The sequence below is a fragment of the Lissotriton helveticus genome, chromosome 1_2 (assembly GCF_964261635.1).
Source record: "Lissotriton helveticus chromosome 1_2, aLisHel1.1, whole genome shotgun sequence".
In the NCBI taxonomy this organism is placed as follows: domain Eukaryota; kingdom Metazoa; phylum Chordata; class Amphibia; order Caudata; family Salamandridae; genus Lissotriton; species Lissotriton helveticus.
Window position 1 is genome coordinate 433005285 of NC_136058.1, and position 144179 is coordinate 433149463.

The window sequence follows — 144179 nt, forward strand, 5'->3', positions numbered from 1 at the left end:
TTGGCTTCTGGGGATCCATTGGAGTGGGTGGCTCCCACACCGCGACAGGTACTTCAATGTTGCTGAGGTATAGGGGGGGTGCTTGGGGAGTTGAGTTGGGGTCTGGTTCGGGGTTGGGTGTTGGGGGGACGCATGAGTTCCGGGAACTTAAGGGTAGCTCTTTACTACACGATGGTCCAACTGGTTCGATTGATGAAGTATAGGCAACTGCACTCATACGCGCCCAGGCGATTGCACATTTACCCAATCGATGGCGGCTAGAGGTTCTACTCCGGAGCTCCCCAGGGCGGCGCTACGAATAGTGAGCTGGAATGTATGGGGCATGCTTGAAAAATTTAAGAGGGGTGCTGTACTGCGACAGGGGAAAAGAGAGAAGGCAGATGTTTTATTATTTCAAGAAAACCATCTCCTAGGTACAAAGGCCCTTAGCCTGCAACGCTATGGGTACCAACAGGTGTTCCACGCTGGTTTTGCTAGGGGGTCCCGGGGAGTGGCGGTAATGATTCATCAGAGGGTCTCCTATACTCACACTACACAGTGGATTGATGCCCAGGGTAGGTATGTGTTTGTCAGGGGTACGATAGGCAGTAAGCCGGTAGTCTTTGGCAGCGTATATGCTCCCCCCCGCTGCAGTGGTCTCTTGTAGAGAAATTGTTTGCTGTCTGGACTGAGATCCCGGATGCGCTGGCTGTGATTGGGGGTGACTGGAATGATGTCATGGATGGCGCTATGGATCGCTATAGGCCGGGTGGTGGGCAGCAGATAGCTACCCCTACGAAGTTGCATGACATGGTGAGGAGCTTGGGTTGGACGGATGCATGGCGCTATCAGCATACCCATGATCGGGAATACACTTATGTTTCGGCAGTCCATAACTCCTTCTCATGGTTAGATTACCTGTTTGTTCCCTGCACCAAGATAGGGAGGGTGGAATCGACAACTATATTGCCGCGTGGACTCTCTGACCATTCCCCCATTGCGATTGACATCCTCCTAGATAGGCGACGGCAGCCGTTTCGATGGCGCCTCTCCACCTGGCATCTCCAGCAGGATGATTATCAGTCTCATATGTGAGAGGCCATAGCCCACTACTGGACGGAATATGAGGGGTCAGGGGTGGATGATGTGACTCTCTGGGAAGCATTGAAGCCCACACTCCGAGGAGTGGATATGGCTTGGTGCGCGAGGGCCCGTAGGTCGCGTGGAGAGTAGCTGGAGAAGGCAGCGGACCATGTCCGCACCCTCGAGAGCAAATGTACGGAGACGGGAGTGGAGGAAGATATTAGACGACTGCTACAGGTGCAGCGAGACGCTGCATCCCTACAACTTGAGGAGTCACGCCAGGTGTGGCTCGCGACGCAGAGTAGAATCTATCAGTGGGGGGATAAGTCTGGCATGATGTTATACAGACTCTGCCAGGGCACGTTCCAGGCGCCGACACTGCCGGCGTTACGGGATGAGGCCGGAAGTTCTCTGTCGGATCCAAGGGTAATTGCAGACAGCTTCGCGCGCTATTATGCGGCGCAGTACTCCCATAGGGAATCCCTCCCAGCAGAAGCGGTCGATAAGTTTCTGGCGGATCTCCCACTGCGGGGGATATCTGACGATGAGCGCGATATGCTTGAGCTCCCTCTATCCGCTGAAGAGCTGGGGAAGGCCCTTGGAGAACTGAACGCTGGGAAGGCCCCAGGGCCTAACGGATTTCCCTGCGAGTTTTTCCGAAAATGCCACCTCCAGATAGGGACCCCTTACGTGAAGGCTTTGGATGCTGCGATAGAATCCGGCCACCTGCCGAGAGACTGGAGGCACGCTGAGATAGTGGTATTTTGCAAACCAGGGAGGCCCCCAGTTCGCCATGAATCCTATTGCCCTTTCTCGCTTCTGAATATCGAGGCGAAGATTCTGGCCAAGGCCCTCGCGAACCGCCTGCTCCCACTAATTACCACTCTGGTCCACCCGCACCAGGCCGGCTTTATGCCACACAGAGCTACCAGGCATAATATTAGGCGGGCCCAGGTGGCTTTGGAAATGATGCGAGCTGTCGGAACTCCAGCGGTGCTTTTGTTGGCTGATATAGATAGAGCCTTTGACTCGCTGAGCTGGGTTTACCTACACGCGCTTCTGCCTCGTTTGAACCTTGGACCCCATTTTCTTTCGTATGTACGGCTGCTATATACTGACTTGACGGCATCGGTGCGGGTAGCGGGCGCGACCTCGGACACCTTTCATATTGGACGGGGCACCCGCCAGGGGTGCCATCTCTCACCATATCTGTTCGCCCTCGCCATGGAACCTCTTGCGGCGTGGGTACGCATGGACGCGCAGATGACGGGGTTTGAATGGGAATCTGGGCCGTCCGATAGGATTGCTCTCTATGCAGACGACGTACTGTTCTTTCTCACGGACCTCAATAGTTCGGGCCCGAGAGTCCTTGAAATCATGAGGGTGTTTGGAGAGGTCTCGGGACTTCACCTTAATGTGAGGAAGTCTACTCTAGGGACCCTGGGAGGTGGTGTGGCACTGGGTGACTGGGCATCGACTCTACAGGAAGCGGTGGGGGGCTTTAAATACCTCGGAGTATTCTTAACAGATATACCGGGAGTCTCGTGGGAAGGCAACATCGTCCCGGTATGGGACAGGGTTCGGTCCAATATGAAGACTTGGTCCCGCATGCCCCTGAATTTGTATGGCCGCTCGGCCATTTTTAAGATGGTGGCCCTCCCTCGTTTACTCTATCAGCTACAGAACCACCCCTGCCCCGTCTCGCCGCAGTGGTTTCGCCAGGTCAATTCGGCACTGGGTCGCTTCCTTTGGGCTGGAGGTGCTGTCCGTGTGGCGCTTCGCACCTGCTTCCTTTCCACGTATTGTGGTGGCCTGGCGTCGTCGGATATCTTATCTTACTACCAAGCTTCCCACTTGTTGGTGCTAAACGAGTGGTGGTACGGGGATCGCAGTGATCCGGCCTATGCCCTTGAGAGGTATTTGATGGAACCCGATACTTTACGTACACTGCTATACTCGGCGGGACAGAGGAGAAGACTCCCGGTGGTTACACAGGTGGTATTCCACATAAGGCACCGAGCGCTTGGCCGTATGGGATGGTGGAATAAGCTGAAGGAAGAGACCCCGCTGTGGCACAACGGCCGCTTACCGGCTCTCGCGGCCTTGCAGGGGTTTCGCGGCTGGGACGCGATAGGGATCTCGGCACTGGGTCATGTCATGAAGGGGACGACCCTTAAATCATTTCAGGACCTGAGGGACGAATATGATATGCCTAACACTCAATTCTTTAAATATTTGCAATTTTGACACGCTATCTCCCTAGCCCTGAAGGGACTGGACTCCCTGCCGGAGTTCAGCCCGTTGGAGGCTAAGCTGTTTATGGGGGAACTAGTAGAAAAGAAAATATCCTGCATCTATCAGTCGCTAGTTATTCACTGCTCCCCCTCTCTGGATACCTTACGGTCTACCTGGGAGAGAGATGTAGGAGAATTAGACGAGGAGGGCTGGAGGGAGGCTCTCGCGGCCCGAGGGAGGCGGCCATTGCAGTACGACTGCATTTTATCCAATTTAAATACCTGCACAGGGCTTATTACACGAGGGAGAGACTGTGTAGGGCTGGTTTGATTGCCTCCCCTGACTGCCTGAGATGTGGGCACGTTTTTACACATGGTATGATCCTGCGGGGCATTGGAAAGATACTGGAAGCATGTATGGGATTGTTTGGATGAGGTGTTGGGCTGGACGCTTCCCCGTACACCGCAGCTAGGCCTGTTGCATGTCTTGGAGCAGGTGGGTGGCAACATCTACAAGCGACACTTACTACTCCTGGGCCTAGTGGTGGCCAAGAGGGATATAGCCCGGGCCTGGAAGAATCCTAGAGCTCCCCCGCTGGAGGCCTGGAAACAGGGGTTGGACTACTATATGGGTCTGGAACGTCCAGTGTTTGAGGCCCGGGGCTGGCCCAGAAAGCACTACAAAATTTGGAAGAGGTGGGCGGACTACAGGGGGCTGTGGCTAGAGCCGCAAATGCGACAGGATGTAATTGATGAACAACTGCTTTGAGAACCACGGCATGGGTGGGAGTGTATTGCCTTTTTCACACAGACTAATCTACCTGATATGGATGGACATCCTGAACGGGGCTAGGGGGGGACCCGGGTGGGGGGTAGTTCTTAATGGGGTGGGGGGAATAAGGATTGTTCAATAATTATGATTGATATTGCTCTCTATATAGATTGCTCTTATCTGTATTTGTTCGGAGTACTGCAATCATACCTAACCCTACAATAAAATTTGTTCTGAAAAAAAAAAGCATTAGAGGAATTTTGAGTATGCTTAACTGCCTCAAATCTAGTACGATTATCCATACCTCCCCTATTTCCTAAGGTCCCTGGACGGCTTCTCATATATCCTCTACCACGCTGATACTGCTGTAATTGCGAAAGGGACCACTCAAAACGCCAATGTCCAATCTCCTTACAATAAGCACACTAATCGGAAGACAAAGTTGCTCGAGGGAAAGAGGGTGCACCAGGACGATACATCGCATGTCCGCCTCTACCACCACCTCTATAAGATGAACTATAAACCTGAGCTAACATAACTTTCGTCTTTAAATCTTTAGCCTTTTTATCCTCTTTGCCTTTCGCTTCCAATTCCTGAGTTTCATAATACTGAGTCATAGGCAAAAGAGAGGCTGGGGAAGACTTAGTCCATGAACTCTCGCTGGCCTTTAGGCGACTAGCTATTTCTGGCAACATGTTTGCGACAAATTTGACAACGAACAAATGCTTGCCCATGTCATCCGTCAATGACTTCCCACTAAAGTCATGGAATATCTCCTCAAAACATGTAAAGAAATCAGAAACTGATTCGCCCACTTTCTGCTTACAAGACGCTAACATAGTCCAATCTATCTTTTTAGGAGGCATAAGAATTTTTAACTTAGTTATTATAACCTTTGGAAGGTCTAATGTCTCTTGTTTAGGTTTCTGTGCAGGTTCTCTGGCTGCATCTTTTCTCCCTATTTCCACCCAAGTATCTCCAAAAACTTTATGATCGTCTACTTTTCAAATTATTCTCCATATATCAGGGGGAAAATAAGTCCAAAAACATGTCAATATCAGGCAAAGTCATAGTGCAAGTACTAATAGCTCCTCCAACTTCTTCGTAAAAAGCGGCCAGATTTTTCCGCCGGTCAGACAAAGCAGCTTTAAGAGCCATGACATCCGCTCTACTCCAAAGAGTATAAACCTAATTATAAACAAAATAGCCCTTCACATCAGTTGAATCTTTATTATCATTGGTTCCCGCACGCCTAGGAGGAACATATAAAGGCGCAGCTTCACGCATTGGTTTCCCACGAACCACAGATTTACTGTCATCCTTATCTGTCCCTGGATCTGCAGCACGTGGCACGGGGGTCTGATCCGTTTGTTCAGCTGGAAGTGCACCAGCTGCCTTTTTCTCCTCTCGCAAACGGAATGCATCAGTTCGTAGTTTAACCACTCGTCTAATTAAATCGTCCTCCTGGGAAGGGAGAAAAAGTCCCTCATTCGATTGTTTATGATCAGATTTTATATCAGCAGGCTCTAGATTATCGGAATGTTTCCTAAAACTATGTATTACTTCCCCAGTAAATGATTCCGCAATATATAACTCCTCTGATGCTGGCCAGTGCTGAACCATTGCTATAAGCTCTGGAGCAAAAGTGGTACAGCGAGTCTGCTGTTTACCTTCTGCATCTGCCCCATTCTGATCTAAGAGAGATGCATCGACATCTAATTCGGGTGCAGAGGGAAAAGTATATGGAGGCGGAGATCGATCTAACAAAATGTAATCATCCTGAGGTTTATTAAGTGCAGGATAATGTTGGCACCGCACAGGGTATTGGCCAATTACCTCTAGACGACGTTCCCTATCCTCTCTCTCTTTTAATTCCTTCATCTCTTTATTCTTTATTTTCAGTGCTTTCATATAAATATTCTTGAGCTGTTCTTTATCTGCTATAGCTTGCTCTTTTCTCACTCTCTCATGCGCGTCTTTCTCCCACATTCGTGCACAACCAAACATATCTTGTCTTCTTTTATGCTTGAACGCACATTGTTTCACATATTGAATCTTCCTAAGGTCAAATGACCCATTTATTGGCCATCGTAAATTATGATCTTTTTTGTGTATTTATTCCACAGTGCACTGTACATTATAGAAGAAATACAGTTTTTAATGTACATGTATCTATTCAGTGTCCCCTCAGGGGGAGCCGGCTGACTGCGTTCTAAATCCATTTTGGTACCTCCAAAAAAGCAACACATCCGACAAAGCGTGCTAGAAACAGGCATGTCGCAAATATTATAGTAAATATAATATTATAACAATAGTACTTATCACAAATACAGTACCGTTCATAAATTAAAACGTAAGAGAAAAATCTCCTCATTGCCTGCCTATGTATGTTGCAACACACATATTACCTAAACCAAACCAGAATCTTGGCAAAGCAAATCCAAATTCAAGAGTGCCTCTCTAGCGACCTTACCGAGCAAAAATCTCCAGCTTCCAACTGCCAAGCTCTGAATCGACCTAATGGTCACTGTTAGACGAACGCCAAAGGGATCTCAGTCGGGACCGGTCGCCACCTGGAGGGTCAAATCAGGAAAATTGGAAAAGCACTTCGGTCTGCAAAGACAAGGGTCTCCTCGTGCAGCGTACGTCTTCAGCGAGATTAAAAACCTCTGTCAAGACCACTGCATTGGGCAGCCGTGTCTCCGATGAGCCCCACGTGATGGGCGCCAATTTGTGGAAGCGAGCCTTTTCAGAGGCCTACCGGGACAGGGGTTCTCCCTTCTTTGTCCTCAGGTCCTTGGACTAACAAAATAGAGATTGGCACGAAAGCTGTAATATCAAACAAATATTGTATTAACACTCATGAGTGGGACTACATCGATACAGAACCCTCAGGCAATGTATGAGGCAGTACATGGAATACAGACAGCAAGGTGCTTATATACACCTTTTATTGCAGAGTAAGCATGGAGACTCTAAAAGAGGCGGTACAAGTATACACAAGAATAGCTATTCACAAATATGGAAAAGTAGAAAATACTTAGTCAACAGAGGGGGAGGGGTAACAAAACTGATGACATCAGTTGAAATAGTCTGACAGTTACACTTAAGACAGGTGCATTCTAACAGCTACAAGCCTTTCTGAGCATGCGCAATGCTCTGGCTCAGTACTGAAGGAGTTAACTATAGTTGATGACTCAGGCAGAATAGTAAAGCAGGCGACAGTGAAGACGATCCTCCGGGAAGGCCCATAGTATCGGCCCGTGGTTCTATGTTAGAACCCTTGGCAAAATATATAGACTTTTTTCCATTTCCCATTGGTCAAAGAAACCCAATCATATATAGAGGACACTATGGACTTTATAACAAAAATAGAGGACCGGCCTTTTAACTGTGACAACCAACTATTAGTATCATTCGATATCGAATCATTGTATACTAATATCCCCCAAGATGAGGCTATTGCAGTAATGAGATGCATATTAGAATAGAGGGAACGTCCACACCAAGTACCTACAGATTTTCTTGTGTCACTGGCTACTATTTGCTTAAAAAACAGTTGTTTCAACTTCAAAGGCCAGTTATATTTACAAATCTCAGGTGTGGCCATGGGATGTAGTTTTTCTCCGGAAATCGCCAATTTGGTGATGGCGGAATTTGAGAAAAAGTGGTTGTATAGCGACACCAATCCTTTAGAGAACGAGGTACATTTTTGGTGTCGCTATATTGATGATATTTTTATGGTGTGGAATGGTAACGACACACTATTGCAAGAATTTCACAACTGTTTGAATTCAAGAACTCTAGAACTGCATTTTACAATATCCAGTAACCAAACAAAACTGAATTTTCTGGATGTTAACATCCAAGATGATAAAGGCCACCTAGAAGTAAGTTTGTATACTAAAAGTACTGATCGTAATACTCTGCTACATTTTACGAGCTGTCACCCTCATACCCTTAAGGAGAATTTGCCGTATGGGCAATTTCTCCGTGTAAGGAGAAATTGCAGTAAAAAAGAGGAATATTTCAAGAATGCAGAGATTCTGAAGGACAAACTAGTAGCCAGAGGTTACCCTAAACAGCGAGTTAAGATCGCCTTGAAAAGGGCTTGGTTTACCCCAAGAGAGGTTCTTTTGGTGCCAAAAATTAAAGAAAAAGATACTCCTCTTACATGCGTACTGACGTACGATCCTAAAGCTAATAAAGTAAAAAAAGTCATTCAGGCAAAAACATAAGACAATCCCTAGTAAGAGCAACAAGAAAAGTAGACTCTCCACCTCAAGATTTATGAGGACTCCTGAATCTACCATCCATAATTGAACATTATAGGTGTCAAAAATGTGTGGCATGTAACCTAACTACTGATACAAAAGAGTTTGAAATTAATGGATATAAACATCACCAAAAGAGTTTCTCGAACTGTAACACAACAAATACGATATACTGTATTAAGTGTCCATGTAATAAATTTTATATCGGACAGACCACCCAAGCTGTGAAGAAACGTATTCTCCAGCATAAATCCAGGGTTAAATGTAAGGTACAAGGAGCCCCCCTAGCGTATCATTATGAAACCCATCAACATACAGAAATTTATATGACTTGGACAGTCCTATATGTACTAGGAAAAATGAAACAGGAGGAAATTAAAATCAAGTTGGACAGGTTGGAGGCTAGACTAATAGAAAAATATAAGACGGCGACTATTGGTCTAAATGGTCTAAATGATAGAGATGAAATTTGGGCGTTGATTTGAGTGTACTAGCTTTCATAAACCAGATGTATTTACCGTTCTGTATTTGATATTATGTCCTGAGTGTTAACATTGAATTGAGCTGATTGAGTGTATTTCCCTCTATTTTAAACAAATTGTATAGACCAAGTGCTGGCATATAATGTAATTATTAGATTGTTAGGAGTGGCAGATTGGGGTTCTTACTTTCTACTCTTTCACTTGTTTTCCTAAGAAAATGTAGCATGTTTCAAGCATTTTTTGTTTTTTTAATTATCATTTACTATGTGGTAGTTTTATTCATTCTATTTTTATTCAGCCACAATTAAAACATAATTGGAGAGTGGGCGCGTAGTATAGAGTTATACTTTGAGTCCCCTTTTAATTCTACACAGCCTCTTTTTTCTATATCTATCATGAAAACAGGCTACAGAGTCCTTTTTTAGGGTCGAGTAGGGAAGAGTTTGTTTCGTGTCACGTGATCGGCAGTAGGAACCGGCTCACGTTTGAGTGAAGGTGTGCAAACTATGAATTGCTCCGAAAAAAATAAAGTAAGTGGCATTGGCTGTTGGGCCCAGTAACAGAAAGTGGTTTTAAATGCGATAGCGTGACAAGAACTAATCACGCTTCCCTTGTACTATTAGGGTCCGTAGAGAGGAAGAGCCTGGATACGATTTAAATGCAGGATGAGCAAGCTCACTCTTGTATGGCAGTGTGCACATTAAGTAGCTGGATTTCTCCGGATGATATTAAGTAAGTGGCATTTCCTAGCTGCGGGCTCTATATAAGAAAAACATTTTTGTACGCCACGGCATGTCAGTTATTTCTCCCGCTCTTCCATGTTTTACTAGTATACTTCGAGAACAAGAGCTTGGAATTTGTTGAAAGGGTACCATATTGCAAGGGGGCCCATACGCGAAAATTAGGAGAATCAGCTACGGAGTAATGTCCAGTGACTCCCACGGACACAATAGGTGAGCCGTATTTAAGAGCTGTGGCCAATGTGGTATTAAAAATGACACAAGCAGTATCTAAAAGGTGTCTGTTGCTGTTTTTTCTAGTTCTCCATGATGGAATAAAAGCGTTTCCTTGAAAGTCCATTTTAAGAGGACACATACATTATTGAAGGCAAATACAACGGTAAATAGGTTTTTGCACGGACGACTATAGGTGCATGAAGGTGGCTTGTTACTTGTTGGCTTTATTATTGAAACACGACACAGGGTGGTTTATTCATTCACTGCAACACTATACTTGGAAGGTCTGTTGCAAGTTGAAATGCACGGGGTGCACACACGTTTTAGAGTAAAGGCACTAAGGGTGTGATTCCTTATCTAGTCTGACCACTTCGAGGCTACTTTGGTATACGAATATGTATATATGTAAATATTGAATATAAAACCCTGATCTCTTAACATACTTACTATAGAATGTTGTGGGGGAGTGGGCGTAGCGGGCCGGAAAATCAGGCTAGGAGGCCGTAGGTAGTGGGCAATACTGGAAGTTTATTATCGTGTAACAACAAGGAATGTCACAAGCGAGGGGATGGGAGGCTCCAGGCGATGTACACTGGTCCGGCTCTTCTCTTCAGCTCGAGGTCTTTAGGTGCTCCAGGGAGGGCTCCGATGCCGGGGAGGATCCACGGAGGGCAGTAAGAGAGGAAACAAAAGTACAAGGGACCGTTAGTCCTATCCAGAACTCTACGCAGTGGATACCGCTCACCGTCACCCGGATAGTGCGAGGGGGGGGCGGAAACAGGCTGTGAGGAAAGGAGGGTACCGGGAAAGGGAATACAGGGTAGGAAATAGAGAGGGTGCCAAGGCGGGACGTGAGAGGGATGGGGGGGGGCTGCTGTGAGGTGCTATACAGTTTTTATACAGTGCAGGGAAGGTGAGACTATGGAGAAGGGGTTATTTACAGGGACAACGCAGGGACTCCTAATGAGTAGGGAAGAGGAAGGTAAAAGGCACTCACGCGGTCCGCCGTAACTCTCCGGTGAGTTACGGCCGCTCTCCAGCCACCTCCGTTGGATTTCACCACTCCTCAGTCCACACGTCTTCTTCGCACGTTTGCTCTCCTTCTCCGTCTCCAGCCAGAGGGTCCTGCCACGAAACTCCTACGATGGGTTCTCCTCGTTCCTCGTTTTTATCTTGTGCTGGCGCTGCCTCGGGGGCGGGACTTCCGGGGTCAGCGCGATGTGGTTCCTCCGGACCTGGTGCTCTGGTTGGTCCCTGCGGGAGAGAGAAGGGCGGGGTTTCGTTGGTCATGGCGGTTGTTCCGAGTCCGGTCTCGGCTATGGCGTTTTGGCTCTGGAGTTGCAGTCCCGGAGGTAATGGACGAGGTAAGTGCGGGGGAGGCTGGCCCCCGATGTGGGGTCTTCGGGACGCCGTCTCACATCCCCTTCCCCTAGCTGTCCTTCCTGTACTGGATGGAGACTGGGGGTACCGTGAAAGGAAATCTGCATTACCCTGATCTGAGCCTTTCCGGTGTCTTGTTTGAAAGTGAAAGGGCTGTAGGGACAGAAACCAGCGTAGGACCCTGTCGTTCTGTCCTTTGTTTCGGGCCATCCACTCCAGGGGGGCGTGGTCTGTGTAGAGGACGAAGTCTCTGCCCTCTAGGTAGTACCTCAGATTGTCCACGGCCCACTTAATGGCCAAGGCCTCCTTTTCGACTACAGCGTATTGTTATTCTCTAGGAAACAGTTTGCGGCTCACGTAGAGTACGGGTCGTTCGTTGCCGAGGGTGTCTTTCTGAGATAGCACGGCCCCCAACCCATGATCGGAAGCATCCGTTTGCAGGATAAAAGGCCGGGAATAGTCAGGGGGTACCAAGACAGGACTGGAAGTCAATGCGTCTTTCAAGTCCGTGAAGGCATGCCACGCTTCGGGAGAGGGGTTTCGTAGCTTCTCGTCTGAGCGGTTCGTTTTCTTCAGGAGGTCCGTAAGGGCTGCAGCTCTCTGGGAGAAATTGGGCACAAACCGCTGGTAATACCCGAGAAGCCCCAAAAAGGCTCGAAGGTCTTTCTTTGTTTGGGGAAAGGGAAGGGACCGGATGGCCACGGTTTTGCTTTCTTGGGGTCTTATCAGGCCATCCCCCAGAAGGTACCCCAGGTATTTGACTGTTTTCGCCGCTAAGGTGGTTTTGGCTGGATTGATGGCAAAACCGAAAGAGCCCAAGGAGGAGACAACGCTGAAAAGATGCCTCAAGTGCTGGGGCCAGCTGTCGCTAAAGATAATGATGTCATCTAAATAGGCGCCTGCGTACAGGGAATGAGGTCGCAGGACCTGGTTCATGGCGCGTTGAAAGGTGGCTGGGGCACCATGAAGTCAAAAGGGCATGACTACGAACTGGTATAACCCCTCAGGGGTGGAAAAGGCAGTCTTCTTTTTGTCTTGTTCCCTTAGGGGTATCTGCCAGTACCCTTTGCAGAGGTCAAGGGTGGAAATAAACTTCGCCTTCCCTATCCGCTCAATCATTTCGTCCACCCGGGGCAGGGGATAGGTGTCGAAGCTGGACACCTTGTTGACCTCCCGGAAGTCTATGCAAAAACGGACCGACCCGTCAGGTTTTGGCACCAGAACAATAGGGGAGTTCCATTCGCTAACTGAGGGCTCGATGATCCCCATCTTTAGCATAGCTTCTATCTCCTGACGGATAACCGTCCGGCGGGCCTCTGGTACTCGGTAGGGTCTCAGTCGGACAACTTTCCCTGGTTCTGTTTCTATCGTATGCTCAGTGACCTTGGTTCGACCCGGGGAAGAGGAGAAGACATCTTTCAGGGATACTAGGGTTTGTTGCAGTTCTTGGATTTGCACAGGGTTTAGATCGGGGTCAAGACAGGGGTCGAAAGAGAGGGGGGGCCTTGTACTGGTTCCGGACAGCATCGGACGGGGACCTTCCCATTTTTTCAATAAATTTACGTGGAAAATCTGGGAAGTGCCTCGTGTGGGGTCTTATTCCACCTCGTAGGTGACTGGGGTCACTTGTCGGAGGATGGTGTAGGGACCTTGCCACTGTCCCAGAAGTTTCTGGTCGGATGAGGGCATCATGAGGAGGACTAAGTCTTGAACAGCAAAGACGCGGCTGCGGGTGCCCTTGTCGTATTGCCTCCTTTGATTGTCCTGGGCGGCCTCTAGGTTTTGTCGGACAATGTCCCGGATCATGGACAGGTGAGTTTTCAGATTCTCCAGGTATTCGGGAAGCGGACGAGTGCGGTCCGGTTCGTCTTCCCAGGCCTCCCGTGCCATATCTAGCAGGGTACGAGGGGGACGCCCATACAGCAATTCGTAAGGGGAGTATCCGGTGCTACTCTGCGTTTTACAGCGGATAGCGAATAAGGCCAAAGGAAGCATGTCTTCCCATTTTTTCGCTTCTAGGCCCAAAAGTTTCTTCAGCGTCTGCTTCAAAGTGGCGTTATAACGCTCCACCAATTCGTCCGTTTGCGGATGATAAGAAGACGTTCTGATCTGTTTAATCCCAAGCTCCGAACAGACGCGTTTCATGAGAGCCGAAACAAAAGGAGTACCCTGGTCGGTCGGGATTTCCCGGGGAAACACAACCCGAGAAAACAAGGAGATCAGGGCCTTTGCTATAGTCTGGGTAGTGGGCTGGCGTAGGGGTATGGCCTCCGGAAAGCGGGTGGCATAGTCTACTATGACCAACGCATAGCGACACCCGCTACGGGAGGGCAAGAGGGGCCCGATAATGTCCATCCCTATACGGCTAAACGGGACGTCTATGAGAGGGAGGGGTTGTAAGGGAACCCGGGGAGGTCTGTGACGGCTGTTTTTTTGGCACACTACACATTCACGGCAGTAGGTTTTGACTCTTTGATACACCCCTGGCCAATAGAATTTCTCCAAGACTGCTTGGCTGGTCTTCTCGTCCCCGAAGTGTCCCCCTAGAAGATGACTGTGAGCCAGGAAGAGGACTTTATCTTGAAAGGGACCGGGGATAAGTAGCTGGGCGTTTTGTCGGACACCCCCTTTTCTGTACAGGAGCCCGTTTTTCCTATAGAAGTAAGGACCTACTTGCAAGGGGTCCTCGTGATCAAGGGCTCTTCCCCAGGCTTCCTGTAGGAGGGGGTCTTCCTGCTGGGCCGCCCTGAACTCCCGGTCGGTCTGCCAAGGGTGTTCATCCACGATAGCGGGATAAGCGCCGACGTACTCCTTCTTCTCTCTTCTTTTCTGGCTTTTGGGTTTGTGGGGTTTGGATGTCGTTGCCAGATTGGGTTGTCCCGGATACGGTGCGTCTTTCCACCACTGAGCCAGGGAATCGGAGGCGTCTTGCAGGAGCGTAGGCAGTCCCGGATAATCGCTCCCTAGAATGGCCTGTTCTGGAAGAGCGGGCACGAGTCCAACAGTGAGACAGGAACCGAGGTCTTTGGAATGTTGTACTCGCACCTGAGTCGTGGGGTACTGTTTGGTGTCGCCATGAACACATTGAATGGCTACGAGGCCAGTAGGATTACTGACTGGGTGTGCAAGGTCTTGTGGTCTAACAACGCTCTGATGGCAACCGGAGTCGGCAAGGGCCATGAGGTTTTGACCGTCGATTGACACAGGACAGTGGAACGGTGGGGGAGAACACCCAGGAGGGGTGCACAGATAGTTCCTCACAAAGCCGACCTCCATCGGCTCCTCCTTCTGCGGGCACATTCGGGCAATGTGTCCGAACCCTCCACACGAATAACACTGGGGTCCAGGAGTAGGGATTCGAAACACAACCGGGGGAGGAAAAAGGGGGGTTGGTTCAGGCCGTCGGGCAGGTGGTGGCCGGGTAGGGCGAGTGGTCAGAGCAGACGAGGGCCTGTGGGGGTGTTCTTCCTTCCCCCGTTGGAGCTCCTGAGCCCGGCTATAGGCTGAAGCGATCTCTATGGCCGTCTCCAGGGTGAGTCGGGAGTGCTGTCTCACCCAGTGTTGTGTGGCCGGGTGTAAGGAGGTAAGGAATTGCTCCAGATATATTTTCTCCATGATGTTCTCTTTGGTGGACGTCTCAGGCCGAAGCCATCGGTTCGCGAGGTCCCGAATCCGGAATGAGAGGGCCCTCGGGTTCTCTTGAGGTTTCTCCCTGGCTTGGCGTAGTTTCACCCTATAGGTGTCATCGTCGATGCCAAGGCGTTCTAATATACACCGCTTAATGTCTGCATATGGGGTGTTGCCCTGTATGTTGGCCTGTTGGTAGGCGGCTTGTAGGTCGCCTGTGAGGAGCGGCCCCAGATATTGGCCCCAGCGGTCCACCGGCCAGTTGGCGGCTTGGGCTATCCTCTCAAAATTGGTGAAAAAGTAGTCCAGATCCTCCCCTGGGACGTACTTTTGAAGGACCACAGAGGGGAGAGAGGTCATCGGCCGTTGCTGCCCCAGGGCATCCGTTAGCTTTCCCATGGTTTGCTCGTGGGCCACCCCCTGGCCCTTCAGGACGTCGTGGAGCTGTCCTCTGTCGTCTTCTGCGGTTTTTAGGAACTGCTCCATCAGTTTACTAAACTGTTCCTGGGATTCCGCCATCTTCTTGACCACAGCCTCCATGCTTCCAGCGGATCCCACTTCTGACACCAGATGTGGGGGAGTGGGCGTAGCGGGCCGGAAAATCAGGCTAGGAGGCCGTAGGTAGTGGGCAATACTGGAAGTTTATTATCGTGTAACAACAAGGAATGTCACAAGCGAGGGGATGGGAGGCTCCAGGCGATGTACACTGGTCCGGCTCTTCTCTTCAGCTCGAGGTCTTTAGGTGCTCCAGGAAGGGCTCCGATGCCGGGGAGGATCCACGGAGGGCAGTAAGAGAGGAAACAAAAGTACAAGGGACCGTTAGTCCTATCCAGAACTCTACGCAGTGGATACCGCTCACCGTCACCCGGATAGTGCGAGGGGGGGGCGGAAACAGGCTGTGAGGAAAGGAGGGTACCGGGAAAGGGAATACAGGGTAGGAAATAGAGAGGGTGCCAAGGCGGGACGTGAGAGGGACGGGGGGGGCTGCTGTGAGGTGCTATACCGTTTTTATACAGTGCAGGGAAGGTGAGACTATGGAGAAGGGGTTATTTACAGGGACAACGCAGGGACTCCTAATGAGTAGGGAAGAGGAAGGTAAAAGGCACTCACGCGGTCCGCCGTAACTCTCCGGTGAGTTACGGCCGCTCTCCAGCCACCTCCGTTGGATTCCACCACTCCTCAGTCCACACGTCTTCTTCGCACGTTTGCTCTCCTTCTCCGTCTCCAGCCAGAGGGTCCTGCCACAAAACTCTGACGATGGGTTCTCCTCGTTCCTCGTTTTTATCTTGTGCTGGCGCTGCCTCGGGGGCGGGACTTCCGGGGTCAGCGCGATGTGGTTCCTCCGGACCTGGTGCTCTGGTTGGTCCCTGCGGGAGAGAGAAGGGCGGGGTTTCGTTGGTCATGGCGGTTGTTCCGAGTCCGGTCTCGGCTATGGCGTTTTGGCTCTGGAGTTGCAGTCCCGGAGGTAATGGACGAGGTAAGTGCGGGGGAGGCTGGCCCCCGATGTGGGGTCTTCAGGACGCCATCTCACAGATGTATATAGTTATATATGATTTTTTGATCCCGTAGACGGAATATCCTATTAGCCCGAGTCCTGATGAGGCCCATACTGTGAGGGCTGAAACGCGTCGACATTTTGTTCAAAGAAGACTCCAGCCAAAGTATATTAAGTTGTGAAGAAAACACATTTTTTGCAAGGAGCATAGGACTTAAGATAGGTCTAAAAAAAGATATAGACGTGTTATACTCCTTGTTGATAGGTCTGGTTGATCTTACTTGAGAAGGAATGCTTAGTCTTTACATGTAGCAAGCATCTTTTAGAAAGAAATTGGGCTACAACATTGGAAAAAGAAATGTCAATGGATCAATGTATGTATATTTGTTTGTATATATTTATGTAAAAAGTGTTGTGTATATACCTATATATATGTGTTTGTTTGTTTACACGTACGAAATGGGCTTAAAAATAAGACTAGCCTAAATCTAATTCTTTTTCAATTAAATTGAAAGACAAATAAGAAAAAAGGAATATATTGTGTGCTCTGTGTGGAGGTGGGAAGCCTTACAAAAAGAAATACAAGAAGTCATTCTGTTAAAGATAATATATTTGTCATAGGATGGGACAATTTAGCTATCTCTCATAATACTAAAAGTGTTCTATTGGTGTCCTAGGCATCATTTGTTTTTTGATATATAACTTTACTTACCCAGATGCCGTAGGTTAACCTGGTTTTCCCCTATTTTTGAAGAAGTGAAGACGGAAGGAGCACATGTCAAACACATGGTTCACTAAAATGGATGCCAAAATAAAATGGCTTCACCTCATGCTAGCAGCGATTTCTGCCAATTTCCACAGACGGCCCTTTTAGCATTAGCTGAAGACACCTCTATGATTTAGTAGGAACGAGCAGCTGTTGTGTTCACATCCTTGATCATGCCCCTTCAGCTTTTGATGCAATCTCTAAGCTGCATAAAATAGCTGCTGAGATTCATCCCGATTCGGGAACATTTACTTTAACTGGCTGGTTATGGACATTGTTTGTTAACTGGGGCTGGAAACTGTTGACAGTTCTATGTATATTTTTTGCGATCCTACTGTTATGCTGTTTATGTATACAATGTGGCCCGATGCTTTGTTCCTTTTGTGTTTCACTTTGTATACCCACCAAACGCAACGTTAAGAATGTGAACTCCCAATATGTATTAGACCAAGAAGTTAGTGATATGATGAAAATTGATGTGCAAGATGTTTGTATACAGGTCCTTATCCTGGGATTGTAGTCCCTCGGCCTCTCCCTCACGATCTCCACCACCCCACGTGTGGTTTACTGCACTAGGAAACTGTGCAACCAGGAGACTCTGTGTTTAACCCTGACCTACCAATTTGTAAAATAGTGAGCTTCAGGAATCACTAAGTAAATTTATGCCTCTCCCCCCATTTATGTCCAAGATCGGGGCTTTTTACAACCATCCTAAAGTTGTAAGTAAAACTGTGCTTTTACTCGGACAAGATGGAGGTCCTCATCCGCGGCTCCACCCCCTCGGCCTGGAACGACTCCTGGTGGCCGACAGCATTAGGAGCACCCCCTATACCCACCCACCACGCACAAAACCTAGGGGTCATCCTCGACTCCACACTCTCCATGACAAAGCAGGTCAACGCCATCTCCTCCTCCTGCTTCAATGCTCTCCGCATGCTTCGCAGGATCTTCAAGTGGATCCCCACCGAAACTAGAAGGACGGTCACCCAGGCCCTCGACAGCAGCAGACTGGACTACGGCAATGCACTCTACACAGGAGCCCCAGCTAAACTCCTGAAATGACTTCAATGCATCCAGAACGCCTCAGCACGCCTGATCCTCGACATCTCCCGTCGCCACATCACACCCCACCTGAAAGACCTGCCCTGGCTCCTCATCAACAAGAGGATAACCTTCAAGCTCCTCACCCACGCACACAAGGCACTCCACGACACCGGACCAGCGTACCTCAACAGACGACTCAGCCTTTAAAATCCCGCCCGCCAGCACCGCTCCGCAGACCACGCCCTCACCACCGTCCCCTGCATTCGAAGAATGACCGCCGGTGGCAGATCATTCTCCCAACTCGCCGCCAAGATGTGGAACACCCTCTCCATCCGCCTACGGCAGGCCGAAGACCTTCTAAACTTCAGGAGACTCCTCAAGACCTGGCTCTTCGAACAGTAGCAGCATCCCCTCCCCCCCCAGCGCCTTGAGACCGTCACAGGTATGTACTGCGCTTTACAAATGCTATGATTGATTGATTGATTGATTGATTGATTGAAGCCCGGCCTGGTGATAGGCGGAGGTCAAGTCCAAGGAAGAAAAATGCCTTGCCCCCTCAAGAGAAAGAGAATCCAGCATTTTAGTTATGTTGGGTAAAGGGTAATGATCAACAATAACTGCTTTGTTGAGCTCCCTCGAGCCGACACAGAGCCTGGCTTCCCCATTGGCTTGCGGGCCATAATAACAGGAGAGACCCACTCCGTTGCTTCAACTTCTTGAATGATGCACTTGGCTAAGAGATTGTCTAATTCAACTTTCATGCACTCCCTTACTAACAGAGGGGAATTCCGGACCTTAGCTGTTTTTGGAACAGCGTTAGATTTGACCTTTATCCGATGTACATAGCTTTTGAGGCTCACCCAGCTCACCAGCAAAGACCTCCGGGAATTCTTTGATCCAGTCTTGATTAGCATTACTAACAACCCTAACTGGTGGTAATTCTTTTACGCAGACAGATCTCATTGTGATCAAGGCAGTATGTAGATCATGCTGATGGAACCAACTTATGAGCGAATCCCCTTTCATCAAGACATAGATTTTGCCAGGGATGACTCTCCCTTTGAAGTCAATTGTGCCCCAGAAATAACCCAGCAACTCAATAGTCACCCTACCTTAACCTATTGGTCTAATGTCTGGCTTCAACAGGGTGACTTTGCCCAGCAGATTACGCTCATAAAATGTTTTTGGAACTAGAGTTATCTTGGCCCCAGAGTCAAAGAGCATGCTCACTGGACCATCATTGATCAAAACTAGCTCCTGAGGGCCATCACTAGCGTTCCCTGTGACTGGGAGAATATTGATTCCTTCCAATTCTTCTTCATAAAGTTCAACTTCCATGACTTTCTTATGCTTGTTGCCCGTTCTGCAGCTTTTTGAGACGTGACCTTTTCTCTCACCAGTTTTTCACATGGCCTTCCAGCCTGGGCAGTCTTCAAAGTTGGCCATATGGCCAGGGTTGCCACACCTGAAGTACTTCACCTGAATTTTTTTGTGTTAAAGGGTTTTGAAGTGGTGCTCGATTTGGGTTCAACAAATCTATCCACCAGCACCTTGACATCAATGTTCTGCTTTTTTCACCTGAACTGTCTGCGTATAATATCAACACACGCTCTTGAATGCTAGTGACTTTTGGCTATGGTCAGCACTTCTTGAATGAATGAATGAATGAATGAATGAAATGAATGAAATGTGATTTATTCACGCGCTACTATGCCCAGTGGGCGTCAAGGCGCCTAACTCAAAAAAAAATTAGCTGCGGGCAGACAGAGACACGAGCTCACTGATAGGCTTTGGAAAAACACCAAGTTTTCAGAGCTTTCTTAAAGAGATCAAGTGAGGGCTGTAATTTGATCTCCAAGGGAAGAGTGTTCCAAAGTTGAGGTGCAAGGATGGAAAAGGCCTTGCTCCCCCATCTTGCCATCTTAGCGCGTGGGACTACCAGTTGATTAAGCTCTAACGAGCGAAGACATCTGGTTGGAACATACCTAGAGAGCAAAGAACCCAAGGCATCAATCGGGCCTGCCCTCAGGGCGCTGTAGGTAAGACAGAGAAGTTTAAAAGAGACTCTGAAAGGGATAGGCAACCAATGGAGACTCTTCCTTGCCGAGGTCGCAGAGGACATCCACGGCAGGGCCAGAACGAAGCGCGCCGCGGCATTTTGCACAACCTGCAGGCGTTGAAGAAGGCCCTTGTTGGCCCCGGCATAGAGTGAATTACAGTAATCCAGCCTTGAGCCAACAAGGGCGATCACAACCTGTTTTCGTGCCTGTGGGGAAAGATAGTACGCGATTCTTTTCAGAATCCTGATAACACCCCAACAGGTGGCCACTGTCCTGTTCACCTGCAGTTCCATGGAGAGCCGGGTGTCAAAAATGACGCCTAGGTTCCTAGCAGATTGTGTGGGTGTGGGGCAGATGCCTTGGAGCAATGGATTTTCTTTTTGCCACAGGGCGTCTCTCGTTTTGTCGAGGGCGCATCCCAACATGAACTGATATCTTAACTGCTCCTCTAAGCTGCACCAAAATTGCACGTGGAAGCCAATTTGCGCAAGGTAGTGATGTACTGTTTGATTGACTCCTCCTGCCTTTGCATCCTTCTCCCAAAAAGATATGGTTCAAGGACAGTACTCACTTTGGGGAGGTGGTGCAAGTTTAACTTTTTGAAGCAGATCTCGTATTCATTAAGAATGGCAGAGTCACTATCAGAGAGTTCAGGAAGGTGTTCAAAGAATTCGTGTCCCTCAGAGCCCAAACAATGCATTAACAATGAGGCTTTCCTCTCTGCGCTTAAGGAAATGCCACAGACACGAGCATAATGTGTGAAAACCTTCTTTCACTTCAGCCACGAGAGAGGAGGAACTCCTGGAGATGTCAACAAGAAGGGAGGGGCAGTGACATTATGTATGATGTACGTACTATGTTTTTTTTTTTATTCTTTTCATTTTCAAAATAAAGAAAGATCATAATCACCACATCACAAGCACGTATTAGCATATTATCATTAGCAAAAGTACATTTCCAGGAAGACACATGGATTAAATAGTTTGACGTTTCAATAAGCATCATGAAAGTAGGTCCAGTTCATACATTCTTCTATACATTAATCAATTAACTCGTCAACAGTCCTGATCATGGGGGGTTCACAGATGTTGCCTCTGTACTCATTTCATTTAGCCCATACAGCAACCCATTTCCTCGGACAGCCTCTAGACACGTATACCGTCTTTTCCTGCACCATATTCGAGTCCATATCTTTCTGCCAGGCCCCCAGTGGTGGTGGTGTGGCCGCCCCCCATAGTCTTGCGATGTTTCTTTTTGCTATTGCCAGACCCAGCGTGGCCCATATTTTGCCCTTTGCAGGGAGGTCAGAGGGTTCCCAGATGTTAAGGAGGCACCTCTTTGCTTCAGGCTGCAATTCCACCCCCACACATCTCTCATACAATCAAGCACCTGTGCCCAGTAAACTTGCACCTCCCGGCATTCCCACAATATGTGTAGAAAGGTTCCCACCTCCCCACACCGTCTTCGGCAGAGTCCGTCATCGCTGCGGCCCATCAGGACCAGCCGGGTACCAGAAATATACACTCTGTGTAGGACTTTTAAATGAATGAGTCACAACTTGGCTGGTAATGCTATCTCTTTTGGGGACACTAGCGCCTCGCGCCATTCTTCGTCGTCAATTTCCAGTCCGTCTGCCTCCCACTTCTCTTTAAGGGCCCACAGTGGTTCAGGGGTATGGTTAATGAGTTTTTTGTATGTGAGCTATATGGCCTTTTCCGGGAGGTGGCCATCTAGCAGTCTGTCCTCTAGTGGCGAGGACTCTGGGAGCTGCGTCCCAGGAGGAATATTGGCCTGTAGTGCATGTCGGACTTGCATGTATTGGAAGTGTTCTATCTGAGCCAGATCATATGTACGTTGAAGGGTGTCAAATGTGAGCACTCCCGCGGGGCCCCATAAGTCCTTGACCCGAGAAATGCCTATTAAGTCCCAGTTCCTTAAGCCCTTCGGGTGCCTAGCCTCTCAGAGGCCCACAGTGGGGTTGCCTGGGTAAGTTTGCCCACCCAGCCCAGTTTCTTCTGAACTATGTGCCACAGCTGGACAGAGTGTTTGGTCGGCCCGTCAATCGGTACCTTCCCTGTCTGGAGTAAAGAGCCGCCTCGAAGTTCCCCCCTGGAAGGAGCCATTTGTCCATCTCGTACCCAGGGTCATTACCTGCACAGTATGTCCCCCAATTGATGGCCGATAGATGCGCCGGCCAGTAATATTTCCTGATGTCAGGTAATGCTATCCCCCCATCAAACCAGCCCAGAGTTAGCTTCTGGAGGGAGATGCGGGGCGTACCCGCCCAGAGAAGGTCCCTTTGGGTTGCCTCAAAGTGGCAAAGTATTTATTTGGGACTAGGTCCGGGTGATTCTGGAGGACATAAAGGAATCTTGGCAGCGCCATCATTTTAAATAGGGCGGCCCGGCCTCGTAGCGATAGTGGAAGGTTCTTCCAGACCGCTACGTCTCTTTGGAGCTGCCGCAGGGGAGGCAAAAGGTTTCCCTCGTACCGTGCAGCACGGTCTTTGAATATGTAAATGACTAGGTATGTGAACACGTCGCTGGCTATTTGGATCGGGCAATCGGCAGGTGTCTGCGAGGGGGGTTCGCTCAAAACATAAATGGGAGAGATTTCCCCCAGTTAATACTGTAACCGGAGTACTCCCCAAACCTCCGGAAAATGTCTAGTGCTGCCGCTAGGGACTCTTGTGGCTTTGTGAGGTACAGGAGGATGTCGTCCGTGTAAAGCGAGATCCTATCCTCCTAGCCGTCTGCCCATCGTATCCCCTGCAGTGAGGGGGTCTGCCGCACCCACGCTGCCAATGGTTCAAGGGCCAAAGCAAATAGCAGGGGTGAGAGGGGGCATCCCTGTCGTGCCCCCTCCCTAAACTGAAGGCCTCTGAAAGTTTGTTGTTGACCACGACCTGAGCTAAGGGATCTGCATAAAGGAGCTGTACCCAGCTAATGAAGCTAGGGCCGAACCCCAACTTTCGAAGTACTGTCATCATGTACGGCCACTCTAGGGTATCGAAAGCCATGGCCGCATCTAATGACACCACCACTGCCTCTCTGCGCAGCCGGTGGCAGCAGCCCAGCACCCCATGGAGGCGTTGTAGATTCAACGCTGTTTTGCGGTGAGGCATAAAGCCCAATTGGTCTGGGTGCACCAGTGTATGGAGGACCAGTCTGATCCTGTTGCCCAAAACCTTGGCCAGGAGTTTTGGTTCCACGTTGAGCAATAATATCGGCCTATAGGAGGCACAAAACTCTTTAGGCTTCCCCACCTTGGGGATTGCCAGGATTGTGGCTATCCGCTGGTCATGGGGCAGACTACCTAGCTCCCTACTTTCCTCGAACATCCGCTTGAGGTGCTCACCCAGGACGTTTGGTTTGAGCTTATAGAGCTCCACAGGTAGCCCATTTGGCCCTAGGGCCTTCCCAGGGCGAAGTTCATTGATGGCCTTCACTATTTCTTCCACCACCAGGGGTGCTTCTAGAGTCTCTTTTTCATCCTCGGAGAGGGATGGGAGGACAATGTCCTCCAAAAAGGCCGCCGAATCACTTTCCGTCATTGCGGATCTCCGAGCGTAAACTTGTTGATAGTATGACGCTAACTCCCTGACTATATCTTGCGGGTCCGTTAGAACCGTTCCCGTAGCAATCTGCAACTCAGCGACCACCTTCTGAGCCTGTTGCTTCCTATCCAACCACGCTATAAGTTTGCCCGCCTTATCTCCTTGATCATAGAGCCTCCCTTCTCTGTCCCTCGCCAATGTCCTGGCTACGTCTGTAGCAAGGTCCCTGTACTCTGTGTCCTTCAATTGGAGCCGGTGTATCGTGTCTAGGCTCCCAGTGCAGTGCACAGTGTCCTCAAGGGTATGCAACTAAGACTCCAGAGTCTGCAGTTGCGTCTCATGTTCCTTGTGGCGTCCCGTTATTGCTGAGAGTGCTTCTCCCCTTACCACCGTCTTGAAGACCTCCCATAAGACCACCCCCGAGTCCACAGACCCCGAGTTTTCATCAAAGTAGCGATCGATCACCTGGGTAACGTTCTTCTGTATAGCTTCACCCTTCAAATGCCACGCGGCAATGGGAGCGACACAGCTAACCTGCCGGTCGCCTAGCGTAAGATGCACCCAGAGAGGGGAGTGATCCGAGATGCCCCTTGCCAGGTGGGTGACTTCACGTATCGTCATGTCCTGGTGCATTGGTGCCAGGAGGTAATCTAGGCGCGAAAAAGTGTGGTGTGGACCTGACAGGAAAGTGTACTGTTTTTGTGTCGGGTGTAGGAGACGCCATAGATCGACCAGTCCGAACTCCTCCAGGAGATTGGGGAGCCACCGCTGCCCCACCCGATATCTCTCGCCGGCTGCCTGTCTATCTTCCGGGAGGGACAGTACGAGCTCTCCCAGGTCACTATAGAATTGTGTCTGGAGGCCTGGAGGGATATAGACCGACACTAGGGTGAGTCTACGGCTCTCCCATTTCCCAGAAATAGCCACAAAGCGCCTTATGGGATCCACCTCCACCACCATGGGAAAGGTGCGTCGCACCAAAATACCTACCCCTCGAGACCCCGAAGTGAAACCGGCATGTGCCGCTAGTGTGTATCCCCATCTGTTTAGTGCCTGGCATGTGTTCCCCCTCAGGTGCATCTCCTGCATTAAGACTACGTCTGGCAAGTGTTTCCTCACAAACTGCAGCACGATAAACCGTTTGAGTTTGTCCCCATACCATTGACGTTCCAGCTAATTAGTTTAAGACTCCTATCCCACTTCATAGCCATGGACCCTGTAGCTAACCAGTGCTCTCCTGTGTGTCCTATGTTGCTGTTTCAGAATATGTGCCCTGCCGTGGTGTGCTGCTAACAACCTCGCCCCTCCCCCTCCAATGTGCAACCGTCCCTGTCTCACCCCCCTCACTCTCGTCCCTCCCCCCAACAAATGCAACCCCCCCAACCCTGCTTCCCTGCTCAATAGGTCTCGAACTACCCACATCCCCAATTAGCAGAGCGCCTTTTGCCCGTTACCCAACCTGGAATCGGGAGAATAATAAAACAGAAAAACAACCCCCTTTTCCCAACAGATGAACCTTGTGCAAGTGGGGTGTGCGCCGGCTCCAGCTCCAGCCGCCACCCATGCCCACCCCGTAAACTGTAACAGTGTACCATGAAAAACCTACACTCCATGTATCTAAAGAGTCATTCATTTTCAGTCTGCATTACACTCCTTTGGACGAGAAGGCAGCCCCTCGCGGGCTCACTTGGGTCACGGAGTTGGAAAAGAGAGGGGGGATCTTCAGCACAGCCACCAACAATAGCACGGCCCTCCTCCCCGTATCATACAACATCGTCTCTACCTCCCCCCCAACCAGAAGTCCTTCGAAAAATCATGACCCACACCCAAACCACAAACCCTCGGTACATTACAGTAAGCAGAGGTCCACAGTTGTGGGTCCGTCGCCCTCAATGTTAAGTCGCCTCTCGAAGCGTCCCCCAACGAGGACTTGCAGACCTCGACCTCCACGAGCGCTGACTCTGTCCATCAACGTCCGACCTGCCGGCCACAGAGTCTGGCAACGCAGCCTGTGCGTCTCTCCAACTCCCACCTCTGGCCTGATCCCAAGCTGTCGACATCTTCCGGTCAATCCAGTCCTGCACGTCTGCAGGCGAGGTAAAGAATAAAGATTTGCCTCCAGCAAGAACCTTGAGCTTGTTAGGAAAAAACATCATGTATTTGATGCCTCTCTCCCTCAGCGCTGCCTTCACGCCTACAAAGGAGCGCCTCTCTCATTGTACCTGAAGGGTAAAGTCCGGAAAAAAACGAATCGTGGCGTTGTCGTAGCAGAGGTCCCCGTCCTGTCTAGCTGCTTGCAAGATGGCGTCTCTATCCCTATAGTTCAGGATTTTTGCAATAATGGTCCTGGGCGGCGCCCCTGGTTTGGGTTTAGGGATAGGTGCACAGTGCGCCCTTTCCACGGTGAATATGTTGGAGAGGCGTTTAGGCTTCAAGTGATTGAGGATCAGGTCTTTCAGGAAAAGTTCCACACTGGGCCCCTCCAAATCTTCCGGTACGCCTACGAAGCGCATATTGCTTCTGCGGGCCCTCCCTTCTTGGTCTTCCAGCCGCAACGGCACTTGGCAGTGTTGGTGCACTAGGTCGTTGACACGTGGTTCCAGTGCCTTGGTTCACTTCTGTAGCACCTTGATGTCGGCCTCGTTGACTTTCGTCTTCTCCGATGTTTTCCCGAGGTCGACCCGGAGGAGATTTACTTCGATGGAGACCTTGTCAATTTTCGCCTCTAAGTTGGCGCAAAGTGACTGTATGGCCGCCTTGATGGAGGCCAGCGATGGTTCTTTTGTGCCTGATTGGTCACCTGCAGCGTTCTCCGCTTGTGGCGTCCCCATCTGGACCGTGTATTTGTCCAGTTTGTTTGATTGCGTCGCTGTATTGTATTTGGGCCTCATGTTGGCTATAATCCCACGCGGTCAGTCTGTGGCACGCAACACGCCCCGGTCCATCCAAGAATGGCATCTGCAGCCACTGTTGATATTCGGCACATCCCTAGGGTTCCCGCAGCTCAGGCCTTCAAATCACCAGGCAGGCCTCCACTCCACCGGTCCAGGCCCAAGGCTGTGAAGCGCTCCCTCCGCTATGCTCTTCGCCGCACCCCAGCAGGTGGCACGGTTCACTGCTGCACACAGCCCTGTCCCGCTGGCCGCAGCTCCATCTCGTGTATGCAGGCTGCAGGCGTCCCTTCTCCGCAGCCCGCCTCCTGTCCTGCCCGGGGGGGGTGTCGCACGTTATCTGCCCCCACGCATGTGATGGTCACCCCTGCCTTCCGGGAGAGGGTTCACTCACCACCACGGCCTCTCCGTCCCTCCTTCTCGATTCTCCTGCAGTCCGTCTACTCTTCTGCCGGGGGCCCCTACTCTGATGTGCGCCCCTGCTGTGCTGGGCCCGTCCAGCCGCCCACTGCCTCACCGACAGTCGGATTCCGCGTCTAGCTTACTGTCTTTGAACCGGGACCCACGCAGCCCCGGTTGCTTTCCTGAGGTGTCCTCCGGTCCGCCTCCAAACCTTCCCAACCACTGGTGCCTGCAGCCAGCCTCGATGTAGGACAGCGTGTGGTAGTCCCAAACTGGCGGCGCTACACTTTTGAGCCACACGATGCAGACCAGATGGCTCCCCTCAGGCCGAGTCGAGCTCCGTAACCGCCCAACTAGGCCGCCGAGCCGGGCCCTTGCCTGAGGCCACTTGCACCGCTTCAGCGCTTCCCTTCGGCAGCCGGCCAGAGACCACAGGGACGTAACTCGGCTTCCGCTGCAGGCAGCGCGGCCGGAGACGCATCAGTCGGTGCCCCTTTCTAGCGCCGATTCAGCGCCGCATATGGAGTGTAGGATTCTCCGGATATTGAGTGGATTTATGCGGGATGAAGGCTCGGCTCCACGGAGCTCCCGAGTCAGGCGGCCATCTTCGCTGGCACCCGGCCACGCCCCACGTACTATGTTTTGACCTAGTTACTACTTAAGGGTGAACTTCAGTGATCTGCTTACAGTGCGCAATATCCACAAGCCTTATTAACTGTGCGCATCAGCGAAACTACGTGCAACTTCAGCAATTAAAATTTAGGCCAATGCGCACAATCCCAAAAACTGTATTTGCTGTGCCATCAGCGGAACCATCAGCCCGATTACTGATGGCACATACTTATACAGGGAGGAGTCACTTTAGTCTGGTGCTCAATTACAAGTGTAAATGTGAGTTTGGTGGTGCCTGATAACTGAAAGGCACACATTTGTTTACATACAATTTTATATATGTCTGATTTATTATTCCTATTACAGCGCCTTCTACCTTGAGAAAGACTATCCTAGACTAGTGTGAGGACAAAACCCATGCCGACAAATGAGCGACCTGAAGTGTAATACTGAGAAAAAGTAGCCTGGAGGAATGCTGCAAATTAAAGTAAATGAAACAGAATTAATAAAGAACTACATAACAACAGCAGTGTGACCTGGAAGCCGATTGTTTCTCAATATAGTCCTAGTTTGTGATTTCCTTACAGTGCTCACATTATCATCCGCACTAGAAGAGATGGGAACCTGGGGTGTCTGGTCACAGAAGCTCATTTACATACAAAGGGCGTGACAGCCTGCTCACAACGCACAGCACAACGTGTTTACGTAAAGTGCTAGTACACAGAACAGGGTAAAGTCTTGTATCTCTTTTTTTCATTTTCTTTAATATATCCTGCACCTCGCTCTGTTCTTCTCTTTCTCTTATTTCAATTCATCATAAATTATTCAATTTCACTATTGCTTTATCAGAAAGGCACAAGTCGGAGGGTAGCCACAGTTTGAAGGGGTCCCCCTACTATCACCTAGAAACGGGACTGAGTTCCACCTAGATCCTAAGCCTGCAACTGGTAATTGTTACTTTGTGCCCCAGCACTGCAGGCACAGGCATCTGAGTGTTTGTTTGTGTGAGTGGCGCAAGAGAGGAACAGAGAACTTGACAATACTAGTCCTTCTATTGCTTAATACATTGTAAATGTGAAACACTTTGGGGCTTAGGAGCTGGATAAAGAATAATGTCAGGAAACAAGCGCAAATTAAAAGCACATTTTATTTATTCGCTGAAAACTGTTTAAAAATGTAATTTCCAAGTTCCACATCTCTGTTTAAAAATATTTACACTTTCAGTCAATTCCGAGTTTAGTTACAAACTGATAGTGGGAAAAACACATGATGTAAAAAAACTATAACCGAAAAATTATTTTTACATTATTTTATATTTCTTGTTTTGAAACTGAGTCTGCTGCTTACAGTGGCTCAATTCTGGTACAAAGTAGAGTTTGGCAAGTCACAAAATGAATAGGGAGAGCCAAGTCGGAGAGGAGCCATGGGTCGCACTTAGTAATAAGGCCTGAGTCACAAGCAGATCCATCAACCGATAACAGTGTGTAAAAGATGCAGCAAACGTTACTTAAAAACAAGGTATATGCTCCTTTATATCTAAAAATAACACCTGTGCTTCGCTTTATTTCATTACATATACTGCAGTGGCATTTGTTAATAGTAATACATGCATTTTACCAACGAAGCTTCCATCTCCAGAGCCTTGACAACATGTCCACTCTGGGTGTGTTGGGTTTATAGGTTTTATCACTAATCCGACAAGTTAGCTGAAAATACCGCTGTTAGACCCAGTATTGTTCAGTGTTGCTTTTACAGGTAGTGTGGTCAGGGGCGATTGAATGTTTTCCTTTGTATCTCTTCTTCACCAAATAAAAATCAAGAATGTTTCTTTTCTTTTAATCCACATTGTGCTTGTCTCCCACTGTGTATCCTGGTACATAATGTCACTTTGCTATGTGTACGGAAGTGAACAATCACTGGAAACAAACACTTTTATAATTCTGCAAATACTGTTATCTGATTTTCTTCTTTACTGCTATCAGGGTCTTTTATCATCTGGTATTTCAATGTCCTACATAATTTGAATTTTATCTTTTTCCATAATTCATTCCTCTCACAATAACTGCACTGTTCTGCTCTTGTCTATGTCCTCAGATGGGTCAATATTATTTTTGATGTTCTTAAGTTCATTCCAGAGTCCCTGCATCTCTAGGATTATTTCCATGTGAGTTAAATGAAGGAGTGTATTCACTGAGGGCTGTGTGGGATCGAAAATTGACAAAAGCCCTTCTCACTTTCAGTGCCCTTCTATGTTTTCCCCCTGTGTGTTCACTGATGACTTTGTAGCTCTAATCGTCGACAAAAGCTCTTCCCACATTCATTGCACTTGAGTGGCTTTCCCCCTGTGTGTGTTTGTTGATGTTTTCGTAGCATTGATAATTGACTAAAGCTCTTCCCACATTCACTGCACTTGAATGGTTTTTCCCCTGTGTGTGTTCGCTGATGTCTTTGTAGGTCTGATAAGTGACTAAAGCTCTTCACACATTCACTGCACTTGAATGGTTTTCCCCCCGTGTGTGTTCGCTGATGTCTTTGAAGGTGTGATAAGTGATTAAAGCATTTTGCACATTGACTGCACTTGAATGGTTTTTCTCCAGTGTGTGTTCGCTGATGACTTTGAAGGTGTGATAACTGACTAAAGCACTTTGCACATTCACTGCACTTGAACGTTTTTTCCCCTGTGTGTGTTCGCTGATGAACCCTTAATGCTGAAGAGTGGCGAAAACTACTGTCACATTCACTACAATGATAAGGTTTTTCCCCTGTGTGTGTTCGCTGATGACGTTTTCGGTCTGACATCTGACTAAAGCTCTTCCCACATTCACTGCACTTGAACGGTTTTTCCCCTGTGTGTATTCGCTGATGAACCCTTAATGCTGAAGAGTGGCGAAAACTACTGTCACATTCACTACAATTATAAGGTTTTTCCCCTGTGTGTGTTCGCTGATGACGTTTTCGGTCTGACATCTCACTAAAGCTCTTCCTACATTCACTGCACTTGAACGGTTTTTCCCCCGTGTGTGTTCGCTGATGTTTCCTTAATGCTGAAGAGTCGCAAAAACTAATGTCACATTCACTACAATGATAAGGTTTTTCCCCTGTGTGTATTCGCTGATGAACCCTTAATGCTGAAGAGTGGCGAAAACTACTGTCACATTCACTACAATTATAAGGTTTTTCCCCCGTGTGTGTTCGCTGATGACTTTTTCGGGCTGATATCTGACTAAAGCTCTTCCTACATTCACTGCACTTGAATGGTTTTTCCCCCGTGTGTGTTCGATTATGATGTTTTCGTTCTGATATATAACTAAAGGTCTTCCCACATTCATTGCACTTGAATGGTTTTACTCCCGTGTGTGTTCGCTGATGTCTTTGAAGGTGTGATAACTGACTAAAGCACTTTTCACATTCACTGCACTTGAATGGTTTTACCCCTGTGTGTATTCGCTGATGTTGTTGGAGGTTTGATAAGCGACTGAAGCTCTTCACACATTCACTGCATTTAAATGGCTTTTCCCCCGTGTGTGTTCGCTGATGGCTTTGAAGGCTTGATAAGTGACTAAAGCTCTTTACACATTCATTGCACTTGAATGTTGTTTCTCCTGTGTAGGTTTGCTGATGAAGCTTGAGTTGTGATGACAAACTAAAGCTCTTGCTGCATGTGTGTGATTCTTCTTTCTTGGTTAGTGTCTGTGGGTCGGGTATATATTTGTCTAAATCCCATGACTGCATTTCCTGATGGGCCGACATGGCTGATAAAGCACTTGGCTTTTTCTCACACACTTTATATGTGTGCAGTATTTTCCACGTTTGATTTCTGTTTTAACAATAAAATGCGATAGCCACCAAATATTTGCCACACTCCTAATATGTAGAAGCTGTCTTTGTAGGCGATTGTGCCTTTAGATTGGATTATGGCTATGCACGCTTGCGGGTAAAGATGTATCTTCCTTCTGGCCGGTGCAAATTGGGACAGTCTGTTGTATTGTAGATAGACAAACTCCTCTTTCCTTTACCCGTCAGTTGTCCGGCTCCGCTCTGTTGTGCTTTCCGCTTGTTACTGTGGTTTGGCCAGAAAGAGTTTACAATTCACCTAGAGCACGGAATGATGGCTTGTCATCATTTTATAAAACAAAGCACTGTGGTAATCACATCATACCGACCCCATGATCAAAGCTGGTGTTGGACACTTGTTTATACAGGAGGTGGTTTGTTGTTGTTGTTGCCTTAATTTTCCTAAGGTCATTTCTTCGTCTTGTGGCGTGGAGGTGCACAGCTCAGCCTCTTGCAATCACTGAACTGCCCTTGATGCTTCACCCGGAATCTGTCAGTTTATGTCCAGGTTCCTCTGTCGCCGACTGCGCTGATGTTTTCCTGAATACTGAAGCTCGTTATTTCTGCTATTATTGAAGATTTACAGCATTCGCTTCATTTTTGATGGTCATTTCATTCATTCAAGGCTTGTTTTCTGTTGGATGTAAAGATATTTAAAATTACTAAATGGAAACATAATGGAATGAGAATTCACAATGTTTAACTGATTGTAACAGACATTTCAGGGGAGATTTACCAAATCTCCACACAATGCAGCGCAACCCTCCTCCGCGAGGCTACGCTGCGTGGCGTGACAGGAAGAGAACAGGAGAGCACCATATTTTCAAAGATACGGCTCTCTCCTTCGCTTTCCCTTGCGTCTGCACGGATTACAGCGGCACTGCATCATGCACACACCTTAGCACCAGAGCCCTAGCGTGTGTGTGTCTGTGAGTCCAGCATGGGTTTTGTACAGGGAGGACACCCTTCCTGTACAAATTACCATGCCTCGACACGAGGGAAAGCTTTTACCATTTTGCATACGTGTTGCACAGTGCAGCACACATGCAAAGTCAGAAAAGGAAGAAGAAATGAAAGCATTTCTACTTCCTTGCACCTAGTTTTGTGGTTGCACAAGAACACCCATGCACCACCCTTGGCAGGCCCCCATGGCACAAAGTAATGCCAAACAATGCTATGCGCAGTCTTACATTACTTTAATGTTATTTCCAGTGCTAAACAAGTTTAGCGCTGGAAAGTAAATTAGGAAAAAAGATTTTGCGCCATTTTGTGCCACTTTTGTGACGCAAGCACAGTGCAAAATCTTAGTATCGCTTTTGAAACTTAGCAAGGAATATTTCATCTTACACAGATATTTAACTAAATGTTCTGTTGATCAGGTGACATCTTATTAATGTCTGGAAAAGAGATGATTTACCAATGTTTACAGAGTAACTGAGCAAAGTAAAGGCGCTCACGGAGCACCCAAGTGCTAGAGGTATAGCTTAAGATAGACGCATATGGTCAAGATTTCATTTAAACAACAGTAGAGTGTAGAAAAAGAGATGGATCAGGCTGGGCTGTAAAATTTCCAGTAACTCTTTACGAAGTATACAACAAAAGTAACTCCATTTACACACTTTTTCTCATTCTTTCCGATGTACTTAAGATCATCTCAAATACCAACTCCTGTCTTTACCTTGCTGTTCATAAGTCACCTTTGACACTTTCAACAGCTCCCTTGGTTCAAGCATTTCTGGTTTCTTCTATCCTGGAAGATTGGAACATTATTGTGGTTTGAGGGGGGTTTCCTATCGCCATAACATCTGTCCATCTCCCTGAAACTAGTGCAGCTTACAGAGCATGGTTCTGGCCCTGAAAGACAACTTTAAAAAGCAAGTCTTTAGTTCTTCCTAAGTTAGATAAAGTTCTGTAAGATGCAGCTCCTTCCGGGGCTTTTGTGTAAAACAGAGCGAGGGGTTCACTGTAAGGCCCGTCCTTTACATTATAAGCGCAGATAAGGCAAACAAACGTTGAGTCGTATAATTTAATATTCAACGATATCAGTCATTTAGTACTTATAGAGAATCCATCACAACCAATAATTTACCTGACATATCCCCGCAGCAGATGTGTGCCTTCTACTCTTTTTACCCCCTTTTCCACCATTACATGGCATCTGGCATGACGTTGTCCTTTTGGGGCCCAGGATGCCATTTGTGACCGGATGGGCATTTGGCAGAGCGGGAGGAGGTGTCAGTTATCCACAGGTGATGCAGCATTTCTACCTTTCCATATTTCTCATATTCAAGTTTACCTAATTTCATGTCCTTCGGCCCCCCCACTGCCCTCTGGCTGCGAACTCACTGTGTGGGGTTCATCAGAAGCAGATAACGGCCTGATAGTCACTAGGCCATGGATCTCACTTCTTCTACAACACTTATTGCAGATATAGGGCCTAGTTAGAAGTTTGTCCAACAGATTATTGCCTCAAAACTAGGGGTGGGTGAAGAATTCCGCTCTGCCGGCCGAGCTCGCAAAGTTTTGCCCACTCCTGGTTCAAAAAACTCCATGTAGAACAGAGTTCTTTTCTCAAGCGGTTCTCCAACGGTAAGGTGGCGAGCGCTTGTGAGAAAATATAGCACGCTGGACCTCCTCCTGGCGAGGTTTCTCATTGCGGGAGGTCCCGGCAGGTCGCGACCACTCGAGTGTTAAAATCTGCCATTCTCGTTGATGAAGCTGCCATTCGATTAGAATATCAATTCGAGCGGCAGAAAGCAGCATCGTCCTCTGGCGTGACGCGCAGTGCTGTTTGTGCTGATTTTACAGTGCGGGTTAAACTCCTGGCACTAAAAATCAGTGAGCACAGCGCAACTTAACAAACTCTGCCACTAGCAGAAGTCTGCAGAGTGCAACGGAGTTTCCCCAGCACTTTGTGGAATTCAGCGGAGTAAAACTCTGCAAAATACATCAAGGCATTATCAAAACGTGACAGATATCCTGTCTGCCTTATAATTGCCACAGGATGCAATGTATTTTTAATGGGGCGGGCAGGATACCTGTCACATTTCTGATGGAATAAACCATCCGCTGAAATCTTAATCAGGCATTTGGTGTACATTGCGTCCAGTGTGGCTAGCTGGGCTTGAGGGATCTTGTGGTTTGTGGGTCTCACACTCCGTTGAGGTCACCGCCAGGCGGAACCTCCGTCAGCTCAGTTTTGTGCAGATCTTCCTCCCAGGCAGGACGTCTGTCAGCTGTGCCCTGTGCAGATCGTCCTTCCAGGCAGGACTTCTGTCGCTGTGCCCTGTGCAGATCTTCCTTCCAGGGTGGACTTCTGTCAGCGGTGCCCTGTGCAGATCTTCCTTCCAGGGTGGACTTCTGTCAGCTGTGACCTGTGCAGATCTTCCTTCCAGGGTGGACTTCTGTCAGCTGTGCCTCGTGCAGATCTTCCTTCCAGGGTGGACTTCTGTCAGCTGCGCCTTGTGCAGATCTTCCGTCCAGGCAGGACTCTGTCAGCTGTGCCTTGTGCAGATCTTCCTTCCAGGCTGGACTTCTGTCAGCTGTGCCCTGTGCAGATCTTCCTTCCAGGGTGGACTTCTGTCAGTGGTGCCCTGTGCAGATCTTCCTTCCAGGGTGGACTTCTGTCAGCTGTGCCCTGTGCAGATCTTCCTTCCAGGGTGGACTTCTGTCAGCTGTGCCTCGTGCAGATCTTCCTTCCAGGGTGGACTTCTGTCAGCTGCGCCTTGTGCAGATCTTCCTTCCAGGCAGGGACTTCTGTCAGCCGTACCCTGTGCAGATCTTTCTTCCAGGCATGACTTCTGTCAGCAGCGCCTTGTGCAGATCTTCCTTTCTAGGCAGGACCTCTGTCAGCTGTGCCTTGTGCAGATTTCCTTTCAGGCAGGACTTCTGTCAGCTGCACCTCGTGCAGATCTTCCTTCCAGGCTGGACTTCTGTCAGCTGTGCCCTGTGCAGATCTTCCTTCCAGGCTGGACTTCTGTCAGCTGTGCCCTGTGTAGATCTTCCTTCCAGGGTGGACTTCTGTCAGCTGCGCCTCGTGCAGATCTTCCTTCCAGGCTGGACTTCTGTCAGCTGTGCCCTGTGCAGATCTTCCTTCCAGGGGGACTTCTGTTAGCTGTGCCCTGTGCAGATCGTCCTTCCAGGCAGGACTTCTGTCAGCTGTGCCCTGTGCAGATCGTCCTTCCAGGCAGGACTTCTGTCAGCTGTGCCCTGTGCAGATCTTCCTTCCAGGGTGGACTTCTGTCAGCTGCGTCTTTGTGCAGCTCTTCATTCCAGGCAGGACTTCTGTCGCTGTGCCTTGTGCAGATCTTCCTTCCAGGCTGGACTTCTGTCAGCTGTGCCCTGTGCAGATCTTCCTTCCAGGGTGGACTTCTGTCACGGTGCCCTGTGCAGATCTTCCTTCCAGGGTGGACTTCTGTCAGCTGTGCCTCGTGCAGATCTTCCTTCCAGGGTGGACTTCTGTCAGCTGCGCCTTGTGCAGATCTTCCGTCCAGGCAGGACTCTGTCAGCTGTGCCTTGTGCAGATCTTCCTTCCAGGCTGGACTTCTGTCAGCTGTGCCCTGTGCAGATCTTCCTTCCAGGGTGGACTTCTGTCAGCGGTGCCCTGTGCAGATCTTCCTTCCAGGGTGGACTTCTGTCAGCTGTGCCCTGTGCAGATCTTCCTTCCAGGGTGGACTTCTGTCAGCTGTGCCTCATGCAGATCTTCCTTCCAGGGTGGACTTCTGTCAGCTGCGCCTTGTGCAGATCTTCCTTTGATGCAGGGGGTTCTGTCAGCTGCGCCTTGTGCAGATCTTCCTTCCAGGGTGGGCTTCTGTCAGCTGCGCCTACTGTAGATCTTCCTTCCAGACAAGGGCTTCTTTCCTCAATGATCAGTAGTTCAAAGGTCGGGAGAGGTAGAACTGGTCCAGGTCATCTTCTTTATTGCAGTTCAACTGGTCAAGCCACAGAGCTCGTGCTCTGAGAGGACGGAGAGGACAGGTTTTCTGAGCTCCATGGAACATTAAGACAGTTCTACCGCAGCCAGCACATACTACAAGGCTCCAAGAGTCAACACTACAAGTGCTGCTCCAAGGTTTAATTCAAACACTGTATCTGAACATCCCCTGGCAAATGCCAACTAGAGACTAAACATCCTGCCTGCACCAGCAGAGCGCAGAAAGCTTTTCAAGAACCTCGAGGTAAATGGACTTTCTCTATCTGCCGTAACTGAAGATGTTAAACCTTTGTAACATCTATCCGCTTTGGACAAGGTCCTCCATTTTGCTATCAGAATGTAACTCATCCTGCGCAGACACAAACCCTCAAGTCCATATTGCATGAAGCTGGGTGGTTCTCGCCCAAAAGAGGGCCCTCCACAAATTGCTGACATTTTCTTACACCCTCTGGACAGCTGTGGCAACACACAGACCAACTACACCCCCTCAGGGATCACCCGTCCATCTGCCAGGATCAAGACTCAGATCTTTCACCCTTCTCTGTTACCGTCTTTGGAACGGCCTGTCTCTGGGATTCATGGAAGCTCCACACTCAGTGAGCTCAGAGTTGCCTTGTAAAACCATCTCATGAGAGTGGGAGAAAAGAACAATAAGTGACACGCACCGCACAGAAGTGTAAATAACTCTACCATTATCATTCCATGAACCATTGTCCTACTGCTGATGTTTCGACATGAATGTTTTGCCATCTATCACAGCAGCTTCTTCGATTAAAATCTTACTGAACACTTTTGCATCATACCCATATACCTATGTACTGTTTCTGACCCTACGACATCTCTGGCAGGCATGCTGGTCTGACTGTTGCTACATAAATAGGAAGTAGATTGCTACTGCAGGGAGAGTGCAGTGTCCTTGCAGTCAGATGCACTTAATTGGGATAAAAGGTACCATGTTTGTTAGAAAAGCTGCAACTATTAGAATAATAATATACCAAAAGCAGCGCACATAATGCAATAACAGACCAGGTACTAGAAAAACCTGACGCAAACAATGCAATAACACAGGCCAGGAACAAGGAAAATCTGATGTAAACAATGCAATAACATAGGCCAGGCGTTGGGAAGATATGATGTAAACAATGTAATAACACAGGCCAGGCACTAGGTGAATCTGATGCAAACAATGCAATAACACATGCCAGGCGCAAGGAGAATCTGATGTAAACAATGCAATAACACAGGCCAGGAACAAGGAAAATCTGATGTAAACAATGCTATAACGCAGGTCAGACGTTGGGAGAATCTGAAGCAAACAATGTAATAACACAGGTCAGGCACTAGGTGAATCTGATGCAAACAATGCAATAACACTGGCCAGGCACTAGGTGAATCTGATGCAAACAATGCAATAACACTTGCCAGGCACTAGGTGAATCTGATGCAAACAATGCAATAACACAGTCCAGGCACAAGGAAAATCCGATGTAACAATGCAGTATTACAGGCCAGGCACAAGGAAAATCTGATGTAAACAGTGCAATAACACAGGCCAGGCACTAGGAGAATCTGACGCAAACAATGCAATAACAAAGGCCAGGCACTTGGAGGATCTGATGCAAACAATGCAATCACACAGGCCAGGCACGAGGAGAATCTGACGCAAACAATGCAATTAACACAGGCTGGGCACGAGGAGAATTTGATGTAAACAATGCAATAACACAGGCCAGGCGTTGGGAGAATCTGACGCAAACAATGCTAATAACACAGGTCAGGCATGAGGAGAATCTGTCGCAAACAATGCAATAACACAGGCAAGGCACTAGGAGAATCTCACACAAACAATGCAATAACATAGGCCAGGCACGAGAAGAATCTGATGCAAACAATGCATTAACACGGGTCAGGCACTAGGTGAATGTGATGCAAACAATGCAATAACACAGGCCAGGCTCGAGGAGAATCTGATGCAAACAATGCAATAATACAGGCCAGGCGTTGGGAGAATCTGACGCAAACAATGCTAATAACACAGGTCAGGCACGAGGAGAATCTGACGCAAACAATGCAATTATATTGAAGGTGCTCTGTGCACACTATACTTTCAGTCAATAATCGAACAATCATTTTAGTGCTGCTCCATTCGTTACACTTGGTCAGAGTGCCTTGAAAATATAGTAACAGATCTGGTTGGGAAAATTCCCATCCTGATGAAAGTGCGCACTATTTTCAGGGAACTGTTGGTTCCTTATCCATGTCTTTGAAAAATAAAAACTTAGTTGTCTTTTTGATGATTTTATCAATTTCCTTCATTTATATCATTTATTTCATGATTTCTTTGTTCTTTCAATAGATTAAATCAGTTTCATGAATTATACCCAATGCATTTCGGGTCACGTATAGGACTCTTCCTCAGGGGTCTACAAAAATGAAAACGAAAAACGAATTAGTCCCAAACAACAAAATCTACATTAAATTTTAAACACATCCTGTCTATTTCAAGCAATAATCTCTCTTTTCAGATCAAATCCACGTACATGTATTGTTTCAGTATCGTTCATCGAGTTAAATCAAAGAACAGATCAATACACCAGATTGGTCTTTCATGGTATCTCTAAGAAAATCATATGTGAAAAAATTATATACATGACTATACCCATTACTCACAGGATCTAATTGTACCCTGCTGACAAGTCATGCTCTAAAACAAATCAGGTTTACGCTAGAAATTACAAGACTTACTTGAGTTTCACGAAATTAAACTCTCTCGCACACGATGCACGTGGAAAGGGGCGACCGCTCGGTCCCCCCGAACGTATGGATGGGGGTCCGAACCTCCCGGGAAGCCATTTTGGGCGGGGTGGGCGTGGCCCGGCTGGTATGCCCAAAGCGGCGTAGCCGGAGCGCGCCTTCCCCCGCCCGAGAGGGGTTGTCCTAGACACCTCGAAGGAAGACCACGCCCAGTAGGCGTATCAGGGACGGGTACACGCCCTCCCGCAGAAGGATAAAGGAGCGGGAACCCAGAAGATCGTCCTCTTGTTCCTCGGATCGGAAGGCTGCACCCACTCGTTGCTCGTGAGCCCTCGACGGAACAAGCAGCAATTTGGAACGTGGTAATCCTGTTTTTATCTTTCAGTTTCGACACGGATTTCAGGACCTCGTTGATCGACCAAAGGCGGAGGACTCGAAACCATGCCTAGCAAGCAAGCAGGAAAGGGTTCCGAGATGGAGAAGATGTTACGCCTGTTGTCAAACCGGATGGCGTGTATGGACCGAAAGCTCGGTCAAGTCCAATCGCTCGGTAGAGGTTTGGCGGAGGTAAAGAAGCAATTGGCTACAATGAACGACCCAGGTCAGCCGAAAAAGGTAATAGGCCCGGCCTTGCCGGGAGTGGTTCCCGGGTTAAGAGGGAAGCGGTTCAAAGAAAGGGCAGTCTGGGGGGGGGTCCCGGCACCAGTGGTGCCGCCCATCGTCCCCCTAGTACCGGCTGGTAACCCGGTTCAGGAACCAGTTTTAGGCCAGCCTACCCAGTGGTGATCACCTCGACCAAGGATGATGAAATGCCCCCAGAATTGGCCGCTCAGTTGACCGCATGGCTTAAAACAAAGGTGGGGGGCACAGCGACCCCGGGAGATCCGGCCGAAGAGGCCAGAGTGTTAATGAAGCAGTTGCGGCAATCGAGAGATGTCGCGAAAGCGAGTGTTCCTCTTGTTCCCCCACAGGTGGCGCCAGGAGTACCAGCAGCTGGTCAAGAGAAGGTGGCGGCAACAATAGCCGATCCGGGTAAGCTCGCATTGCCAATGGTGGGGGAGCGCTCGATACCCTCTAGGCGGGAAAAGGTTGCACAGCACGTTCCCTTGGCCACGAAAGAGTTAATATGGGGAGACAAGTATGTCAACATGTTTTCATTGTTAACGGACCATCGTGAGATGGAGTATGCTAAAACGCAGAAAGATTTGTGGCACCCTAGTGTATGGCGCGCCAAGATGGCCGAGTTCAGGGTGGAAGAGACAGTGAGGAACTGGGTTAAGGCCTTCTCTATATTTACCGCAGTTATGGGGGAACGTAAACCTGATGTTATGACTGAGTTGGTTTGCTATCAGAATCGCATTATGGATTTTTATTCAATGTATGAGGGGGAAGAATGGAAAGGCTGTGACATGAAGTTCCGTAAAGCAAAGGAATATGATGCTTCTCTGTCTTGGGATTGTTTGGACTCGGTGTCATGGCACAAGCAACTCCTGCCAGGGGCGACAGGTACGTCCTCGCCAGGCGGGAGCGGGTCCGGAGTTGTCCGCCAAAAGCCCGGGGTGCCCTTTCGAGCAGGCACAGGTGGGGGCTATCAGCCTAGAGTTGGCGGGAAGGGCGGACAAGGAGGGGTCTGTTGGGGCTTCAATCGAGGCAATTGTAACAGACCACAGGGGACATGCAAGTTTAAGCATGTGTGTGCCGGCTGTGGGAATTCCTCACACCCGGAAAGTGCATGTAGATCAAAAAATGGCGGGACGGGTGGAAAAGGAGGACCTAAGCAGGAGTGAGGTGGACCTTTGTAACCGATTGCCTACACCAGTTGATCTAATGGTTATGATTCCGTGGTTAAACAAATACCCTGATCATGTGTCCGCTGGGGTGTTGAGGAAGGGATTCTTACATGGCTTCCACATCCCGGTGGGGGAAGTTCGGGGGAATTCCTTTTGTAGAAACCAGTTATCGGTACAGCACAACCCAAGCGTGGCAGAAAAGAAAATAGCAAAAGAAGTCAGTTTCGGACGAGTGGCGGGCCCCTTTTCCTGCCCGCCGTTGGCCGATTTCATATGTTCCCCGTTAGGGGTTGTCCCGAAGAAAGATCCGGGGGAGTTTAGACTCATACATAACCTTTCTGCTCCCAGGGGGTTCCTCGGAGAATGATGCCATAGACCCAGAAGTTTGTTCGGTACGATACGCATCCTTCAACGATGCCGTGGCCATGTTGAACCACCTAGGCCCTGGGGCGCTGATGGCGAAATGTGATATCGAATCAGCATTCCGGTTGCTTCCGGTGCACCCACAGGATCAGCGCCTGCTAGGTTTTGCATTTCAGGGAAATTATTACATGGACAAATGCATGCCCATGGGTTGTTCCATTTCATGTGCATATTTTGAGATGTTTAGCTGTTTTTTGGAATGGGCATTTACAGAGGCCACAGGGCATAGACATGTTATGCATTATCTGGATGATTTTCTGTTTTTGGGGGCAGCCGATGATATGAATTGCGCACAGGCGCTGTATGATTTCTGCATCCTCATGAATGAATTCGGTGTCCCGTTGGCACCAGGTAAGACGGTTGGACCATCTACTTTACTGGAGTTTCTGGGTATTGAGCTCGATTCTGTGGAGGGGTGTTTCCGACTACCAGTAGACAAAGTGACCAAGTTCCGGGCTTCCTTGAGGCAATGCCTGGGTGGGGAGAAAGTGACCCTGCACCAGTTACAACGAACAGTGGGTCAGCTTAATTTTGCCTTAAGGGTGATTCCTATGGCCCGCCCATTTTCGCGCTCTATCGCGCAGGCTATGGGTGGTCTCAAAGAGGCTCACCACCGTACGAGACTGTCTGGAGAGGTTCGCCAGAATATGCGTATTTGGTTGGCATTTCTGGCGGACTTCAACGGTCGAGTCGTCTGGAGCTCCCCGCCAGAGTCTTCGGAGGAATTGGGTCTATGGACCGACTCGGCAGGGAGCGTGGGTTTTGGCGCCATCTTGGGTGATCGATGGTCGGCACAAACATGGCCAACATGGTGGCACTCCGACGGCCTCACAGGTAACATTGGGTTCCTGGAGTTATTCCCCATCTGGGTTGCTCTGATGACATGGGTCGATGACTTCAGGGGCCGCTCAGTGGTGTTTTGGTCCGACAATATGACTGTCGTAGATTGCATTAACCGACAGGCAGCACGCTGCAAAATGATGTTGAGATTGTTGAAAGAGATTGTGCTGCTGTGCATGAGATTGAATGTACTGTTCAGGGCGAAACATGTGCCAGGTGTACTGAATCATGCGGCTGATGCACTCTCTCGTTCACGTATGCAGGCATTCAGGGGTTATCTGCCCACAGCAGACTTAGAGGCAGAACCATTCCCAGAAGCAATGTGGCTAATCGGTGCCTCGGATTACAAGACCTCGTGGCAGCGAGTCTAGCCCCCAGGACAAGGAAAGCATACGAAGGAGCGTTTCGTTCTTATTGCACATATTTGGGTCCTGTGGGGAGTCTGCATTGGGGGCAGGAGGAATCCTTCCTGGGGTACCTGGTTGCACTACACAGGGAGGGCCGATCAGTGGCAACGGCCGGTAGGCATAGGGCGGCCATTTCATTCATGGCCCAGGTACACGGCATAAAAGACCCTACAGGTTCTTTTTTGGTGAAGAAAGCCTTTCGCGGCTGGCAGCGCCTTGAGGGTTGCAAGAGAGATACGAGGCACCCGATTGGCTTAGACAGACTGTCTCTGCTTTTAGCAAAGCTGGACGAGACGTGTTCCTCCCATTACGAAGCAGTTCTGTTCCGGGCAGCGTTCACATTGGCATTCCATGGGGCCATGAGGGTGAGCGAGCTTGTCGCAAGGAACAAGAGAGATATGGAGGGAGGTTTGTGATTAGGGGTGATTCGATGGTAATCATGATAGCCAGGTCCAAGACTGACCAGGGGGCTATGGGAGATAGTGTGGTCGTACAGCGCAAGCGAGGGTCCCCCGTCTGCCCGTTGAAGTGTGTGGAAGACTATTTGGCGCTGAGAGCGGCCGCTTGGGGGGGGAGCTTGCTCCGACACAAGGATGGCACCCCACTGACGAGATTTCAGTTTCAGAGGGTGCTGGCACTGGCAATCGCTGACGCGGGCATGGACCCGTGCGATTTTGGGACCCACTCCTTTAGGATAGGGGCTGCTACTGAGGCTACAGCCAGGGGTCAGAGTGCCGAGGAAGTGAAACAATTGGGCCGTTGGTCCTCGAATTGCTTTAAGAGGTATGTGCGATTGCACATGTTGTAAGTGATCAATTGACATGCACTCATGTTTTCTGTCTTTTGTTTACTTTGCAGTTTCGCGGGCCTGCCATGCAGGGCGGAATTGGAGGTCGACCCTACATCAAGAGACCAGCGGTCAGAGATCACCGACTGGGGAGAGGATGGTATGGGTCGTGGGCCACTCATACGTGAGGCGCGCCGGTGACGTATTCAAGGAAGGTGACGCGATTCACGCACCTGGGGAATACGGGTTCAGAGTGGCTTTCCATGGGAAAGGTGGCCTCGTTTTTGACAAATTTGAGTCATTTTTCGAGGGACTTTTAGGGCGGCATAGGTCACCGCCATCTATAGTCATAGTACACCTGGGTGGCAACGATTTGGTGACACTGGGTAGACGAGTGTTACTTGAACGAATCTTGTCGGCTGTTAGCTGGTTGGCTAAAAGAGTCCCAGGGTGCACGATTGCCTGGTCCCACATGATTCCTAGAAGGAGGTGGCAGGGGGGCCTTTCGGTGTCAGCTCTGAACCATTCAGTTAAACGGGTCAATAATAAGATTAATAGACTGTTCCGTTCTGCACAGTTGCATGTCATTCCTCATGGGTGTATCCGGGGTGACCATATGTATCTGTACGATGGGGTTCACCTGTCCAGGGAGGGGAATGATTTACTAATAGGAGATTTGGTTGCATGGCTGAGAGGTTTGAGGAAGTATGACCTATAGGAGGAGTTGGGGGGACCGGATAGTCGGTCAACTATCCGGTCTGTGGCGGTAAGGTCATGATCGGTGAGCAGGAATTTAAAGGTCCCTAGAGTGGGGCGCCACCCACAATGGATGGGAGCGCCCGGGGGAAGACGGCCATTGGCCCCTTCCACGGGGAGGCGGGTACCCACTAAGGATGGGGCGCCTAGGGGGAGATGGCCATGGGCCCCTCCCAGGGGGGGAGGCGGTTAAATGCCCCTCCTTACTAATTTCCCGGGGGCCGGATATCCGCGACGGCGGATAGAGAGTATGGGGTGGGGGGGAGAGTCCACGCTGTCCTTCCTACAGAGACCTCATACGGGAACTCGGACGACCCTTAAGATGGCGTCGAGTAGAAAGGGGGCCCCCACCACGACAAGGGAAGTTGCAGTTGGCAATGAGGGTAGAGCCCTCTGCGCATGCGCCGCTCACACGGTGAGGGCGGGAGTTTGGTAGTAGGGATCTGACACCGTTTAAGACCTTGCCGTTGGCCCTTAATGCTAGGATGTACAATTTGAATTAGAGTGTATGCATTTTCAGGATGTTAGCCAAAAGTACATGACTGCATCGAAATGTAATAAATGTCAAATTGTACATAATGCATAATGATGAAACTTTTAATTTAATGTTTTAAATTTTGTTTCATATTTTAATAAATACGGCCGGGAGGGTGACTCCCTCCCGTCTTCCAAAAGTTCAACGATTGTCCGACTTCCCATCCTTGGGGATGTGGGTTGGGAGGGGGTGGCGGGCATCCCGGCCATATGGAAAGGGGCGACCGCTCGGTCCCCCCGAACGTATGGATGGGGGCCCGAACCTCCCGGGAAGCCATTTTGGGCAGGGTGGGCGTGGCCCGGCTGGTATGCCCAAAGCGGCGTAGCCGAAGCGCGCCTTCCCCCGCCCGAGAGGGGTTATCCTAGACACCTTAAAGGAAGACCACGCCCAGTAGGCGTATCAGGGACGGGTACACGCCCTCCCGCAGAAGGATAAAGGAGCGGGAACCCAGAAGATCGTCCTCTTGTTCCTCGGATCGGAAGGCTGCACCCACTCGTTGCTCGTGAGCCCTCGACAGAACAAGCAACAATTTTGACCCACCCACCAGCCCCTGATAGCAATGTTTGGAGAAAATAAAGTTTTCTGAGTGATGAAAGTATAGGCCTTTTCCTTGGTAGAGTGAATAAAGGAATGTTGAGAATGTAAATATGGTTTGCATTGGAGAAATTTCTTCTTGCAGGAATGATCAGTAATAGCAGTAAGATGATGTGGAATTTTTTCTTTTTAGTAGGTAAACAACTGTCGTATTTATTTGTCGGGCGGTAAGGTCATGATCGGTGAGCAGGAATTTAAAGGTCCCTAGAGTGGGGCGCCACCCACAATGGATGGGAGCGCCCGGGGGAAGACGGCCATTGGCCCCTTCCACGGGGAGGCGGCACCCACTAAGGATGGGGCGCCTAGGGGGAGATGGCCATGGGCCCCTCCCAGGGGGGAGGCGGTTAAATGCCCCTCCTGACTAATTTCCCGGGGGCCGGATATCCGCGACGGCGGATAGAGAGTATGGAGTGGGGGGGAGAGTCCACGCTGTCCTTCCTACAGAGACCTCATACGGGAATTCGGACGACCCTTAAGATGGCGTCGAGTAGAAAGGGGGCCCGCACCACGACAAGGGAAGTTACAGTTGGCAATGAGGGTAGAGCCCTCTGCGCATGCGCCGCTCACACGGTGAGGGCGGGAGTTTGGTAGTAGGGATCTGACACCGTTTAAGACCTTGCCGTTGGCCCTTAATGCTAGGATGTACAATTTGAATTAGAGTATATGCATTTTCAGGATGTTAGCCAAAAGTACATGACTGCATCGAAATGTAATAAATGTCAAATTGTACATAATGCATAATGATGAAACTTTTAATTTAATGTTTTAAATTTTGTTTCATATTTTAATAAATACGGCCGGGAGGGTGACTCCCTCCCGTCTTCTAAAAGTTCAACGATTGTCCGACTTCCCATCCTTGGGGATGTGTGTTGGGAGGGGGTGGCGGGAATCCCGGCCATATCGTTCTGTGCAAGCAGTAACAAACGCACTACTTTCTTGCGCTGTGTGAAAAGCGTCCTGGATGTAGTGTTCTGGAGCCTCGTGAAATAGTCATGTGCTTAGTGATTTAAAGTAACCTGCACTATCGAGATGTTACCCGTTTTGTTGAAGTTGATATAATTGAAATCGATAGGTAGATTGAATCAGTAGTTAAATCATGTGTTAAGGTAAAAATAGAACAATGCTAGATAGTAATGGTATTATGAACTAGGGACAACTCTGCAGTAAGTTATCAAGTCAAAATCCTAAATAACAGTATGATCTGAAAAAACGTTCTGTGTGACATTATAAAAAACAAGATAATTCAATACGGTCATTCAACCCAAACGGCTGTAAAGTATTCAACTTTTTGATCCAAAGGAATTCAGCCTTTAGAAATTGTTTATGTGGGTCTGTACCCAGATCTTTTCTCACTGCTTCTAGTACAGTGTATCTTAATTGTGAAACATTGTGTCCAACTACATGCCAATGCATAGCCACCGTTGATTTGACATTCTTCAGTCTTATATTACTTTTATGTTCTGTGATTCGAACCTTTATCTTCCTTTCGGTGATACCTACATATATCTTGCCACACGGGCACTTAATGGCATACACCACATTCTTCGAGTCACGAGTGCTAGTGTGTTTCAACTCAATTGTAAAACCTTTTCAGGGGTGAGTTAGTGGTTTCCCTCTGATGACATTGTTGCAATGCGTGCAATTACCACACATTTGCATCCCTTTGAATTTCGTGGTAGTATTTTCAGTGGTTTTCTTAGATAACTCCTTTAGATTGCGGTATCTTTGAAAAGCAAAAATAACTTTATTTTTGTTGATGCATTCTAGATCAGTTTCGTTTTCAATCAGATGCCAGTGTTTTTTGATGATGTTTTTTATTTTGTTTGCTTCAGTCGAATATTTCAAAACACACATGTTGAAATGCTTCTCCACTTTTTCTTGTTGTCTTAAAAGAGTTGATCTTTCCATCATTTGTACTTTTTGTTTTGATTCGTTAATTAAAGTTTCAGGATATCCTCTTTTTATGAACTTTTCAGTAAACTGATCAATGGTTTGATTGGCTTCCTCCTCTGTGTTAGTGATGCGTTTCAAACGTAAAAATTGTGAAAAAGGTAATTGTCTTTTCAAAGCTAGTTGATGAAAGCTGTTAAAATGTAAACCACTATTTCGATCTGTAGGTTTTGTGTACACGTTGGTTTTGATGGTGTAATCCTTGATTTGTACTAGCACATCCAGGAAATTAATTCAATTTTTGTTGATGGTGTTTGTGAATTTGATGTGAGGGTGAATCATTCAACTTCTGGATGTTTTCAATGAGCTGAGTTTCTTCTCCGTTCCAAATTAAGAAAATATCATCTATATATCGTTTAAATGATACTAGATGTTCGGTCCAGGTTGATTCTTGGAAAATATGCTCTTGCTCGAATTTTGACATAAACATCGTCGTATATGTGGGGACTCCAGCAAAGCCCATAGAAGTTCCATTGCATTGAGCATAAAAAGTGTTTTCCCACTCAAAATAACTATGGTACAGAGCAAAATGCATCAATTCTAACAAGAAAACTTAATTGGCTCCAGCACACTCGTTGTTCAGCAAAAACCACTCTATAGCTTCTATACCCTCGTTATGAGGGATTGAAGTATATAATGAAGTTACATCTATTGTGCATAGTAACCAGTTCATCATGTCTTCTTTTGGAAGAGTTTCCAAATGGTTCAAAAAAGATGTAGTATCTTTAATGTAGGTCTTCCAATCCTGTACCATCGGCTGTAAAAAATGATCTACATATTGACCCAATGATTCAGAAATAGACCCACATGCTGACACTATGGGTCTAAACGGCGGTGATGTTAAACATTTATGTACCTTTGGGAGCATGTAAAATTGTGGATGTCTAGGATATTGGTTATCCAAAAATTGTTATGTCTTTTGGCTGATCCATCCCATGTCTAAGGCTCTTTTTAGAATTTCTCTCAGAATATTTTGAAAATCTTCAGTGGGTTCTTTTTCCAGTTTCATATATATTCCTTGATCTTGTACGTGTTGCAACACACTGTTGTGATAGAAATCAAAGTCCATTACAACTAGGGCGCCGCCCTTATCTGCCTTTTGAAAGGTGATATTAGAGTTCCTCGCCAAATTCTTAAGGATATTCCATTCCTTTTTGTGAAATTGGATTTCTTCGGTTTTCCAAAATTGATTTTATTGCAACCTGTTTTAACCAAGCGTTCAAAAATATCGATGGTTTTGTGGAAGGAAGGTGCGCAGAAAGTACTCTTTCTTTTGAATTCAACATACTCTAAGCTCATACTGTTTTCTTCTGAGATGTGTAAGATAATGAAAAAGTATTTGAGTCTTAATGTACGTAGAAATTTGAAAATGGCAATTTCAGTTTCAGCAATATTGCTGCTGTATGTAGGACAAAATGATATTCCTTTGTTGAGAACTTTAATTTGGTCATGTGTAAGTTCTTGACTTGATATGTTGATAATTAAGTCATCTTGACTGTGCTCCTCAATGATCTCTTTGCTTTTTCGGATTCTGTTGATTTGCCCCGACGGGTTTTTCTATGTTTGTTGCATTGTTCGCTGCCGGGCTTGTGGATAAAAAAGTCGCCTTTCCTCCTTTTGTACCTTGTGTGCTGCTCCCTTTTGCAGATGTACTTGCTTCTTCATGCAGTGGTGGTCTGTTTTGGGCTACATCAGAATCTGAGACTACGCTTTCTTGTGATGAGCTTGTTTGTGTCTTCTGTTGCCATTTTCTTTGGCTATATACTTCTGCCCAAGTATAAACTTCTTCAAGTTTATAATCAATTGTATCTCTGCGATACTTTTTGATCTTCCTTTCATGTATCTCCCTTTCATATTTCTTTAGTTTTTATTGATATCATCCAACATTTCTTGTAAATTCTCATGTTTAGTTAAATCTTTGTTTATGACTGTCAATTCTTCTTCCAGGTTTTTCAAAATATGAGATAGTTCCTCCACAATTAATAAAATAAGATCCAAAGAGCACTTATTTAATATTTGGTACCACTTCTTCACGAATTTTTTGTTGTTACGGCACAGCATATGTGCAATAACACAGCCCAGGCACTAGGAGAATCTCACACAAACAATGCAATAACACAGGCCAGGCACGAGGAGAATCTGATGCAAACAATGCATTAACACGGGTCAGGCACTAGGTGAATCTGATGGAAACAATGCAATAACACTGGCCAGGCACTAGGTGAATCTGACGCAAACACTGCAATAACACATGCCAGGCACAAGTAAAATCTGATGTAAACAATGCAATAACAGAGGCCAGGCACAAGGAAAATCTGATGTAAACAATGCAATAACACAGGCCATGCAAGAGGAAAATCTGATGTAAACAATGCAATAACACAGGCCATGCACTGGAAACATCTGATGCAAACAATGTAATAACACAGGCCAGGCACGAGGAGAATTTGAAGCAAACAACGCAATAACACAGGCCAGGCACCAGGAGAATTTGATGCAAACAATGTAATAACACAGGTCAGGCAGTAGTTGAATCTGATGGAAACAATACAATAACACTGGCCAGGCACTAGGTGAATCTGACGCAAACACTGCAATAACACGGGCCAGGTACAAGTAAAATCTGATGTAAGCAATGCAATAACACAGGCCAGGCACAAGGAAAATCTGATGTAAACAATGCAATAACACAGGCCATGTGATGAAGGGTTAAAATCACGCTCAACCATCCGATCACCAAAAAGAGCATCTCTTATCTACCTTGGTAGTATAAAAGTTCTATATGGCCCCACCCAGCAGAATCTGAAAAATGCTTTAAAACCCTTACCTTTTGCTATGTATGATCAGCAAATTAAATTCCACAAATCCCCTGAATTCTGGGGTTATAGACCCAAGGCAAAGGCCAAAAAGACATGCCTTAGGCTTACAAAATGCACTAGGCCCACAATAATGTTAAACATGCATTTCTGGTTCACTGAAAACAACGTGGTAAATTGGACTAACACGAAGTACAGTAAGTTTCCACAGCATCAAAACCAACGCCCACACACGTACACAAACCCAGCTGGTACAAGTTGGCACATCTTGGGACTTTTTACTGAAATATTGTTTTGAAACTTAGCTTGCCGAAATATAAGCCGCAACATCTTGCAATACTAGCACCTGGCGTAAGTTCCGCTCTCACATACATTTTTAGAAATATGTACAGGACAAGATGTTCTTTGTTTATGTTCTGCGGTCAAGCATGGCCAACCAACCGTTAGGACACCTGACCGCCCCCCACTGTCCAAGGACAATGCGGTCAAGCCACCTGCGTCAGAAAATACGTCAGGACAGTGTCAGTTCTGCAATTTCAGGTATAAAAGATTCAGCATCACAATCAGAAGACAGAACTCTCCAGCTGACTTTGGCGAGATTCTCCGGTCGACCGTTTATCTGATTTGGGACTGCCAAGCCTATTCTATCAGGTGATGCCTTCCCAGATAAGATAATACCTCTATCTCTCTTAGAATTCTTGACTTTACCTAGGATTTTTTCCATCCACACCCAATCCCTTATATTCCTAAGGTACCTTAGCAGCATTAGATCTTGTAGGGTTACTCTTCCTAGTTAGGTGCTTTAAGGCATTAGGCCTGATAAAAATGTATTCTGTATAACTCAGCTAAATTCAATTATGCCTCTTACGGATCTTAGCCTCTGGTATTTGTTCTTTCTGAAAAGCTTAAACTTGCTAAAATTATTCTCTCCAGGAGACTTGTGTGACAACGAAATATTGTCTTGAACTGGTTTTCAATGTCTTCTTAAAGTTTCAAGTTAATCAAATCTCTTTTTTTAAAATAATTAATCACTTCTGTTTGCCTCACAGCATTTTACAAGCAATCTTCATCTAGCATGTACCCATGACAGAGTGAAGCCAGGTTTTCTTAAGCGTGTTCTTTAGCAATACATTTTATTGAAATACATATGTTTTTGTGTAATAAAGTGCCACTCCAACGTGAAATATCGTCATCTCACTTCATTGTTCCTCTTTTATCAGTGCATTATTGAGACGGTACTCCAGATCACAGTACACGTGACCACACCCTCAAAGGGGGTTCAGAAGGGCCTCCAGTTTCCCCTCTGTCAGCTGGCGCCCAACGTGAAATCGTACTACGTACTGTTTGCAGCGGATCAGGTGTACATCCACGACAGGTCCATGAGAGTCCAGCCTCCGCTCCTTTGCGGCAGAAACTACGGGTAAGACAAGGTTTTTGTTTTTCCCTTGAATCTCCTGGGTCTCTGCTGCCTGGGGGTGCAACAGACTCTTCCTGGACTGTCTCTGGCTGCCACCTGTCCCCCTGCAGCACTGTCTCTGGTCACGATTTGAACCCCCTCTCTCTCTCTTTGTGGTCACGAGTTTGCTCGTTCTTCTTACATACAATGATCCACCTCTTGTGAACTTTCACTACTCCCATGTGTCTCTTGTGCCTTCAGGGAACGTGGCTTTGTGGTTTTTCTGTTTTGCCCTGCCGGCTGTAGCCCGGAGGGAATGTGGCTTTGTGGTTTTTCTGTTTTGCCCTGCCGGCTGTAGCCCAGAGGGAATGGTTGACATTTGAGAAGGGTCCTGGTCCTATATACCTAGGATCCCGCAGTTCTACACCCTCAGCATCTCTGGTCAGTGCATGGGGTCGGGGCCATTCCCCGACAGGGTCTAGATTCCTCCTCCCCCAGCATGCACGGGGTCTGAGCTTCATTCTCAGACAGTTTCTAGACTAATACTCCCTCAGCACTTCAGGGTTTTGCATGGGGTCCGGGTTCAATTCCCCGACAGATTCTACGTTTCACTTCTTTCTTGCTTGATTTTGCATGCGTCCAACATTGTGTCTCCTTATTAAGAGTATTAGCCGCTGCATTTCTCTGCCTTACATTATGCTTTCAGATTGACTTCCATGTCATTTACACTTTCATTATGATTTATATTGTGCCTTGAAATTGCATTTCATTTTCTTTCACTTCATATTTTGCTCCTCTGCGCCTCCCCTCACGGGGCAGCCCCTGCAAACTACTTTATGAGGCCTGCCTTTCCGTCCTCCACTCTTTTCCTTCCTTCTCTTCATGATTTATTTCTACATGGATTGGGTGTTATTGTTTATCTTGCACTTCCACTTCTTATTAAGCAGTGCCGACAGCCTTTGACAGCATGTCCTCTGCACGCACAAAAAGAGGAAGTGCCCTGTGCTATTTGCAGAACAGCTTCTGCTACAGTCCCTCATTTCCTGCCATGGCGCCCCATCCCTCCCTCTTCCACAGACGCTACTGAACACCTGCCTCGCACCCCCTCCTCCTCCTGACCACCATTTTCTCTTGGGTTCTTCATCCCTCTATCCTACTCTCTCTCTCAACACCTCCCTCCCACTTCCACCCCCTCCACCCCCTCTCTACTCTCTATCGGCACACTTGCCTCCAGACCACCTCTCCTCCTCCCATATCATTGCTTCTTTATTCTAGGATGCATCCTTTTTACCTGATCAGCATTTATTGCTCTTTCTGTATTTGCGTTTAAAACATATCTTTTTTCACTGTTTTTGTTTCCTGTTCCGTGTTACTGTGTCGTGCTTTGTGTCATCAGTCTCATTGCTTCTGCTTTTTGATAACTTTGCTTGTGCTTTTGATAACATCTGCGCCACTGTCCCCCCCCACCCCACCAATAGCTCCTTGTCCCCCGCCCACCCCCCCCGGTGTCTGGGTTGCATACTTACCAATATTTCCTTTTATTTTTGTACCCCCTGCCAGGTAACGTAGCCTTCTCCTACTCCACTTCCTACTCTTGCATCGCGTTTTTCTTCCCTTCTATCCTCCTGTTTTTGTCTATCATTTGCTCGCGCAATTGATTGCCAAATAGAGGGGGGAGAATTTGTATTTTCTCCTACCCCTTGCTCTTTCTGCCCCCCTACACCAGTTATGCTCTGCCTCCCCCTATATCCGTGATGTCTAATGCCCCACCACGCCTTATCCATTGTAATATCCAGTTTAATAACGGTATTCCTGAGGCTGTTCATAATACCACCACTGACCAAATCACTCCCCTTGATAACGAGTTCCGAGAAATACTGACAGCCGCCTCGGCGATTTTACGCATCAACTTCACTCAAAACACCCAGGTTCGCATCTCTGCGATTTCTCTGAACGACATATATAACGCCCTCCCAGATATATCTCTCACCCCGCCATCTCCAGACACTACCCGCCTTGACCTGCTGTACGCAGAAGAAGCCTCTAATTCCTCCACCCTATCTGCCCCCCCCTTTCTACCCCGTGAATACCTAGGTTACCCTAACCATCCTGCCAACTCACCCATCTTTATCACTGACGACGATTCCTCTGTAGATTCCATACAGTCAGCTGCTCTATCTGAAGCAGCGTCCATCCCACCTCTGGAAGGTGAAGGTCCTGACTCCCCTACACCCTCAATCTCCGACGCTAATTCTTTCCACTCACAGTCTCAGGACGATACAACACCTCTTCTAAGAGCACTATTGTCGGACTACTTGCAAGACCCAGCAGGGCCTGCATCCTTACTTAACCTTGACAACTTACCCCATTGTTCCAACTTCATGTAGGGGAATGAACGATAATACCTGTGACAATATCACAATATTTCTGATCAACAATAACGTTGTGGGCATTTCTGACGGCCGTCCGTCTTGCTTTATCCATTTGACACCCTTCACCAGCACGGTTCTTCTCACAATACTTCAAGCACTCAACATTGACTATAACCACACCAGACAGGTTACTCTATCTATCGCACCAGCATTTTCCTGCTCCCTTGAGCCAGCACCAAATACCTTCAAAAACAGACGCAAATAGTACACCCTCATTCAAGTGCACACCTCATTCTATTACAAGCCTAATGCAGGCGCTTCAGGCACTATTTTACAAAAGAATAGTAGGCGTATCATCGCTCAAAACACCAGAGTGGATACACATATATATCCGTCTATTATCCCCAGGCTTAGAAATCCCCACCAGCTTTACTTCCTCTCGGCCCTAAAACCCTATACAGAGTAAAATTATCCTTGCCCTCGCCCGCCATAATCTTGAATTTCCTGACTTCTCAGCTACAGGTATATATCGGGGACCTGACGAATTGGACTTAAGGCTAATACTTACGCACATTGTTTTCTGTGAAGTAGGAGACGAACTCATAAAAGATCGATTCCCGAAGATGGCGGAGTGAGCGGACGTGTCTCGCCACAGCTCCTGCCAACGGCCTGAATTCAGCACCGGTTCAGGCGCCTTTTCCGACCGAAGTCGGTGTCCAAGGCTGCCGGTGCCGTCCCAGCAACGGAGCGGACCAGCTGGAGGCGTCCGACGGCGTCGTGGACAGAGGCGGCGTAGTGTATCGGCCCGGAGGCGCGGAGCGCCCATCCCCCCTCCGGCCTAGAAGCGAGGGCGAGCGAAGCGGCCTTGGCGCGGCGCCTCTGCGGGGCCTGGGACGGGACACGCCCGCGAGCCGCGTCACCTGCGGGAGTCACCGAGAGCCCAGCGGAGGACGAGAGCCGTCCCGACGGTGGGACACACACGACGGCTCAGCGAGGCTCAGCGAGGCGCGGAAGACAACAGAGGCCGTCGGCTGAGAGAAGGGAGGTGAGGGCGGCCCCTGGGCGCAGCGGGCGACGCTGTGACTGACCGTGGCCAGCATTGGGGTGATTGTGGAAGCGAGCCTCTCGGTGGGCATACCGGCCCGGGGCCTGCCGTGCCCTGCCTCTCCTGAACTGTCTGGGCCCGCGCTGGGGCCCCAGCGGGGAAGTGTCCCCTACCTCCCTCAGCAAAGGCGGCCCTGAAGAGGTTGACCAGGTCCGCTTCCCTCCCTGTGCAGTAGGCGGCATCCGCCGGGTGACGGCACGGGGGGGTCCTTACCGGGCACACCAAGGGTCCACGTCTAGAGCTGCTGTTCCCCCCCGGTCCCGAGGAGCTGACTGCAGCCGGCATAGGCACCCGCCCAGGAGCCGGCGGCCCCCAGACCTCTGGTGAACAGTTACGGGGTTCGTCGCCCCTAGCGGGCAAGACTTTCTTCACTCCCGGGGGCCCCTGACTCCCACAGCTTGGACACTGAGACAGGCCTTCTACAGCTAGTTGAACGAGGGGCGAGAGGGACGTGCTGCGATATCGCGCCAGGATCCGCGGAGGGGCAACCGAGAGAGGGAGGCCTGGCGGGGCCCCTCTTCCGGTGGCAAGCTCACTGAGACGCACGACAAGCAGCCCGAAAGGAGGTCGCGGAGGTGGGGGTGCTCTGCCCTCCGAGACAGAGGGATATCCACGGGCAGGCCGCCCCGAGGCAAGACGGTGAAAGAGATGTTTGCGAAGTCGCACTCCCCTCCGCAGAAGGACGCCATGGCCCCGGCGCCGAAAAAAGCGGAACGGGCCCCGGAGGAGGGCACGGAGCCCATTACGAAGGCCTTCTTAGAATCCCTCTTTGCCTCCCCGCGGGATGATATCCAGACCTTCAAGACTGAGTTCACCAGCGAGATTCGCGAGGTGCGGCACGAGATGGACGGCATAGGTGAACGGGTGGCGGACCTGGAGACCAAGGGCGACGAACGGGAGACGGAACTCTCAGCTCAGCAACAGGAGATTATCCGCCTGCACGATCAACAGGTGGATCTGCAACTCCACCTAGAAGACCTAGAAAATCGTTCCAGGCGACATAACATCCGCATTCGCAATGTTGCCATGTCTGATGCTACTCAGGATGTATTTCGCTATGCCAGGGAACTCTTCAACCACGTGCTGGGGAGGCCGTTGGACTCGCCCCTGCAGCTTGACAGGGCCCACAGGACCGCCCCGCCCCGTGCGGCAACGGCTCCGCCGCCCGACATCTTAGTGTGCGTTCAAGACTACCGAACCAAGGAGGAAATACTACAGAGGGCACGCCAGAAGCACCCGCTAACGTTTCAGGTCACCTCGACGCTGCTATTTCAGGACCTGGCGGCACTCACGCTGCACAAACGCCGGCTCTTCAAGCCGGTCACCTCCTTCCTACAGCAGAAGGGCATTCCGTACAGTTGGGGCCACCCCTTCTGCCTCGTCTTCAGACTGGAGAATAAGCAGTACCAGCTTCGATCGGTAGCTGAAGCTTGCTCTTTGCTTGGTATAGAGACACCGACAGAGGAGGCGGAGGCCCAGGGGTCAATGCCAGAGACCGAGGGAAGGAGGCCGCAATGGGCCCAACAGCAACGTCGGAGGCGAGTCAGGAAACCACCGGCGACGGAGATCGCAGCAGGACAGCGCGCCGCAGTGGATGCAGTGGCCACAGATAGCGGCTCCGGCCCCACAGGATGACCGTTTCAAGACAATGATTGATTTGAACGTCTGCTCTGGACACCTGGCCGTTGGCGGGAGGAAGACTCCCGGACAGACCAGTAAGACTACCTTACTTTACCTCTTTTTATCTCCTTTTCGTCCTTGGATGAGAGACAATGATACTTTTTGGGACATACACTGACAGTTTGCAGTTGGGGGGAGGGGGGTGGGGAGTTGGGGGTTGGGTGAGTTCTTGGGGGTTGGGCGGTGGGGGGAGGGTGGGGGGTCTCGTGGTCCGTGGTCAGCGGGTGGTGTGAAGTGATGGCTCTTCTGTGGGAGGGAGGGCGGCAATGCTGGGGGGTGGGTGGGTCTACCAGTCGGGGCTCTGGGCACGGCACTAATGGCTATCTGCTAGACTTTCTCTTCCTGGATGGCAATGGATGACTTTGTTGTTCTCACTCTAAATGTGAGAGGCCTGAACAGCCCGGTGAAACGTAAGGCGGTACTCTTGCTCCTAGAGCAATCCAAGGCTGACATCTGCCTATTGCAAGAGACCCACCTCCTAGCTAAGGACTGCCACCGCCTTCATTCTAGCAAGTTCCCGCTGCAATTTTTCTCCTCCTGTACAGATAAAAAAGCTGGGGTGGCAATCCTTGTGGCACGTACATTCAGGGGCAAGGTATTGGGTAAGATGGCAGAAATTAAAGGACGGTTGCTGGTTTACAGGTTTGCACTAGGAGACCTGAACTACACGATTGGCTCGATCTACGGGCCAAACGAGGGCCAAGAAAAGTTCCTACACTCCGCACTTACAGAAGCGACTGACACGAAAGACCGTCACATTCTGTTGGGGGTGATTTGAATTTGGTCCTAGATAACTTGCTAGATCGCTCCTGTCAGCGCGTTAGCCAGGTGGGTGCTTTGTCAGCATCAGGATTGGCCCACTTGAAAGACCTTGGGCTTGTGGATGTTTGGCGCGAGCTTCACCCAGGCGAAACGGACTACACACACTTCTCAGCAGCACGTAGGACATATGCATGCTTAGATTACCTGCTTGTCTCAACGGCGGCGCGCTCACTTGTCGCCAATGCAGAAATCGGTACGGCGTCTCTATCTGACCACGCCCCAGTCACGGTCACCCTGGTAGGGCCACGGGAACCGCGTTTAGGTAGGGTATGGCGGCTCCGAGACTCATTGCTTTACAAGAAGGACGCAGTTACTAGAATTCAAGGAGCCATAAAAGATTATCTGACCCATAACAGTAACGGGGACACCGCACTGGCTACTCAAAGGGCTGCGCTCAAAGCCGTGCTGAGGGGTGAATTTATATCGATTTCCTCCGCGGAAAACATAGAACGCCAGGCCAAGAGGGACAAACTCACCCAAAAGACCAGGGAGCTAGAGCAAATTCATAGAAGGACGGGAGCCCCGAGGTTTTGGCGTCAACTAAGAGCTGCCCGTCAACAACTGGCAGCACTGGACATTGACAGAGCGGAGTATGCAGCTTTACGGCTGAAACACGCATACTACACTGGGGGGGACAGATGCGGGCGTCTCCTGGCACACAAACTACGGACGGTTGCTCAGAAGCGTGAGGTTAAAGAACTGAAAAGAACCGATGGTACTGGTGTCACCGGTGATCGCGCAATAGCGGAGGCTTTTAGCGACTTCTATGCCACTCTCTATGGAGCAGACCCACCTAATCCAGAGGCGGAAATGGCCTTTCTCGAGGAGATCCCGTTACCAGCCCTAACCCGGGAGCAAGTGGATAATCTAGAGAGAGACATCCGCCCGGAGGAAGTCATCTCGGCGATTTCTCGGCTCAAACTCGGGAAGGCGCCGGGGCCGGATGGCTACCCGGCGTGCTTCTACAAGACCTTTTCTGTTCAACTTGCACCACTACTGGCCAGACTCTTTACATCGTTTGCGGAAGACGGGGCGATCTCCCGGGAACTGCTTGAGGCCTCCATTGCGGTCATACCCAAGCCGGACAAAGACCACACCAACTGAGGGGCATACCGGCCCATCTCCCTTTTAAATGTCGACCTTAAACTCTACACAAGTATCCTCGCCTCCAGACTGGGCCCCTATATGGGAGGTCTTATTCAGCTGGATCAGTCGGGCTTCATCCCAGAGCGCCAGACCTCTGACAACACCAAACGGGCCTCCCTCTCATCGAGAAAGCATCCCGCACACAGGGCGAATACATGATGCTGGCCATCGATGCAGAGAAGGCCTTTGATAGGGTTCACTGGCCCTATCTTGAGAAGGTCCTACTGAAGGCAGGTATGGGACCCAAATTCCGGACTAGAGCACTGAACTGCTATAAATTTCCCTCTGCCTCAGTCAGGGTTAATGGCTTGTCTTCCCCACATTTCCAGATTGAGAGAGGCACCAGCAGGGGTGCCCGCTATCCCCTCTCCTGTTTGCCTTATACATAGAGCCGCTGGCACAGCTCATCCGAACCGACCCGGAAGTTAAAGGCATCCAATTTGGGGCAGACGTCCATGTCATAAGTCTCTACGCTGACGACGTCTTGTTGTCACTTGCAGAGCCCCGGAGCTCTCTCCCTGCCTGCATGGCCGACCTAGACAGGTTTGGAGGTGTGTCGGGCTTCAAGGTCAACTTGACGAAATCAGTGGCCCTTGACCTATCCCTGACCGTGGACACGCGCACCACGCTGCAGTCCCAGTTTCCTCTGCAGTGGGCTACGGAGGCGGTTCCTTACCTTGGTATCAAACTGGCGGCCTCCCTTCAGACCACGGTGGACGTTAACTATACCCACCTCCGGCAGAAAGTTCGACAAGAGCTGGGACAATGGAAACACTATCTGTTGTCCTGGTTGGGCAGGGTGGCGGCGATCAAGATGATGATCCTCCCCCAGATTCTGTAAATTTTTCGCACTATACCTCTCGTCCCTCCTACAGGATGGATTAAATTGGTACAGTCGGAGCTTTCCCAATTTGTGTGGATCGGGAGGAAACCGCGTCTGAAAGCCCAAATAGCGATGCTCGCGCCGGAACAGGGGGAGATCGGGATTCCGAACTTAGCCTCCTACTTCCAAGCGGCACAATTACGCTTTATGGCGGAATGGGTCCAACGGGAGTCCGGGAAGCATTGGTTATTCCAAGACCAAGCAGTGGCAGGGCGCACATTGCAAGAGATCCCGTTTATGCGCAAGATACACAGGCCCCGCAACTTATATGCCTCCCACATTACACGAGTCCCGCTTGAGATCTGGGATCAGGTCGGAGTGGAGCTTGGTCTTACCACCGCCCCTTCACCTCTCACTCCCATTCTTGATAACCCCGACTTCCAGCCGGGGCTGGATGGGAAGGCCTTCGAACGTTGGAAGTCTGCTGGTTGTCGCTCCCTTTGCCAGATATATAGTCCCGAAGAGATAATTCCCTTTCCACAACTACGCCTGGACTTCGGCCTTCTGGAGACCGAGCAACTCCACTATTTCCAAATCAGGCACTGGGCCCTTAGCAAGTCAGTGAGAGCGGACGCGGATAGGCGACTGACGGATTTCGAGTATTGGTTGATCACCTGCAAGTCGGACAAGCAGCTAATCTCGGACTTATACAAAATGCTCATGCACAGACACCAATACACCTACAGCGCGAGTAGGGCGCGCTGGGAGAGAGAGATGGAGAGGACCTTTACACATAATGAGTGGGAGGGTATATATTATAGGGCACGACACTCGGCGTATAATATGGGGCTCACTGACACTCTAACGAAGGTGGTGACCTACTGGTACTACACTCCAGAACGGCTATACGAAATGGACAGTAGCAAAGGCCCCCTGTGCTGGCGGGGCTGCGTCCAACGGGGCACCCTCACACACACACTATGGGACTGCAGCCTTCTGCAGGACTACTGGCGTCAAGTTCTAGATGACGTGGATAAACACTTTGACACCGAAATCCCACGCTTCCCTTCCTACGTCATTTTAGGGCTCCCGAATGCGCTGACCTACCCATTACGATCGCGAAGGGGACGCCTGATAGCAATAGCTCTGGGTTCGGCGCTACAGAACATCGTAGCACACTGGCGCATGACCCACATCCCGCCGTATCAGGGGTGGCTCCATCGCCTGTGGATGGTCCTGGGTATGGAAAGACTTTCTCTGTATAAAGTGGGAGAAGGGGCAAGGTATGCTGAACTTTGGCAGCCGTTTCTAGCCCTTCTGTCCTCGGAGTTCGTAGAAGTCACCTGCCCGAGGTATCTCCGATTGTTGAGGTTGACAGAGATTGCCCCGAAGGAGGGAAGCGCCAAACCCGCCCCCAAATCGGGTACGAGATGATGTATAACCAGCTGAAATGAGACCGTGGACCACCGGGGGAGGGGGGTAATGGGGTAAGGGGTTTGGGATTGTTGGGGTTGGGGTACCGGGGCGGGGGGGTGTTGGGCACAGGGAGGGATAGGTTGGTTAGGGCACAAAGGGGAGGGGATGATAGTTCAAGAGTGTGCTGACGATCTGCACGTCCGAGCGATGGGAGCGGGCCATCTTCTACATCAGCGTCAGTGGGATAGGGCTGGCGGAGGGAGTCAGAGCTGCCCTGACTAACACTGCAATGTTTGAAACGCGGCCGGCCCGTGTTGGGTTGTAGGTGGCTTGCTGTGTATAACCACGATTTCTATATACTGCATACTCCTGTCCCCTCTGATGTAATCGAGCCCTAGCCCCTACTGAAATGATTGACAAGCACTCTTGATTGTTGATGCCTGTACTGTGTTGATTTACTCAATAAAAATATTTAATACTAAAAGATCGATTCCCCAACCTCCCCGGTGTTTAGGGTGACAGTACATAGGTGAAGACACCCACCCTTCTGTACAGAACACACAGCATCGCCAATACGTTAGTGACCCCATGAACAGGATACTGAGTTCCACTATATACCAAACACCTGCTGGGTTTTATATATATTTTATCCTAGACATTGAAGGGTGGGGAGGACCGACAGTGCTATCAAGCGTTTTTCCCAGACACCCACACCTCTCTGAAATAGCTGACGCCTGCTTTGGGGGCCAGCTTCTTTTTCCTGGGTGCACTCCCTCCCAAAATATTGAACTACAGACCGCCATATATGACCGTATCCTTGAGGCAGTAGCAGGTGAACTAGTACCCGATCTCTAGAACAGCACAGACCGCACCGGCCCCCATTGAAGGGTCTAACTTCCGTTCACAGAACACACACCTCCGGAGAGACTCAAGTATCTCATCATGGCGACCCCACTCCAGCATGTCCTGAAAATGTTTAGTGGGTAGGAACAACGCATACTCAAACATTGTAGGGAGCTTCATAATATGACCAGAAACATGAATTATCCATGGTGCTCAGAAGGAAGCTTTGACGTAACTACCCTCGAGCACGCCACCACCTTCCTAAACACCAAATATTCCGGCACTAAATTACACAAAAAGAAAGCCACCCTGGACCTTTGGCGTATCTTTAATGACAATACACAAGAGCACACTGCTACCCTGCCCACTGCCCCTTCCGCGCCCCCACCATACCACTCCAATGGCATGTATCCCGCAATTGCATCCGCTGAAAATAAAGAACTAGACCTACAGTGTACGACTAATAATATGTCAACTGTTGGATACAGTCAACTCCCAAGTGACCTCTTTACCACATCCGAACACCCTCAACCTGTCATTGAAGGTAGTGCTGCCCCATCGGCACCACCCGGCACCAGCAGTGGCCCACCTATACCGGTCACAGTGCCGGCACCTATACCCGTCACAGTGCCAGCCCCCACACCCGTCACAGTGCCAGCCCCAGACATTCCCCCACCTGTAACACCTATCACTGGTACTAGTCCAACACTGCACGCCACGGTGCCAGGTTTACCAGGACAAATAAATGCGCAGTTTACGCTACAACTGAACCCCACTTCCGTCGCAGTCCTCCCTGTTGAGGAGGAAGAGGAAGATTCCGACAATGTGTCCCTTGCACCATCAAACAACTCACGCACGTCATTTCACCACTCATCCGCCTCGCTTCGCCATGCACTCCCCCACTACCCTGATCTCAACGGCCTCCGTGATGCCAATGCTCCACAACTCCAGGAGCAGGAGGCCACCCCCCGAGACCACATGCCATTTTGCGGCACAAACGCAGGCGAACCACTGATCATATTCTCCTCTGTCCAACCACAGAATAGGGACAGGGAGTTACAGGGCCCTCCGGCACCGTATCTAGTCCACTATGACACATGGAGAACGGCCGGAGACTTCAATAAAAGCTTAGAGTGCAGTCAAAATGGGGATACCCGAACAGACATGTTCATCAGAGAAATGCCACTCAACCCCGAACACGACGACATATCACAGGTAGTCCAACGTGCCTCATTAAAGTTAGAACAAATGAGTGACAGATTATCTGAGACCCTCAAGATTGCCCACTTTAAACCATCCAGTACCCAAACAATAATGAACACTTCACCACAACTTACTGTACAGACAAACCCTTTTGAAAATACAGGAGGGACTGGGGAACATGGCCGTAGTAAACAGCAGACAGCCTACTTCCCATCCACACCTTTGCCAAGCGCAGGTCCATATCGGGACATGGGAGACAACGAAGAACTGATGGAAGTGCTGTGCCACAGCGCCCATTCCCCTTGCCCTCAGACAACTGCACTAGACCACACCCATGTGACTACCACGACAGCACAGGTCCACTCCACACACCCAGAGCCACCACCACGACTTACTGCAACTGTGGTGGATCCGTTTGCCCCACCATCCGCCACAGCCATGGTAGACTCATCCAGCCAGCCACGCGCCCCAAATGCGACAAACCCATTCTACGAACATCAGGAATTCCCAAATTCAGGGGATACAGGGGGGAGAAAGAAGACTAGGACAACAGAGGTAGAAAGACTTACAGTGTTGGGAACACACGGACGCCCAGAGGACATCCACTATGATGTCACAGGCACCGCTTCCATGCGCAACACTCGAGCGAAAAAGGGTAATGGCATGTTCCTCAGCAGACCATGTGCCCTGCGGGACGATGGCCTGACTCCCAACAAAATAGTGACACAAGGAGAGGATTCAGATTATGCTGTCAACCCCTTCACAGACGATCTGGCCGGATGGACAGAGTCTTTGGCCCCGCGGATGATCCCCTGGCCAAGAGAAGGGTCTTTCGAACCTCAGCACATATCCACAGCAGTAGAATGTATCCTGCAGGGTGTAGGGGATGATGATTGGGATTATGCCTATATGCGAGCCAGTCTCAAATTTTGGCAGAAATATGCCAGGCAATATGACACCACAAGACCAAAGTATCAGTAGAGGGTTAATACCTATGAACGACACCAAGTATGATGGAGAACCATTCGACAAAATAAGGGCAGCAGTCTGGACTAAATTGCGACTAAAATACCCTGACATTCCAGATATTGGGTCTCTCATGTCACTGACAATGCAAACAAATGAGGACCCGATTAACTTTATTTCCAGAATGAAAGAAAAATGGCACCAGGAGTTAGGTGACTCCTGGAATACAACTGGAGGAAACAGCAGGCTTTTTTACCACATGGTCAAGAGAGGACTGCCAGAAGACGTGCAGGAAAAACGAGATGGGGTAGTAGCCATGGAGGCAAAACCATGGCCTGAGATCCAAGACCACATCATACATTTCTGCAAAAAGAAAATAGAACAGGAAAAAAGTAGACAGCTAGCTATTGAAAATGCAGCTGCAAAACTGGTACAGCAGAAGCTTAATAAGAAAAAAGATGCATTAGACAATGTCATGTTAGCAGCACCTGTCAGCCAAATGACGGCAGTCACCACCTTTCCACAGGCCGCTCAAAACGCGCTCGCCACCAATACCCAGTCTACTCCGCAACAGGGGCAGCAGCCTGCCATACAATAGGTGCAGGCACAGACACAAGTGCAGCAGCCTGCCATACAATATGTGCAGGCACAGACACAACAACAAACACAGCCAGCCGTACAGTACATGCAGACCCCCCCCAACAAGTAGTACAGTATGTACAGGCACAACCACAGCCTACAGCGCAGTACGTGCAACAACAGCCCCCTGTACAATACGTAGCACCACCACCTGCTTACGGAAGTGACCAACAACATAACTACAACAATGACAGAAATAACACCTACCGAAACACAGGCATGCAGGGAAGGGGAAATGGAATGGGACAGCAAAGGGCCACACTACAGGCAGGGCCACGCACCTGCTTTTATTGTCACAAACCGGGCCACATGCTAAGAGAATGTCGTACTAGACTTCGAGAGCAAGGCCAACAACCCATGGCCCCCATCCAACAAGCACCACAACAATTCCAACAACAACGACCAATATATTCACAACAGCCCCAGATATTGTATGCCTATGCTCAACCTGCCCCACCGCAAACTATGCAGCCCCAGCAGATGCAAGCCCCCCTGCTGCTGCAACAGCAAATATCCACATACCAAATGACGTCTCAAGCCCAAAACACTGCACCCCAAGGAGGAGTGGTGATTACCCCCAACAATACCATCACACAAGGCACTACCCAACAATACCAAGCTGGATGATACACTTGCTAGGACAGCCAACAGACAACTCTTGTGTGCCCAGTTTTATCATGCATCATGAGCGGTGAAGATGACCCCACCATCCTGGTCACGATAAATAACAAAACATATAGCTTCCTCATTGACACAGGCGCCATGTATTCCTGCATTACAGGCGGACATCTGCCTATTTCTGATCAAGTAGCGGACACACAGGGATTCTCTGGGGAAATAGCAAGGGTCCCCTTCACCAAGCCAGTACCCCTACAAATAGGAGACCGGATGCTGGAGCAACCACTGCTGTACTCGCCACATTTTCCAGTTAACCTTTTAGGGAGAGACCTCATGGCAAAATTGAACATGACCATTCACTTCCGTGAGAATGGAACAATGGTTTGTTCCATACCAGGCACACCCCTAGCAAGGATGATGGCACTCACTATTGACTCTTCCTTAAAGGATCAAATAAGAGCTCGCCCCGTGGATGAGCAAGCGTTCTCCACTGTGGTACATATCATTGTAGCCAACACACCAGAACTGCACGATCGCACTGTCCAGCTCCCAAAAGAGTTCCTCTTCCGTCCACACTCCCACAACTCCCAGACATCAGACAGAAACATGATCTTAGGCATACACGCTCTTCACATTACACCTACATACGGGGCGTTCATAGCAGGAGACGACTATATGTGCTCCTGGGCCTGTGTAATCTTCATCGAGCCCAGACACCAAGTGAGGGACATTTCAGATGAACAGCTCGTTGGTGATCCTGATGAATATCCCATCACAGAGATCGTCTATGAGTATGAGGTACCCCTCTCGGTGACAGTGGAAAAGAGAACACCCACTACCCCACAAAAATATGATTCAGTGCGCGAAGCGGACTTGGCTCAAGTCCCGCCGCATCTGTCGACCACTGGACCCAATGATGTAGGCCTTATTCGCTCTGCCACCCCATTTAAAATAACCTTGAAGCCAGGCGCAATTCTAACCAGAATTAAACAGTACCCACTCTCTAAGGAAGCAGAGGAGGGCATTGCCCCTACCATACAGGCCTTGCTGGATCAGGGAGTCATATACCCCTGTGTATCGCCTTGTAACACCTGCCTTTTTCCAGTTCGAAAAGGTAAGACCAATCAATGGCGTTTGGTACACGACTTGCGTTCGATAAATAACATAGTGATACCAGAGTTTCCCATCGTTCCAGACCCTTCTGTCATCCTCACGAATGTTCCCCCGAATGCACAATACTTTTCTGTGATCGACCTGAAAAATGCATTTTTCAGCGTCCCCCTTCACCCAGACAGCCAGTACCTATTGGCTTTCTCGTTCAAAGGGGTGCAAATGACGTACAGAAGATTGGCTCAGGGGTACTGTGAGTCCCCTAGCGTCTTTAACAAAGTTGTCAAAGAAGACTTATCAAATTTCCAATGTGACAGCACTCTGCTGCAATATGTCGACGACATTTTGCTCTGCAGCACCACAGAACAGCAGTGCAGAACAGACACCATCTCTCTGCTTACCACCTTAGCTCACAGAGGCTATAAAGTGGACAAAAACAAACTTCAGTACTGCCAAACAGAGGTACACTACGTAGGCCAGGTACTATCAGCATCAGGGAGACGAGTAACACCAGGCAGAGTTGAAGCCATAAGAAACACCCCAGAGCCCCAAACTGTGACGGAAATGCAAAAATTCCTTGGACTCATTAATTATGTCCATCAATGAGTTTTTGACTTCTCCACGATAACTGCCCCCTTGCTGAAGGCAGTCAAAGCAGCCAAGGACAAACGCAACAAAATAGATTGGACACCTGAAATGACAGCATCCTTTAAGCAGCTCAAAGATGAAATAACAAACGCACCAGTGTTAGGCACACCTGACTACACAAAATAATTTTACCTGTTCACCCACTGCAATGGTCAGGTCATGACTGCTGTCCTTACTCAGAAATACCCCATGGGCCACAGCCTATTGCCTACTTCAGCGGCATGCTAGATTCAGTCATGAAAGGCCATTACCCTTGCGAACAAGCTCTCGCTGCTGCAGCCTTTGCTGTAGATAAAAGCACCCCCATTGTCATGGGATCCTCGCTAACAATGTACACAGAGCACGCTGTCTTTGCTATAATTCAGAAAGCCAAGACAACATTAACTACACAAAGAGTGTCAGGTTACGAAGTCATACTGTCATTACCCTCTCTGAAAGTTGTCAAACACAGTAAATCCTGCCACATTCTTTGCCCATCCCATTGCAGCCTCAGATGACGACACCCATGACTGTGCCACATACTCTCCAGATGAGTCAGGAGCTGCAAAAGAGGACCCCCTGCCAGACAGCACTGTATACTTTGTTGATGGATCCTCTACCATTGACCAGGAGACAGGGATTAGGTACACAGGAGCTGCAGTAGTCAGGGCCCAACAGCATGACTCCTCTGATTCCCTAGACATTGTACAGCAAATTACATTGCCTCCACACTACTCAGCCCAAGCTGCCGAATTAGTGGCACTAATTTCCGCTTTGAACCACGGGACTGATGACCGCATCACAGTGTACTCAGACTCTGCTTATGTCACCACAACAACACACTCAAGCATCCTGCGCTGGAAGAGGCACGGCTTTCTCAAATCAGATGGAACACCTGTGTGCCACAAACAATTGCTGGAACACTTAATTGAGGCCCTTACACTTCCAACTGAGGTAGCGGTTGTCAAATGTGCGGCGCACACTAATGGACAGGACTTTGTCTCCAGAGGTAACGCTCTGGCAGATTGGGCAGCCAAAGCGGCAGCCAGACCCCCCGTGCCTTTCATTACACCTGGGGACTTTCTCTCCAGAGATAATGCTCTGGCAGATTGGGCAGACAGAGCGGCAGTCGCACCCCCCCTACCTTTGATCACGCCAGATCCCCGGAACACCCCAATTTTACTCGCCCAAGGTGTAACTCCAGCAGACCAGACAAACACGAATGAAGATAGTGTAGCACCAGCACAGCACGCAGACAACAACAAGTACACTCTTGACACAAATGCTTTCTGCCCAATGGATAACACACAGCAATACGATTCCATTGCCCAACTGCAGCTCAGAGAAATACAAAAAAGTGCACCACATCAAGAGAAAGAGCTATGGAAGAAGAGGGGAGTACAGCAGGACCCTGCTGATTTCATTTACAGGCAAACAATGTCTGGGAAGCCTGTCATGCCACAAGCTTTACTCCAGGTGGCACTGGACCAACTCCACCTTCCCGCACATGTCTCCCGAGATAACATGTCCACAACGCTGCAAGCAGACTGGTTCATTCCCAATGCCCACAAACTAATACAACTCTTTGTTAACAAATGCCTTATTTGCCAACAGTACTCACCAAACCCAACACTCAAAACAGTCACTTCCACCATCCCCAAACCATCTGGACCCTTCAAATAACTCCACCTCGACTATGTCGACATGATTGATTGGTGCCAAAAGTACCGATATCTCATTGTGGTGGTATGCCCATTCTCGCGCTGGATCGAAGCTTGACCTTGCGTCCACTGCGATGCCAAAGCAGCAGCCACATTCCTACTCCGTGACGTCATTTCCCGCTTTGGAATTCCGGACGCCATTAGGACAGACAACGGAAGTCATTTTTCAAATGCCATCTTCTCCTCTCTGACCACAATGCTAGGCATCAGACACAAACTAACATCTGCCTACCACCCCCTAAGCAATGGCATTTGTTAGCGCCTCAACAGCTTGCTCAAAAATAAAATAAGCAAAATTAGCGCTACCATCGGTAAAAAATGGCTCTATTGCCTCCCACTTGCCCTCTACTCACTAAGAAACTCCCCAAGCTCGGATCACCACCTCACGCCCCACCAACTTGTCACCGGACGATCCATAAATGTAACCGTACCCTCCACCAGGCCCAAAACAGATAGACAATCATCCTCTGAAATTATTAAAGCTGAGCTTAAAGACAGCAATCAAAGAAAGACTGGACAACAACACCCACAACAGCAAGGAGCTCTTCAGCATCGTCAAAGAGCTCCCTCATCCCAGCACCTGCAACACCGACATCACTCCCTCGCAAGACCTCTGCGACTCTCTCGCCTCGTTCTTCCACCGCAAGATCGCCGACATTCACAACAGCTTCGGCGCACAAACCACGCACCCAACCGCCGAACCAGCGCCCCCAACCACCACCCTCTGCACCTGGACCCCTGTCAGCACCGAAGACACCACCCACATGATGAACACCATCCACTCCGGCTCCCCCACCGACCCCTGCCCACACCACATCTTCAACAAAGCCGACTCCATCATCGCACCCCAACTCCGGAACATCATCATCAGCTCCTTCGCATCCGCCACCTTCCCGGAGAGCTGGAAACATGCCGAGCTGAGCGCCCCCTTCAAGAAACCCACCGCGGACCCCACGGACCCCACGGACCTGAAGAACTTCCGCCCCATCTGGCTCCTCCCCTTTCCAGCCAAAGTCATCGAGAAGACCGTCAACAGACAACTCTCCACCTTCCTTGAGACCAACGGATCCCTCGACCCCTCACAGTCCGGCTTCCGAGCAAACCACAGCACCGAGACCGCCCTCATCGCAGCCACCGACAACATCAGGTCCCTGCTCGACAACGGAGAAACGGCTGCCCTCATCCTCCTGGACCTCTCAGCAGCCTTCGACACCGTCTGCCACCGCACCCTGTTACAGCGCCTCAGCAACACCTGAATCCAAGGAGCGGCCCTGGAGTGGATCATCTCATTCCTCGCCGGAAGAACCCAGAGAGTCCGCCTCCCCCGTTCCGATCCGCGGCCACCGAAGTCATCTGCGGCGTCCCGCAAGGATCCTCACTCAGCCCCACCCTCTTCAACGTCTACATGAGCCCTCTCGCAGCCATCGCCCGCCAACACACCCTCAACATCATCTCCTACACCGACGACACCCAGCTGATCTTCTCCCTCACCAACGACCCCGCCACCACCAAAGCCAACCTCCAGGAAGGAATGAGAGACGTTGCAGAATGGATGAAGATCAGCCGTCTGAAATTGAACTCAGAGAAGACAGATGTCCTCATCCTCGGACCATCTCCCTCCACGTGGGACGACTCCTGGTGGCCCCCTGCCCTGGGCAACACACCCATACCAACAGACCACGCACGCAACCTGGGCTTCACCCTGGACTCCTCCCTCACGATGACCAAGCAAGTGAACGCAGTCTCATCATCCTGCTTCAACACCCTGCGCATGCTCCGAAAGATCTTCAGATGGATCCCCACAGAAACCAGGAAGACGATCACCCAGGCCCTCGTTACCAGCCGTCTGGACTACGGGAACACCCTCTATGCTGGAACCACAGCCAAACTCCAGAAAAGACTCCAGCGCATTCAGAACGCCTCAGCACGACTCATCCTGGACATCCCTTGCCGCAGCCATATCTCTGCCCACCTGAAAGACCTGCACTGGCTCCTTGTCAACAAAAAGATCACGTTCAGACTCCTAACCCACGCACACAAGGCTCTCCACGACATGGGCCCGAAGTACCTCAACAGCCGCCTCACTTTCTTCACACCCACCCGCCAGCTCCGATCCGCCAGCTTCACCCTCGCCTCCGTCCCACGAATTCGGAAATCCACCGTCGGAGGAAGATCCTTCTCCTACCTGGCAGCCAAGACTTGGAACTCCCTCCCCACTCACCTACGCCTGACCCGGGATCGCCTCTCCTTCAGGAAACATCTCAAGACCTGGCTGTTCGAGCAGTAGCGACCCCTCCCTCAGCGCCTTGAGACCCTTACGGGGTGAGTAGCGAGCCATACAAATTATTGTGATTGATTGATTGATTGAGCTCTATGATTTTTTGTGCACACTAACCCGCGCTACGCAGTTCCTTTCTGCCCAGGTGTCTAAAAAGAAGGAGAAGAGCTCCATCGATCCAGAACTTCCACCTATTCGTACTGGGACTCTGATCTTTGATCGGAGGCACGTCAGGCACTGGAAGGACTCCAAGTTTGACGGACCCTTTGCAGTGACTGATTCCTCTCCAACTACCGTCCGGATAGCCGAGAGGAAGGCATGGATCCATCGGAAGGACGTCCGCCTCAATCCTGCGCCTCCGCAGCAACAAACAATGGACTGAGAGAGGAAAGTGACATGCCCATGGTCCCCCTGGATGAAGACAGCGGTTTCCCGTCCACTGCCGAAGAAGAAGAAGAAGAAGAAGAAGACACCCCCGAGATGTTCCGTGAATACAGCAGCCGTGATGCAAAGGTAATGGCTCTGTCTCTGTTGGGTGTAACACAGACTGTAACACAACTATCTTCAATTTCGACATGCAGTTTGGCACCTCCGCATTAATGGACTACTACTGGGCTTGTGGAGAACGCCTATATCTCCACCTACCTCCTCAGTGGCTCGGACTGTGCTCTTTGGTGACTGCATGAAGTACACCTGGTTGTGCCGGCATCGAATGCCTCCCACATACTGTCACACCCCATGTCAGGCGACGTGACATTCCTTCACCGCCACCGGCGAACAGCAGAGTACTTCGCAGCAGAAACCCTTGGTAAAGTTCCAGAAGAATTCCGCCTCTTCATGAGGCACAGCTTTTTTTCGGAGGGGTAGTTCCAATATTCCAAACGAATGCAAATGCCCGTTGGCTGGAAGTAACTCGCTATGAGGTCATGAAAGCCATTAACAGCACCAGAGACGGACTAAATGCAATCAGGGAAGAACTGCGCCCCTTGAGACTAATGGTTTTGGAACATCGCTACTTCCTCGACGTGCTGACTGCCAAAGATGGCTGGTTGTGTCATCAAATCGGAAAATCCTGCTGCACTTTCATACCAGGAAACGATGAGGATAACGGATCAATAGCGAGGGCCATTGAGGAGTTGACAAAATTGGGAAAAGAAATGACCGATGAAGGAGGTGCCCCTGCGGACATTATTCCAACGGACTGGTTCGATTTTGACTGGATGCCTTCATGGCTAACACCAATTTTGAAATTAATGATACCCATAGTTGGGATTATGATAATTCTGTGTTGCGCCTTTCAGATTGGGAGTCACTGTATTAAAAGGTTAAGTACCAAAGCTGTAGTGATGAATTATGCGAGCACAGGGATCTACCAGGTAGCGAAGTATGAAGACATGGATCGGGTTCCTGGGGATGGGACTGGAATGCAATTAGAAATGAGCGAATTAGCAGCACCTGGCACTCACTATAGCATACCCACAGCTCCCCCACTTCCCCCAAGTAGGGACATCCTGAGCAAGACCCCGGCAGCAGCCCAATACGAACGCCTGCTTAATGAATCAGGTGCAGAATATGCCGAAATACTTGTTAGGCCAGATGGAAAAAGAGCCAAGAAACAAGAGCAATTCCAAGGCAGCTTTAAGTGTTATATTAACGACATGCCCTGGGTACCCCCACTGGCTAAAGGGTCACCGAGATACTCAGTTAAGAGTGTGTTCATAAATGAACAAGAGGGGGCAGATGATGAAGGGTTAAAATCACGCTCTACCATCTGATCACCAAAAAGAGCATCTCTTATCTACCTTGGTAGTATTAAAGTGCTATATGGCCCCACCCAGGAGAATCTGAAAAATGCTTTAAAGCCCTCCCCATTTGCTATGTATTATCAGCAAATTAAATTCCACAAATCACCTGAATTCTTGGGTTATAGACCCAAGGCAAAGGCCAAAAAGACATGCCTTAGGATAACAAAATGCACTAGGCCCACAATAATGTTAAACATGCATTTCTGGTTCACTGAAAACAACGTGGTAAATTGGGCTAACACGAAGTACAGTGATTTTCCACAGCATCAAAACCAACGCCCACACACGTACACAAACCCAGCTGGTACAAGTTGGCACATCTTGGGACTTTTTACTGAAATATTGTTTTGAAACTTAGCTTGCCGAAATATAAGCCGCAACATCTTGCAATACTAGCACCTGGCGTAAGTTCCGCTCTCACATACATTTTTAGAAATTTGTACAGGACAAGATGCTCTTAGTTTATGTTCTGCGGTCAAGCATGGCCAACCAACCGTTAGGACACCTGACCGCCCCCCACTGTCCTAGGACAATGCGGTCAAGCCACCTGCGTCAGAAAATACGTCAGGACAGTGTCAGTTCTGCAATTTCAGGTATAAAAGATTCAGCATCACAATCAGAAGACCGAACTCTCCAGCTGACTTTGGCGAGATTCTCCGGTCGACCTTTTATCTGATTTGGGACTGCCAAGCCTATTCTATCAGGTGATGCCTTCCCAGATAAGATAATACCTCTATCTCTCTTAGAATTCTTGACTTTACCTAGGATTTTTCCATCCACACCCAATCCCTTATATTCCTAAGGTACCTTAGCAGCATTATATATTGTAGGGTTACTCTTCCTAGTTAGGTGCTTTAAGGCACTAGGCCTGATAAAAATGTATTCTGTATAACTCAGCTAAATTCAATTATGCCTCTTAAGGATCTTAGCCTCTGGTATTTGTTCTTTCTGAAATGCTTAAACTTGCTAAAATGATTCTCTCCAGGAGACTTGTGTGACAATGAAATATTGTCTTGAACTGGTTTTCAATGTCTTCTTAAAGTTTCAAGTTAATCAAATCTCACATTTTAATAATTAACCACTTCTGTTTGCCTCGCAGCATTTTACAATCAATCTTCATCTAGCATGTACCCATGGCAGAGTGAAGCCAGGTTTTCTTAAGCGTGTTCTTTAGCAATACATTTTATTGAAATACATATGTTTTTGTGTAATAAAGTGCCACTCCAACGTGAAATATCGTCATCTCACTTCATTGTTCCGCTTTTATCAGTGCATTATTGAGACGGTACTCCAGATCACAGTACATGTGACCACACCCTCAAAGGGGGCTTAGAAGGGCCTCCAGTTTCCCCTCTGTCACATGCACGAGGAAAATCTGATGTAAACAATGCAATAACACAGGCCATGCACTGGAAGAATCTGATGCAAACAATGTAATAACACAGGCCAGGCACGAGGAGAATCTGAAGCAAACAATGCAATAATACAGGCCAGGCACCAGGAGAATTTGATGCAAACAATGCAATAACACGTGCCAGGCACAAGAAGAATCTGATGCAGATGAGCATGTAATACCTGGCGGGATCTAGTGTACTGTGTGGACAAGAGGGTGGGAGGGCAAAGACTAGCTTCATATGGACTTAAGCATGGGCAAAATGAGCAATATTTTAAGGAAGTATTTACCATATAGTAAATCATGCAGAGTCAGTTTGTTTTTTTTTTTTGGGCCAGGTACGGGATATTACGTACCAAGGGGTGTCAGAGATAATATAATCTTTCCTACAAGGGTCATCTGCTTTACAAAGAATTTCAATACAAGGAGTGACTCTAAAAAGCAGCAACGGGGCATGCAGTGAGAGGATAGATTGCAGAGATTCACTAACGTTATGGAACAGCACACAACTTTAGAGGTTACTTAGATACAAGGGAGACACCTGAAATGGGCTCTGCACCTCACACGTACGCAGTACACGAAAGCACCTTTACACACAGACCAATCATCCTAGGAGGGGCCGAGGGGAGACATAACATCTAATCCCGGCTTTACCACTTTACCTAAAGATGCTGGAAATAAACACCAAATGTTACTTCTCGACAGGGCCACTATACAGGTCCTTATCCTGGGATTGTAGTCCCTCGGCCTCTCCCTCACGATCTCCACTACCCCACGTGTGGTTTACTGCACTAGGAAACTGTGCAACCAGGAGACTCTGTGTTTAACCCTGACCTACAATTTGTAAAATATTGAGCTTCAGGAATCACTAAGTAAATTTATGCCTCCCCCCCTCATTTATGTCCAAGATCGGGGTATTTACTACCATCCTAAAGTTGTAAGTAAAACTGTGCTTTTAAAAATGGGCCCAGACTGTGGTGTTGCGTCTTTAACTAAAGATTCCTTCCAGCGGCTCCTGGAATGTTGTTGTTGATGCGTTGCCAGGAGTGTTCCCAGCAGTTACGTTCCTGGTGCAGTTGGGTGAGTGGTGAATAAATCTTACCCTTAGCCTACCGATGACACGAGAGTTTGATTACCACATAGACATTGCCTCTGGTGGGGGGGGTGGTAACACAGCGCCCACTCTCATGGACTATTCACCAGAATGTAACGTGGCCAAGTAATAACCTTTGGAAAAAGTAGTCCTGTGTTTGTCAGACTTAAACTGTTTAGTACTAGGCAAATCCTACTCTTTCTGTGCCTCTGTCTCCTTATCTGACAATGTATGTACCTCGAAGGAGGCTGGATGGAAGCAATAAACATGAAAGGCACGATACCAGCTCAAACCACCAGCATTGATTTCATTCACTCGTTCAGAGCTGCTTAACTGCAGGTCTCCGCACTGCATATCAGCATCTCTAAAGGCGAACACTGTCGAAGCAAAAGGAGGGGAAGAGCCCTGTGATCCTCTAGAGCCTAGGCAGCTCACTAGAAAACAACGACGAAGGACAGGACAGGACTCTAACAGGATAAACTGATCCAACTCAAATATGAGGTCAACGTATTATTTATCGCCTTAATGGTGCAAAAGTCACTCTGGAATGAAATCAATACTATTCGAATAATCAATGTTCGATTTATAATAGAGGCATTGCTGTGCTGCAATAAAGGAAATCAGCGGCAACAATAGCTATTCTCACAACAAAGTGTTCTTATTTCAAGTTTGGTTTGCATATTTTACAAGAAGGGGATAAAGCGACAACTGATAGACAACATTATAAAGCTTACCGACTTGTCTTATAAAGGTTACTGATACTTTTAAAACAACACAAAGGTTAAGGAAAAGCAGAAGTATCAAGGTAGACAGTGTATCCGCAATGGCGGACAATAAACCCTTATTAATAGTGACCACATAACAACCGTCTTCAGGTAGGATTGCCTAATTATAAAAGACCTGCTAATACAAAGAACGGCTACAGCGCCTCAAACTGTGACTATCACATTGGTCTATCAAAACATTTGAATTCTGCGTTTGTTCTTCTCGTTAGGTGTTGATCCTGGAAGATGTAGGCTGATGGATTTCGGGCTTGTGCTTTATGCATGCTTCAGGAATTTGCGGAACGAATGTCACCCAAACATCGCACCATGTTGAGGAGGCCATTGGGGTGAGAGTTTGTCGCTTAAAATTGAGCGCCACGATAAAAGAACTGTTCGAAGAAGCACTGGGGTTACCAGCTTCCCAAAAGGCATGCCCTCTGTTTAGATAGCTGTCCAGAGGGCTAGAGACCTGGGTGGGGCTGTCGTGTTTTGGCAGCTCCTGAGTTAGCGTTTAGCTCAGCTACACGATCTTTTCTATTAACTTGGCTAAAGTATACGGGGGCCATTTTGAATCCTTTTGGCTTCCATTTTGTATGAACATGCTGCCTCGTGGTTAGCATGCCCTTTCGTCCTTTCTCGATACCCATGGTCATCTACTTTGCCCGGCAACAGGCTATTTTTAGTACTGGTCAAGCGCACATGCGCATTATACATCGACTGGTCATCCTCTCAGGAATGTAGCTCAAACTGACCAGTACTACCGAACTCCTCCCATATGTTGGCTGTGTTCCAAAAATGCCCTTATATGTACCTTAAAGATGTAACTTGTAAACGCCTACCTTTTTATTGTCATTAAACTGTATAAAAGGGGTCGCACACCGATGTTCGGTGTGCTACTTCTTGCATTGCCGAAGGGTGCTGTAGGAATGTACCACCACCCCATGGGGTCCTAATAAACTTGTCTATTGCATTTTCCAGTGTCCGTGCCAACTTCTATACTAAGGTGTTCGAGAGTTTAGCAGAGTATGTAGGCCTGATTGAACCCAACACCACAATTGGCGAAGACGAAGGGACTCATCGGCGACTCGGATGCCCGAAGGAGAGATCACGACGAAGGTTCGGAAACTTGCCATGGAAGCGATCGCTGCCACTGAGTGACCCGAGTCTCGGCACCCACGGTGTTTCTTCCTTTCCTTCCGATCTGACCTTCCAGGTGGCGCCGGTCCTCGACTGAGATTCTGATCTTGGATTGTCGTGTAATGCCGTTTGGCTGCTTCGGTTAAAGAACTTGGCAGTTGGATCTTGGATGTTTGAAGATACTTGGTAAGCTTATGATTGGTAAGGTAGTCTACTGACGCTTACTGTGGCTTTTTGAATTTGAATTTGAATTTGTTTGAGTTAGCTAACGTTTGGATCTATGAATTTGATTTATATGTGGAGTGCACCTCACATAGGCAGGCATGTAGGGATATTTCTCTAATTTTGTTATGTTCGAACGGCACACCGTGTAGAAAGCACATTAAGTGCCATTTTATGTAATATCACGTTTCCGTGATATTTTTGACATGCCTGTTTTCAGCACACTCCGAGGAATGTGCTATTTTGGAAATGGTACCAGTTATCGATTAAATGAATCACAGCCGGCTCCCCCAGAGATGACCCCTAATCGTGAGATGTATGTAAAATTTGGCATTCCGCCAATAATGTACAGCACATTATGGCACAAATACAGTAAAGCCGATTGTGAATTACAGTGGCCACTACATGGGTCATTTGATTTACGAAAGGTTCAGTATGTGGAGCAGTGTTTGTTTCAGCGCAGGTCTAGACAGGATATGTTTGATTGTGTGCGTATGTGGGAGAAAGAGGTGCGTGAACGAATGAAGCGTGAGGAAGCCTTGGCGGATAAGGTGCAGCGAATGGCTGCACGCGATAAAGCTTTACAGCTACAGGAGAAGGAGTTACTGGAACAGAAAGAGAGGGAGACTCGAGAACGCAATTTACAGGTTAATGGACAGTTTCCTATCAGGCGTCCTCTTTATCCGGTCCTTACTAATGAAACAGATGATTTTTCATTACTAGATCGTTGTCCGCCTCCGTATGTCGCACCTACGGCTCCGAACGAAGAATCAGATGAGGAGGCTCAGAATACACAGCGTACAAGGTTATCGTCAGATCGGACTGCGGAATTGCGTTCGTTTGCACGAAAGCTAAATGTTAATGCCGTAACTGTTTCTGACATTAGTAAGCAAATGGAACAATGGTCTGATAAAGAGCGGTTGTATTTCTTGGATCATTTTGGAGATGAGGTTGTTGACCGATTTAGAAAGTATTCTTCTGAGTTAGAACCTAAGGATATATCAAAGGGTCGCGATAACCTTCGTAAAGGTCTTTTTATTCTTTCAGATGCGGATGAATTTTTTAAACGCTTGGTTCAGCTACGGGATGAGGCGACACGGCTACGGGAGGTGCAAAAGACATCGGGTTCGCCTGCGCCTAGATCAACGGAGATATCCAAAGAATGCTCTATCTTTGGAACAGATAAGAATGCTGCGATTAATGTTAGACCTATGCGAGAAGCTGCGCCTTTATATGTCCCTCATAAAGGGGATGGCACAGATGATGATAAAACATCTAAAGACGCGAAGGGTTATTTTATATATAATTGGGTTTATACGCCTTGGAATAGAGCAGATGTTATGGCGCTTAAAACTGCTTTGCCTGATCCCCGTAAGAATCCAGCGGCTTTCTATGAGAGTGTTGAAAGCGCAATTTCCTCGTGCATTATGACGTTAGTTGATATTGATCTGTTTTTTGGGCTAATATTGCCCCCTGATATGTGGCGAATGATTCGCAAGTTTGATGATCAAATGGCTCTTGGGGCAAGTTGGAAGGATATAGTTCAAGCTGATTTAGACAGAGAACCAGCATGTAAGCCTTGTCAATTAATATTGGACCTCCCGGGGGCTATACTAAACAAACTAAAAACGCTTGTTCCCGCTAAGAAAATTGATTGGACCATGTTAGCCTCTTGTAAGCAGAAAACGGATGAATCGGTTTCTGATTTCTTTTCTCGCTTTGAGGAAGCGTTCCATGATTACAGTGGGCAATCATTAACAGAAGATACAGGCAGGCAAGTATGTGGCTAATCTCCTACCGGAGATTGCAAAACGATTAAAGGCGGTTGAAAGTTCATGGACGACGGCAACCCCTGCTTCTTTATTGACTATGGCTCAATACTATGAACGACAGGAATTGGAGGCAAAGGAAAGTAGTGATAAGAAAGTGAAGGATTTGAAGACGAAGGTAATGCTGGCTCAGGTCCAGGCTACAAGGGGGAATAATAGGGGTAGACGAGGATCGTATAATAGTGCGCCTCCTCCCCGTTCCGACATTTCTGAGGATCAGTGTGCATACTGTAAACAGTTTGGACATTGGATTTCGGATTGTCCGGTGCTGAGAGAACAGCGTAGTCAGCGTGGTCGAGGAAGTGGAAGGTCTAGGAATGGTTATGGAGGATCGAGAGGTGGAGCGAATGATCGTGGAAGCTATGAAGCAAGGGGTCGTGGTCAGACAAACTACAACACGTTTGATAACCGCAATCAATATCAGATAAATGAGGGTGGCTCTGCTGAGTCACGCGACGAGCGTCATGCATAGGATTGCGTAGGATGGGGTGTGGAATCGGTTGAGGTACCAGTTGATCAAAGGGGCCCATATATAGAAGCACATGTCTTGGGTTCTACTGATCAGTTTTTAGTTGATACAGGAGCTACTCGTAGCGCCTTGTCCAAAAACTTGGTTCCAAGGGCTCCCCTGTCTGGCGAAGTAATTACAGCTATAGGGTTCGATGGAACACCTACTTCTAGCCCACTGTCTCAACCTGTTACATTTTATGTTGATAAATTTGCTGCCCCATGTCCCTTTTTGCTGTCCCCAAACACACCAGATAACATTATGGGACTCGATATGTTGAAGCATTTTCGAGCTACTATTCGCTGTGCTCCGGAAGGAGTGCGGGTTGTGTTGAATGAAAATTATCCAGAAATTGAGCGAGTGTGTTTTCTTCACGAATCTGAAGTACTAGCCTCCCTACCAAAAACGTTGTGGGCCACTTCTGATACTGATGTAGGTCAGATGATTATTCCTCCAGTACGTATTACTGTAAAGGAGGGAGTATCTCTGCCACGTGTCCCACAATATAAAATTTCAAGGGAAGGTGAAATTGCCTTGATACATATCGTGAATGATTTGATTTCAGCAGGAGTAGTTGAGGAAGTCCCCTACAATGTTTGTAACAGTCCAATTCTCCCGATCCTTAAAAGAGATACAGATGCTAAGGTTTATCGTTTTATCATTGATTTGAGAGAAATTAATAAGATAGTAGTGCCCCAGTACCCGGTGGTGTCTGACATCACTACGTTGCTTACGTTGGTTCCACTGACGGCAACTACTTTTACGGTCATCGATTTGAAAAATGCATTTTTCTCGATTCCTGTACATCCTGACAGTCGATATCTTTTTGGTTTCACATTAAATAATAAATCGTATAGATTCTGTCGAGTTCCTCAAGGTTACACAGAGAGTCCTAGCATCTATAGTCAGGCTTTAAAAAGACAGCTTGATTCTTTTGAATTGCAGGCTGGAGTGGCTCTTATTCAGTATGTGGATGACATCTTACTTGCAGCAGACACACAGGAACAATGTGAGGAGAGCACTTTTTCTTTGCTTTCCTTCCTTGCTAAGAATAATCATAAGGTTTCGAAGAAAAAGTTACAATACTGTAGACCCAAGGTGACCTACCTCGGTCATCTTTTGTCTAAGGAGGGCCGTGCATTGACACCAGATCGAATCCAAGCAGTTTTAGATACACCAGTCCCCCGTACTCAGAAAGATGTTCGTGCCTTCATAGGTCTGACGTCTTTTTGCAGGCAATGGATACTGGGTTTTTCTCACATTGTTAAGCCTTTGTTAGCATTGTTGTCCAAAGATACACCGATTCCCATTGAATGGACAGATGAATGTCAGAATGCTTTTGAACAATTGAGACAAGCTCTTTGCTCTGCACCAGTGTTAGGTACACCTGATTACACGAAGATCTTTACATTGTATGTACATGAGAAGGATGGGTGCGCATTGTCAGTCTTAGTGCAGACACACGGAGACAAACAGAGACCTTGTGCATATTTCTCGGCGGTACTTGACCCTGTGGCTCGAGGGTTGCCTGGATGTTTTCGAGCAGTTGCAGCAACAGCAGTAGCTATACGACAAAGTGAGGGAATAGTTCTGTCACACAAATTGTTGGTGTTAGTTCCCCATGCGGTAGATGCGTTGTTGAATCAAACGAAAACACAGCATCTAACTAGTGCACGTCTAACAGGATATGAGCTAACATTGTTGGCGCCGCACATCACACTAAAACGTTGTGCTACATTGAACCCCGCTACTTTATTGCCGTATCCTGTTGCTGAGACCAAGAAGGAAGAACAACATGACTGTGTTTTTCTGACTGAGGAACAGACAAAGGGTCGTATCGACTTACAGGATACACCATTTGCAGATGTAGATGGGGAACTGTGGGTTGATGGGTCATGTGTGAGGTTACCAGATGGTACGACTTCCGCAGCTTATGCAATCACGACGCTTAAGACAGTGGTAGAAGCAGCACGAATACCCCAGAAATCGTCTCAAGCAGCGGAATTATTAGCCTTAACGAAAGCATGTGAGTTAAGTGCTGGATTATGTGTGAAAATTTACACGGACAGTCGTTACGCTTTTGGAGTAGTGCATGATTTTGGCCTACTCTGGAAGGAACGAGGGTTTTTGACTTCACATGGAGTACACATTATGCATGGAGAATTGGTACGCGATCTCCTGAATGCACTATTATGTCCGAAGAAAGTAGCGATAGTTAAATGCAGCACACATAAAAAGGTGACAGATAAAATAGGGCAAGGCAATGCTTTCGCAGATCGCATTGCGAGAGAAACTGCTATGCTACAAAACAACTCTCCCATGTACGTGGTGAAATCACAAGCTGAGCGATGGCATGATGCTAGAGAAGAAATATTAGACATACAGAGGTCGGCATCTGAAGCAGAACTTGTGAGTTGGGGCACTGAAGGAGTATTGGATGATGAGGGTTGCTGGCGTAGCAAAGACATGGAAAGATGGAAATTACCTACGGCCTACTTACAAGCAATGGTGCAAATGACGCATGGGCTGGCACACGTTGGAGCTCTTGCAATTACTCAATTGCTTACACGGGTTTGGGAAAATCCAGAGATTGCTTCTACAGCTAAGAGAGTAGTGCAGACCTGTTTGATATGTTTGCAGCACAATCCTGGACAAGGGACTTACACTCCCAAAGGAGGGTTTGTTCCACCTACTGCACCATTTGAAGTACTGCAAATGAATTACATCCAGCTAGAGCGCTGTAATAACCTCAAGTATGTCTTAGTGGTGGTGTGTGCTTTCAGTAAATGGATTGAGGCCTACCCCACGAAGGATAATACAGCACTGACAACAGCTAAGGTGTTACTCAAGGAGTACTTCCCTCGCTATGGTGTTTGTACGTTTATGTGGAATGATAATGGTCCTCATTTCATTGGGAAAGTAGTGGAGTATGTCCTGAAAGGATTGGGAATCAAGCAAAGATTCCACGCTGTATTTCACCCGCAGTCAGCAGGTCTAGTGGAAAGATATAATGCCACTCTGAAGCTGAAGATAGCAAAGATCGTGGCATCCACATCTTTGAAATGGCCGGACGCTTTGCCTTTGGCATTGCTGTCTATCCGATCAGTGCCACATTCCCGATCTGGCCTCACATATGAAGTGGTGTTTGGAAGGCCTATGAACATTTGGGGAGTTCCTAAGCCTCGATTGATACATGATGTGCCTTGTATAATGATGAACGATTATTTGGCACGATTAACAAATGATTTACTTTCTATTCATCAGCAGGTTCGAGAAGCACTCCCTGATAACTCCACCGGTGAGGCTCACGATCTTCGCCCTGGGGACCACGTGATGATCAAAGTGTTTGAGAGATCTAGCAGCTTGGAACCAAGATGGCATGGTCCTGAGCAGGTGCTGCTTGCAACCCGAACAGCAGTAAGGGTGACCAACAAAAAACGGTGGATTCATTCCACCCACTGTCGTCGTGTTTCCCCGGATCTGGTGAGCCCAGTGGTGCTATCCGACTACAGAAATATTTTGGATGCAGAAAAGAGCCCAGCTGTTACGTCCAGCGAATTGGAGGGAGCCTTCCCGGACCACACTGTAGCTGATGGAGTGAAGTACAATCTACGCCCCAGGAGATAATTTTTTCTTGCATTTTTTTAACTGGTTTGTAACCGTTCTGAGGTTTGTGAAACGGAAGCCGGGAATATCAAGGGGGGGGGATCAGTTCTGTCCAGTGTAGCGGCACCCGTCTTGAATCTCGGAGAAAAAAACAACGGCAGCCTCAGTCCAGAACTACCTTTTTATTTTTTTAGTTTGTTTCTAGAGAACATTGTTTCGTGAATTATGGCACCTCCTCCGTCACGAAAGGGGAGAATTTGTGGTGCCGTACTGTTTATCTTGACTATAGTGGTAATAGCAGTAATAGCTTGGACTATAGAACAATTGTTTCCTGCACGAGAACATTTACTGCCTACCACTCCAAGCCCATCCGAACATTTTCATTTCACTTTGCCTTATCATGAAGAGAGACATAGGCAGACTTATTTGAATAACAGTTTCATTCAGATTTTGCATCACACTCACAACATGACTAATACAACAAACTGTTGGGTATGTGGAATGTTGCCTGGACATCAGAAGAGGGGAGGAACGCCACTTATTCCTCTCCCGTTTTCTCATAATGGTTCGTGTAACGCTTGGTACACTCTTCTTTTCACTTTACGATGGCCAACGAAAGGTGGACTGCTCTTTCGATTAAATAAAGTCGGTTTCAATGATAAAGATGGCTACCCACAAGCTGAAGGAACTAAATTTGAGTGGGAAGAATATCGTCCGGACAATGTATCTACGCCTCGCATTTTTACGAACCAAAGACTCATAAATGTGTCGAACTCACACGTGATAACTGTTATTGATACACAAGCAGATCTTTGCATTAGAAATAAAGGTACAATCCCTGTAGGCCGAAGCGAATGTAATATTACACTCACATTTGATACACCCAACGGAATTGCATTTGTAGCCTCACGTAATACATATTTCATTTGTGGAAATAAGGAATACCATTGTCTTCCATTGGGATGGTTAGGAGCCTGTTACATATCTTTTGTATTACCGCCTGTGTTTATTGCTCCACCTATGTATCATAATGATTATGTGTTGTATCACGATTTTGTACTAAACAGAGTTAAAAGAACATTAGATCTTGATGGAATAGATCAGACCGATACCTCCTTACAACAATATGTAGATTTCAATCTGGGATTATTTTCATTCGTAGGAGCTGCGTTAAACAGTAGAAAGATAAGACGGCTTACACGTGTCGTGGAAGCAGTCGCTAACGAAACTGCCTCTGCTTTGGGAAATATAACTGAAGAATTGCAGATTACTAGAATTGTGACGCTCCAGAACCGGATGGTTCTAGACGTGATACTAGCTGATCGTGGAGGAGCATGCCGTGTCATCGGCAGTAGTTGTTGCGTGTACGTGCCAGATAATTCACCTTCTGTGTATGATGCTATAACAAAACTACATAAGATAGCAGCTGAGATTCACCCAGAGAATAGAACATGGACCTTTTCTAGCTGGTTCTGGACTCTACTTAGTACATGGGGTTGGAAGTTATTAACTTTTCTATGTATTATTATCGGAATACTGTTTTCTCTTTGTTTATGTATTCAATGTGGCCCTACCTTATGTTCTGTATGTATCACAGCTTGCATCCCGTCCAAACGAGCAATTATTAAGCAAGAGAAATTAGTTAATGATGAAGTGATGAAGATAATGGCAATTAATATTGATGATGAATACCCTGATTACTTTCGTTATGAGGTAGCTTTTGCTAAACGCTAAAAGGGCCGTCTGTCGTGTTTTGGCAGCTCCTGAGTTAGCGTTTAGCTCAGCTACACGATCTTTTCTATTAACTTGGCTAAAGTATACGGGGCCATTTTGAATCCTTTTGGCTTCCATTTTGTATGAACATGCTGCCTCGTGGTTAGCATGCCCTTTCGTCCTTTCTCGATACCCATGGTCATCTACTTTGCCCGGCAACAGGCTATTTTTAGTACTGGTCAAGCGCACATGCGCATTATACATCGACTGGTCATCCTCTCAGGAATGTAGCTCAAACTGACCAGTACTACCGAACTCCTACCATATGTTGGCTGTGTTCCAAAAATGCCCTTATATGTACCTTAAAGATGTAACTTGTAAACGCCTACCTTTTTATTGTCATTAAACTGTATAAAAGGGGTCGCACACCGATGTTCGGTGTGCTACTTCTTGCATTGCCGAAGGGTGCTGTAGGAATGTACCACCACCCCATGGGGTCCTAATAAACTTGTCTATTGCATTTTCCAGTGTCGGTGCCAACTTCTATACTAAGGTGTTCGAGAGTTTAGCAGAGTATGTAGGCCTGATTGAACCCAACACCACAGGGACATCAATGTAAGCAATGGCCCGGAGACGCCATGGCTAACTTGTAACTTCTGGGTCAGTTTGCTTGTTTGGTGGCGGCAAAGAATCGTAGTATGCTGATATAATTATTTTTAAGATTACTGTGAGGGTGTTATCAGTACTTCTTTAATGCAGTATTTTCATGGAAACCTTAAAAAAAGTTAACGCTAGCTACAGTATGATTGCGGTTACTAAACATTTAACATCTGATAGCACAGTAAGAATTTACACGTTTTCTTTTTTTGCAAATTATGCTTGACTGATCTTATACTCTGTACAGCCCATCCTATAATTTGTGTAGCCTATTTTATATTTTGGAGAATTCTTTCTTTAAACTATTGGCTTTCCTATTCAAAGTGCTGTCTCTCACGGGCAGACATCACAGCACTGTAAAAATATACAAGTCTTCCTAGGCCTAAGAAAAAGAACCTTCCCTACAAATTATTGCAGCTTATGTTAGTCCTGGCGCGGCGTAGGGTGGCCATTACATGGATAGGGCGGAGGGCCCCGGAGATTGCCACGTGGCTGAAGGATGTTCGGGAGTGGTCTCTGGCGGAGGAGACTCATATGCAATACACGCGCAGGGATGAGAGACTGGCATGGAGAATCATGTGTGCTGCCGGTCTGACCTTGAGTGATTCTGAGGGGACTAGTGAAGAACTGTTCATGTCCGAGGGGTCGGGAGCTGAACGGGAGGGGGTGGGGTAATGGGGACTTTTAGATCTGCGTTGTCGGTGGCACTCGGCTGCTACCTCATGTCCACTATCGATCGCTATCTCCTGTTTGCAATATATGGATTTTTATTATATCCCTTTCCTTTGGCCATTTCTTGCCCAGTGATACCTGTGCCCCTACAGTGCCTTAATGAGGTTATAGTTCTGTATGCAACAGTTTTTGTATGATGCCGCACTTGGGGGGGGGGGGACTGTTATTGTTTTATTCCATAACAAAAAATAAAGTTAAAAAGAAAAAATATTTAAAAAATATATATATATACAAGTCACTATTTCCTCGTGCACCAACCAGGATTCAAATTAGCGACCATCCAGTTTGAGACGCAGACATCAGACATTATAACACTAAGCCCAGTGCCCCAGGCGATGTGAATGGCGTCTGTGTTGAGCCCATTTACGTAAACGCAGGCCATAGGCTGTGGGTCCAGCAGCTTCATACATGATCTCAAACTCCCTGACATACCAAGCCGCCTACACATCTCGACCATAAAAGGCTACTCCAGGGAGTCAAACGCCTTATCGGCATCAGCTGACTTCATGTTTGGGTTTACCTGATGCAGCACTGCAAATACTGCGAATACCGTCCGTAGATGAACCGCTGTGGATTCATGTGGGACAAATCCCAACTGTACAGGGGAGACTATTTTCTCTAGTAGGAAGGCTAGCCGAGTCGCATCACCTCAGGCAGGAATTTATTATCACTGTTACGCAGTGGCAGAGGGCGATAAGATGTACACTTACAGGGTTTCTTCCAGGCTTAGGGGGCACTGATATGATTGCATCACTTACAGACGCCAGCGACACACCGCCCTTCAATCCCTCGGCATAGACCTCCTGGATAGGCCGCACCTCCACTGCACCCCCGGCCCAGGACAGGCCTCAACTTCTTTGCACCCCCTGAACAAGTCTCACCTCCTCAGCAGAGTACACGCCTCACCTCTTCTGCACCCCCTGGACAGGTGTCAGGGTGCAGGAAAAAGGAATCAAAGCTCTTCTTTGTCTCGCAGTATCTGCCATTGAAACGGCATTGCAAAGATCACCCTCTCGCAAAAGGTTGCGAGTGATTATAGCACGGAACCAGGCATTCTCCCCTGTACTACCAACAGGGAGGACCACGGTGGAAGTTGTCGGTCTAGTCCTGAGTTCCTGGACACGGGCGTGAGGTCTAGACCTGCTGTGAAGTGCGCTGATTGATTTTAGAACCAAATGCACTTCACCAACGGATTTTCAGAGATTAGTCACGTTCTTTCTGTAGTCTAGTTAGATAGAAATAGTGCAATTTTGTGCCAGGCTTAGGCGCAGGTTAGAGCACTTCGGTGCGTCGGTTAGTTAGTTCGGTAATTTAGAACTAGAGAGAAATACCAATTTAAAGTAAATAGGAAAAAATAAATATAAAGAGAAAAATTAATACTTACCCATTGAATACTTCAGTTCCTGATTTCTTCGTTGCTTGGTTAACGCCGGAGGCTCCAGAAGGTTTCTAAGGGAGAAGTAAGAAGAATTCAGAAGATAAGAAAGTAAGGCAGAGAGTGAATGAACAAATGAGTGAAAAAGAATAAATGAACTCACAGAGTTAAAGGGTGCTAAAATGTTGTTTATAATGCAGGTTACCAAAGAATAAAATACTTATATTGAAGAATAGATGAGGAGCAAAAGCAATAGGCACTCTGGGTAAGGAAATAGAGAGAAAGAGAGTAAGAAAGTGGAGAAGGAATTGAAGGAAATTAGTAATGGTGTGCTTTTCTTTTACAGCGATTTCCACTCATGCTTGAAGATAGAGTGGGAGTAAGAAAGGAATAAAATGGAGTATGGCAGAAAGGAAGAGTAGAGTGGAAGAGCCAGAAGGTCAGGCAGTCTCTTCTCTGTCCCATTCCCCTTTCCCCCGGCTGGGTTCGCACGGCCACTAGTTAACTCTTCAGTTGGTGGCTGTGGGAAAACCAGTGGTGGAATTTGAAAAATCTCATCATTCTGCTCCTGGGAGTGTCGGCATTGTCAGTAAACAAAACCCTTGACAACAGGCCTCACCTCCTCTGCACCCCCTGGACAGGCCTCACCTCCTTTGCACCCCTTTGGACAGGACTCATCTCCTCTGCACCCCCTTGGACAGGACTCACCTCCTCTGCACCCCTAGACAGGCCTCACCTGCTCTGTACCTCTGGACAGGCCTCGCTTCCGCTGCACCCCTGGACAGGCCTCTCTTCCTCTGCCCCCCTGAACAGGCCTCTCCTCCTCCGCCCCCTGGACAGGCCTCTTCTCCTCTCCTCCTCTGGACAGGCCTCTCCTCCTCTGCACCCCTGGACACGTCTCACCTTCTCTGCCCAGTGGACAGGCCTCACCTCCTCTGCACCCCTGGACAGGCCTCGCCTCCTCTGCACCCCTGGACACACCTCACCTCCTATGAAACCCCTGAACACACCTCACCTCCTCTCCTCCTCTGACCCCTGGAGAGGCCTCTCCTCCACTGACCCCCGGACAGGCCTCACCTCCTCTGCACCCCTGGACAGGCCTAACCTCCTCTGCACCCCTGGACAAGCCTCACCTCCTCTGCACCCCTGGACAGGCCTCTCCTCCTCTCCTCCTCTCCTCCTCTGGACAGGCCTCACCTCCTCTCCTCCCTCTGGACAGGCCTCTCCTCCTCTGCCCCTCCTCTGGACAGGCCTCTCTGTGAAAGATTCTCATTAAGGACAGAGGAGCCCAGAGTTCATTCCACCCCATCCAGCGCCTCTGACTCCGCCCTGAGCCTCGGGGCGCTATGCACAGGCCCCGAAGAGAGACACTGCTCCTGTGGACCTGCCCAGAGGCTCCCCCGGGGGCAGGACTGTGGCTCGGACCGAGGCGCTTTAATCACACTCCCCAGAATCGAGGCGCTACACACAAGGCACGTGTTCATCCTCAGAATGAGGGGATGAGGGGAATGTCCTGATCCATTTCCATCTTTCAGCCCCTTTAATGTATGGAATAGCGTCACTTGACCAGGTAAATCTATAATCTATAATCATTTTGCATTTTTCACCCCACCCTTCCCCCACGCAGACAGGAGTAAGAGTTAATACATCACCTACTTCTCAAAGTTCTTTACATTATTTCATGTAAGGCAATAAACTGCTTCCATCTCAAATTTCGAATTACAATAGAATTTACTACAAAAGACTAAAATAATCCCGGAAAAGAAGATTTATCCTAATGTGATTTGTGCAGATTCAATAAAGTGCAAATTCTTACTCCATATCCAATCTCCACTTTGAGTTTGAATCCAGACACGTGGAGGGTCCCAGATTTTCATACCTTTATTACGCTGATTCCTCCCTTTTCGCCTATATATGGCTGTTTCTAGACATTGCTAACCACCTACCAAGCCATTGTTGAAAAGTCCGTGCATTAGCATCCACCCAGGCAGCGGCAATACACATTCTTAAAACCGCCATAGGAATAAAAATGAGTTCCTGCCCTGCCCTACGCCGATTAGTCTCAAAAGTCCCAAGCAGGATTACACACTCAGGGGCTGATTCTGATCGGGTTGGAAATGGTTTCCGACGCACTCGGATCGGGAGAGTCCGACCGACCAAGTACGATGCATCCGGGTGCCTCCAGATACAATTTGGTTGGACTCCCATTGACTTCAATGGGAGCACATGTTCCTAACCGCATTATAATTGGGCACTGGGTTGCTCCCGGTACTTTTTGGAAGGAGCAAATGCCATTAGGAGGCCTTCCTAACCGCATCAGAATCAGGCCCTGGGTGGGAATGCTTTCCAACCCGCATCAGAATCAGCCCCTATGTGTTATTTCAGTTTCTAACACTTCTGATAAAAACTTTGTGATATCTTTATAGAATTTCTACAAAACCTGACATGATGCAAAAATATGAACACTCTCTGCATTACAGACTGCACAGCGAGGACAACATGTTCCCTTCCCTCAACCCCATTTCGAGATTTTGTCAGGTGTATAATACAAAAAGAAACACATTTTATAAAACTGTGCCTGTGACCTAGCAGATATCAAAACCGAATGCAATAACTCGTGAGCATAAAAAAATGTCTCGTCGGACACTCCTACCATCACCTTTCATTTTTTGGAGGTTTGTCCATATCATCTGGGAGGGCTGCTTACTTTTTTTTGGATTATACTTTTATTAATTTAAACTTTCCCAAATTTAGCCTGTCCCCCTCCTTTCCGTTCAAGAAGATCTCTAATTTGAAGAAATTTTTAAAAATCCCACCAATTCAAAGTCAAATCTTCTTTCAGTTCTTCGAAGGATCGAAGATCAGTGGGGTAAAAGGAACAGACAATTCTATTTACTCCCGCTCTCTTGCATTTTCCCATACAAGTGTCTCTAAATACTTCTGGGAGAGTAAAATTATTATTTACGGGTGTGTGGAATGATAATCTACCAATGCCACATGCTCTCCGTGAAGCACTCCATGCTTTAAAAACACTAAAGATGGTCTTTAGCCGGACTGTCTTGCAGTAGCTGTCATGCAACTGATGCCACAGCCAGCCACTGGTTTCTTTCCTTAATATAAGTTTAAAGGGGGAGGGGATCTTATGCATCTTCCCATTGTCCATCATCATTCTTTAGCTCACTCCGCCACCCCAGTGCAGACATGGCCATATGCAAATCAGTCTGACCCTGTGCCTCATGGGAACAGTCCAGCCCGAACTGCTAAGCCATGCCTTCCCTGGACCGGAAGCAAGCATCCTAGGACCGGTTTCTGGTTAATCAGCCGTCATCAGCCAGGCTAGCTTGAATCCAGTGGCAAAGTGAGCACGGGACCCACGTCTGGGCATACCCTGCCAACTTAGGGCCAACTGATCTGGGTTTATTCCATCATCATTCTTTTGCTCACTCCGCCACCCCAGTTCAGACATGGCCATATGCCCTGATGGCATGCCAAAGGCAAGCCAGTCTGCGCCCATCCATGCATGGACGATGCCCAGTGACAGGAACCCTGGTCTTGTCCATTCCCACTACTGCCTACTGTGACCCTCTGCACCCTCAATCCCAGCCACCCTTCCACATGCTGGTGCCTCACTGCCCCACACAACATCGAGGGAGCGTTCACTTGCGCTTCCTGCAAGTTTTCATGCACTTACCCACACCCAACACTCACCGCATCCGCACCAGCAGCAACCAACACCCCACTCTCTCGCACACACAGTCTCGCAACTAGTCACACAACACTCCGCACTCGAATGCAAGTTCATCAACATCTGCTCACTCACCAACCAAGCCACAGAGATCTGGGACCTACTGCACAACAAAACACTGACCTTCTTTTCCTCACAAAAACCTGGCTGAACCCTGCATCAGCACATGGCATCTCCGCAGCCACCCCCCCGCCCCCCCAGGTGTAAGATCACCAGGCAAGACAGACTTCACAAGCTCAGAGGCGGAATCACCATCACCCACAAGAACTCCATTAGCGGCACCACCTCCAAAGACACAATATCACAGCCATAAGCGGCATTTTCATCTGCAGACCACCAGGACCGCACACAAACTTCGCTGGCTCCATAACGGACATCGTCACACCACTAGCCCTGGACACTAGCAATATCATCCAACTCGGAGACAAGAAGTTCTATCTGGAAGGCTACGACAACTCCAACTAAAAATAAGACTTTGCAAACATGGGTCTAACCCAAAGAGTACAGGGACCAAACCAAGTCGCTGGACACCTCCTGAATCCTATTTTCACCACCTTTAACAACATCAGATTCGAGGAGCCCTCACCAGTCTCCTGGACAGACCAGGCCCTCATCAAGTTCAGCATCCTGGTCCAACACACACACCCCCACCAGACCAGCCCGCAAAAACAAGAACAGCCTCACTGACAAGGACTGGAACAGTGCTCTCACTTACAATTACTACTCCAGGAAATGATCGGAGGAATCCCTTCTTTCCTGAGCTCCCGCGATAAACGGGATTACTCAGTTTTGTTGACGGAGTTTGTTGGCCAACGTTCCTTCAGCTGAGCTCTTTGGTGGTGAGTACCCTCACGCTGTGAGTGATCCAACCTTCACTTGGGACAGAGTGGATACCCCCTTAGTGAGGGCTGAGAGAGGCAGAGAGAGCAGATTCCTTGGCGTTTCAAGCCTCGTCATAGTTTTGGTTCTAACTCGAAGTAAGAGACTAAATGTAACCTGATTTCTTGCGCTACCACTAAAGACCATTATTAGTCGAAACAATTCCAGGGAAGGCAGCTCCATAGAGACAAACCCGTTTGACTGAAGAGTAAAGAACATGATTCATGAATTTTATTGTTCAGTTCATATAACTATCTTTCGCAGCCAGATGACTTAACCTGGGGCATTGAAATATTGAAGAAGAGGGAGATAAATGTTTAATGAAACTCTTTACGGAATGTATCCTTGTAGCAGTGTCTAGAATCGGGTGTAGCTAAGGTGTTAAAAGGTTAGCGTTGAACAAGTGACTTCACCTAATCACCTTTATCTTACAGCCTAATTTTAAGAGAGCCAGTATAGAAGCAGAAACCCTCAAAAAAGCAGAATAGAGAGAGAGAGAGTTCTTTTAAGTTCACCAAACAGGGTAAAAAACCTAATTCTTCAAAAGCGGGGGAAGTTTTATGGGGGAACTCAAAACTCAAGTTCCATCTGAATATTATGTGTGTTCTCTTTTTGAAATCTCGCTCCTCGCAGCTTCTATCTCCTAAACCCCTTTCCCTTGCCTGGCCACTCCAATACTCTGTGCTAATACAGCATTCAGAGTCGGTGGTGCCTAGGGGTGGATCTCTCGATCTTACTACAGACCCCGAGGAAGAACTGATTGAGAGAAAGACACCACTGTCCTCCCACTGCTGAAAAAAACCCCTCAAACCCTTAAACGCTCACCAACCACAGGCCGATCCCCCTGCTACCATTCTCGGTTTACGTCCTGGAGAAAATGGTCAACAGACACTTTGTTGAATACCTCACCACCAGCTCCTCAAAACCACTCAGTCGGCTTTGAGCCCCAACCACAGCTTGGAAACTGTCCACATCCCCGCCATGGATGACATCTGCATGACTCTGGACACAAGAGACATGGTGATATCATTCTCCTGGTCCTCTCTGTAGAGTATGAGACAGTCTCCCACCCCATCCTTATCCAACGCCTCCAGATCAGAATCCAACGAGACGCACTCCAATGGATCTGCTTCTACCTGACTGGAAGAACCAAGTCAGTCATCCTGTCACCATACACGTTGCATGCCGGTGACCTTGTCTGCTGAGTTCCACGCAGATCTTCCTGGAGCCTGACCCTCTTCAATGCATACATATTCCCTTTAGCTAGAATCATCCAATCTCATAACATCAAAGTCCTCTCCTACAGTGACACACAACTGTCTCTCATGGCCAAGACGCCCAGTACCCGGATGAAGTTTTATTCCTGTATGACTGGAATTGCCCACTGGGTGAAGATCAACTGTCTAAAACACTGACGGACTTAAACCGTGATCTTTGGGAAAAGCACGTCAGCGTGGGACTCCACCTGGTGGCTACTAAAGATAGGACGAACATCTACCCTCACCACCCATGCCAAGAATCTCAGGATCGTCTTAGACAGCAAACCTTGACCCGCCAGATCAACGCCGTCGCCTCCACCTGCTTCAACTCCCTCCACATCCTCTGCAAGACCTTAAATTGGATCCTCACAGAATGCAGAAAGACCGTCACCCATGCACTCATAACGAGCAGACTGGACTACGGCAACGCCCTCGATGCCGGAATCAACAAAACCCTACTACACAAACTCCAGACCAACCAGAACACCTCAGCCAGACTCGTCCTCTGAATCATATTCTAGTATGGGCACCCTCAAATTTAGAGATGTACAAATAACAGTTTTGTAAATTGGCCATTGTGACAGAAATTCACAGATGAAAACGTGGTCACAAACGGCATTTTTGTCCTACTCATTTTCAATATTTCCTTCTTTCAACAGTCAGCATCTTTGGGAAAATCTTGAGGGATCTACACATATGACCCCTTTCTGAATTCTGGGTTTTGTCTACTTTCAGAAATCTGCAGCTTTCCTGGATCCCCCCCGGGTTTCACAGTGGATAACACCAAAAACTGGAAGAAAGTTGAGAGCACAAAAAATAGGCAAAATGGGCTAAAACTGTGGTTAAAAAAATTGTTTTCGTCCCTACAAGCTGGGAAGATGGTGACCTTAGCACAGAAAATGTTCGATGATGACATTTAAAGGAAAAAAACAGTTTTCTCTGGAGCACTTTGTCCCTATTTTGCCTATTTTCTGGGTCCCCTCCAGGGGAATCCAAAAACCCTGGGTACCTTTACAATCCCCTGGATGTTAGACATAAGAGGGTGCCAAATTTGCCATGGGTACCTTTTGTGAAAAAAAGTTATGTACCCTAAGCACAAACTTCCCAAAATACGTTAAAAGAAAGTGCTCAGCACGTGGGGGAGGGGAGAGAGAAGGGCCAGCATTTAAGGGGTCAATGTGAGCAGTTAACAAACATTTCAGGTAGATTTTTTTTCCAGAGCGAACAATTAGGGGAATTTTTCAGCACAAAACTACTAATCCAAACAAATCTGTGGTATTTGCACATTGGATCTTTCGTTAGTTGAAAGGGTTCTTTAACCCCTTCGCTGCTAGCCTGTTTCTGCCGCTGTGCGGTAAACAAAAGAACAGGGCGGGGCCGTGACGAACCCCAGCCGTCATCCGCACACGAGCACCGCGGAGCGTGGCGGCTGGGGTTCGTCACCAGCATGCAAGGGGTTAAACATGAGGCTCCTGGTTTGATCGGAGTCAATTACAGGGCAGAAGTTACACAACATTGTGAAGACAGAGGCAACATTGAGCACAGGGGGGCAGTAACATTTGTTGTACATGCATATGCAGTGTATGCCTTTGAAATGCTTTATTCATGGGTGAACTTTGATCCTATAGATGCCGGTACTCCGCTTTCTACTCCTACAAAGATGCAGCCGTTCCTACTCAGCCCCAAGCATATCACGACCCAGTGGACCCTTTCACCCGTCCAGTTCACAAGATTGGTTTGTTGGTCACTTAGCCCCCACATACCTCAGAATGTCAGACAGGGTTCCCTAAAGTGGGATCACCTGATACCGTACTGGCTCGGTACACACCGTGTCCTATATAGGTGACTCAGACAGTATGTATTGCAGAACAAAGCAGGCAGAGCGGGTCGAGTGGGACCTGTACCACAGACACAGGGTTCCATACAAGCAATCTGTCCACGGACTATAAGCGCCACTACGGGCAAAGTGCCCGTAAAAAGCAACAAAACTGCCTTCTGGATCGCTTGCAACACCAACCAGAGGAGCAGCATTGTGGCGATGAGACGTCCCCTTGGAATGGTGCCTTCTTCAGAGGCGTACAACACCTGGGAAAGTATCTACACTGCTACGTATGGCACACCCTCATTGGTGGTACTACCTGATGTACTAAGGAAAGTACAAATGAGTACAAGGCTGCACCAGCCCTAGATCTAGGAATGAGATGAAGTATCAACCGTACTACCCATGGCACGCCGTCATGGGCGGTACTACCCGATGTACTAAGGCAAGAACAAATGAGTACAAGGCAGCACCAGCCCTAGATCTAGGAATGAGATGAGGTATCAACCGTACTACCCAAGGCACGCCGTCATGGGCGGGACTACCCGATGTACTAAGGCAAGAACAAATGAGTACAAGGCTGCACCCTCCCGAGATCTAGGAATGAGATGAGGTATCAATCGTACTACCCATGGCACGCCGTCTTTGGTGGTACACCCGATGTACTAAGGCAAGAACAGCCCGGATAGAAGAGCCCAGCTTAGACCCGGGGTCCCCGGATAGAAGAGCCCAGCTCAGCCCCAGGGGCCCTGGATAAAAGAGCCCAGCTCAGCCCCAGGACCCCCGGATAGAAGAGCCCAACTCAGCCCCAGGGGCCCCCGGATAGAAAAGCCCAGCTCAGCCCCTGGGGCCCCCCGGATAGAAGAGCCTAGCGCAGCCCCAGGGCCCCCAGATAGAAGGGCCCGTATCAGCCCCAGGGGCCCCCGGATAGAAAAGCCCAGCTCAGCTCAGCGCCAGGGCCCCCAGAGAGAAGAGTCCAGCTCAGCCCCAGGGGCCTCCAGATAGAAGGGCACAGATCAGCCCCAGGGGCCCCCGGATAGAAGAGCCCAGCTCAGCTCAGCCCCATGGACCCCCGGATAGAAGAGCTCAGCTCAGCCCAAGGGCCCCCAGATAAAAGAGCCCAGCTCAGCCCTAGGGCCCCCGGATAGAAGGGCCCAGCTCAGCCCCAGGGGCCCCCAGATAGAAGAGCCCAGCTCAGCCCCAGGGGCCCCGGATAGAAGAGTCCAGCTCAGCCCCAGGGGCCCCGGGATAGAAGAGCCCAGCTCAGCCCCAGGGGCCCTGGATAAAAGATCCCAGCTCAGCCCCATGTCCCCGGATAGAAGAGCACAGCTCAGCCCCAGGGGCCCCCAGATAGAAGAGCCCAGCTCAGCCCCAGGGGCCACGGAATAGAAGAGCCAAACTCAGCCCGAGGTGCCCCTGGATAGAAGAGCCCAGGTCAACCCCAGGGGCCCCGGAGAGAAGAGCCCAGCTCAACCTCAGGGACCTGGATAGAAGAGCCCAGCTCAGCCCCAGGGGCCCCCGGATAGAAGAGCCCAGCTCATCCCCAGGGCCCCGGATAGAAGAGCCCAGCTCAGCCCCAGGGCCCCCGGATAGAAGAGCCCAGCTCAGCCCTCCAGGGCCCCCGGATAGAGGAGCCCCAGCACAGCCCCTGAGGCCCCCAGATAGATAAGCCCAGCTCAACCCCAGGGGCCCCGGATAGAAGAGCCCAGCTCAGCCCCGGGGTCCCCAGATATAAGAGCCAAGCTCAGCCCCAGGGCCCACAGATAGAAGATCCCAGCTCAGCCCCAGGGGCCCCGGATAGTAGAGCCCAGCTCAGCCCCAGGAACCCCCGGATAAGAGAGCCCAGCTCAGCACCAGGACCCCCGGATCGAAGAGCCGAGCTCAGCCCCAGGGCCCCGGATAGAAGAGCCCAGCTCAGCCCCAGGGGCCCCCGGATAGAAAAGCCCAGCTCAGCCCCAGGCCCCCCCCGGATAGAAGAGCCCAGCTCAGCCCCAGGGCCCCCATAAAGAAGAGTCCAGCTCAGCCCCAGGGGACTCCGGATAGAAGGGCACAGATCAGCCCCAGGGGCCCCGGATAGAAGGGCACAGATCAGCCCCAGGGGCCCCTGGATAGAAGAGCCCAGCTCAGCTCAGCCCCATGGGCCCTCCGGATAGAAGAGCCCAGCTCAGCCCCAGGGCCCCCAGATAAAAGAGCCCAGCTCAGCCCCAGGGCCCCCCGGATAGAAAGGCCCAGCTCAGCCCCAGGGGCCCCCGGATGGAAGAGCCCAGCTCAGCCCCAGGGGCCCCGGATAGAAGCGTCCAGCTCAGCCCCGGGATAGAAGAGCCCAGCTCAGCCCCAGGGGCCCCAGATAAAAGAGCCCAGCTCAGCCCCAAGGCCCCGGATAGAAGAGCCAAGCTCAACCCCAGGGGCCCCTGGATAGAAGAGCCCAGCCAACCCCAGGGGCCCCGGATAGAAGAGCCCAGCTCAACCTCAGGGACCTGGATAGAAGAACCCAGCTCAGCCCCAGGGGCTCCGGATAGAAGAGCCCATCTCAGCCCCAGGGGCCCCAGATAGAAGAGTCCAGCTCAGCCCCGGGATAGAAGAGCCCAGCTCAGCCCCAGGGTCCCCCAGATAGAAGAGCTCAGCTCAGCCCCAGGGGCCCCGGAACAGAAGAGCCAAGCTCAGCCCCAGGGGCCCCTGGATAGAAGAGCCCAGCCAACCCCAGGGGCCCCGGATAGAAGAGCCCAGCTCAACCTCAGGGACCTGGATAGAAGAACCCAGCTCAGCCCCAGGGGCTCCGGATAGAAGAGCCCATCTCAGCCCCAGGGGCCCCCGGGTAGAAGAGCCCAGCTCATCCCCAGGGCCCCGGATAGAAGAGCCCAGCTCAGCCCCAGGGCCCCCGGGTAGAAGAGCGCAGCTCAGCCCTCCAGGGCCCCCGGATAGTGGAGCCCCAGCACAGCCCCAGAGGCCCCCAGATAGATAAGCCCAGCTCAACCCCAGGGGCCCCGTATAGAAGAGCCCAGCTCAGCCCGAGGTCCCCAGATATAAGAGCCGAGCTCAGCCGCAGGGCCCCCAGATAGAAGATCCCAGCTCAGCCCCAGGGGCCCCGGATAGAAGAGCCCAGCTCAGCCCCAGGTCCCCCGGATAAGAGAGCCCAGCTCAGCACCAGGACCCCCGGATAGAAGAGCCGAGCTCAGCCCCAGGGCCCCGGATAGAAGAGCCCAGCTCTGCCCCAGGGGCCCCCGGATAGAAAAGCCCAGCTCAGCCCCAGGGCCCCCCCGGATAGAAGAGCCCAGCTAAGCCCCAGGGCCCCCATATAGAAGAGTCCAGCTCAGCTCCAGGGGCCTCTGGATAGAAGGGCCCAGATCAGCCCCAGGGGCCCCCAGATAGAAGAGCCCAGCTCATCCCCAGAGGCCCAAGATAGAAGAGCCCAGCTCAGCCCCAGGGGCCCCGCATAGAAGAGCCCAGCTCAGCCCCAATGCCCCCGGATAGAAGAGCCCAGCTCAGCCCCAGGGGCCCCGGATAGAAGAGCCCAGCTCAGCCCCAGGGCCCCCTGGATAGAAGAACCCAGCTCAGCCCCAGGGCTACGGATAGAAGAGGCCAGCTCAGCCCCAGGACCCCCGGATAGAAGAGCCCAGCTCAGCCCCAGGGGCCCTGGATAGAAGAGCCTAGCTCAGCCCCCCAGGGGTCCCCGGGATAGAAGAGCCCAGCTCAACCCAAGGGCCCCCGGATAGAAGAGCCCAGCTCAGCCCCAGGGGCCTCGGATAGAAGAGCCCAGCTGAGCCCCAGGGGCCCCCGGATAAAGAGCCCAGCTCATCCCCAGAGCCCCATATAGAAGAGCCCAGCTCATCCCCAGATGCCCCAGATAGAAGAGTCCAGCTCAGCCCCAGGGGCCCCGAATAGAAGAGCCCAGCTCAGCCCCAAGGCCCCCGGATAGAAGAGCCCAACTCAGCCCCAGGGGCCCCCAGATAGCAGAGCCCATCTCAGCCCCAGGGGCCCCGGGATAGAAGAGCCCAGCTCAGCCCCAGGGGCCCCTGGATAGAAGAGCCCAGCTCAACTCCAGGGGCCCGGATAGAAGAGCCCAGCTCAACCCCAGGGGCCCTGGATAGAAGAGCCCAGCTCAGCCCCAGGGTCCCTGGATAAAAGAACACAGCCCTCCCCAAGGGCCCCAGATAGAAGAGCTCAGCTCAACCACAGGGGCCCCCGTATAGAAGAGCCCAGCTCAGCCCGGCTCCTGCAGAGATTCCCCCCAGGTTTATTCAGTCTATTTCCACAAACACAGCAGAAAGTGCTGACAATCTCCTACCTGAGCAGAGACCTGTGCAGACGTGTCCAGGCTCTCTACTCCCCCTGGGGGGCTGTGGGGGGGGGCAGATCTGGGGTCCCAGGGGGGGCAGGGGCAGATCTGGGGTACGAGGGGGGTCTGTAGATGAAGGTCGCTGCACAGACAGACAGGGCTCCTTTCTCCTCTGCAGCAGGTTGAACACACAAAGAGAGGCAGGAAGTGATGTCAGCATTTGCTGCTGGTGCTGTCTCTGCCGCCGCTGACCCAGAAGAGGAAACCCTTCTCCCTTTCATCCCATGGGCAGCTCAGTGGATTCATCAGCAGGCGAGGAGCGCCCTCTGGTGGCCGCTGACGGAACCGCCGCCTCCAGCAGGGAAACAAGCAATGGCGCCTGTAAACACACAGACATGGGAGTTATGGGAAACAAGCATTGGCTCCTGCAAAGACACTGACATGGGTGTTATGGGAAACAAGCATTGGCTCCTGTAAAGTCACAGACATGGGTGTTATGGGAAACAAGCATTGGCTCCTGTAAAGACGCAGGCATGGGTGTTATGGGAAACAAGCATTGTTTCACAAGTGTGTGTCCTGCAAAGACTCAGACATGGGTGTTATGGGAAACAAGCATTGGCTCCTGTAAAGACACAGACATGGGTGTTATGGGAAACAAGCATTGGCGCCTGTAAAGACACAGACATGGGTGTTATGGGAAACAAGCATTGGCTCCTGTAAAGACACAGACATGGGTGTTATGGGAAACAAGCATTGGCTCCTGTAAACACACAGACATGGATGTTATGGGAAACAAGCATTGCTGCCTGTAAACACACAGACATGGGTGTTATGGGAAACAAGCATTGGTGCCTGCAAAGACACAGACATGGGTGTTTGAGTCCTTGACAGGGTCTTGTATGAGAAACAAGCATTGGCGCTGGCAAAGACACAGACGTGGGTGTTAAGACACTCACAGCCGGAACACTTCTACTTCCTGGTTTCTTAAGCAAACACCAAACAGGGTCCATCTTCGACTACTTTTGAGAAATGTCACTCGAGGGGATTTAATTCAGTGTAATCTCACGCATCCTTAGCTCTTTCAAATTTTTGTTTTTGTTTCTGTTTTGTTTCTTGTGCAGCGAGGTCTGTGCTTTAGACTGACTTCTCCGAGCCAAAGCAGGGACCAGAGCTGCACACCTGTGTGTGTGTGCGTGTCTCTCTGTGTGTGTCTGTGTGTGTCTGTGTGTGTCTCTGTGTGTGTGTGTGTGCGTGTGTGCATGTGTGTGTGTCTGTGTGTGTGTGTGTCTGTGTGTGTGTGTGTGTCTGTCTGTTTGTGTGTGTCTGTCTATGTGTGCGTGTCTGTGTGTGTGTGTCTGTGTATGCGTGTGTGTCTGTGTGTGCGTGTCTGTGTGTCTGTGTTTGCGTGTGTCTGTTTGTGTGTGTGTGTGTCTGTGTGCATGTGTGTGTCTGTCTCTGCGTGTGTGTCTGTGTGTGAGTGTCTGTGTGTGCGTGTCTGTCTGTGTATGTGTGTGTCTATCTGTCTATGTGCATTTGTGTGTGTGTTTGTGTGTCTGTCTGTCTGTGTGTGTGTGTGTCTGTGTGTGCGTGTCTGTGTGTGTCTGTGTGTGTGTGTGTGTGTGTGTGTGTGTGCGTGTCTGTGTGTGTCTGTGTGCGTCTGTGTGTCTGTCTGTGTGTGTGCATCTGTGTGTATGTGTCTGTGTGTGCGTGTGTGTGTGTCTGTGTGCGTGTGTTTGTCTGTCTGTGTGTGCGTGGGTGTGTCTGTGTGTGTGTATGCGTGTCTGGGTGTGTGTGTCTGTGTGTGCGTGTGTGTGTGTGTCTGTTTGTGTGTGTTTGTCTGTGAGATGTGTGTTGTGCTCTTCTAAGTGTGACCGCCCAGCTCTATGAATCATAATTTGAAGGGGCTGAGAAAAGATTTGTTTTTACCAACTATGTTTGTGTATGTGTCCGAACTGTCAGGGCCTCTTGTCCCGGAACAGCTATCCCCGATAGAAGATTAATTCACACATATGAAAATGTATACAATACACAATTATTTTAAAGATGTAAAGCCAGGTTTTGTGAGCAGTAAAAGTGACGTTTATGCTGGTAAAGAAATACTATTGGTGCTTTTATGTTGAAAGAACATAGAAATCGCTTTGTGACTTGGCAAGTTTTCCAGTTTGATCAAAAGAGGGTAACTCAAGCTACGTAAATGCAGACTCGCACTATGTTGGAGAGAGAATCTGGGTCCTGGAGCAGAAATAGGGTTGCCACCTTTCCCAGAGAAAAATACCGGCCTCATGTTTTACATTCCATTATAACATAACGGGGTAACCCAATAAATATCCGTGGACCTGGGTATCAAGAGGTACAAAAACAGTTAGTCCTGGAGCAATAAAGTCTAAAAATATTCAGATATAAAAGACATAGGCACCTGTTGACTTTGTAAAGGTAAATTCAGTTTATTATTCATAGATATACTTCTAGAACTGGTAGAAGGCACTACCTTATTTAATGATAGTCGGGAGGTTGATCCCAGATAAGGGCGTGTATGCTAGTGGTATAGAGCCTGGCCAAGGTTTTGAGAACATCACAACGTTAATTGTGTATAGGGGCAGGTTGCATGAGAAGAGTCCTACCTTGGAATCTCAGTTTCCGATGCGAGAGGTTCATCTAATATATCACCCTGAAATACCAGAGTTAACAGACCAGCCCAGTACTTTTACTAGAGCGGGTGTAGCTGCCCATTTCCAAGAACAGTGGGCCTGATTCACAGACCTAACTTAAGACAAAATCCTAAACTTACGACCATTTTGGTATTCACAGTAGGCACTTACTCATTTTGTATACACAGAAGTCATTTAGGAGTCCTAAAGTTAGGAGTCCTAACTTTAGGACTCCTAAACTGAGAAAAACCCTAACTTTAAGACTTTCAGTATTCACAGAAGGCATTTAGGAGTCCTAAAGTTAGGAGTCCTAACTTTAGGACTCCTAAGTGCCACCATTGGTCCCAGAGTGTCAGTGTACGATCCAGATCAGGCAAGAAATGGAAGTTCATCACAGTCAGTAGTAGGAGAGAGAACTAGCTCTGAAGGGAATGGCACAGTGAGCGTGATAGCTCAATTGCCGAGACCCAGGGAATTGAGTACACCATTGCCAGTCACTGAAGACTCATCAAGGGGACAGATGGAGATAAGGACGGCGAGGTCGAGATCCCTTGCCGATTCGAGATCAGACCTAAGAATGTGGGAGCCACCTGTGAGGAATCGGAATGACAGGATGACAGCAAGTTGGGATCATGGAAGCGAAGGGAACAAACCAGTCCTTATGGATACAGCCAAAGGGAATAGGTGTAGAGAACAGAGCAGTGGAAGCAAAGAATTGAATCGTGCATCTAGTCGAGGGACTCTGAAAGCGGACATAAGGGCAAAGATGCTGGATGTAGTGAGTCTGAAAGCAGAGGCAGATGAGATAATCGAGGGAAACTTACCTCTGGAGAGAGTGGAGCATTATGATTCAGATGAGTTATTGTTTGTAGCAAAGGATGTGACTCGAAAGGCAAGGTGGGTACATGAGAAAATGTCTGCCTTAGGGAAGAGGTACAAGGTGGATTTGTCCAAATCAAATATGTTACAAGGGCGTAACATGTTGCAATACAGTGAGCAGAAACTGGAAAAGAAGAGTGTCATTGGATTAAGGACATTCGGGAACTGATTATAGAGATACACGCATGGAAAATGCTCGAAAAGTGGGAAGAAATATGGCCCAAAAAGAAGAGTGCTAAAAAGAGCGTAGGAGAGACACCACCTCCGGGAGGGGGAGTGTTGGGAGTACAGAATTACCCTTTGCAGGAGGTAGCTAGTAGACAGTATGTGCCTTGGAGTAGAGGTGACTTAGCAGCGTTCACAAATGACTTCCCTAAGCTGAGGGAGAAACCAGTTGAATAGTACAAACAGGTTGATCGCTTTGTTAAGATCTCAAAGGTGTTGTGGTTTGATATGAATACGCTGTTTGACACTGAAGTTCCAAGAGATTTGTGGGCAGCTTGTAAAGTTGCTATTGTTTGGCCTTCTTATAAACTAGTTAGAGATTCTGTTATGAATGGGCCTTCACCTATTGTCATGAAGAAGTTTGAACAGATGATCACATTGCTGAAGTCCAAGGTAGAGCCACACGACATTGATTGGGTCAATATAGATCGAACGGTTCAGGAACCGAAGGAGACGGTACATGAGTATTATGAAAGACTTTTGCAAGACTTCAAACAGTACAGTGGGTTAGATACGTTAGACCCTAAAGACATGGGACAGTTCATTTCAAAGTTTGGTTTGGGTCTGAGACAAGAGATTAGAATTATGATTCAGCAGCATTTGATCTGTTGGCAGAACAAGCCAGTGGATGACATACTGCGATATGCCAGGTATTGCAGTGATGAGGTGGACTCAAAACATGGGAATCTTAAAGATAAGCTGATGTTAGTCCAGATGAAAGCTGCTGATAAGGGACTCTAGATGCAGCCAAGTGGAGTAACATTAGGGAAAAAACAGGGAAGTAATTAGGGAGGAGCACAGAATGGTCAGGATCAGGGAAAGGGAAAACAAGTAGACCCCAAAACGGGAATGGATGTGGCAACACTGAAGAAGACCACTGCATGTCATCTTTGTCACCAAATCGGGCATTGGAAATGCGAGTGTCCATTGAACCCAGCAAATCAGTTGCAGCAGGAGGTAGAGACAGTGCAGGTGCCTGAAATGATTAATACTGTGACAAATCCCAGATCGATGAAAGGGGGGACATTGGTTCCACAAGCGCAGGTTCCCCAGCCACCGAGAATCCCTCAAGGGACTCGGACATACCAGCAGATGTCTCTCTTTGATGGGCTTGACGAGTACAGTCCTGACTCGTTGGTATGACGGTGCCTGAGGGGGAGGAAGACTGTACTCTTGGGGCAGTTTTGGAGGTAGACCAGAGGTGACCGTTTGTAGAAGGTGACATTGACGGGCATCCTACCACCTTTTTGGTTGACACTGGTGCTACCCGTTCTACTGTTAGATCTGCAGTAGTTCCCAACCTATCCCTCCCGGAACAATCAGTCCAAGTTGTAGGAGTAGCAAACAAGAAAATGACAAACCCTTTGACTGAGCCGATTCCTGTGAGAAAAGGGACTTTCCGAGATAGACATCAGTTTGTGGTATGAGACTCAAGCCCAATCTGCCTGTTAGGAAGGGATCTTTTGTGTAAGCTTTACTGCACTATTTACTGCATAACAGATAGACAATTTGATATATCTGTACTAGTCTAGTACTCATCATCATGCATGCATTTCCTTTTCCTCCCATAACAGATTTATGATGCTCGGCTGGCAAGATGAATGGGTTGTCCATGTGTAATGTTTGTCTTTGTCAAACCTTTCCCTTAAATCCCACTTTCCCTCCATTCATTGAACCCCTAACCCTCTTCCTCCCGGCTGTGTGATTTATTGAGGTGTGGCTAAATCAAATTTACATCATTAGTTAATCACACACTTGCTGGTGCGGATGTGGTGAAAGCAACACCAACTCAAGGCGGGGCGAGGACCTTCTTCTGCTCTAAGTATATAGCCCACACTGGCATTATTATATATATTAGATTGCCCACCCATCAGCATTCGATATTCAAGATTTTCCAGAGGAACATAATCCATCATAATTGAAAGCATATTGTATAGTGACTGTTAATTCTGCCCGAACATACAGTAGTGCGCCCAAGTCTAATCCTGGTTAGCAGGAGTGTTTGTTTAGCTTTAGTATTGCACAGGTGTGGGCAGCCACTGGGGCTAAGATGAATAGAGATAAAGAAGCACAGAAACTATTCAGTAATTTGAGTGCTGGGTCTTCGACAGGTACAGAAGTTGGCATCACTAAAAACCCTAAACATGAGGGCCTAATAGCTAATTTTGTCAAACTAGAATGCCTAAATGAAGCGGAACTTAATAAATGGTGGGACGCTGCTACCCTTAGGCAATATCTCACACTGAATAGAATCCCGAGAGTGCTTAGATCACAAATAGTCCCAAATTATGAAGATTTGGAACCAGGTCTTTTGGAAAAGGAATGGACTAATAGTTTCAAAAATGTAACGGATCGTGGTATTAGAGACTTGAAGAATATTGAATTAAGAGGAGATGAGTGGTATGACGATGAATGGGAATTTTTGTTACAAAGGATTTGGGGATGTATTCCTAATAAATGGGGATACGTGCCCCGCTGTTTTACAGGAATGGTGATATAACTAAAAGTTATCGACATATCAAGGGGGTGTTGCGAGACATTGCGATCTGAACAGGAAGTTTGTTTGGATAGTGCATAGGTAACGTATGCTGCGAATGACGATAATAATTGGGTGATATAGACTTGTATTTTCTTGTACTTATATGGACTAATTGGATTAGGGAGGAATTGTTTGCAAAAACAGGCAGGAAGGAATCCAAGGTCAAAGGAGTAATAGTCTCCAAGAAGGAGGCATTCTCGACTCGATTGAAGGCTATACTGTTAGTGATGAAAGCACTATCTCTCACGGGGAGGAGCTTGAAAATATTTTGCACTTTAGATAAGAAAAATAGTGCAAAATCATTACACTGGCGACCGGAGAGGTCAGGAATCGTCGGTGGGTCAGGGACTTTGAGTCGTTTATTTGCAATCTGGAAAGTTTCCCTTGGAGAATTAATAATAATATAATAATAATAATAATAATAATAATAATAATAATAATCCACATTTGTAAAGCGCACCATCACCAGGAAGGGTCTCTAGGCGCTGGGGGCCGTCGGGAAGATTAAGCAAGCTATTGCCCAGAGTCACATGGTGCTGGGCTAATCTGCCGCCGGTGCCAGGAATCGAATCGTGATCCCCAGATTCCGGAGTCAGTCGCCCTAGCTGCGGCGCCACACCTCTTCCCTTAGCAGCCAGATGGACTGTTCCCATGAGGCACAGGGTCAGACTGATTTGCATATAGCCATGTCTGAACTGGGGTGGCAGAGTGGGCTAAAGAACGGTGATGGATTAAACCCAGATCTTTTGACTGTGTGTGAGTGTTTGATTGATTCAGATGCTCCGTCCATCACCACCCCCTTTTGTACCGCTTTTGGCCGCCATAAGTGTGGCAGGGTATGCTCAGACGTGAGTCCCTTGCTCACTTTGCCACTGGATTCAAGCAAGCCGGGCTGAAGACGGCTGGAATGCCAGAAACCGGTCCTCGGAAGCTTGTTTCTGGTCCAGGGAAGACATGGCTTGGCAGTTCGGGCTGGACTGTTCCCATGAGGCACAGGGTCAGACTGATTTGCATATAGCAATGTCTGAACTGGGGTGGCAGAGTGGGTTAAAAAACGGTGATGGATTAAACCCAGATCTTTTGACTGGGTGTGAGTGTTTGATTGATTCAGATGCTCCGTCCATCACCACCCCCTTTTGTACCGCTTTTGGCCGCCATAAGTGTGGCAGGGTATGCTCAGACGTGAGTCCCTTGCTCACTTTGCCACTGGATTCAAGCAAGCCGGGCTGAAGACGGCTGGAATGCCAGAAACCGGTCCTCGGAAGCTTGTTTCCGGTCCAGGGAAGACACGGCTTGGTAGTTCGGGCTGGACTGTTCCCATGAGGCACAGGGTCAGACTGATTTGCATATAGCCATGTCTGAACTGGGGTGGCAGAGTGGGATAAAGAACGGTGATGGATTAAACCCAGATCTTTTGACTGGGTGTGAGTGTTTGATTGATTCAGAAGCTCCGTCCATCACCACCCCCTTTTGTACCGCTTTTGGCCGCCATAAGTGTGGCAGGGAATGCTCAGACGTGAGTCCCTTGCTCACTTTGCCACTGGATTCAAGCAAGCCGGGCTGAAGACGGCTGGAATGCCAGAAACCGGTCCTCGGAAGCTTGTTTCCGGTCCAGGGAAGACATGGCTTGGCAGTTCGGGCTGGACTGTTCCCATGAGGCACAGGGTCAGACTGATTTGCATATAGCCATGTCTGAACTGGGGTGGCAGAGTGGGCTAAAGAACGGTGATGGATTAAACCCAGATCTTTTGACTGGGTGTGAGTGTTTGATTGATTCAGATGCTCCGTCCATCACCACCCCCTTTTGTACCGCTTTTTGCCGCCATAAGTGTGGCAGGGTATGCTCAGACGTGAGTCCCTTGCTCACTTTGCCACTGGATTCAAGCAAGCCGGGCTGAAGACGGCTGGAATGCCAGAAACCGGTCCTCGGAAGCTTGTTTCCGGACCAGGGAAGACATGGCTTGGCAGTTCTGGCTGGACTGTTCCCATGAGGCATAGGGTCAGACTGATTTGCATATAGCCATGTCTGAACTGGGGTGGCAGAGTGGGCTAAAGAACGGTGATGGATTAAACCCAGATCTTTTGACTGGGTGTGAGTGTTTGATTGATTCAGATGCTCCGTCCATCACCACCCCCTTTTGTACCGCCTTCTACTCAGTGGACATGCTATTCAATGTTTCTGCCTCATGAAAGTAAACATGAACACACAACATCTCCCTCCCATGGCAGTACCCAAGGGGAACACTAAGCAATCAGTGACAACATCTACCTACAAAGGGTAACTTGGCATTCATGCCCACACACAACTCAGCCAAGGCAAGGCTAGGTGGAGTCAATGTGTCCTGTGATGCCAATGGGTATTGTATTATGCTAGTGTTCTCCTAGTGACCATGTCAACAATCTGTCATGAACAATCAGTGGCAGACAGCAAGCTGCAGCTAATACAAACTACATCCTCAACTTCCATCTGGTAACTGTTTTTGCATAGATACACCCACCTATCCTATCCATGTTCACATTTCAACATTACCTCTTCGCCTGCATAATCTCTACTTGTGCTGGTCTGACCCCTCTCACACCCACCCCAAAGTACATGCTCATCTCTCAAACTATCCATCATTCACAAGCTTGTCACAATGACCCTCTGCAGCTGCCATCCCTAAAACCATTTTTGAAGTCCAAGCTCTACTCTTGTACTCTTCCCCCCAAACTCTCAAATTCACATTCTGGTGCTGCACCTCTTACACCCACACCTACATTACCAGCACCACACTTCAGCGCTATGTACACCACACCTCTCCCATTCATGCTATATACACAATGTACTGTACTCATCATGCCCTCAACAGACGTTAAACGTAACATGTCAAATATACACCTCCCATCCCCATTTTGACATTCACTAATGGCTTGTACTGCACTTTTGTCACAAGGTGCAGATTCATATACAACTCTGACTTTCACACTTAACACCTTACAACATCTCTCACCCAGAGACTTACATTTCTCAATGAATCTGTCCCCATGCATTCGCCTCTCACCGTTCACTCACCCTACTCTGCTTAAAGCCTACTAATAGTCATTTAACAAACTATTGCATTCACAGAGCTAAACACAACATCCATCTGCTGACCAACACCTCGCATCTCCCCATCCAGCACCCTAACTTATACAAGTGGTGGTGGGGGGGTTAAACTATGTATACCCTTGATATACACCCATACACTTTGTTTCAAATAAAAACTTTAACCTTGTCTCACTGCGGCTCTGTCATATATACATCTCAATTCCATGCTCGATACCCCCATTGACTTCTGCACACTAACAACTACCTTCATCAATGAAACTACCCTATCACAGTCATCTCTCACCATAGTCTCAACAACTACAGCTCTCATCTCCTGCCAGCTTATAACCTTGTCTAGCTGATTCTACCTCAATCACCTATTCCTAGCAGCATACCTCACCCAGGCTTCAACCAGCTTTACAAGGCTCCCACACACCAGCATTTAAAAAAAAATTACATTGTAAGAATGAGTAAACTTCATATCTCCTATCCAAGAACTGCCTTTGACCTTAACTCATCCCTTGCACTCTCTCAAAATTCCTAAGTTGTTCTGTCCCCATTATGTCTGAGTCTCCACTCTATTTCCAGAATGGAAGCAAAAGTCTCTCTCACATCTATCCTTGTTAAGCTAGCTCAGCCCATACAACATCAACCTTGCAAAACAAATGTGCAGCTCGGCCTCACATCTGTAGATCCAACTCCTCCCCTGTCTTTCAATTTACTGCATGGGTGTAACACAGGCTCCAATAGCACCTGCACAGCAGACGGGCACACAACATTTCTGTGTACTCACAGTCCACTTGGCTTACTACATGTAGCATAGGGAAATCCACTAGACATAACAACACTCCAAGTTCATCTCTGTTCGATCTTGGCCAGCATCAAGTATAGCTCAAACGTACTCTATTGTCATCTGCACACAAATGAAAACATACACACATATCATACGCTCAGCTACTAATGTTGTGTGGGTAAAATTGGATAGTCAAAGCTTGTACAGACAAAACATTTGTCAGTGGAAAAGTGTGCAAATATCTAAAATCTCATCCATTCTCACTCATCCCATTTGAGCAGTGCCCATTGTGCTACGATGCCATGATGGCTGTCAGACTTCAGTTGTGGGAGCATACCAGAGGATTCTCCGGTGTTCATCCAGGCAGGGGCAGGTTTCAGTCACATCCATAGCACCCTCATGTGATGTGGCCACATGCCGTAATGATGACGATGTATTGTGTACGGTGAGTGAGGAGGTGAGCGAGTCAAGTGTGGCATGAGAAGATACTCATATTAAACAATTATCACTCCAGTCTGTAAACTGAAAGGCTGTTTGTGCCAAAAACATTGACATCCCATCCCATTCCTAAGGGTGTTGTGTGTTGATTGTGCAACACCCTGATGCACTATGGATGAAAACCTAAGTGAAGAGTCTTTCCATATGTAGCTCGTAATAGTGACAGGCCACTAAAGGCAGTGCCTTGTTGCTGGGCTCTGTAGTCATAGGCATTTGTGAGGCCCTGGGCAGCTGTCCACGGGCAGCTTCAGCCTGGACTGGCACACATTATCTACCCTAAACTAAATCCACTCTACACCATTCCTGTTACCAACAACTGCTTGCATGAATGGAGCCAAGAAGAAGATTGTTGCAGTGCAGTGTCATGCTGAATAGGTATACCTTCAGCTGTGTCACATGAGGGGGTAGAAGGGGCATTGGATGACCATGCATGGACAAATGTTGTTTCCTCAGAACGCACTTACAGGACTAGACATAGCCTAGCATTCCCAACCAGACAATTAGACGTACAAAACAAATTCCCTTTGACATGAATAGCATTTGCCTAGATGTCTGCAACAAAAATGACACACAAAGACCAAGCAGCACCCTGCACTGACCCTTAACAAGTAGATGAAATATCTTGGACACAACAAGCATAATCCACTCCTCACACTATTGTGACAACTCCTAATCCATATGTAGCTAGGTCACATGTGTGTCATCTAATTGTTATATGTTATGTTATATGGGATTAATAACACGCACAATTACTCTTGAGTATCCTGGCGCGATGTGGTCGCAAACGTGTGGCTAGAAAATGAATTAACAAGCCTGTTTAAAAAGATTAGTTTTGAGAAGCTTCTTGAAACATCGGAAATCCTGGGTGTGACGCAGCACTACAGGGAGGGCATTCCATAGAGTGGCTACTTTAACTGAAAGTGACTGGCCGCCCATCCTGAGCGACGGAAGTGGGGGGTGGTCATCAGCCGATGGGAAGCAGATCGTAAAGATCTCCTAGGAGTATAGAAGGCCACCCTTTTCCTGATGTAGGAAGGACCTGAGTCGTGCAAAGCTCTATGAGCTAGAATGAGAGCCTTGAACTGCACCCGCTGGACCACATGCAGCCAGTGAAGGTCACACAAGTGTGATCCAATACTTGATCTCTTAGAGATGTTAAATAAGAGTCTGGCCGCCGCTTTCTGGATTATTTGCAGTTTAGTGACCAGAAATCCAGGGATACTAAGAAAGAGCGCATTGGCGTAATCCAGGCAGGATATGATAAGCGCCCGAGCCACCATTTCCTTGGCCGGCTGAGGGAGTAGAGGGAAAAATCTGCTTAAGGATTTAAGAGTTCCGAAGCAGACACCCGTTAGTCTCCTAATGTGTTCCGAAAACCTGAGATCCTCGCCAAACCAGATTTCCAGGTTCTTACCCGGGCCACCCTCGGAGAGTGGACGGGGGAAATCAGAGGGCCACAAGGCTTCTGTAAAGAAAGGGGGAAATTTGCTGTATAATAAGATTTCTGATTTCCCCTCGTTACATTTGAGTTTTGCCTGTCCAAGTCATGTAAACACAGCAGCTAGGCATCTTTGTGCCATCTCCGTACATAGAACAGGGCCATCCCAGGTAAACAGAAGCTGGGTGTCGTCAGCTTAGGCCATAATTTTGGCGCCCAGCTCTTCGGCCAGGGAGATCAGTGGAGTCAAATAGATGTTAAAAGGCAGAGGGCTCAGGGTCGAGCCCTCAGGGACTCCAGTCAACACCTCCCTGGCCGAGGATGAGAAGGGAGGCATCCAGACCTGCTAGGAGCGGGTGTTCAGAAAAGATTCCAGTCAGGTCCACACTGCAGCAGAGAGGCAGATGGCAGAAAGGCGGGAGAGAAGGAGCTGGTGAGGTACTGTGTCGAAGGCAGCAGAGAAGTCCAATAGAATCAGAGCCGCTCTGCCGCCCCCATCCAGGCATTCCCTAATTGCCTCCGTCATCTCCACTAGTGCAGTCTCAGTGCTGTAAGATGATCTGAAGCCTGACTGTACCGGGTGCAGAGCCCCGGAGGTTTCCACAAAGGCATCCAGTTGGTGAAAAGCCACTTTCTCACAGACTTTGGCCAATGCTGGAAGTAGGGAAATGGGGCGGTAATTGGCAGGTGTCAAAGGGTTCCACTGTCGGTTTTTTTAAGCGCGGAAGAAGCTTAGCTTGTTTCCATTGTATTGGCACCCTCGCCGACTGAAGTGACCAGTTAACAATGGGCGTAACTTCTGTACATACAGCATCGGCCACCCCGGCCAGAACTCTGGCATGGATACGAGGAAGAGCCCGATTTAAGAGATTTGAGAATAGCGAGAATGTCTGACTTCTCCACCAAGGCAAACTAAGAGCATAGCAGTTTGGGAGGGGTACAAATAGTGGGTGTTAGGAGAGGCTTCTGAGGAGTCACTGGAGGGGCCAAGCTTTCTTGGATTAATTGGATTTTATTACTGAAGAAGGCTGACAGCTCCTCGCACCACCCCAGGGAATCAGGGATGGACTTATGCTCCGCTCGGGCGACATAAAGCTTTGAACAATAGTAAAAATCTCTTTACTGTTAGCTTTCATTATTCTAGCCGCATAGTACTCACTTTTGGCTTTTCTGACAGCTGAATAATAAATTCTCTGTGTCGAGCACAATTTGGATTTAGCCAATGGGCAGTAGGCAACCCTCCATTGGCGTTCCAACTTCTTACAGCCCAGTTTCAATTCCTTTAACGCAAAGGAACACCAGGGCTGAGAGGGCAGCGATCTATGGACCGTGCTAGGCAAAGGTTTGCATGTGGATTCAACTCCCCGGCTAAACCAGGTGTTAAACTGGTCAACCGCGCCCTCCAGATCAACAGCAGCAGCTACCTGCGAGTGGTTAAGGGCCTCTATTAGACCAGGAATATTAATCTTGCGGGCTGCAGGACCCGGTGACAAAGATGGCCACCGGGAAGAGTTTTCTAAGTCCCAAGAAAAAATTATCAAAGCATGATCAGACCAAGTCACCGGCAGACGTTCTTTGACATGTAATTCAAAATTAGAACACACCAAATCAATCAGGTGGCCCCTTACATGAGTGGGCTTAGAGACCCACTGAGTCAACTGAGTCAGGCCCAGAAGATCCAGTAGAGCCGTTGAGTCGGGGCCTCCGGGGTATCTAAATGAATATTAAAATCACCTAGAAGGAGGAATTTGGGAAAGCGCAAAACCAGCATGGCTATGGACTCGTCCAGGGACTTTAGGAAGGCCCCAAGCTGACCGGGGGGGCGATAAATCAGTGTGCTCCCTAGGATAAATGAGGCAATAAGGTGAAGGAAAAATCAAGAGCCTCACTCTCTAGCACATCTGCAGAGGTTTCACATACAAAGACCCAGGATTCCCTGAACACTACAGCAGTGCCACCCCTCTCCCAGTCTTGCGATCCACCCGTGCTAAGCGGTAACCTCGTGGGACAGCAAGCTCGACAACCGGCTCGCATGACTCCCTGAGCCAAGTTTCCGTAATGAACAGAACATCAAGATTGTTGTCCACAATTAACTCAAAAATATTTACAGCGTGTTTGACCATCAACCGTGCATTAATGAGGGCTGCCAGCACAGCAGACTCCTTCTCAACTGTAGTGAACACCCTGGCATGGTTAATGTCAAAGTGAAAGCTACAGCCAGGGCACCACCGGGCAGGGTCAAAGATGGTATCACAGCGTTTCTGACCTGCATGGGTGCCCGGATCCAAAGATAGTAGTACTGCAAGATTGTAAGTGCGTCGTCCCTCAACACCCAGATCGGAACGGGCACGGTCGAGGCACGGACGGGCGCAGACGGGCTTGCCTTAGGCGCGCCCGCTGCGCGCGTCCTGTCCAGCGTGGCTCTAAATAGGCACGCCTGGCCACTAGAACGCTGACCTGGGCGGAAGAAGGCTCCCGGAAGTGAAGTTGAATGAGGTCTTCCCTCCGCAACAATCGGCAAAGCCGTGGCGGACCAGGGAAGCCTCAGAACTAAGCAAGGTAGATGTGCAAAATGGCAAAAGTTAGCAGCAAATAGGAAATAATAGTAAAATATTATTTTAAAAACCCAACATCATTTTTAAAAGAGCGTCAAAGCAGCAAATACATTCAGTGACAGTTTCATGTGCACAATTTGAGCAAAAGATTATAAAACAGCTGTAGGCATGATTCGGTAGTCTAGCCAGCAGTAAGAGACCGTTGAAATGAGTATCACAGCCTTTGACAAATACAAACTGTATGCCATCTTAGGTACAATGTTAGGCGTGTCATATCCCATTTCAGAATCATCATATACCTGAGACGACAACATTTAGAAGTAGTGCCCAAATGTGAAATGCCCTAGCAAGTTGCTGAGTTGGGTGGAAAAGGTAGACACATACTCTTTGTGACACATCCTCTCTGGCCATGTAGACACACTTAATTTCAAATAAATACTCATTGAAAAGTTGGATAATACACTGCAACTAACATTTAAATGCTTGACTGTGGATAGTGGACCAAACAGCAAATACAGCACCCACACCGCTAGTCACCTATATTTTTTTGTAGTGGATAATATTATGTATCCCTGTGTGCAAATCCCCGTATGCACCCCCTCCCCAAGGGTGCCTCCCTTACCAAGGGAATACAATACAACCAAACACAATGAGAGCTGCACCACAAAAAGAGGGCAAACGTGAGTAAAAGAGAGCGTCAACATTTCATAGGATACAACTTTTGTTTGTAATTGACAGTCTCTATACAATCCATATATTTTTCTCTTCCTTTATTTATTGTGAATTTCCAAAAACCATCAGCCAAAGCGTTTCGTCCATTAAAACATTGGACTTCTTCAGGGCTGTAAGTTAAAATGAGATACACATATACTGTAAACAGACCATTCAGTACTAACAGTACACACATATAAACAAATATATGCAACTAGGTTCGAAAACACCTAAATAGTGATTAACAGATAAAAAGATATACCCAAGACATCCCATTTCCACAGATGAAAGGCCATACTATATAAGCGTAACAAATGGGTTTCCTATTGGTATTTTCTGTTATATTTTGGACTTCAACTGGTAAGCACAATATTGTTGTTTTATAAGTAGAACCACAAAGGCACTGACATTTTTGAAAAAAGTCACTGTATTTTATTATTATGTTAAAAACAAAATGAGTTTTAAAAAAATGTCACCACTACAATCTATTACTTTATGTTCCCTCGGGATAACAAACATACGTTCTATATTGTTTCCTCTTCCCACCCATTCAAGGGTTATTAATACAATGCCTAATGTTCATATACAATAATTCATAAAAACATTTATCATTGTTGTAATTTCACAGTATTATCACACAATCTATTCAACAATCAATTATCACACAAAACAATTTTTTTTTTTTAAAACAGAGGTCCTTTTTGTCGACGCGTTTCGGTGGACCGGCATATAGCCCCACCTTCCTCAGGACACAGTTTAAACAAAACAATCTTTAAAGACCAATGTTTATTCTTCGTTGCGATGGTCTGTTTGTCTTGATTACGTGATAGACGATATTTTCACAGTCAGTCCTTAATTCTTATTAAGATTACTTATATTCAATTTGATTTCTCAGCTCCTGGTATTCATTTTTGGTTTACAGGTCGCTGTATTTCCCTGAGTGTTCTTCTGTTTTCTTTGGCTTGTCTTTTTCTTGTTTAGTATTTTAGTTTTGCCCCTTTTTTTTCATACACCGTGTTTATTCATTTGTCAGCGTATTGTAATCTTGGGTGCGCTGTAGCTTTTGCGGAAAGACAACCAGACTCACAGGAATCAAACAAAACTATATAAGGCCATCGCAAACATATCAGAATAAATGACACACGTTTAGAAAAAAACGAAACATTGTAGAATAAACATAATCAACAAATGTATGGAGGAAAAAACTATGTAAGTGTAACAGAAAAGTGAAAAACTTGATTAAAATCATGAGCTATGTAAAAGAGACCTTATATAATGCCCCAGTGAGTCAATGGCAGAGAAAGTGACACAGGGCACGCACAAGTGTCAATAGATTCCCTACACCAAATTCCAAGAAACCTGCATTCTCCAAAGCAGTATCATATAGCAATAAAAATAAAAAGATCAAATGAGCAAGCCATCAAAGAATAATAGATGTACATGCTCCTGCTATTGAAATTTCAAAAAATTCTGTCCAAAACCCAGACTAACAAGAGTCCCTTATCTGGCCTAATATAAAAAGAAAAGATGAAGAAGGCAAGAAGGACCTATGTGCATATAATAAATAAATCATATAGATGAGTAACGTACCAATAGAGATGTAAATCGTCTATTCAGATGTAATTTAGTGTACCCAATATCAAAGGGCACTTTTCAATAAGTGTGCCAATATTCGGCGTCTGTAAGTAAAAAGACACAAGGCTTGTGGCAATGCAAATCATTGCGAAATGTGCATGTTTTCCTACAAAATCTAGACCACGAGAATGGGGCCTACCTGTATGAAACTAGAGTAAGAATCTAAACAGTGAAGCCAATCAAAGCAATTGTCCAATATCGGCAATGGTTTGCACAATTAGAAATAGGTGTGCCAATCTCAATCTGAATGGCACCACTTAGTGGAGGTTATCCACCAAACTGTATGTACCTAAAAACAGAAAAAACATGCCTAAGACACCATACATAAATAAAACAAAATCAATAGCGTAATAGGTGTGTACATTTCTACAGACTCTCACACTCCAACCGTGGCATTAGGCGAGAATGAGATGTACATTACAATCCTAGGCACTGTACAACTCTACAATCACAGCATGACCAGTCGAGAGCATTTACACACATGAGAACCATTGTGAATGTGTATCTGACATCATCCCTTACAATCAAACCCCTGTTTCTGTCAGTGGCCTACTTTGTTAGCCACTACATGGCATGTGTTGTCCCTATTACAGAGCCTGAAACATGGACTCACACTTTAGATGGAGAGGATGGAATCAAACACCCAATCATGTGAAAGGCCAGTGTGACAGGTGACACGATTTACCAAAGCAGTAATGTGCTCTTGGGATTCATTGGGCACCAGTGCCGGGACCTGACTTTGGCGCACTGACCTATCAGTACTAACCAAGCCCTGAACGAAGACTTTACCTGCTACCTGGATGTTTAGCATGGGATTTCACAGTTGAGTGCTTCACCCTCAACATACTTCACAGACTTGGTGTGACCACACAGAGAACAGTCCAGACATTTCTCAAAGTGCTGACACATGTTGCGCTCATACAATAGTAAAGAAGGTTATCTCCATGCACATGTTGCTGTCATGCGTTCAGATTACAATTGTATGCCACAACTGTCAATAGCCTGACCCTTTCATCCTCACGTGTACCAGGTGAAAGGGGCATAACCATGCACCTACTTATCCTTGTGCAGATGCATCTTTTAACCGCATGCGCGCTAGCGGTTTTCCCGCTGCGCGCTGCGTTTTTCAAATTACCGCGTTACGTGACGAGCTGAGCTCGTCATCAGCGCACGGCACGTTACGCTCATGACGAGCTCAGCTCGTCATCAGCCCCGAAGGGGTTAATACTGAACTGTGGTTTGGTGAGTCTTACACCAGAAAAAGGGCCCACAGGCCAAGATACACACGCCGGGGTCAATATGTTGCACTAGAAGGCACATATTCAACCCCTCTCAGCTGCTGTCCGGCTCTCAACTGCAGATCCAGGCCAGGGAAGACCACCGCAAGGATGTGAAGCATTAGGGGGGTCAGGAATAGGCATCAGTGAGTTTAAAATTGTAAAATGTATTATTGGAGATGAAGATGAGGTTCACAGTATCGAAGGTCAATAATTCACAATAGTCATCTCCTTTCAAAGTTGCTGCCAAAAAGAATGTCCTTCATACCCATGTTAACAGAATCTGTAAAGACGCTGGTGAGATGGGCCGAGGGCACTGCACAGGAATGCACAGCTTGTCATTCTGTTTCTTCCTATCTGCTCTGCCCACTTCACAGGTGTGATTCAGGTATTCAAATGTCAGGGCGGGATCTAAGGGTTAGAAGACACCTTACATCAGTCTTCTGCACTGACTAGCAGAGCCTGGCAGCGGTCTTATGGCTGGGCTCTGAGTCTTCGTCTGTGTGAAGACTGCCATAGACTCCTTCCTGTGTAACTATACACGGCTTCAAGAGCATTGCACACATCCATTCAATAGAAGGTAGTTCTGGATACCCTGGGGGGGTCATGGTGCCCAAGGAATCCCTAGTCTTGGAATCTACTGTTTCCTACCAAAATTATTAAGATATCACACATAGCTGTGGATTCACCCTTAAAAAACATTTATGTTTTGTGCAAGAGGCATTCCAAATGTAGAATTTGCATTCCATACATAGCTCTGACTTTCCAAATTAGGAGTGTCGTTCCAATCTACATTCTAAAGGAATTCTTTCCATTCCAAATTAGAACTCTCATTCCAAACTTAGAACGTCCTTTACAAAATAGAACTGTCAATCTTAGAACTCAAATTTCATTTGAGCAAGGCCTGGACATTACATCATACCTTCATTGTGACACCAAAAACACCTTCATTTAAAGGTTGTAAATTTGAATTTGTGCAGAAACTGGAGTTTCTGATAGAAGGGTGTAGTATTCCTGCGCTATGATTCTTTCTCTATGCTACCATGTCCTAGCTGCTCAGCCTGTGTGTGTCTGTATGTATGCCAATAAGAAGATTTGCAGGAGTATAGTGTGGTAAATAAATAAATAATACCCTATTTTTGACTAGGCATATAGCATAACAGATAGCTCAATAAATAAGAGTCAAGATTCGAGGTAGTAGGAGTTTCTGCAGGTTTATTACAGCATAAGGACAGGATCAGGACAACCTGCATAGGAATAGGACAATAAGGCCCGGCAGGACAACCGGGGCCCAGCAGCTGCCGGGGCTAGATCTGGGATGAGCGCGCTAACATTCAATAACAAAACACAGGCATATATACATAGCGCGAACACATAGCATTACATTGCAGTAGGCGTAGCAGTGGGTGGAGCAGAAGGCGTGACGCGTAGCAGTCGCGGAAGATAACAGTAAAAGTAGGTGTAACTGGGCGTATACATAGACATGTGGTGCAAACGTAACAGAATATGTCATGAATGGGGCGGAAACATTGGAGGGGGCTACCTAAGGAGCCGGGACCTCTAACCTGGTGGTGCGCGCAAACTGGCAATGACGTATCACTAGGAGAAGCTGGGGGCTACGAACTCTGTGCTAGGAGCAGAGACTAAAGTCTGGAGGGTCGGGGCGACTTGTACCTAAACCCTATCTAGTATCTGATGTTTAGGGAACATGTTGATATAAACTAGAAGTCATGAGGGGAAAGGCTAACTTGATTCTAAGACTGGACCATGCATTATTCTACATGTAGTGCGTGATGAAGAATACTAAATGACCATTAAATACAGTATTTCTCTAACATGGAGACGAAAAGGCTAGACAATGACGGAAACTATTGATGCAGTTCAGTAGTTTAGGAATGCAGAGAAGGAGGACTGAACTGATAACTGGAACTGTAACATACTCTTGGCAGACTCAGAGGCAGAGCCAAGCTGCACCGGGCACTGCGAGGCAGGAAGTAAGTGAAGGGTAGAGGATACAGGTGGGGGCTGTATCGCTCCTCAGCGAGGCTTTTAGGAGACAGGAGCTGAATCTGATGTCCAGGCCCTGTTGAGGCCTGGAAACGGGGACTTTATAATGGAATAACGTGCACACTGAGAAACGTGGCAACGTAACTTTACATAGGCCTGATATTCGTAGTATTCACGAGGACTGGAAACTGGCATACTAGAGGTGGACACAACTGTAATTGCGTCATTAGTCGGACATGGGGAATAACATATGCATATTGGTCATGCACACATAACATATGATGGATGAGGCGTAGGGACACAGAACATGGCAAAATTTACTTTTCCACATTCCCTCCTTGTCACTACGTTTCCATCAGGAAACATCAATATTCATGATACCGTCTATCATTTCATACAGTACCATTTGCTCGTCTCGAATCATCCTGGAACGGGACTTAGAACGGGGCTTAGGACTAGGAATACAAGAGGTAGCGCACATGCTGCAAATCGCAGGGCCACATTGTATACAGAGGCAGCAGCTAAATATGATCGCTACTGCTATACTTAGAAAGGACAGGACTTTCCATCCCCATGCGGAAATTATATTCCAGAACCAACCGGACCATGTCCAGGTGCCTGGATCTTGATGTAACAGATGGGCAATTTTATGGAGTCTGGTTATAGCTGAATAAACAGACGGCGCGTTATTTGGAATGAAAATGCAGCAACTAGATCCGAGAACTCTACAGGCCCCGCCCCTATCGGCCAGTATGACGTCAAGGACGAGACGATTCTGTAAAACGACAATTCTCATAAAGGATTGCTCTTCAGTTAAGTTACCTAGAGCGGAGGCAGTCTCATCTACTACTGCTTCAAGGGTTCTTGTTAACCTACGGATTAGCTTACTATTTACAACTGTACCTAAATAAGGGAAAACACCTTTATCTATATCAATAAATTGCTCTGCGGCGGTTTCAGTATAATCGACAATCGGGAGATTTCTCTTGTGTCTAGTGTGTACTAGGAAGGAATTCCTATGGTAGTCAGGTGGGGCTAGAAAAACAGGTGGCAGTAGGAAGGCAATGTAACAGGTTCCCTCCCAATCGAGGGGCAGACGAACATATGCGGTTTGACCACAAACAAAATAAGAATGACGTGAAGCTTTAAAAATAGATTTCCCACTGTCACTATACTTGATAACAGTAGTACATTCACTATGTCCTACGTGTACAGAACCATAACTACGGACACATAATTCGCCTTTGACTGGTAGTACTGAAATAGCAGGTGAGTCTGGAGTAGTATCAGACTGAACATTCAGGACCATGAAATTCGACGAATAATTACCTAAATTATACACTTCATTTTCTAGATCTAAACCTGTTCTGTGGGGGAGACCTTGCTTGTCTGGGAAACATGTACTGTTAAGAAAAGACATATCTGTTGAGGATGACGTTAACGTGGACCATGCTCCACACGAACCATTATGTGAGAATGGATAAGGAAACAGTGGCAGAACTCCCTTTGATGTCTGGAAAGGGGGGAGTCGACCACACACCCAACAATTAGTGGCATTGCTGGTCTGGTGTGAGTAATGTAACATACGGATAAATGTGTTGTTACGCATAGCGAGGCGGTAAGAATATTCGTGAGGAGGCAGATCACTAAACGTGTGCTCTACTGTAGCATTAGCAGACTTATTTACATGAGGAACTGGAAAATACAGGAAAAATGCATAACTGGTGCAGGAAATCATTATGCTGATGAATAATATGAAACTTAGAAAAACGATACATCTGATTGAACTTTGACTGACTCTCTCACTATGGGGGTCTATTTTATACATGTCAGAAACAATCTAACCGTTTCACCTAGGGGAGGACTTATACAATCAAACTGACTGACTTATTTTACTAGACCTGAGCTTTAACTTATACTCCTGCTGCGGAGTTTTCTCTAACAGGGAAGGGGTTGTAACAATGTCTTTTGCGGGACAGTCCTTAAAATCCTGGGAATCCTTGGAAATGTTTTTAGAAACGGGTTTCAATCCATTGAAAAGTTTTACATGAGAAAGGTGGACCCACCCCTTCCTGCCTTCCAGCTTGACGGCAGTACGGGTGGTCAAGAGGACCTGACGTGGCTCTTTCCAACGAGGCTCCAACGGACTTGATCTGTCAAAATTTCGGACCATCACAAGGGAACCTGGAACGATTTCATGCGGTGCCACCTCGGTATTGTCTGGAAAGGCGGCAGCAACCTGTGAACGACATGAGTTGAGGGCAGACATCAAGGAAGCTAGGTAATCTGTCAGCATATTACATGAAACATCGGTAATACTTCGGGGTCTAGGAGTACCCCACATGTTAGGGGGGCGGCCGAATACGACCTCATACGGGGACAGACCTGATCTGGAATGTGCAACCATGCGCATATAAAATAGAGCGACTGGCAGGGCTACTAGCCAGTCCACACCTTTTTCTTTACAAACTTTTGCAATACGGATTTTCAGGGTCTGATTATGTCTCTCGACTAGACCGGCTGCTTCAGGATGGCGTACACAATGGAACTTCCACTGGTACCCTAACAACAGGGAAACATGCTTCATTAACTCTGAGGAGAATGGCTGACCGTTATCAGAATATACGACTCTAGGGAGTCCATATCTAGGGAAGAATTCACGAACCAACTGCTTGGCAGTGGTCGCGGCTGTGTAATCTGGGACTGGATATGCTTCTGTCCACCTGGACAAAGCGCATACAACTACAAGGACATACTTGAAACCTCGACATCGCTCCATTTGAATATAATCCATCTGGAGGACCTCAAAAGGGTGGTCAGGGGGCTGGAAACCACCTTGTTCCACCGGGACACTTTTACCTGGATTAAACTGACAACATATCATACAGGTACGGACTTTCTGTTTGGCTGCAGCTCGTAAATGCTTGTTGAACCAAATGTTCTGGATACTGTCTAACATAGCTTTTTCTCCTAAATGTGCTGGGCTATGTGCGGTATTAATAATGACTTGAACCATAGAGTCGGGGAGAAACCATGTGGCTCTACCCTTCGTTAACCATCCTTGATCTGTCTGGACCCCTCCTTGTTCAGACCATTTCTTGATTTCATCGGGAGTAGCATGTAACTGGATATCTATGACATCTTGAGTAGGGTCCTTAACTGTCATGCATGTAGTCGGATCTGGAGTATGTGTCTGATTAACTGGAATGTCTAGAGTCTGTGCTGTAAGCTTGGCTGTGCGGTCTGCTAGATCGTTACCTTGAGAAATAATGTCAGTAACTTTCGTATGTGCTTTGCATTTCATGATAGCAATAGATGTCGGTAAGTGTATGGCATCTAACAGAGCTTGAATAAGGAGACCATGCTGAATCTTGGTTCCATGAGAAGTCATGAAACCTCTCTCTTGCCAGAGCACTCCGAAGTCGTGTACAACTCCGAATGCGTAACGTGAATCTGTGTAAACATTAACTTTCAGGTTCTTGGCGTGTATACAGGCTTGTGTCAGAGCGACTAGCTCTGCTGCTTGAGCGGACAGAGTATCAATACGGTGTGTTTCAATAACTTCGGTGTCAGTAGTCACTGCATACGCGGCGACTAGTTCTCCTGTACTAGTTCTCATACATGAACCATCCACATAAAGTGTCAGATCAGGATCTGGTAACGGAATGTCTGTCAGGTCTTGTCTTGGCTTTGTCGTAATGTTAACTACTTCCACACAGTCATGTGGGTCAGGGTTCAAACTGACTGATGGTAACAGTGTAGCAGGATTTAAAACGTTGCAGCGTCTAATTTCTATGTGTGGCTGGAACAGAGTCAATTCATAACCTGTTAAACGTGCAATTGTCAAATGCTGAGTTTGTGTTCGGTTTAAAAGAACTTCCACGGAATGTGGAACTTGTACTGTCAGGGAATGTCCTAAAACTATGGAATCACTTTGTCTGATAGCTAGTGCGGTGGCTGCAACTGACTTAAGGCACGCAGGCAACGCCTGGGCGACTGGATCTAATGTGCTAGAAAAGTAAGCACAGGGCTTGGATTGTCCTGCTTGATCTTGTGTGAGAACAGATAGTGCTGTACCTTCACGTTCAATAACGAAAAGTGTAAAAGGCTTACTGTAGTTCGGTGTAGCTAGAACTGGAGCTTGGCATAGGGCTTTCTTTAACTCGTTGAAACTAAGTGTATGTTCAGATGTCCAAGGGAGGACAGTCGATACGGCTGCCTCCTGTGTCGTTAACTGTATCAGTGGCTTGGCTAGAAATGCATACTGGGGAATCCATTGTCTACAATAAGAAGTAAGGCCGATAAAAGCACGTACCTCCTTCTGGGTTCTGGGCTGGGGAAGACTCGCTATCAACTGGATACGGTCGGGTGTCAACTGCCTACCCCTCTTGGACAGTAAGTGTCCTAAGTATACCACTTGCTGGACACAGAATTGAAGCTTCGAAGGGGACACCTTGTGCCCCATCTCGGCTAGAAAATACAAGACTGTAAGGGATGCTCGCTCGCAGTCACGTTCAGAACGGGCTGTGATCAGTAGATCATCGACATACTGGAGCAGGGCAGTGTCAGTTGGCATGTGAATGTTGTCTAGTTGTCTCTTAAGTGCTTGACTGTAAATACTAGGACTTTCTGTGAAACCTTGAGGAGCGCGTGTGAACATATAGCTCCTTCCATTTAAACAAAATCCGAAAAGAAACTGGCTGTCTGGATGAATTGGAACACTAAAAAATGCATTCTTGAGGTCTATGACAGTGAAGAACATGGCTTCGGAATCAATAGCAGTTAACAGGGAAGAGATATCTGGGACAACTGGGTACTGAGGAATAATACATTTATTAAGCTCTCGTAAATCAATCACTAATCGATATACTGGGGGTGCATTTGGATCCGTACGTTTCATGACTGGAATGATCGGAGAATTACATACGTTGGAGTCAGTTTCTACAACTACTCCTTGAACAATGAGCTCGTCAATAATTTTGGATAAGGCTGCTACAGCCTCAGGTGGCAATCTGTACTGTCTGATTCGTGGTAACACTACACCTGGCTTGAGAGTCACACGATAGGGTGTGATTTGCATATAACCTACATCTGTTGGACCTTGCGCCCATAAATGTTGCGGAACATTAGACAATCTAGAATCAAAATCTCGTAATACATAGTGACCCTTAAAGTCACGTAGGAACAGACGTATTCCCTCTGGGGAACAGCAAATGACTGCACCTAACTCTTTCAGTGTCTTAATGCCTAACAGATTTTCTGGACATGACTTAGTAAGTAACAGATCAGTAGTGCGGGACAATGGACCTACTTCTAGAGTAACTGGCTTTGATATCTCGTTAACTATTGGCTTTCCTGAAAATCCAAGGGAAACATTTCTTGAGCCTGAGAGCGGAGCCCCTGGAACTTCGGCATGACTAATTGTGGTCCTACTTGCCCCTGTATCGATCAAAAACTTTCTGTCTTTCCCTAATACTTGACTGTGAACATAGGGACCTTCTTGATCTACAGGTATCTCGATGAGAGGCAAGCCTACCTCCCTCTCTAGGCTGTTTCATGAATATGGCTGATACTCTGGATACTCGGACTGTGCATACTGGTACATCTGCGATGTAACGTGCTGTGTTGCAGCAATAGGCTGCGGTACTGTAACTGTCTGTGGTGCATTCTGTGGCTGAGGAGTCTGTGAAACTTGTTCTTGTCTCGGCGGACGTGGTCTTTCTTTAGTCTTACCAGTAGCTATGTTGTGTTTCAGAACTGCACACTCGTTTATAAAATGACCTGGCTGTTTACAATAATTGCAGTTCCCTTTAACGGGAGCTGCAGGATGACTGGCTTGATTCGGACCCCTCTTCTGACTGTCTTGAGGAACAGATTGTGCAACTAGCACTTTCATTTTCGTGTCTTTCATACGTTTTCTCTCGTGTTCTTGCTCTTCCCTGATTCTATTCTGGTGATACTGGAGCATCTGGAGCATCTGGGACGGAGTATTTGCTTGCCAGGTGCTTTCGACTTTCAAAACTCGATTTTTAATTTGAGGACTTGAATTCTCGACTAATTTAGTAACGAAAAGGTGAGGGTATGACTCACTACTTGTCTTGAGACCACTGTTGATACTGAAACATTTTTCAAACCTAGAATAAAAATCACTAATATCTTCGTCTTGTTTCTGTTTACAGGCTGAGATTGCATCCCAGTCTTCCTTTCTCGTTGTCAATAATCTGGGTAAAACTTGAATCAATAATTCTGGTAATTCTTTACATTTATCTCCAAGACCGGTACCTGGTACTCGTGCCTTGTCTTCAGCTTCTAGAGCTGCCCAATCGATCTTTTTCTCTCCCACCTCCCATTCTTTTTCCTTTAACTTTTCATACACCCCTGCGGGTAGCAGAACCTTTAACATTTTAATGATATCTGGGTAAGTATATTCTCCCATACGGAGCATGTCTTTTAATTCTCGATGGAACCCCGCTGGATCTTTGTCATGACAGGGAATTAATTTCTTCATTTCAAGAAGTTCCATCTTTGATATTGGAGTGTATACAAACACTCGTTGCATTTCGCCACCCGTCCCTCTGACTGGGTGGACTTCTCGTAACGGATTCTGTCTGTCTATGTAAAACGGTTTACTTTCTGGGGGTGAGACATGAACAAAATGCGGGTTCAAAAACGTTCTATATTTGTGACGCTGTTCTAGAATTACACTAATTAAATCGGTACCTAGACCTCTCCATTTGTACTGGAGTAACTCGTTCAGAACATCATGTAACGGACCTGGATCAGAGTGTTGACCCTCATACAGAGTAATGAGGTGCTGAATCATATACATACCCACCAGTCGCTGCTCGGCTGGGGGCAGTTTCAGAAACATTTGTGCCACTATTTCGTCTGGAAAAGTGGTAGAATCAGTAATCCATCGGACTGCTGATCGGGCTAGTTCTTGTTCGTGCATGGTACTTAATTCACTATAACCGATTCGTGATTTCAGAATGTGATCGGTAGCTTGAAATACTTGTTCTAGAGAACCTTGTTCTGGTGCTGGATGACGGAAAATAGACTTGGGTTCTAGACGTAAATGGCGATCTGGAAATCTAGATTTTCCTACATACGCTATTCTGGCGGGATTCTCATCTTCCTCTTCAGGATCAGAGATACTTTCTTTCTCGCTTACTTGTGCTGCTTTACGTTGTTCGTGTATCTTTATTATCTCTTTACGGATTTTCTTGTACATACTTTCCATAGCACCGACGGTCTTGTGCTTACCCTCGGCTATATTATCACTCCACCTTGTCAGGATTCTCATTTCGGCAGAATCTTTAGACGGGTAATCTTGCTCTCTTATTAGACAATTGATCAGGAACTTTAGTATCATGAGCTGGATCTCGGCTTTCCTTTGAGACATAGTCTCGCTAATACTTTCTGGATCATCCCCTGTACGGATGAAACGATATATTCTGTCTAGATCTTCTTTCATATTCGGTAAGGTGACTAGATACTCGGCCACCTTTCTTACGCGGAATGAATATAAAACCATATTATCCTCGCCTGGGACTGGATCATAGCAACATTCGGCAAGGGATTTTCTTATTTCTGCAACAGACTGATATCTAGGCGTACGCTGTGATGCTTGTGCATGTAATTCGGCTAGCGTTAGACGCTTGTGTGGCGGCGGGGTTTGAGGAGGATCTCCTCCTGCGGCCCCTAAACTGGAATCATCAACTGACGCTTTTCGTCCTGGCAGGGTCGGTAATTGTAACGTGGGCTGGACTTGTATGGCGGGCTGACCCGGGGGAGCTGTTAAGGGTACCCCGGTGTCTGGAGGAGCAGGAATTACCTGATTTACAGGGACTGGCGGAGCGCGAACAGGATTTGCATATTCGGGGACTGTGTCGTCCAAATAGGACGAAATAAAAATATCAGCTGCGGTCGGTTTGTGACGTAGCTTGGTCGGAACTAATGGTGGCGGGAAATTACTGGATGCCTCTGGGGTCGCTTTTGGCAAGCCCTCGGCAAGGAGAGGATACATACCCCTAATAAGGGCATGCCTCTGCCTGTCTGACTGTTCGGCTTTGACTTGTTCACCTATCTCGATTATTTCTCTTTCTTGGGCTCGTTCTTGGGATTCTCTACTTAACTCTGACTTTCTGACTTCCTTTTCCGTTCTTCTATGCGCTTCTTTACGCCATAACTCTATGGCATCTTTCTGTGACTGTCTGGCTTTCTTTTTCCATAATGCTTCTTCTACTCGCATGATACATTCGGCATCCCATGTACCCGATACGGGCCATCTATACTTTTCTTCTAACTGTTTGGTATACTCTACCCATAAATCTAGATACAATATGGCGCTTATGCCATGTTTCTGATACATAAAGTGACCTGGACTGTCCCTAGGCGGAACAGGAACTGCTGCTTCCAGCAGACCCTTTCTAGTTTTTAACTGACGTAACTTGGAAAATATAGGCATGACTGAACTGTAATCTAGACACAATACAATACACAATAAAAACACGAAATCACATCACACTCATACCACAACATTAAAATACATAAAGAACATTATAAATAACAGTTCGAACAGAATATTACCTGAAATACTGAGAACAGAAATACAAGAATTCTTCTCGAGAACGGAACAGACTAGAGTTACTGGATGCACTGCTATAACAGTACGGAACATACCGGTCCCATAAAGGGACGCATCAAGACCCGTATCCACCTAGGTGAACACTTCGTTTGTGAGTCTGGGCACCACCAACCCACGGACCAGGAGTCAATTTAGATTGGTCCTGTCTAGATACTACCCCAGCAATGGTACTCACCGGGCAGCACGGAACGGAAGGCCTTGGACTGGACTGGACTGCTACGACGACGGACTTCGGACTTCAGTTACGGGTGGGCCTCCGGATACCTCGGACCTTGGACTCTCGGCTTGGGCTCTGGTCGGGACTCGCCGCGTTCCTCCACCGTCTCGTTTGGATGCTGGACCGCCTCCTCCGTCTCCTCCGTGGGCCTGAGGGATACTTGGAGCAGAAATATCTGCCAGTGCACGGTATGGTTCCGTCACGACTGCAGAGGGTCAGGGGGTCGGCGTGGCTTCACCGACGCGTGGGGAAAGGGCAGGTCCCTGTTCGGGCGCCATTATGTGGTAAATAAATAAATAATACCCTATTTTTGACTAGGCATATAGCATAACAGATAGCTCAATAAATAAGAGTCAAGATTCGAGGTAGTAGGAGTTTCTGCAGGTTTATTACAGCATAAGGACAGGATCAGGACAACCTGCATAGGAATAGGACAATAAGGCCCGGCAGGACAACCGGGGCCCAGCAGCTGCCGGGGCTAGATCTGGGATGAGCGCGCTAACATTCAATAACAAAACACAGGCATATATACATAGCGCGAACACATAGCATTACATTGCAGTAGGCGTAGCAGTGGGTGGAGCAGAAGGCGTGACGCGTAGCAGTCGCGGAAGATAACAGTAAAAGTAGGTGTAACTGGGCGTATACATAGACATGTGGTGCAAACGTAACAGAATATGTCATGAATGGGGCGGAAACATTGGAGGGGGCTACCTAAGGAGCCGGGACCTCTAACCTGGTGGTGCGCGCAAACTGGCAATGACGTATCACTAGGAGAAGCTGGGGGCTACGAACTCTGTGCTAGGAGCAGAGACTAAAGTCTGGAGGGTCGGGGCGACTTGTACCTAAACCCTATCTAGTATCTGATGTTTAGGGAACATGTTGATATAAACTAGAAGTCATGAGGGGAAAGGCTAACTTGATTCTAAGACTGGACCATGCATTATTCTACATGTAGTGCGTGATGAAGAATACTAAATGACCATTAAATACAGTATTTCTCTAACATGGAGACGAAAAGGCTAGACAATGACGGAAACTATTGATGCAGTTCAGTAGTTTAGGAATGCAGAGAAGGAGGACTGAACTGATAACTGGAACTGTAACATACTCTTGGCAGACTCAGAGGCAGAGCCAAGCTGCACCGGGCACTGCGAGGCAGGAAGTAAGTGAAGGGTCGAGGATACAGGTGGGGGCTGTATCGCTCCTCAGCGAGGCTTTTAGGAGACAGGAGCTGAATCTGATGTCCAGGCCCTGTTGAGGCCTGGAAACGGGGACTTTATAATGGAATAACGTGCACACTGAGAAACGTGGCAACGTAACTTTACATAGGCCTGATATTCGTAGTATTCACGAGGACTGGAAACTGGCATACTAGAGGTGGACACAACTGTAATTGCGTCATTAGTCGGACATGGGGAATAACATATGCATATTGGTCATGCACACATAACATATGATGGATGAGGCGTAGGGACACAGAACATGGCAAAATTTACTTTTCCACAATAGAATGGAAACTTACATGAAGGAGCAGAGAGAAAAATTGTAGAAAGTGACAAAATATGCATCTCTGTTCTTGGGGATCTTGCGGGGTGTCAAAGACAAAAACACAAAGATTGAAAGGTTGTGATGAGGCAGGCAGGAGCCAAACCAGAGAGAGCATGCTGAAAATAAGGCAGTGGGCTGTCACAGCTCTAAGTGAGTCTGAAACTGTAAAATGTGTCAATGGGCTGCCAGCTGTAGCTGTTCTCAGTGGGTCCCAAACCTTATTCTGTATCAATGGGCAGTGAGCTGTAACACGCCACAGCGGGTGCAATACTTTATTATGTATCAATGGACAGCGAGTTGTGACAGGTCTCATTGGGTCCCAAGCTGTAACATATATATCCATGGAGCTGTGTCTGTTCTCAGTGGGTCCTAAGCTCTAATGTCAATCAAGGGGCAGCGTGCTGCAACAGGCTGCAGTTGGGCCCAAGCTGTAGTATGTAGAACTGTGCAGCGAGCTGTAACAGGTCACTGTGGATCTCAAGATATACCCTGTATCAATGGGCAGCGGGCAGTAACTGTTCTCAGTGTGACCCAAGCTGTAGTATTTTTAACTGGGTATCGAGGTATAACGGGTTGCAGTGGGTCCCAAGCTTTATTATGTATTATTGGGCAGCAAGCTGTAACAGGCACCAGTGGGTACGAAGATTTAGTATGTATCGATGGTCAGTAAGCTGTAACAGGCCCCACTGGGTACGAAGCTTTCGTATGTATCAATGGGCAGCAAGCTGTAACAGGTCTCAATCGATCCCAAGCTATAATATGTATCGATAGGCAGTGAGCTGGTCAGAAGCAGTTATATGTGCCAATGGATTCACTCGATATTATGTCTAGTTGATAATAAAAACTCGATATTTTGACACTATACCCTAATGTCACAACGGGCTGGATGTATGAAAGCGTTTCCCATTCAGCATCAATGGGAAAACATGTTAGTACATATGGGTCTAAGTCGCACCAGATGAGTACCAGTGGCGGCTACTACCTGGAAGCAGTAGTGGCGCGGGGTGGGAGGATCGAGTTAAAAAAATGATCACTCACCTCCTGGCTGTCTGGCCGCCGCCGCCGCCTCTCTTGTGTCTTCTTCCTGGCTTCTTGGGGGAAACAGGAAGCAGGTAGCGCCAGGGCTCTCACGCTCCCCGCAGTCAATCACAAGGCTGCAATGCAGTGTTGTGATTAGTCTGAGTGCCGTGACACTGCGCTCATCCAGGGTCTGGAAGGGGTTGTCATTTTCTCCACGCAGGCTGTAATGCAGTCTGCATGGAGAACATGCTATGTGCGCATGACGGTTTGGAGGGCCCGTGAGGGCCGGCCAAACACTCATGCTCACATAGGGAGTGCAAACCACTCCTACCCGTGCTCTGAGAGCAGCCCGCCCCACAAAGACGCCGCAACAGGAACAAATACTATGATGATAACCTCAAGTTATTATCATTTTCTTTTTTTACACTGCATAAAGCAGTGGGGCGATGAGTCTCTGCCTTAGCGGAGGAACCACCACTGATGAGTACGTTACTCAAAGCGTTGCCTTTCACCCACCCATGCCACTCATCACACCCCAAGGGCCAGATGTACGACCCCTTTGCATTAGTGACTCGCAAATTGGAATAAATTGCGAGTTGCAATTTGCGAGTCCCTAATGCAAATGTACAACAGTGTCTGAGACACTGTTAGCGATGCCTAATGGGGTCGCAAATTGCATGCCTCATGCATATTCATGAGGCACTCGTAATTTGCGACCCCATTAGGAATCGCTGGTCCTCCCTTAAAGGAAAACGAGCTGCATTTTTTTTTTTAAATGATACGTTTCCAGTTTATTTTTCAAGGGCCTGCCCTTACAAAATATTTTCCCATGCAATCTCAAAGGGTAAGAGATCCCCTGGGGACCTGTTTGCGAATGCTTAAAATTGCAAAACATTCATACCTCGGGCTGAGACTTGCTATTAGGAAGGGATGCCCTTGAAACGCCCCTTCCTAATAGCGAGTTGCAAATACTAATCAGCGAGCCCTTAGATATTTCTGCATATGTAAACGAGTCGCAAACCCATTTGCGCATGCAAAAATACGTCGTACTGTGATGTATTCCTATAGGTTCTGGATCGATCCCCCTATTCCTGACCCTATTCTGGTTAACAAGTTAACTAGCAGCCAGCCCATGATGCAGAAAACCCCCATGATGCAGGAACCGTTATCTGATAAAGCCACACTACGGCACAGGAACGTGTTATCTGATTAGGTCATAACGCTTGCCATCTAATTAGACAAGCGATAATCCTCCAGCCCCTGATAAGGCATACGGAGTTCTCAAAACAAATCAAACCTATGTCAACCTGGAAAAACCCTGCGGCCATTGTTTTGATTTCATCGAGAACTTCAGCAAAAGAATGTGCTAACGACGAAGTCGTATGACATCCTTATTGACGTATCTATGTCCATCCTTACGTCAATCTCGGCACCTTAAAGGTATAAATATTACCGATATTGCCCTATGCAAACACACGCGGTGGTGACGAGACGGAGCAGCCATACTTGCCGAAGCCCAGAGCAGAGCAGACCCCGCTGGCGCAGCCCCGCCTTCCTGACGCGCTGAGAGAAGCTGCTTTCTCCTGCCGAGAAAATCCAGCACCGGCGTTTCCGGGTAGCCCTCGCAGGCAGCCTGGAATATCGAGACCAGAGACAAGAGATACCATCCCTCATTCATCCTAAATTCCAGGTACAGAACTGAATAACCCCTCGCAGAGAATTCTTTAGTCAGTCACTTGGCAAAACAAACTTAACTTAAACTGTAACTTTCTATTCCCGCCCACGTATTAGGCTTAGGTCAGGTACACGGGGTAGGCGTATTTAGAAACACCAGTTGAGTACGTTTAGTCAAATGTATATGTGTATAGATCTATTTTTTTCATTTTAAACCTTCATATGGCTTAGAAACCATATCAATGTTTTTACAGTATTATTTTATACTTCTGCTTTTAATGTATGCACTTTACTTAACTATAAGTATTGCAATAATATCGATCCATTTCTCTTGTACGAGAAAAGAGACTGATCAATAAATAACATCTTTTATTGAACACGCCCGTCTCTTCCTTTTCTCTACAATCTGATGAGACTAAGAATGCACGTACTGACTGAGTAAAATAAATTGCCTTTTGTTCACACGACTCTCGAGATACACTCTTGATTAGGGGAGAGCAAAGTTGTCATGTTCTATGGTTGTCAGAAACTAAATCCCTTCTTGTCTAATCAGGGAAGTTAATTCCTTCCTGAACATTCGAGAAAGTTTCTAGTGAACTCTGAGCTAAGCTGGCAAACCCAAAACTTTAAGTCTAATATCGACAGTAGTAGACCTAGTTAACGTCTGGTCTAGGCCTATACTATTGAAGGTATTATTCCAATGCGCAGAGCCTATTGGGATGATAGGAACTACACTACATGGCGCCCAACGCATTTGGAAAGGGCGATAAAACTAACGTAAGACATTTAGAGTAACTCAGTCGTGCTTTCTCACTCAGACCCCTTTTTCCCCATAATACTCCAAAGACGTCTGGAGTGGGTGAAAGGTAATATCCTCCAAAACCTCGCAGGAGGGAACTCCTATGTATGGTTCTTGGTTTAGTCAACGTTGAAGGATACACTGTTCCAAAATATTGTGCATCTAATTTTTGTTTCCATAAGAAACGTGATCTGCAAACAAAAGTAATAACCTTCCTGTCGGTAAAATGGTAGACAGTGATGATGAAAGAGAGGCAGTTAGATTAGCAACTGAACTCGCAGCAGCTGATGCTGCTATACAAGATGCAGACCAGGATATAATACTCATCCCGGTCATCAAAAGGAAATCTATAACCTTAAAACTTATAGAAAATGGACTGACACCTAGAGGTGGCACAGTCATATTCGTAATTGAGGCACACGAATATCGGCAGACAGAGGTATACTATTCATGGATAAATTTTCCAGCAGCAAATCCTGTAACAAAGTACTTCCACTATTACAAAATAGAGGAACCTCCTGAAACGTACACTCCTTTCGAGGAGGTGGAAGTACCACTCAAATTTCAAGAGCACCTGCTCTTATTTGATGGCGCCCTAAAACATAATAATCACATCACCAGGCTCGGTCCCTTAGGAAGACCAGGAGCAACGTGGCCGGTCCTAGCCGGATACACACCACATCCAGACATCGACGGGATGTCTGCACCACAGCTCTTAACACAGCTAAAACAATTAATAAAAATACATAGACAATTAGTCCAATATGTGATGCGGACTTCAACAATTCAACCAGCAATTAAAATTCCACAGCTGACCCCTCACCAGGGGAACACAAATAAAATTACACCACAGAACATACAGTCCTGCCTAGGTAAAGTACCGGCTAAACGGGAACAAATACCATTCTGCCTAGCACAGAAAATCACCCAAATAGAGGTGGTGTTTCCAGACACCACCCCGTTAGAAAAACACAGGATTCTGACTATCTGTCTTCCAATGGGAATCGCACCACACATTGAGGACTGTGACACTTGGGGTACAGTCTTTGCTTCCATCTACACAAAAACGCACGGTGTTCCATCCATTTCGGTAATACCAGATGTGCTAAAACAAATTCAAGATGAATACGGTCCGGAACCCGCTTTAACTCTTGGTATGAAATTACTAAAAGACTTCAAGCAGGTCTCGGCTATATTATTAGCTAACATAAAGGGAGAAGCAGCAAACGTGGCGATCCGCCAGAGGTTAAAAGAGACAGATATAGCAGACCAACCAGCTGAAATTGCCAGAATCATAGAAAAATCCTATGAGGAACTAGGTAGAGATAGTTTAGGTGGAATACCAGTAAAACCACAACTGATTGAAAGTCCTGAAAAAATATTTTTTAATAATAATTCAACATCACAGAAAAAAAGCTGGGATGGAAACAAACAATCCAATCCTAAAGAAAAGAAATTCCAGTCCCGAGGAAGGTCTCCTAGGCGAAGAGAAAAATCTCCGAACCAAAGACATAGGTCACCCCAGAGTGACCCCTCTGTGAAAAGATATTACCTTAGAAATAGGGATAATATAAAAAAACCTGATAGATATCAAGACATTGATACACGTCCCTCTCAATCTTTTCAGACTTCCTCGCAGAAATCGGAAAGAAGAGGACGATCAGAACAAAGAGAAGAGCACGCCAAGTCCAAAGACAAGGAACCTGCTCAGCTAAAAAAGAAATTACAATTTCCAAAAAAGAAGGTAGCCAGCATTAAAATAGTTAACAATGCCGAGAATTCTGAGGACACAACTGAAAAACGGAGAATGGGTTCAGACAATGCTAGACAGCGCAGCAGAAGTGAGCATAGCTCGCAAAGTCCTTATGAATCATCTGGAGACAGTGGACACGAATGAATATCTTCAAGTGGAAACTGCAGACACCAGAGTTAGCAAACCTCACAAAATATATGAAATAACATTACGTATAGAGGGGGATAAGACTAGAAAAATAAGGGGACTATTTTGGGATAATCTCTCCAAGGGCTATGACATCCTTCTAGCTGAAAAAGACTGGCCACCAGAGTTTGTCAGGGATTGCCCTCATGGCAAAGAAATAATTATGCCTGCCTTCGCAAATCATATCCCAATTCATAAAAAATATACACTTGCTAGAAAGTGGGCAGTAGCTCTAGCTCCTGCTTTATATAAAAATCACGTAGGATGGGATGAGGACTCTCCTCCTCACAAAATCCAGTTAAAATCACAACCTACTGCACAAAGGCAGTACCCAATTAAGCAAGAAGCTAAAAAACAGGTAAAAGAAATACTAGATCAGCTAGAATACCAGGGGGTGATTGAAACTTGCACCTCACAAATGAACAACCCTTTGTTTCCGGTCTCCAAACCAGACAATTCATATCGCCTAGTTTTGGATTACCGACACCTTAACTCATGTTGCAAAACTTTTGCAGTGCAAAACTCGCATAGTGCTGCACTAATGAATAACATAGTGCGCAAAAAATACAAAACAACCTTAGACATCTCTAATGGATTCTTTTGTCAAAACATAGCACCAGAGAGTAGATATTTGTCTGCGTTCTCAATAAATGGCACTCAAAAACAATTCTGTCGGTTAGCCCAGGGGTACAAGAACAGCCCGGGAGTATTCTCAGCGAGAGTAACAGAATTACTACAAATATATGATGACGAAGCATTATCTTATGTCGACGACATATACTTAACAGATGATGACTTGGATACTCACTTGAAAAGAGTGAACACCATAATACTTGGGTTCGCAGCAGAGGGTTACAAATTCAACTTTAAAAAATCCAGAATTGCCCATCTGACAGTCCTGTTCTTAGGATATGAATTATCAAGTGAAGGCAAAAGCCTGGCTGACAATTTCCTAGAGAAATGTGCCGTACTCCAAGCACCTAGAAAACTAAAAAACCTACAGTCAATTCTAGGCTTCCTAAATTTCGGAAGAACATACATTGCAAATTACGCAGAAAGGGTCAAACCCCTTTATGATCTAATTAAACCAGATTTTAAAAGAACCAATTGGACTCAAATACACACAGAAATTCTGAGATCCTTACAAACAGACATGCTAATTAAAACAAAATTAGAAACACGTGATAACACACGCAATCTTGTGATTCGAGTCATCCCAGGAAGATGCGGATTCACATACCTGACCTCTAATGAGGGAGAAAAGGTACCAATTGCATTCAAATCACACTTGTACACTAAGGCTGAAATGAAATTCAGCCCAACGGAAAAAATTCTAACTGCAACACAGACAGCTATAGCAAAAGAACGAGCCCTGGCACAAGGTAAACGAATAATAATCGTGACACCGATACCAGCCCTAGAGGCTGTAACAAAAGCAAGCATTCCGAATGCTAAAGCGCTCCATCCGAGATGGATACAATGGGCTAATTCTCTTGCTGCAACAGACGTGGCATATGAATTTGATCCTAACTTAAAAACACAAGAATTTCTCCAATATGAATTTGAATGTCCTCCGCCGACTGAAATTCTGCCTCTAGAACATTACGGCTGTATAATATATACAGACGGATCAGCACAACCCGCAGTGGGGGGTAAACAAGCTTACAGTGCTGCGTGCGCGATTGTTAAAGGTTGCTGGCACGAAGGGAAATTTATACCAGCTGTAACTAAAACACAATCTCTAGGAGATTGTACAGCTCAGCGAGCTGAACTACTGGCATTCAAGATGGCGCCTGAAAATACCGATCGAGAATTCCCCACACTAATAGTGTGCGATTCGTATTATTGCGTTCAGTCTTACAATGAATACTTGCAGATCTGGCTTCAGAATGGTTTTAAAGATGCAAAAGGAGGCACAATCAAGCATAAAATGCTCTGGGAACAAGTAGTTCTTTTACAAAAAGAACTACCAAAGACTCACGTGATACATACACTGAGTCATCAACGTGATGGCGTTCACGTTGCAGGGAATTCATTGGCTGATGAGGCCGCGAAGGCAGCTGTGCAAACGGCTTCCGTAGCTGCTATCACACGGTCAAAAACAAAAATAGACAGCGAAATATTACAGGCTGTCAGCGCTACAGAAAAGGAATCGATAGAAACACTCCCGAAAGGCTTTCCTATAAAATACTCATACATAACTGATGCAAACAATGTTCCTTTTGCTCGAATCCCTGGAGTGGGGGATAGGGCAATTCCAAACATGGAACATAGGTTAGGACTGATAATAGCGGCACACGAAGGGCTTGCTTCTATACATGCTGGCGTCTCAGCCACAGTATCATTATTAAAACAGAAATACTGGTGGCCACAAATGAGAAGACAAACAAGGAACTATGTTCTAAAATGTGAAACATGTCAAAAAATGAAAGTATCAACGGTGAGACGTCCAGCTCAGACGCCCCTTCTAATCTCGGATAAACCATTAGCCTGTGTTTATCTGGACCACTGCGGTCCCTTACAAAGGGATGGTAACTATAAATATATCTTGGTTGCAGTGGACTCATGTACGAGATTCATATGGATGTGGCCCCAGCGAACGGCTGACGCCAGAACTGTTATAAAAGATTTGCGGGTCTTTATCGGCACATACGCAATTGGCATTCTGCATTCGGACAATGGTCCTGCTTTTAGCTCTCGGGCTTATAAGGAGGCCATGGTCAGCATGGGCGTGCAATTGCGGTACTCTTGTCCATTTCACCCTGAGGGGAACGGAATTGTTGAAAGAAAAAACCGTGACATAAAGCAATCTATAACAGCAAAGGTATTAGGTTCGGGAGCTGGGTGGGTCAAACATCTAATAAGTGTCCAATGTAGTCTAAATAACTTGCCAAGAAATTCTCTGAAGGGATTCAGTCCGTACGAATTATTATTCGGAACTAGGATGTTGATCTCTGACCTTGATAGTCAGACTTCAGTGGTAATAGAAAAAACCTTTGATGTCAAAGACCGTTTGGCTATTTTACAGGACTTAAACAAAACAAGAAAAGACCTGAGCAACATAAAGTTGAAACAGCAGCCAACAACCACTGAAGAACCACAACCTGTCCCAGCAAGACCTGTCTGGATTCCAAAAGTCGGGGATCTAGTCAGGGAAAAGATCGCGGTAAAGAAGGAATTTGGGCCTTCTTACAGAAAAGCAGTTCCTGTCTTGTCTGTCAACGGGACAAGATCAGTTGTACTACCGCCGCTTGCTGGTAAAAAGGAGAACCGAGTTGTATCCATCGACCTGGTAAAACCACAATCATGTGGCCGATAACAAATAGTAGGCCAAGTGGACTCCCAATAAGTAGCAGAACACCAAGGTTTGCTACCAGTACAGAGTCCTATCAAAGAGGCTCATCACATTCGAAACGCCTACAGAAGAACAAAAAGGACTATGCAACAATGCAATGGAACTTAGACCTCTGAAAACCCAAATAAAAACTTTTAGCAGAGACACACCAATCTACAATGAAGTACCAAGCGAAAATGCAAAAAACAGTAATCCTGAACCAATTGGTACAATTGACAGAACTGCATCCGGCTACTTCATAAACTTCGATGATTCCTCTGAAGGCTTCAGTGAATCAAAGACACAGCCATCATCAAAAACCTTTAAAGATAAAACTAAAGAACTTTTGAAACAACTGAAAGAAACATATCTAATTTCTCCATGGATTGAATTTTGGGTGGGTTTTGGTGCATTTATCCTCATACTTTGGCTCATCATGGTACTAACTTTGGGACGCTTCATTGAGGGAAAATATGCTAAAATGGACACAGCAAGTCAGAAAATCAACTTGATCCTCAAACCACACACATCTTCACACGTCGAGAAAAGAGAACTTTCTTCAGCCAACTTCACAGCCAATCCTATACCGGGTGGGGTAGCATGGGACAACACTGACTATGAAATTTATGGTCCGGTCGAGATCCTGAAATATCCACACCAAATTAAGATCTCTTTGAGTGACTTTGTGAAACCGAACTCATTTGCTGATGATTGGGACTTCGAAAGCATTAATAATATGATGTCTGATTTAGTAATGTCTGCTAAATTTACCAAACATGATTATTTGCAGGGTTCTACAAATTATGATAGTATGTATTGCTATAACCACTATGGTAACCATTTTCTACATAGATCTGCACAGCCTAGAAATGTTTTAAATTATAATCAATGGGAACATTGTGCAACTCCTCCAAAAGGAAGCTCAAGAACCGTTTATGACAAATATTCATACTTTTCAGGTTTTAACACAAGTAATGCCTGTGTTTACCTAGACCACTGTGGTCCCTTACAAAGGGATGGTAACTATAAATATATCTTGGTTGCAGTGGACTCATGTACGAGATTCATATGGATGTGGCCCCACATGCATAAGAATTGGTACAATAATGCATACGAATCTTAGCTAGAATCTGCAATTGAAAGTAAGTTTTTAACTGATATGCTTCAAGAATTATAGGGCACATTCTGCTATGTATAATATCCTATCCATTTCAATGGGACGACCAGATGGCCGCAAATTGAAAATCGCGTCGTATGGATTCATATTGCGTTGTATGTACCTTACGTGTAAGCCACATGCATTTAAAATGACTCAATGTAGTAGGGTATGCTATAGAATGTGTTGCAGTTGGAAATCAAGCTCTATCTAGTATGGATCATGACTGATGACACAATATACGTGACTCATTTTGCAAAAAATGGAGGCAAATTTTATAAAACATGCGTTTAATCACTGAATGATTCTCACCACTTCTAAGCATGGCACAGGCATGACAATGACCACAGGGCAGTGGCATGATGGTAACTGTATGCTGCACTCAGAATTATGGATCCAGATTGTATGGTTTTAGAATTATGGGCCACAACGTAAGGCATATTTTTTCACACATGTGACGTTATTGAAAAACATCATACATTCAACTTCACATTTTGTAGCCAAAAGCATAAAGTGTTCTTCAACACACATGAAAGTGAAAAATAAAAACGTTTCCTGAAGATTACACTTGATTTGTACCTTGTCCCTATAAACCACAAATATGAGAGTTACCACTATAAAGTGTAGATGTCTTAGCTACATACTGTGATTGAAATTAGGTCAGTACCTCATATGGTTCAAGATTTATAGTGCACCACATACTATGTAATATATCCTATCCATTTCAATGGGTGACCAGATGGCCGCAAATTAAAAATCGTTCTCGTATGGATTCAAATTGCTTTGTATGCACCTTGTGTGTGAGCCACATGCATATAAAATGGCACACTGTAGTAGGCTATGTTATAGAATGTGTTGCAGTTGGAAATCAAGCTCTATCTAATATGGATCTTGACTGATGACATAACATACGTGACACATTTTGCAAAAGCTGGAGGAATTTTTTTTAAAATATGTGTTTAATCGCTGAAAGATTCACACCACTTTGAAGCTTTCCACATGCATGAAAATGAACACAGGACAGTGGCATCATGTTAGCTTAATGCTGCACTTCCAATTATGGATCCAGATTGTATGGTTTTAGAAGTATGGGACAAAATGTAAGGCATACTTTTTCGTACATGCGACGGTATTGAAAAACGTCATACATTCAACCTCAAATTTTGACAACTTTACAATACGCCACACACATAATAATTCACATGGGTAAGATGCACATCACTAGGAACAAAGTGCTGTTTAAAATATGTCTCTATAATGTACAGACTATGAATTATAGCCAAAAGTATAAAGTGTTCTACAACACACATGAAAGTGAAAAATAAAAACTTACCTGAAGGTTGCACTTGATTTGTACCTTGTCCCTATAAGCCACAACCATGAGAGTTACCACTATGAATTGTAAATGTCTTAGCTACATACTGCAATTGAAATTAAGTCAGTACATCATATGCTTCAAGAAATAGAGTGCACTACATCCTCTGTAGTATATCCTATCCATTTCAAAGGGTGACCAGATGGCCGCAAATTAAAAATTGCCTCGTATGGATTCAAATTGCTTTGTATGACTGTTTTCAGGTCCCTGTAGCCACCAGGACCCCATAATATATCTCAGATGATATAACAAGAGTGGCTAGGGCTCATTTCCAGCCTCCAGGTACATGTCTGACTCCTATTTGTGACATTTCGAGGTGTTTGGGATCAAACTCATTTTTCCCAATATAGGCCATAGAGCTCAGAGTCACATCACATTGAGCTCAGAGTCACATCAAATTTCTAGTTCTGGACCTAAGGACCCCTTAGTATACCTCAGATGACATACCAGGAGTGTCTAAGACCCATTTCTGGCCTCCAGGGATGACTTTTTGAAGTTTTGGGGTTTAAGGGGGCAAAGTCACTTCTTCCATCCAGCCTAAGGTGCTCAAAATCGGGTACAATGTCAGGTTTTTCCCATGGCTGGAAGCTGAAAAAAAAACTTCAGATAATAGCAAAGGTAGATAGATCAAATGAAAGCATCAGATCTGAGCTTTCTAACAAGTATATTTAGGTCCTGGGTACTCACAAAGTGACTGTGATATCCATTCTGATCTATTTGGAAAATTAGCAAATCTTGTCAAAAAAACTTTTTTTGACGATTTTTGCTAATTTTCGGTATCAACCCTCATGACTGTTTTCAGGTCCCTGTAGCCACCAGGACCCCATAATATATCTCAGATTATATAACAAGAGTGGCTAGGGCTCATTTCCAGCCTCCAGGTACATGTCTGACTCCTATTTGTGACATTTTGAGGTGTTTGGTGTCAAATTCTTTTTTTTCCATTATAGCTCCTAGATATCAGAGTCACATCAGATTTCTAGTTCTGGACCCAAGAAGACCATAGTATACCTCAGATGACATACCAAGAGTGTCTAAGACCCATTTCTGGCCTCCAGGGGTGACTTTTTGAAGTTTTTGGGTTTAAGGGGGCAAAGTGACTTTTTCCACCCAGCCCAATGTTCTCAAAATCGGGTACGATATCAGGTGTTTCCCTTGGCTGGTAGCGGAATTTTTTTTTTATATAATATCAAAGTTATATATATCACATGAAAGCATCAGAGCTGACCTTTCTAACAAGTGTATTCGTATCTTGCGCACTCAAACAGTGTCTCTGATATCCATTCTGAGCTATTTGGAAAATTAGCAAATCTTGTCAAAAAAAAATTTGGGATGATTTTTGCTAATTTTCAGTATCAACCCACCTGACTGTTTTTGGGTCCCTGTGGCCACCAGGACCCTATATTATATCTCAGGTGATATAGCAAGAGTGTCTAGGGCTCATGTCCAGCCTCCAGGTACATGTCTGAGTCCTATTTCAGACATTTTGAGGTGTTTGGTGTCAAATTCATTTTTTCCATTATAGGCCTTAGATATCAGAGTCACATCACATTTCTAGTTCTGGACCCAAGAACACCATAGTATACCTCAGATGACATACCAAGAGTGTCTAAGACCCATTTCTGGCCTCCAGGGGTGACTTTTTGAAGTTTTTGGGTTTAAGGGGGCAAAGTCACTTTTTCCACCCGAGGTCGTGGAACTCGGAGCTGGGTAAAAGTTTAGCTTGAGTGCCCTCCCCATGGAGGTCAAAAATGTTATTGCATCAAAATCATTTAAAAACTATATAGGTGTAATTGTAGTGCCCTGAATTCTATATGGCTGCATTTGCACCGTTCTAGGTATTTACAAAATGAATTTCTAACACTTTTGAAGTCTCCATGAAGTGAAAAATGACCAAGTCCAAAAACTTCACTGGTGCATCAAAGTGGTCAAAAAAGGTCAACATTGGGTTAAAATTAACAAAACATAGTGCTGCAGTGGTCCAATAGCAGGCTAAAGACATAATGAATGACACAGAATGAACAGTTTTACTAAACACTTTGAAAATTCGATTTTCAATTTCAGGGGGACAAGGTCATGGAAGTCATGGAACTCCGAGCTGGGTAAAAGTTCAGCTTAAGGGCCCTCCCCATGGAGGTCAAAAATGTTATTACATCAAAATCTTTTAAAAACTATATAGGTGTAATTGCAGTGTCCTGAATGCTATGTAACTGCATTTGCACTGTTCTGTGTGCCTCCAAAATGAATTTCTAACACTTTTGAAGTCTCCATGAAGTGAAAAATGACGAAGTACAAAGACATCATTGGTGCATGAAAGTGTTTAAAAACGGTCACAAATGCATAAAAATGAAAAAAACAAAGTGCTACACTGGCCCAATAGCAAGCTAAACACACAATGAATGACCCAGAATGAATATATTTACAAATTACTTGGAAAATGCTATTTTAAATTTCAGGGGGACGAGGTCACAGAAGTCATGGAACTCCGAGCGGGGTAAAAGTTCAAACTTTCCACCCCTCATGGAGGTCAAAATTTTTAATTCATCAAAATCATTTAAAAACTATATAGGTGTGATTGGAGTGTCC

General features: G+C 47.5%; 1 protein-coding gene across 2 annotated transcripts; it reads right to left on the bottom strand.

Annotated features, from left to right (window-relative positions):
• Window positions 1–28746: 28746 nt before the first annotated feature.
• On the bottom strand, window positions 28747–99824 carry LOC144807655 (uncharacterized). Of its 2 annotated transcripts, none has more exons than XM_078673280.1 (3): window positions 99619–99824; window positions 87641–87705; window positions 28747–32081 (listed from the first exon to the last, which is right to left on the bottom strand). In XM_078673280.1, exon 3 carries the CDS (start codon window positions 31361–31363, stop codon window positions 29882–29884), a length of 1482 nt encoding a protein of 493 aa, XP_078529406.1. In that variant the 5' UTR covers window positions 31364–32081; window positions 87641–87705; window positions 99619–99824; the 3' UTR covers window positions 28747–29881. The 2 variants fall into 2 exon arrangements, with proteins under 2 accessions (XP_078529406.1, XP_078529407.1); XM_078673281.1 differs by lacking the exon at window positions 99619–99824 and adding an exon at window positions 88368–88469.
• Window positions 99825–144179: the final 44355 nt, after the last annotated feature.

Coding starts and splice junctions, on each gene's coding strand:
- LOC144807655 (XM_078673280.1), bottom strand. CDS start 31,363: ATGTCGGCCCATCAGGAAATGCAGTCATGGGATTTAGACAAATATATA.